Source organism: Dermacentor albipictus, chromosome 10 (genome assembly GCF_038994185.2).
Source record: "Dermacentor albipictus isolate Rhodes 1998 colony chromosome 10, USDA_Dalb.pri_finalv2, whole genome shotgun sequence".
Taxonomy (NCBI): Eukaryota; Metazoa; Arthropoda; class Arachnida; order Ixodida; family Ixodidae; genus Dermacentor; species Dermacentor albipictus.
Genome location: NC_091830.1, coordinates 8,756,559 through 8,870,149, shown reverse-complemented (window position 1 = coordinate 8,870,149; position 113,591 = coordinate 8,756,559). Strand labels below are relative to the sequence as shown.

The 113,591-nt window shown below is 44.2% G+C and overlaps 2 protein-coding genes and 1 non-coding gene across 3 annotated transcripts; 1 reads left to right on the top strand and 2 right to left on the bottom strand.

The window, feature by feature from the left end:
• Positions 1-11,013: 11,013 nt before the first annotated feature.
• On the bottom strand, positions 11,014-37,982 carry LOC135920390 (venom metalloproteinase BumaMPs1-like). Its single transcript, XM_065454648.1, has 13 exons — positions 37,827-37,982; positions 35,144-35,316; positions 33,184-33,276; positions 30,810-30,948; positions 28,185-28,336; positions 26,005-26,076; positions 23,377-23,504; positions 23,225-23,277; positions 21,472-21,580; positions 17,531-17,698; positions 15,885-16,020; positions 15,229-15,378; positions 11,014-11,275 (listed from the first exon to the last, which is right to left on the bottom strand). Exons 1-13 carry the CDS (start codon positions 37,870-37,872, stop codon positions 11,027-11,029), a joined length of 1,668 nt encoding a protein of 555 aa, XP_065310720.1. The 5' UTR covers positions 37,873-37,982; the 3' UTR covers positions 11,014-11,026.
• TRNAS-CGA (transfer RNA serine (anticodon CGA)) lies at positions 24,404-24,476 on the top strand. Its single transcript has one exon. It is a non-coding gene; the product is annotated as a tRNA-Ser (tRNA).
• A 13,289-nt stretch (positions 37,983-51,271) lies between the features above and the next one.
• LOC135920380 (venom metalloproteinase BumaMPs1-like) lies at positions 51,272-71,582 on the bottom strand. Its single transcript, XM_070527593.1, has 12 exons — positions 71,397-71,582; positions 67,260-67,352; positions 66,118-66,256; positions 65,791-65,939; positions 63,792-63,863; positions 63,572-63,699; positions 63,413-63,465; positions 59,415-59,523; positions 57,439-57,606; positions 56,791-56,926; positions 53,072-53,218; positions 51,272-51,511 (listed from the first exon to the last, which is right to left on the bottom strand). The coding sequence occupies exons 1-12, from the start codon at positions 71,580-71,582 to the stop codon at positions 51,272-51,274; spliced, it is 1,620 nt and encodes a 539-aa protein (XP_070383694.1).
• Between the last annotated feature and the right edge of the window lie 42,009 nt (positions 71,583-113,591).

Below are 113,591 nucleotides of genomic sequence, written 5' to 3'. Positions count from 1 at the left end.
GCATGTAATAAAGCTGCAATTAGGTTTCTAGCCTTCTGCAACAAAGTCATGCCGAACAGATGTCCTATTCTGTCGTCTAAGAATAGGACACACATTTTGCACCCATAAAGTTTTACTTACTGGAAATGAACCTCCAACTTGTAGACGCAAGCAGAAGCTGACCGTCCTCCACGTCCTCCTGGAGTGTCGAGAAGTGGAATCTGAGAGAAAGAAACATTTACCCTTAGCATACCGGCAGCACATCCCCCTTCATCCTCTAATGTTACTCGGCTCAGAATGGCTTTTTGACACCAACGCTGTCCTAGGTTTCCTGAAAGATGTTGCGTTACATGTTATTAGCCGCATACATTCGTAGTGCCTCCTATCTTCAGAAGATGCCGCTGTGATAGTTGCTTCATATAGCACATGCCTCTAGGCGCTTGTGTTTCAAGGGCTCTGCCGAGGCAGTAGTGCTCTAGGTAATTTTAGAATCTCACATATTTTGTATATTGCATCATTCTTTCCCAATGCATTTTAGTGTTCATAGTTCACGACATTAGTAATTGCCATAATTTTATTACGCATAGATTTTATGCAATTTACACCAACTCTTTTAGTCCCTTTTGCAGCCACGTCACATTAACTTGACAGAACCCATCAGTCCACTACGAACTTATTAACACTAGCATGGTGCTCTTTGGCCATACCTGGCCCTTGCGCCATTAAACATCAAACATTCATTAAGATTAAGACCAATGTGTTCACATGCACTACAATGCATGTGCAATTGAAAAGCAGGACTTGCTAGCAAGTTATCTGCAGTGACAATTCAGGCTTGGCAGACATTGAGGTGGTTGTAATGCTGCTGAAATGTTCACATCTCGAAAAGTGCTCTTTCTGCACTGCAGTTCTTAGATACAGTTAAACCTCGACATAACGAACTTAGTATAATGAAATTATCGATATAATGAAGTAGTTAGCATTTTATACCCTCCATTGGACAGCGTATTTAGAGCCTCAATATAACGAAGTGCGTTTGTATGTGATTTCAATATAACGAACTTTCACTTGTGCCACAAAGGAATGCGAAGACAATAAATGGAAAGTTCTGCCGGCACAGATGGTCAAATGTTTGAATTACAAGCGGCTGCTTGCAAATGCACCTGTCAAATCATGTGCCGCGAGACAAGAGCGACGGCCGAAGTGGAGCTGCATCATGTTCCATATAAAGTTAAAAGTGCGGTAAGATTCTATCGCGCCCCGCGCACTGTGTGCTTTAAGTGCAAGTGAAAGTGCACCAATGAGTCACGAAAGATATAGTGGCTTTATGAGTGCCGCCTTCCTGCGTGAGCAAAGGGAAAAAGGGGTAGGGGAGCCAGCTTGCAGGCGCAGGGGACGGGGGTAAGTTGGCACGTGTTTCGGCTGTGGCTGCGCATGGCTGTAAGCGCGGTTGAGCGCATACGCAGCTGTGCATCCTGCTTTAGAGGTAATCTGTCGTGTCTGCAGAAATAGGCTTGCCAAGATGGCATGGCACCATGTAAGCTGTATAACCCGCGCGATTAGTATTGGAAGTTGCATAATATCGGGTTTCGGTGATCCGTTGGAGCGAGAGGCAGACAAAGCATTCGCTCCCCACTGCCGGTGCTTTTCCTGATAGCATCGCCTGCACTAGGATGACGCTCTCAGTCGCGGGAGCGGAGTGCATGCAAAAGTGTGGCTGGCTTCGTTTAATTCGTACCGCCGAAGTGACGATATCGTTGACGTACGTGGCATGAAGTCGTATGATTCATCGTCAACTCGCAAATTTACCCAAATGAATTTTCTCATTCAAATTTACTTTTTTCAATTGCCCAGTAATCCCAAAAATCTTGCGACCCCTTTCCGTGTGAGAAAATTCGATCGGCGACTGTGCTAATTTGCATAAAAGGTCAAATTTCAATGCAACGAAATTTCGATGTGACGAAGCAAATTGCCGTTCTTACCGGATTCGTTTTTCGAGGTTTAATTGTATATGTTATTGCATACGTAGCGAAGCGATACAGATTTTGTCAGAACTAAAATTTGTTCAGTGTGGAAGCACGTACCTGCATTTAACACTTGCATAAATATGTAAATACTACAAATGCATTAAACCTGTTGTTTCGCTAGCTTGAAAGCGCTGGTGGGAATCCACAGGGCACTAAATAACCAAGCATGCAGCTCAGTAAAATGTGAAATACACTAAAGGCGGCCTTCATTGTGTTTGCACTTGCACTGCGTTTATCAAGTGTAGTTCAGTGTTTGTCGACAGCTGTGAAACACTATATATGCCTTGCAGCATATGGTGTACTTACAACTGTAAAACTGATGAAAACTATCACCTATAATTCACGCTCATGTAAGGAAACCCAGAAGACTTTTCTTTTGCCTTTTGCAGCCGAACACAAAAAAGCCACTCTGCAGGTGTCCGATTCCTGACAATTTGCCTAATTCATTTGGTTCACCAAGAAACAGCAAAAGAGTGCTGCGAAAAGTTGGTTAGTAAATAAAACCCAGGGAAGTTCAGAATATGCATTTCGAAAATTTTGCTACTCGTTTCAGTGCTGCCTTTCCTGCTTTAAAAAGGCAAAAATTGTGCGGATGCCAAGCACAGTGGGAATGACGTTATGTGAAGCATTTTGCACGCAGCTGGCTATTCAGCATTGTTTAGGGTTCGGCAAAGTGTTGCCAGGTTTACCAGTATGCATGTCATTCATATTGCTGCATGCTTATTGCGTGCTTATTTTGGAAGATGCGCACACGCGCCCCGACGAAGAAAAACTGCTCCTGGGTGCTGAGCTACTGGCTGAACAGGCCAATGCTACAGTTGTTTTTGTAAATATATGCATTGTAAATAGTCTTCAATGTTTCATCACTCGCTTATGTAACATTTTGGTGGAAATGCACACGTGCGATATATGTACTAGAGTTAAAGATATGACCATAACAGCATCATGTAATTTATGCCATTTCTTTCATGACGTACCTGCCGTGACAAATATGTCATCTCATTGGTGCCATCACTTGTCATTGTTATGTATGCTTGCATAGGCCACGCCTCCTTGCCTATTCTGGTATGTACCCAGTTGAATAAACGATCGTGACGGCATTACGACATAGGAGGCTAGATAGATGCACTCAAACCGCCTGAAGTTTGTAAAGAATGCTTCGCGCATTAAAAGATTCAGGGCTGGGGATACAAAAAGACTGGGATATGGTGACTGTGAGAAATCTAGTGCTGGCGAATTCCATAGGAATGATGCACTTGAGGTGCTTCAGGTAGAGGAACAATGTGACATGCGTTTTGACCGCGGAACTTTAATGATGCATCCCTTTATATGATGTTCGCCACATGTAGTTTCCACCCTGTGGCTTTCTGTTTGTCTCCTTTTGTCTGTACCAATTTTTTGTGGCAGCTTAATGTTGAAGCCACTATCTGTTTTCTTGCAATATTCCACATTTGTACACTGAAACAACTCTGACAGGCAAATAGTCACTTCTTTCTCTTCCTGAAATGCGGCAATTTTCCACTCGGCAGAGGCTGATAATCACATTGCTGGTTCACAAACAAACCACATGGTGGCGCCACCATCTGTGAAAGTTGAGGATATTTCATAAAAAATAAGGACTCTTATAGGGCTTTACCAAGATCTCATGTTTGTATAAAACTGATTGTAGCGCTAAAAAGGACGGACACACGATGAAAAGACGACACGACGACGAGGAAACGCTGATGTATGGCACACGGCATGTGACACTGTGACAAAGCCTGTAACGTTTGGTCGAGCTCATTTCATAGCATGGAGTTTCATGAAGCTGAGTTATTTCTGCCTGTTGGGCATACAGTAAATTACAATCTATTTGCGCTATGTGCTACTATATATTTGGCAGTATGTGCTATGAGTGGTTTCATTGTTGAATAAATTTAACGATCACTTGCATTCCTTTGCTTTCTTTTAAAAATTAAGATGAAAAATTATGCGGGTCTCACACTGCGGGAATCGACCTAATTAAATGAAGGTTCTTTTGCTGTTTGCTTTGATTGATAATAATTAGTGATGATGTTGACGGGGAATGTATAATTCCAGCGTTTAGTGCAATGAGAGAGGCGAGTTGATGGCAAATGTTACCGGGCATGCACCACAGCTGTTCGTATTCGCAATACACAGAACGCGCAGCTAGACGTGTTTGCTTGAGGCGTTGTGCACCATTGTTCATAACCTCCGAGAAGGTTATTATTGCCATTGCCTCACATGGTACATATCGCATCGTGGAAAAGGTGTTAAAATGGAATTATGGGACTGCACATGCCAAAACCACAATTGGATAATAAGGAACGCCGTAGTGGCAGACTACGAATTTTGACCCCCCTGGGGTTCTTTTGAGTACATAAACCCAAATACGCGAGTGTTCTTGTATTTCTCCCCCATCGAAATGTAGCTGCCATGGTGACATCGAACCCGCGACCTCGAGCAATGCCATAGCTGCAAAGCTACCACAGCAGGCACAGAAATGTTGAAGTGCGATGCCTAGACTCTACGGTGCTACGATGTTGCCTAGACACTACGGTGCTTTAATGCGGCTTTGAGTCTGCATGTTGTGCGTCAGTTGCCCGCTTGACCAATTTGCATGGTGTTTATCTTTCAGAAATAGCGGAAACGTGCTGCACTGTTCTTTGAACTTAAATTTATTCAGTTTGTCCGCAATCGCTGTCGTGTCTAGTAGCAGCTGGAGTTACAGCAACTCTCGTAGTAGCTAGAGTGCCTCGTGTCGTCGCCTCCTCTAGATAGAGGAGACGTTCCTCGGGGGCACGTGCATCGAGGCACCTAATGTCCCTTGATAATTTGAAAGTACCACCCTTTGAACTCTGCCGCCACCGCGTGACCTCCTCGCCTCTTACGTATCCCCTCCGCGAGAACCAGTTATGAGTCCGTTTTTCTGCACGACGATTGGGCTCCTTGCCATTGCCCTAGGAAACGCGCATGTCTTGTGTTTTGCTTGCGTTTTTCTTTTCCGTTGGCGCCATTTTTCTCCTTGGCTCGGCTGGCTCGGTGCAGCGAACGTCGCACGCTGTGTTCCCCGCGGTGTTGTGCTAGCACTACGCCGTGCTGTAGCGCATAACTGCAGCAAGAAGCCTTAAGATGGTTATGCAGTTTTTGCGATACCACAAGGAAAGCGTGGCGAATTGTGCAAGAAGCAGTGGCCACACAACGCTGGCCAAAAGAACTTTGTTCCGACAAAGTACATTGTTGTTTGCGAGCTAAGGCGCCTTTCTTATTGCTCGTATCAAAGCATCCCCTATGCTTCATTTTATTTTTATTCTTCTGGCCTGCTCATCAGTATTATTGCTGTGACAATTTGTATGTTGCATAAAATTGGGGGTGACCTTAGTACGCTGAATAATATGCAGGGACTCACCACCTCGCACGTCGTCAACTGTTTAGTAGAAAATGCAGCACTATAGGTTCTGTTTTCTGCTGGGAACAATTGTGTGCAAAGATACAGCCTGTCGATAGCACTGTTCGTGATTGTTAGGATCCGTTGCCTGTTTTACTGAAAATCAACATAGCGGCTAGAGGAGCTTTTTTCCCAGCTTACTTTGATGTGTGCGTCATTCACTTAGATACAATGAATGCAGGCCTTGAAAAAATAATGTCAAGTATACCTGTGACATTGCAGCTGATGAAGACTAGCTGCTCTGAAGTGCGTTTTTAATGCGTAAGCACTCTTTGGCGAGTACCCCCACCCCGTCATGCGGAAAGTGTAATGCCTTTTATCTGCACAAAACGCATAATTTGCATACTCAGGACATTTGATCATTGTCATAGTGTAAATGTAGATGATTGGTAGCTTTATAAACGATAAGGGACAATTTAACCCCCACCCCTTCCCTACAAGAAAGAATGCCCATAGAGATACATAGGGCTCCTTAGAAAATGCAGGGGGAAGATTATAGTAGGGGTGAGCAAAATAATACTTGAAGTTGGGTCAGCTTGAAATTTGGAAGTGGGCCACCTAAAATTTTAGGGTGGGCCAACTGAAATTTGGGGTTGGGCCAGCTTGAAATTTCGGGGTGGGCCAACTTGAAATTTCGGGGTGGGCCAAATTAAATTTAGGGGTGGGCCAACCTAAATTTAGAGGTGGGCCAACTTGAAATCTGGGTGTGGGACAACTTAAATTTGGGTATGGGCCAACTTGAAATTTGGGGGCGGGCCAACTTAAGTTTGGGGATATGCTTACGCATACCTAGACAATTCCTGTGGAACGTCTGTATCATTTTTCAGTTCTTGAATTTGCTTTGAATTGGGTTGCCACGCACTCATGATTGGCTGGCGATTATTATTTTGTTTTCTTACGGATACAGGCAATTTGCAGGGGTGTTCACATGATGGCGCACGCTTGCTCGCACTGAAATTGCGCAACCGTCCTATTCAGTATAGCGACCGCAGCGCAAGAGCTACTTTCACATTCAGAAGACAAATACACGGACGGACGATGCACTTGCGACTAATTCATTATACGAAGACACGCTGAATATAAGACTGGCGGCACAGATGCGCGCACAGGCAAGAAGAAAAGCCAAATACAGAGGGATGTACCACAAGCAATACTAGACCAGATGCACAAAGTCGCGCATCTTGACATGTGGCATAAAAAAATGTCTGGAATATAGAACTCGCCTCAAGGCTCCTTTTAGACCAGTATGCCGCATTCATGCAGTTTTAAGAAGAAACAGACCTCCTCGTAAACGTTACCTTCAGCATTGTCGATGCTGTTATCACCATTTTTCGAACATTTCTACACCACTGGGTCGCGCAACTGGCCCAAAATCATGCGCCTCCATCGAATACTGCGGCTCGTCAGCGGGAGCCAAGGAGAAAGCGCGCGCCGCGCGCGCAGATTGTGCGCGAGGAGAATCGAGAAGGAAAGGGCCTCGGGGAGGAGAGTATCTTCAATCTCACGTCTCCTTTTGCCTCCCCCGCCCTCCCCCATGTGTGGGAGTTGCGGGCTAAAAGCGCCAAGAGCTCCATGGCTGCGTCGGTTCTACCCAAAGCCCCTGCACCGCTAATTTCCTTCTTTCCTTCCCTCCTCTCCCCTTGTCATCTTTGTTTTCCCTTTTCCCATTCCCCCGGTGTAGGGTAGCCAACCGGACTTCTGCTTTTCTCTTTCCTCCGCAAAGCCCCTGAATACACGTTTTCGCCAGAAAACGGCGCTGGTGCGTGCATGGAAGTTGATATGGGCTGGACAAGTTTTGTAGTAAGGGAAGCCCAGAGTAAAATTGATTAGGAAGAACGACTGAGGAATATGAAACAAAGTGAATGGGCTGGGAGATTGTTCAGATGTTTTTACATGAAAAACATAGATTCACAATGGAGAAAAAGAACCAGGAAGCTTACCAGCAAGTATGCGGCCAGCATGGTGAGCAACATGGCAACAAAGAACGTCAAGCAGAAAATCAGAGAAGCTGAGATAATCTCATGGGTGGCGGCAGTGGAAAAGAAACCTGTTATGAGTAACTACTTAAGGCAGAAAAATCAGGAAAGAAACAATTTATAACTTGGAGGGAAGCTCATTACTTAGCGAAGCGAGATTAGGATGCCTTAGAACACGCACTTTTAAATCGAGATATAAGAAGGAAGGATGAGCATGTGCTTTCTGCGGTACAGCTAGGAAAACGATGGAGCATGTTTTATAAGAATGTGAATATATCAGCCCAGCGGTCGATTTAAGCATGCACCTCCGGCCTCCTTGAAGCCCTTGGGTTCAGTGAGAACAGCGGGAAACTAAACATGTTCGCAGTAGCGATTAGTAAGAGGCGATTGGAAGATTAGTGGAAGTAGGCAAACGACAAACAATGGAGGCGTACAAAATCAAAGTTCCCAATAGTGGTTCAGAAAGTTTGGTGATGGGAATTATTCGTGAGTTTTTCCTTTTTTTTCTTTTTATTAACATACGTAGTACATTAGGCAATAAGAGCTTGCTGGCGCAATCCAGTGCCCCTTTAAAAAGAGGACACTCGATAGCATCCATACATCCAGGGGCTTTAGCTCTGCCCATGCAATGCCTCCTCTCCCCCTTCTCTCTACCATTTTATATATCTCCCCTCTGGATGGTTGCACGTTAACAGAAAGGTAAGCGCTGCAGTTCCTGCTATGCCTTTGCGGTGCGTCGCGGATTAAGCCTTCAAGATGGCATTGTGGTTACGCCCGGGCAGCTCCAGAGGGCATTGTGCACATTTGACGCGATGCAAAGATCCAAACAAGTTTATCCCGTCGCCTGTCCTCTCCGCCACTCATGCCATCTATATACATGCTCTGAACCAAATCCACGGAGCATCGTGCTAGGAGACGATAAGCAGTAGCACAAAAGTCGAAGGAAGAGAGAGAGAAAAAATAAAGAAGGTTCGCTTTAAAATGCAGCCTTTGCCCAGAAGCATTTTTTCCCATCTAGCTTCTAGTAATGAATAAGTTATGCCTGTCATTGCAGCTTAACATTGAACGTATTCACGTAACCTTTAGCTCGGGGCCTCCTATCTAAATACATGGGAAAAGAGAAATAGTTTTTCGCGGCAACCGCTGCACCAAGTTTGATGAAGTTTGTTGTATTCAAGAAAAGTCAAAATCTAGTGACTGTTCGTTGCGAATTTTCAATTTAGGTCGTCAATTTCTAATAAATATTGACAGAAATCGCAAATTTTCAGAACTATCAAGTTTACATCCCTGTAAGTCAGCAATGAAACATATCACAATTTTGTAAATAGCGCCTAATAGTACGTCTCAAGCGGACAAAATTGATATATATATATATATATATATATGGCTCTAAAATAGGCCACTAATGTTTGAGCAGAACTTTTGTTTGCAAAATCCATGTATACAATGTAGCAAAATCACGTAAAATATGAATTGACGTATCAAATTGGTCCGCTTTGGATGCTTTAATGTATGCAGTTTACGGAACCGCGATATCTATTCTAGGTGCAGAGCTACGAATTCGTAAACTTCGTGCTGCTACGTTTTTCGAACTTACCAATTTTTCAAAATACTATTTAAAATATTGAGGCCATAAATGAAAATGACGCTTCCAACAGTTAAATTTATCTCTCAAGATGAACAAATTTAATTAAAATCAGCCCAGTGGTTATCTCAGAAAAGTGTTTCTGCCTTTTGCATGTGTTTGAATAGACGGCATCGGAGTTGGGCTCCAGCTAACTAAAGCTTCCTCTTAGAAGCTTTAGCTCGGGCCCTTACTCCAACGCGGCCTATTCAAATACATGTAAAACGCAGAAACGTTTTTTTTAGATAACCCCTTGACTGATTTTAATGAAATTTGTTGCATTTGAGAGAGACAGTTAAATTCTAGTGACTGTTGGAAGCGGAATATTGATTTAGGGCCTGAATTTTATTAAAATGATTTTCAAAAATTCGAAAGTTTGAGAAAGGTAGTAGTACGAAGTTTACAAATTCATAGCTCTGCATCAAGAACAGATGTCGCGGGATCGAATCCCGGCCACGGCGACCGCATTTCGATGGGGGCGCAATGCGAAAACACCCGTGTACTTAGATTTAGGTGCACGTTAATGAACCCCGGTGGTCAAAATTTCCGGAGTCTTCCACTACGCCGTGCCTCATAATCAAAAAGTGGTTTTGGCACGTAAAACCCCATAATTTGATTTTTTTACATGTATTTAGATAGGAGCACCCTGGCTAAAGCTTCCTCTTAAGTCGACGCAAAGACCCATTTCCACAGCTGTACTCATAACTGGACAGTATAGTAGCTCAGGGTGGTCCTTCAATGCAAGCAACACTTTATTTCTTTCCTAGTGTAAAGAAACGAGACAAAACATTTCCGAAGATCAGCCATCGAACTGTCGTGTGATACGTCACGTCTACGAAAGAAGAGCTAAGGTTCGGTTTAATTTGTTGTACATACTTTTATAGTTAGTGCTTGTCCAGTGTTGGCCGTGTCTTTTCCTTGCTTCCTTGAATCTTATTTCATAGTAGCACGCCCCAATCATTCAATACGTCTACGAATTCCAATTTTGTCGCCTTTGGAAATTTACGGATCTGGTGGTGATTGAATCCATGCTACTTAGCATTACAGCTGAGGTTTCAGAACACAGGACATGGCCACGCATTTTGCACAGGTGACCCGTTAATGAATCACGCAGTGTAAGAACCTTGAATTCGATAATCTGCCAAGTTCAGCAGCTTTTTTAACTGGTACAGCGCAACATGGAAAGGAAGAAACAAGCCGTGCCGGCGCGGCTTCTTTCTGCCTTTCCATGTTGCGCTGTACCACCAGTTTTAGAATGCAACACCAACTCGCCCATTCCTCAACCATACTGATCAGCAACTTTTATTATTTGCCCTGCGAGTGTTTGTTTTTGTTTTGTTTTTTAAAACTCCAGACATGTTCTCCTCCATCAATTGTGACTGATTTGCCCCACTACAAAGTGTGTACGCGGACACTGCCTCTTCCGATTCTTTAATGATGCCCTCCCGGGTCCCTTGTTGCTGTACCACGCATATTATAGACTGACTACAAGAGCTTGAGCTATTTACAGGCTGTAGTTTCGCGGGCGAACAGCTGGATAAAGCTTCCTGGGCACAGCCGCCCAGCGCGCCTAGGCGAAGTCAAGATGGCTTCTGCACGTTTTGTGTCGCGGTGGCCACGGGACCGCCCAATGCGAGCGTCACGTGCTCCTCACACGATGGTCGCACGCGTCTAGTTATTAGTCGGCGCTGCCTGTAAAGTGAGCTGGTATCGTGACGTAATTCTCTAATTGCAGTGAAGCCGGCTTCGCGAAAGAAGCGCAAGCGCGATGTCCTGTGGACAAGCCAAGCTCTCAGGCGGAGGAGTTGTGGAGAAAACGACCTGCCACCGGCCGCGGGCCGGTGAGCGGGCCTCCGCTTGCCGGGTCTGGTCCGTGGAACGTAGTACGGATATCCCCTGCTCTAGACCACCACGAACGACACCAGCAAGGTCATACCTCGCAACAGTGATTAACGAGCAAGCACATTTATTGTCAGTGACGCCGTATGAGTCCTTTCCAGCCCTTTCTCGTAGCCAACCTAGTAGGAGTCGTAGGCCGTGGCCCATAAACTGGAGAAGTGATAGGCTTCGGGGAGTCGCAGTCGCAACGACACTCCGTGGTGCCGTCAGTAGAGGGCGTTTTTGTCGCTTCTGGTGTTGTGCTCTTGGTGCTTGCGGTGCTTGCGGCCGGTGCTTGCGGCAGTTTGAGCGTGCTGCCCCCGCACACGCCTCTGACGCAAACCTGAAGGCAAGAAATCGACATTTGGCCCGAGTTTGATCAACCACGTCATCCAATGAGTATAACTGGCGTAAAAAGCAATACATCACTTCGTCGATAGGTGAACGCCAAAACTAACTAAAGAGCAATGAGATCGGACCCATATGGCGGGGGGCGGGGCTTAGATCACGCAGAATTTTAATAACTCGATTGTTTCAGATAGCGTAATTTTAGTCCTTGAGCTGGTTTACTTGAAGCCGTGGACATAACTCGCGCTAGAAACCGAATTCTATAATCGACAAATAACAAGAATTCACTAATTGATAAATAATTACTTTACGGCACCTATTGCAAATCACGAATTGTAGCCGGTGAACTTGCTATGCGCATCCAATTGGGACAACGTACTTCTGTGAGGATCGCACGGGCTTCGAGATATGTGCCGTGAAACTTGCTGTAAGAAAGCACTATTCAATTTTTTTTTTACAAAGCGCTGTTTCATGCATTGAATCACAAAAGTAACTAGTACGCCTATGTATCTCGTCGCACACTTTGGGAATGACTTTGCTGAAGGTGTAATCCTAGAAATTGGTTTTCAGTGGATACGCCTTGCGAACTCACTGGCTGCATAGCGTAAGTTAGCATATTTTCATTTATTTATTTGCACCCTACGGCAGGCCGCGTACACACGTACGTACACACGTACGTACGTACACAGGACACGTACGAAATTACCTAATGGCATTATTACGTTTTTCTCTTATCTTCCTTTCCATATGAGATATTTGAAATCTATTTGCACATTAGTAATATATATCTACATTCAACGATGCAGCTCTGCTAGTCAAATTTATCAATATAAGTTGATAATAAAAAAAAATTAAGATCCTCGTCCCACCTTAATTATATTCAGTGAGATAGAAGAGGTCCTATTTTGATTAGGTTGTAACAAAGTGATAGTTTTCCCTTCTTCCTTTTTCTTTTTGGGTGGGGTAGGGGTTTCGGGGGTTGTATCTTTTTTTCGGGCAGCGAATTTCTAAGCCTTCAAGAGGCAGTTTGAGTGAATAATTATGTTCCGTAGTTTGTTCTGATAGCTGATACGTGAGCTTGCGCTAGCCACTATCCAGTGTTTTGTACCTATGCAATGCACGTTCCAGATCAAAACCGTTATTCTCCTTCCGTCAGTGGCTAATTTAACATGTAATCCTTTACGAGATCTTTCACCGGGGCCTTCTCTACGCAAGTGGCATTTTTTCCCCGCTCGCCGCCGTAGAATAGTTGTCATGACGTTGCGCTGCACAGCTCGAGGTAGCGGGTTCGGCCCCAACGGCGGCGGCCGCGTTCCGATAGGGGTGAAATGAAAAAAACAAAGCGCTCGTATGCACTGCATTGGAGAGCACCGGGCCGTCAAAATACTTCGGAGCGCCCACTACGGCGTGCCTCATTATCAGATGGTGGATTTGGTAGGTAAAGTGTGAAGAATTTAATTAATTTCGTTTAAAATTGAAGTAGCGCCTAAACTTCGCCTTTAAGAGTGGAACGCAATAGCATTCAAAGATCCCCGACTTCTTATCGAGCTTCCCTTTTACAGGCAAACGCTGGCGGCGAACACTATGCATGAAGGCGGGCTTTCTGGTAGAAATGCGGCCTCTTGTGTGGGCCACGATGCGGCGGAGGCGAGCGCCATTCGGTGGTGTTCCAAGGAACCGCGCGCGCCGTTCCGTGCGGACGCCGCGACCGGTATAGGTATGGTAGAAATGCCGGAAAGGGTTTCTTTGAGTTTTCGCGTAACAGAATTGTTTTATCGTACATTCAATTTACTATCCGACGCTCTCGTGTATGTAGGTTGTGTGTAAGTCGTACTTTACGATTTTTCTGCGTATATTAGCTTGAGAAATTGAATCAGTTCAGTAACTTCCTTGCGCCACATGAAGGGCTTGGGCATGCGTGGGTCGAAATTATTTGGCCGAAATGACGTCCTACGTCAGATGCCGACGCCGGATTGTCTGCAACACGGGGCCCTTAGCAGTGCGTTCAATGGGGCTGGTTGTTTCATCTTTATAATCTTTAGGGCTTTAAAGCTCTCGCATTAAACTCGTTGCCTCCGCTAGTTTGCAATGCCTTTTGTATTTCCGCAAATTTTAAACTTTTGTCATACTTTAAAGGGACACTTAAAAAGGAACAGTAACTCAGCTTAGGCTGATAAAGTATTCTTTTAAAAGTATAGTTTCGTTATTTTCGCTCTAATAGGTATATTATTGTAAGAGAAAATAAGGGTCACAGTTCATTTCATTTTATTTTCGCTCCTGTACTACAGAGCCGTTACACGAATACGCTGGTGTGATGTCATGAATTTCAAAGTATACTTTTGTATTTCTACCGCTGCCGGCTAAGCAAACGTTCTTGAAGTTGCCGAATTCAGTCTTTGGCTCTCTTAGAATAACGGTATTAGTAAAAAAAAGAAACTAACTTGGAGTGAGCAGACGCCGTAAAAGATCCACGAAATCAAGTCGTGCTGTTGCGGGAACCTTAAGGCGGCGTCGCCACCTGCCTTTGCTTTTTGCGTCTGCGTCGACTTCCCGAACTTCCTCGCACAGTATGAGTGCCCTTTTTGTTGTTGTAGAAGTTCATTTTTACTAATGCACCCCAACTTACTTTTGTCTTTGTTGTCTTTTTAATTTTTGTACAGCTGTTTCATCCTCTACGTGAACTGTGCGGCGCGACGCAATCAATTCCAATCTGATGACTCATTATTACTCTCCCAATTAGGCCCACATGTGTATAGCTCACCGAGAAACGTAGTTTTTCTCACTATAACATCTAGAGAGAAATCTGGCGTCACCATCTGTATGGGAGTTTCCTAAAGGGCGCTGTGCCGCCATGGTAATGATGGTATATGTGTCTGCGAGGCTTGTGTCGGCTGGTGTTGTGAAAGGCTTCGTCTAAAACGTGGACATGGCTACACAAACAACGCCTTCTTAAAGTGAAATCTTCATAAAAGGTTTTCATTCACCCATATATTACATCTTCCAGTGAAGTTTACTCACCTACAATGCATAACCAAGCGACGAAAAGCAAGAACAGGCGACAAACTATTCCAAAGTGAGCGCGAATCTTGTCTGTCCTCCAGCTTTAGCGGCCCGCTGATACTTCTTACGTTTCATATAATTGTACATGCAATAACAAGTTCACATAATTAGACAAAACATGTTTTTGTGTAATAATAAAGCTAAAACAGCTTTTTAAGTGCTGTTTTAGTAGAAACTGAATCATTGCGACATAAGCAATGGTGTTTTCCAGGCACCTCTTGAAGGTGTCCTGGCTCTCCGACAACGACGCCAATCCGAAGTCACAATATACCGGCATTCCCATGCATACCACAGCGCAGCAGCGCCAGATTTTCCCATCGGCAATATTGTGAGACACTCTATGCCGAGAAATATCTAAGCAACATCGGCTGCATTCTTTCAAATTTTCACTCCGACTCCACTAGCAGCCGTTTTAAACTTCGTGGCCAGCGCTAATAGCAGCACAGCGAGAGTTTGATTTTCCACGATGGCCCAGTGGAACCACACCTTCATATTTCCTCTGCATATAACATGTACACAGAAGCCTTTGTATGCGACCTTGAGTTCAATACTTCTGGGCTTTGCTGCAAGCGCTTTAATTTTTTTGGAATATCCCTTTGCAGACGCTTCCCTCAGCGCGCTGGTAGCTTTACTCTTAAAATCCAAAAGCACAAAAATTTGTATCGCGTTTCTGATTCGCACGGCACTACAAGTGCTCCTAGAGCTCATGTTACCGGGACACTATCAGTGATATTATTTCGTACGTTTGTACTTTTACGGTCTTCGAAAGGATCAATCATCTCTTAGCAGTTGGGGTGCACACCCATTGCAAGTAATTCGGCGGGTCAGAGAGCTTTTAAAACCTTTGAACGGCCTGTAACAGTTTCTCGGGCACTTTCAGTCTCTTACCTTATTGCTCGTACAGTGCATGTAGTCCAGTGCGTGTTTGTACAGGTACGTGATCGTCGTGTACACAATACAATTTCTATAACTAGTGCATTGTCTGCGGATTACGGGATATTGACACTTGATCATGCAGTCTTTCATACGATCTGAATTCTGCGGGGAAAAAAGAAGAGAAAAGAAAAGTTAAATTGTGCCCCTCGCGTGAAGGGGAGGGTGTTGCTGTAGTCGCAATATATATATATATATATATATATATATATATATATATATATAGAATACACGCTAATAGCAGTGACAAAATTTTGTAAACTTGTGAATCGAATTGAGCTGTGATCTCATGCACTCAACTATTCGAGAGCCTGTGTCGGTCACAGGGCGCAGTGTTCATGTACACCCGTGAGAAAAAGTAGTATACGGACCAGGGATTGCGTCATAAAGCCGATTCTTTTACCTGCCTGTGAACGCAACTTGAAATTGAGGACTGCAGTCCAAACATGGCACTGCGAACTTTCCATTGTACTCGTCAATTTCAGTTTATGCACGTTAATTACGAAGAAATTCAGTTTTTTCGGCGGCCGTGTAGTCCGTATACTTTTGCTCAGGGGTGTACATATACATTCCCCAGTAAGTGACTTTGACTGAGGGAAAACGTCACTCACCATGTCGGCGGTCACATTTTTTTGGTCCGGAAAGACGCTTTGGCAGAACTCGTTGGGTCCCACTTCCATTCCGGGGAACCTGCCCTCCTTTGTTTCTCCAGTGTTCATTACTAGCCAACAAAACCTTCCTCGCAATCTGTAATGTATACCTCGTGTTTTGCCAATATCCGCCTCAGATTGCACACAGCATGCATTATTCTTTTTTTCTGTCGAACATTTTTCTAAAAGCCGACAAAATCTACTCGAATTGCGCAACTACAAATGAATTATCTGCTCAGGCGGACATCATTTGCAAGCTGAACCAAAGCAACTCGTGGTACAGCATGTGTAATTAGGTAAATCAAACCAAAACTTTGACGCCAATTATTTCAGTCTATGTGGCCCTTTTGAAATATAAAAACCCGTAAGTAGAGTTTTACAGCGGTTCTTATCAACCTTCCATTATATTCATGTGCTGAATAACTTGCGATTAGGAGATTATTGTAACTGGTCTAATTTTTCTATACAGCGATTTACTTTTTCTTGAAAATAATGTCCGCTTGGGCCGATAACTCATTTGCAGCGGTGATATTTTTCGAGTAAATTTCGCAGGTATTACTTTTTTAAACTTCAAGACACAAAATCCGCATTTTCTATTATATATACATACATGCATATATATATATATATATATATATATATATATATATATATATATATATATATATATATATATATATATATATATATATATATATATATATATATATATATATATATATATATATATATATATAAACGAGAAGAAAGGGGGTTAACCGAGGGACCCGATATTTATTAGGCATATAATGAGAAGCCAACAAACACTGACACAAAGTACAACATAGGGTACAACAGATATATATATCTATATATAATCAAGAAGAAGGTAATCGAGGAGCTCGTTTTTCGAAAGTCAGAACCACAAAAGCCAACAGCCAATGACAACAAGGAAATCATAGGGGGGATTAGATTTATTTAATTGGAGTAGGGAGGCTATAAATGAATGAAAATTAAGCTGGATGAAAAACGACTGGGTGCAGGTGGGATACGATTCACGTCTTTGCAGTACGCGTGCGAAGTTCTTACCATTTCAGCCACCGCGGCGCCTTTTTCCAGTCTTCTTTGTTAGGTATTCATGTGTATGTACCAGAATTCACATGGGGAGTGTTAGCCAGTGCCACATTCATACATCATCATCATCAACATCATCAACTTCCCTATCTTTCTGTTCTCTCTCTCTCTGTGTGTGTGTGTGTGTGTGTCTTGCTCAAATTCCTAGAAACACATACACAAAATCTGAGAAAAATTACGTTGTCATTTTGCAGTTGCCACTGCCGTACTGCAGAAAGATACAGTATGGGAAAGCACTTGAGTGGAACAGCAAGGTATTTAGTTGCGCATTTCTGTGAAACTAATGCGAGAAAAACATTAACGTTACAGTTCTCGAGGAACTCGCAACATTCGGGCGTGATAAATCAATGCAGCCGTCCTAACGTATGATCTGTGCTATTGTAATTAGCTGCTAATGAACCCCATGTCTTGCTTCATACTTGTCTGGAAAGGCTAGAGCAAATTTTAAATAATGCTATATACAGTACATGCAAAGAAGAACGAAAGAGCCTCACAATACGAGGTTTCGAATTTGCTTCAGACTGCATTCTGAAAAACGATGATGTCTCACTCCGCCGTCGACATAGCTCATGATGTGGCCGTCTTTCCAAGGACAGGTTAGGGATCCTGGGTCACCTTTAATCCACGGTTCGGGCTGGCTTTCATCGTGAGCAGCGCCGAGCCTTGAAGACACATGTTGGGAAATCCGTTAGACTCCGTGATTGAAAAAAAAACAAAGCAAACACAAATGAAGCATGATGGCAAAATGGGTAGAAAATGCTGCTGCGTAATGTGCCCTGCTTTGCTATTGCTGTTGACGGTGCGTCTAGTTTCACGTTTCAGAGTGCGAGTCCTTGCAATAATGGCGCACATCGATGCGGCCAGTTGTGCTCCCAAATATGTACCCTTATGGCCTTATCTGAGTTGGTTTAAGAGTAATGTGTTGGTGCTGATACTCGCCGCTCGCCATAGCGATGGCGCCATTAAATGTTCGCAGCTTCGCTATAGGTATTAGTGGCGATGGCGATTTCTATGGCAACCGATTTGAGACGGGGTGACGACAAATAGTCACCTAGCTTGCCTGAACGAATCAGGTTTTACTGCACCTATTGCAGCATAGTATCTTGCAGTCTAGGATTTTGCGTTTATCTCCTTGGTGTCACTCTTCATTAAAACCTTCTATCTGTACTCCGTGGATGCTGTCTCCCCTACACATTTGAAAGTGCATCCCTGGAATAGAGTCCAAGAAGAACATGCCTCGAGCAGCTATTTCACAGACAGCACTGGCGTACATGAACGTGAGGAACTCTACTACGGGGCACGTATTTACTGACGGCTTCTTTACGCAACATAGCTCTTCCTGCGGTATTTTCGTTCCCCTCACAGAACAGACATTTTCACGCTGTTTAGAGTGAGTAACGTCAACATTGTGTGAGCTGTACGTGATGAAACAGGCGCTTAAATGCGTACTGCGGCAGCTTCAACAAAAATGTACCATCTTCACAGACTTGAAAGCAGCACTGCTAACTAAGCCTTTGCACGAAAAGCACTAAATCAAGCAACTACATTTTTGTTCATCACATAAGACACCTACACCACTTGGCATCTAACGCTTGACATGTGATAGCATTTCAGTGGCTTTCAGGACATTGCGTTATAATAAATAATGAAAAGAGCGATGAGGCAGCTCGCAGAGGACATGGTCACATCAAATTTACAAATGCTTTTTCATTAAAAATGAGGCTTCAAGTTTTGGCGAAGTGATATGTACTCAATGAGAGTCGTAGAAGATAATCTTCACCTTCCGACAATTAGAAGCTTTTGTTCAACATCGATCCAGAACTCAAATCAAGGCTACCACAATGTCTACCACGGCATCCGGAGACCGTCTGTCACGGGCTTCGACTGAACGTTGCATACAACCCGCCGTGGTTGCTCAGTGGCTATGGTGTTGGGCTGCTGAGCACGAGGTCGCGGGATCGAATCCCGGCCACGGCGGCCGCATTTCGATGGGGGCGAAATGCGAAAACACCCGTGTGCTTAGATTTAGGTGCACGTTAAAGAACCCCAGGTGGTCAAAATTTCCGGAGTCCTCCACTACGGCGTGCCTCATAATCAGAAAGTGGTTTTGGCACGTAAAACCCCAAATATTATTATATTATTATGAACGTTGCATACACGAACAATCTTCTTTTTCGCAGTGGCCAGACCACAAACTCAAGTTGTGACAGCTGTGACACCATGGAACCTCTAGAGTGCATCTTAATAAAGGGAAAATCAGACATCCACCCGTTCGTAGCCATTGCTACAAAGGAAACCCATACGGGTTCCTCGAAAGAAAAGCCTAAGAGTTGAAGAAAAATTTGTCCTGGTCCGAGACTCGAACACGGGACCACTGCCTTCCCGGGGCAGCCGCTCTACCATCTGAGCTAACCAGGCCGCTAACAGATGACAGGGCGAAGCTGAATTTGTTGGTTAGATGTCTGAAGATCGAGTGGATGCCTGATTTTTCCTTTAATAATACTACTCTCCACCTTGCGGATTTCCGCAGAACCACTACGTCAAACACTTGCCTTTGCTTCGTGTTGTCGACAAATTCGACTTCGCCCTGCCGTCGGCTAGCCGCCTGGTTAGCTCAGATGGAAGAGCGGTGCCCCGAAAAGGCGGTGGTACCGTGTTCGAGTCCCGGACCAGGACAAATTTTTCTTCAACTCTGAGGCATCTTTTTCGAGGGACCTGTAGGGGTTTCCTTTGTAGCAATTGCTACGAACGGGTGGATGTCTGATTTTCCGTTGATTAATTACTCCTCTCCACCTTGCGGGTTTCCGCAGAACTGCTACGTTGGAGTGCATCTTGCTCAAGTGCCCAGCTTACAGATACGAGCGAAATCGTTATGAAATGAACATGGAAAAGCTCGACCAAGGCCCCTTGACATTGTCGCGGATGCTTGGTCCCTGGCCTTGCCCATCGAAACAGCGCAAAGCCTTAGGCGTCTTGTGTTTATATATTAACTCATTTGGTTTGCTGTCTAAACCATGACTCACACAGATCGTCTCATCAAGACTCTGATTCTATTTTCTGTTGCATTTGCCTTCTACCTTCATCGCATCGGACACTTACTCTACTACTGATAACATCACACGCTCTGCATTTTTTTACCTTTGCCTTCTGCTCACCTCCTTCAAGGACCTTTCTTCTCCTTCGTCCCATTTCCTGCAGAGTATCTTGTAGGCAAAAATACGCTGGCTAAGCAGTCTGCATTATCAGTAAAGAGCTTTCTCTCTGCCTCTCTATCTGTTCTGTATTGTACAGTTGTCTATGCCTGTAGCGGCCCCGGCTTTATCGATCTCTGCGAATTTCCTGCTATTTTCCGACCAATACCCTAAACGCCTCTTGCTTGTCTCGACTGCTGACCTGTTAAGGCTCTCATACACTTGGAATTTCATCACTTCTGGAACGTGGACGTTCCCAACCGTTCTTGCAAGGTGAATATTTCGGAATTACATTAAAATGCGCTGAGTCATCTTCGGACTTTCTTTTGTCGATAGTTTCTTGCCCAGAGTCGCGAAGAATCCGCTTTTGAGTCCAACTGGCCTTTTCAGATTTGCTGAAACTACAATGAGCGCACCGCAGCCACCAAGCGCATAAGTGGTGACAACCATCCGCAGACTGAGCTCGCATTATCACTTTCTTTTTTACGTGCCAAAACCACTTTCTGATTATGCACGCCATAGTGGAGGACTCCGGAAATTTCGACCACCTGGGGTTCTTTAACCTGTACCTATATCTAAGTACCGCGGGTGTTTTATCCTTTCTAACTTTCGTAACCACCCTGCAGTATTTATAAATAAAAATAAAAAATAAATACAAAGTCCAAGTACTCAGATAACCGGTGTAGAAAAAGGGGGTAACTCGCTAAGAAAGACATTGTCATAAATAAGCTGCATTTGCATGTGCTCGGCGCCCAACACAATGTCGAAAGCGACTAGAAGCTAAATTTTAAGCAGTGAAATGCAATTGCGGAAACACAAAAGGCATATGAAACAGCTTCAAACATCACCGAAAACCGAGCGCATGCCATTATGTTGCTTTCGCCGCGTCGTGGTACAGTCGCCGACTGCAGCCACAGCGGGGGCGCTGCAGCATGGAGGCCCACCAGGAGCGCACCTGTGAACACTCACGTGGTCGCAACTCCGGGCGGAGTGGCAAGACCTAAATCACTTTTTTCCTATAGGGCGTGTTGCTGGGCTACTGGTTTCAAACTTGCAGGATTAAGAAGCGCGCACCTTAGATAGAACAATGAAGTAGACACAAGACAAGCGCTCACCAGCAACTAAAGTTAATTTGGAGCGTGCGGTAAACATATATGGTATGTATGTCGTATTATAGCTAAGGTATATAGACTGAAATATAGACTGAGTGAAATAGTCTCGAAGTGCATGTTGTTGCCTCTTACACGTGGGCCGCCTCGTGCGTCAGCGTATGCATTCCGGTGTAGAGACCAGCGTCGTCTTCACCAAGGGCTACGAAGAAGTCGGTGCACAAGCCACCTAGGAAGCCGATGCCTGCGAAAAAAAAAAAGTAGGTTTGAAGGCGATTTTGCGTTCGACTGATTCCAGAGCTTGGTTTTGCGCGCGCGATGGCAAATGTGCTCGGCCAAGTAAACGTTCCAGTTGTTTACTTTGCATAGGAATAAAAAATTACAAAATGAAAATGACAAAAATTAGGGTGGTCTGGCGAAAGTGACCTATAACTGAGTGCTCACAAGGGTGGCGGTTTGACGGATTCGGTATTCCATGGCGTTTCAGTGGGATAGCGCTAATCAAAATGACCGAAGGAAACAAGACAAAAAAGCGAAAACAGGAGACAGGGGGCTGCTACCCCAGTTCAGGACCAGCGGAGTCATTGAAGTCTGCATTTTTTTTTGCTTCTCACATGCTCTAAATTAATAATCGCTGCTAAAACTCGTTCGCCCATTCGACTGTGACTTGTAAAGTGTCTCAGCATGTGTCGGATGAAAAAAAATAAGTGTAACTACAGGATAACTGACTAAAAGAAAGCGAAGCGGAGACAATCAGACACATTTGTGGCTTCACGTGACCCCTCTGCTTCAACCTTGGGCTCTATAATTGGCATGGCAAGGCGTCTCTGTTACGTTATCGATGCAGTTTATGTCATCATCCAGCTCGCTCATCCAGCTCGCTATAGGTTACATCTTGTCCTGTTCTCCTGTACTTTAAGTGGCCGGCACCCGCCGTGGTTGCTCAGTGGCTATGGTGTTAGGCTGCTGAGCACGAGGTCGCGGGATCGAATCCCGGCCTCGGCGGCCGCATTTCGATGGGGGCGACATGCGAAAACACCCGTGTACTTAGATTTAGGTGCACGTTAAAGAACCCCAGGTGGTCGAAATTTCCGGAGTCCTCCATTACGGCGTGCCTCATAATCAGAAAGTGGTTTTGGCACGTAAAACCCCATAATTAAATTTTTTTTTTAAGTTGCCGGCACCATACCGATTCCCGCATTTGCGGTAACCCGCTTTTCTGGTGATGAAGTACGCATGCGGCGGTGGCCCGCCGCAGCGGCTTAGTGACTATGGCGTTATGCTACAGAGCGCGAAGTCGAGGGTTCGATTTGCGGCAGCGTCGGCCGCATTTCGATGGAAGGAGAACTACAAAAACGTTCGTGTACTTAGATTTAGGTGTACGTTTAGGAAGCCCAGGTAGTCGGAATTATTCCGCAGCTCTCTGCTATGGCACCTCTATCATGACTCCCTGTCCAGCTTAGGTGCAGTTGAGGTGTATTTCTGGCGTACACTTTGTGGGGAAAACGGTGTGTTTTTAAATTCATTTTTGCTGGCGTCCGGGTAGAGAAAAGTTATCACTTCTATGACACTGCATCGTTGATTGTGCCAGTCACAGAATTTTACGATATGCATATACGTAGATGTTTTCATGTGGCGCCTTAACATCCCGGAGAAACGCTTTTCTTTGTTCATTTGTGTTGTTGGAGGTATTTAGCTCACTGGGCCAAAGAAAAATATATATTACAAAATTTCATATACAACATAATATTATTTGTACACACGACATAATACAACGCTATACCGTAATATTTGGGCGTTCCGGCCAATAAGGTGGCGTTTATTTATATACCTGTATTCACGCTTAAAGAACTGTCGCTACTTTTACATCACAGATGAATACGCTTACCTAACACGTTCATGCTCTTCGTGCCGTCTTTCCCTTTGGAGTATACGTTATGGCTGCGAAACGACGCCACACCAAAATTAGGCATCGATTAACACCAAAGCTTCACTTGAAGAAAGCGTTGGAAAAAAGAAAAAAATAAGTAGCGAACGTACCCAGTCATCAGGTACACCATATCCGGATTACCGTACTCGCTTTTTTTGCCGTGTGCGTGCTGCCGAAATCCGTCAAGAGACGATGAGCTTTCCATCAAATTGCCGGTACCGCTCTTATAAGTGGTGAACTGAATGGAAAATGTAAGACAGATGTTGGTACCTAGTCGACAAAATACTTTAGAAATTCTCCGTGGAACAGAGTGATAGATAGATAGATAGATAGATAGATAGATAGATAGATAGATAGATAGATAGATAGATAGATAGATAGATAGATAGATAGATAGATAGAGAGAGAGAGAGAGAGAGAGAGAGAGAGAGAGAGAGAGAGAGAGAGAGAGAGAGAGAGAGAGAGAGAGAGAGGCTCTTTATTTAATAACAGAGAGTTTTGCCGGCGTGTGTACAATCGCTGCATGCTACTTTGTATAGGAAGGAAATAAAGAATTCCAGAGAAGAGTAGAAAAAGGAAAATAATAATAAAATAAGCGAGTGAACATGAATATTATATTTACGCGTGGATGTGACAAGAGGATTCAGGCTCTTCTATAGCATGAAGTGAATATTCTGTAACTATTTCCGAAAAGGCGAATTTCTGACAGCTACCGGAGCAATAAATCCCATGCCTGCTGCTGTATTTAAGGGCACAATATTGGACCTAGGAAGCGACGTAACGTTAGTGGAGCGGGACGCATCGTGTCCATTCGGAGCTTAAAACAAAATCTGTCGTCGCGGTCCGCGGGGCATTCGAGTAATATGCGTTCCATTCCCTTTACACTGCCGCAGTTGTGACAGTAGACATCGGTGGCACGTCCTATGCGATATAAATAAGTATTTGTATGTGCTACGTGCAGAAGAAGGTGATGGTACAATGTCTCTGACTGTTGAGGAAGTAGTCGCGAAATTATTGATCCGACTCCCGGGCACCGTGTTCCCGTGTCAACCGATCGCAGAATATATATATATATATATATATAGTCATATCATAAGAAGCCAACAAACACATCCAAATAGTGGGTGGGGAAACAGCGCCGCGGTAGCTCAATTGGTAGAGCATCGCACGCGAAATGCGAAGGTTGTGGGTTCGGTTCCCACCTGCGGCAAGTTGTTTTTTCAACCACTTTAATTTCCATTAATATATAGTTTCCTTATTTCTTTATTAAGCACAAGTAATTTCCCCTATGTTGTCCTAGGTGTCAGTGTTTGTTGGCTTCTTATGATATGACTAATAAAAATCGGGCCCCTCGGTTAACCCCCTTTCTTCTCGTTCAATATATATATATATATATATATATATATATATATATATATATATATATATATATATATATATATATATATATATATATATATATATATTTAAGGTTTTCTATATTGAAGTCCATTTCGGGCAGCTTCATCCGCTTCCTTAAATCATCCGCACAAGAACATTAATTCAGTTCAATTTACTTTACTTTATATGTTTCATCGACGTGAGGGTGGGAGAGAAAAAAGTCATACGGGTGGCTTGATGGCCTCTCACATCCACCCTCTATACGTAATGGAAACTTAATAACTTGTGCTTGTGCCCTGTGTGACATAGAATGTATTCGTGGGACGTTGACACTGTGTATGGCTATGTAACGCCTTCGCAGACGGTGTGACAACGCCTACAGCAACAGTTCTGTATTGTATGTGCGTTGTTTCTTCTTCGGTATCGAGGAGTCTGTAGAACACCTACTGTGCTACTACCCATCTTTTGAAAATGAGAGACATGACCTCTGCACAACTCCAAGTAAGTTATGAAACCGTTCGCCTTAAAAAAAGATCTTGAGACCAAAGATTTTTCCAAGATGTGTGATCGGGGTGTAGGCCTTGTCAGGAGGTATGCTTGGTCTACCTCCTTAAGCCTCACCTCGAGGGCACATTGTATATAATATGGCCAAATAAACATACTACTTACTACTACATACAACTACATGGCACTGCATATCGCAGCTGCAAAAGGTCACAAAAGCGCTGCTGCGTTTTTGAAAGCTACCGGACTGAGTGACCGTCTGAGATGCGGGCTGAATGACCGTCAGTGTTACAGAGCAGAAAACTGTTACCTCGTCGGCGATATCCACAGTGGACTTTCTCTTATTTTCGTAATCTTCCCCTTCTCGTTTCCCTTCCCCCAGTGTATGGTAGCCAACCGGGCTCAGTCCTAGTCAACCTTCTTACTTTTCATTTATCATTTTCTCGATCTCTCTTTCTTCTTGTTTTTCTCTCATATTTCGCACCCCTTTCCCCTTCCCCGCTACAGGGTAGCCAACTGCAGATATCCTCTGGTTAGCCTCCTTGTCTTTCCTTTGCCTTTCTCTCTTTCTCTCTCTCTCTCTCTTTCTTGGTAAGTTACAGATGTCCGAGAAACGAAACAGTTATATAAAATTCTCGTAACAACTATACACGTTTATGCAGAATGGAGGAAATATAACAGAGCACAGCTTCTAAGATTTATCACTTTACACTGTCGTTATATAACACATACAAAACAGATGAAGTATAACACATTTGCCCTTACTTATACATGCATATGTATAAGACACGTGATAATTACTTTAAAGAATATGCACACCACGAACATGTAAGTGCTAGGGATTGTGTAATTACCTGGTCTTTCTCGACTCCAACGAAGAGAAACGTCACCCTTGGGTGGCTTGTGTCTGCATACCTCATGTTAACCTGCGGAAGGGTGGGACGTGTTTGAATGCAAACATACATTCGGGAGTTAAACTGCTAAGCATCGCTTGATATATCCAGTAATGAAGCGATGATTCTGGGGATTCGCTTGAGTAAAACTTATGGCGTATCCATAAGAATTAAAATATTCCAAGTATACCTAATGTTCTTTTTCGTACACCACCGCTCAGTCACGGCCTTTGCAACGCGCTTTCGGTCTTAGACGTAGAGCTCGGTAGTAAATGGCTCTCTCGACGCGTTGTGGTGTCTTAGGTGGGTCGTCTCGACTTAATGTGTACTTGCAGACGTTGGCCTTTAACAGCGGATCTGAGAAGCCTCATGCGCTAAAGGAATGGGAAACTGCGAGATGAGACTCTGCCAAGTAACGCAAACCATTGAGACACGAGGGGGGGGGGACACCTATTGAGTTACACTTGGCTCACTTGCCCGGTCTCTTTAAAAGATGAAACAACTTTATTAATTTTAGGTTATGTGACGCTTCTATGGCTGATTTTACTGAGCCGAAATTTTCTACATGTATTATTTTTTTTTGTCGCGGTCGAAAGTTGCCGCGCCATCTTTTGAAGAGGATTCACGTCTAGCACGCTCTTTCCATATACACGTGACATGTAGAAATATTTAATTAGGCAACCATGAACTGGTTTAATTGCATTTGTCTGTACATATAAGACAAGTTTTAGACTTTGCTAATCACTGAGCAAGTTATAGCTCAGGCCGACCTCTCTGCCTTTCTGTAAATAAATTTCTCTCTCTCTTCTTGCTAATCACTGAACAAATATAATATGTAGTTTTCGGAAACAGCATCATTATCAAATAGAAGGCACACATATGTATGTATGTATGTATGTATGTATGTATGTATGTATGTATGTATGTATGTATGTATGTATGTATGTATGTATGTATGTATGTATGTATGTATGTATGTATGTATGTATGTATGTATGTATGTATGTATGTATGTATGTATGTATGTATGTATGTATGTATGTATGTATGTATGTATGTATGTATGTATGTATGTATGTATGTATGTATGTATGTATGTATGTATGTATGTATGTATGTATGTATGTATGTATGTATGTATGTATGTATGTATGTATGTATGTATGTATGTATGTATGTATGTATGTATGTATGTATGTATGTATGTATTGTGGTTCGACCATCCCACGGTACCCACGAAAACGAAGTGGTTTGCCCATATACGCTGTCCATTAAGATGGCAGTTTCTTTTAATAACGCTATCGATTTTTTTATAATTGTAATATATGTGGTAGTTGCAAAATTTATTTTCAATTTTATTTGAATGTTTCGACTTTACTGCAAATTTGTTAATATCATCAGGTGATCTCATTGCCTGCCGTCTTCGGCTGCGTTTTCTTTTCTTTGGCCCATTACTTTATATTAGGGAGCACGGTTTATCTTCTATATGCATTACAGGCCTGGCCCAAATAAGATACCATCAGCATCCGTCTGTACTCTACCCGCCGTGGTCGCTCAGTGGCTATGGTGTTAGGCTGCTGAGCACGAGGTCGCGGGATCGAATCCCGGCCACGGCGGCCGGATTTACATGGGGGCGAAAACACCTGTGTACTTAGATTTAGGTGCACATTAACGAACCCCAGCGCCTGTGTTGTCAGAATTCTCAACATGGCCACAATTAGTACATGACCGGGGTAGTAGGAGAATTATGGGAGAGGCCTTTGCCCTGCAGTGGGCGTAACCAGGCTGATGATGATAAAAAACCCCAGGTGGTCAAAATTTCCGGAGTCCTCCACTACGGCGTGACTCATAGTCAGAAATTGGTTTTGGCACGTAAAACACCATAATTTAATTTTTTTCAGTCTGTACTCTCGTCAACACCGCTCTATCCCATACTTTTTACGTTGCACCTGGCATATTTGTTTCATCAATCAACGCGCTGTGCTGAATTTTTCTCTAATATCTTTGTATTATATGTTCTCCATTAACTGATACAGCATGGGAAGAGTGGCTAATGAAAAGCCTGATATCCTAAAATTGTAGCCGAACATAATGTATAGCTCCTACAAGTTAGCAGTGAATGTTGACTGACTAGTACTTACAGAATTGATCGTCACGCAGAGGTAATATATCAACTTAAGCGTAGTGGTGAAGTGTTTGTGGTGTAAGCTATCGGAAACTATGAAAATTTCTATTATAACTTCTGCGGGAACACTTTCAGTGCCGTAACTCCTCTCGTTCACGGTCCAAGCATCTGTAATAAAAATTGAGAAATGAAATTATGGAAGAATTTGATTAACAAAAGCTACAACAAAAATAGTAAGCACAGTTATACTATGGACAGTTTAGCGGCAGGCAAATTTAGTAATAATGTGAGACCCTAAACCCAGCACTCGCCAAGGGGTTTTGATTAGCCGGCGTAGCGCCCGCCGGTGGGAAAAAGCTTTAGCGTGTGCTCCCCCTACCTCCCCCATTTCCGAGAGAGCGTATTGCTAGCAATTTCGCACTCACACTGGTAATGTGCCACAGAGGCAGTCTACATTTCACTGAAGAGCTCACACATGTTTTGCATGCTTGGAGCTCAGCTGTGCGTGGCATGCTAGCTCAACCATGCGTGACACAGCATATTACGCGCATACTTACTTAATTTGCTTTGTTCCCAAACTTTTCGCGCGTTTGAACGTCGCCTATGTGTGGCGTCACGTGGCTACTAGGCTTGAAGAGGTTTTAAAGTCGAGCTGCACTACTGAGGACTGAGGTGGTTCGCCGCTGAAACTGTGTCGTTAAAAGCTTGTTTTGCCTTTCATTTCAAGTGAGTGCAACAAAAGAACGTCGGGAAGGAGAGATAGACACAGAAAAGAATTTCGTTACTTTCTTTGGCGCAGCTGGTCTTCTGAAGAATTGCGACTTGCGCTCCTTCGTATGACATTTTTACATATAGACATATAGAACTACTAGTGTCTTCTGCTTATTAAATTGTCGACAGGTGAGCCTTCAGGACCGAAACGAAAGCAGCCGAAGACGAACGTTCCACAATGTTGGCTGGAAGCGTGTTCCATTCTCGCACCGTTCGTGGAAAGAATAAATTTTAAAAAATATCAGTTCGACAATAAAATTCTCGCAGTTCTTTTGAGTGGGCAGAGCGTGTGGTTCGTTTGGTGACAGACTGGATAAAATCCTCCTTTTTTTCTCCTATTTTAAGCACAGGAAATGTAACGCATAGCCTATACAAGCATCTTTCATGCACTAGAGAGTGGTCTAAATTGGGAATTTTTTGGCAAACTAATTGCTAATTAACAAATATTGTTTTAAATAAAGTATAACTCAAATCACGTTTAGTTGTTTTTTTATTTGCCATTGTACTCTCTGCGGGCCAGAAACAGAGTTCAAAAAGTTGCACTAATTTTCCTTGAAGGGGAACTGTGTTTGGGCAATGAGGGCTGATGTGCCTTGTGCTTTCGTGCTCTTCTGATTCAGTTTCGAAAATACAGTAAGCCTTGCTTGCACGCGTATTTCTATTCCTTTTTTTTTCAGCTAAAGCTTAGAACTAGGAACACGGTTAACTTAATTAGTGACGCCCTCAGCTCGGACCCAATGCTTATTCCTTCGAATATGGTCAAAGCGACTGAGCCGCTATTAAGCTTTCGTGGCGGACTTTACTGACAGTGACCGGCTCGCATTTAGCACGACGTTGCAGGTGTGCATTGTGGATTTTGTCTCACAGACACAGTGATATTGAAAAAACCGTGATACGTTTGTTGCAGAATTGTCAGAAGCACTTTACAGGATCTTTTACAAGATTGGCTGAACTTAGTTTTTTCAGAATCTTTTGTATGACATTGCTCTCTCGATTCGTCTACCATGATTACCTTTCCGCGAGTTATCCTTATGTGTGTTCTCTTATAAGTAGAGGAGTGACGTAATGATGACACTTCAGAGTAGCACCTTGTCCAGTATCCTTCTTGTGTCGTCCTATTCCATCTAAACAATTTTTTTATGATTACACACTGATAGTCTATCAATGCATCTCTCTAAGCTGTCGCAGCCTAATTTTTTTAGCATGCACAGTGCAGAGGAATCTCGCTTATAACATATGATTGGCAAATTTAGCCTAAAACATTTGGACACAGACACAAAGAACAGAGGAGGACGAGCGCTATTACCATGGTAAGGTGGGAGCTTGGGCGAGTTGGTGATTCAATATCGACATGCTTGCACAGCGCAAAAAACGAAAATAAAGATCAGTTGAAGTCAGCGCCTGTGTTGTGTTCTTCCTTCAGTCCTTGTCTTTTGCGCTGTGAAAACATGTCGCTATGACCAACTGTTTCCCTGAGCACACCGCCGATTTATAAACTTGTTCGAGCAAACACGCAACAACAGTTCTTGTATGGAAGTGCGAATGTCAGACGCAAACATTCATATACCCAAACACGCCCTTGTGCAACGCAGTTAACACATGGTTTAGAGAGATAATGTAATGTTAATAATAAAAAAAAGCTTCCAAATACAATAGAATTGCATTACTTGAAGATCTGCCTTGACACCTCTCGTGAAAGCGCTCCTCGCGTTCACACACAGCGATATGGGCCACAAAATGCGCCCACTTGGCCTATTTCTTCCTAGCTTTTAGAACAGGCTCCCTGATATGATGGGTCATCTAGCCCAGCAGTCAGTCCTTCTATTTGCTTATAAAACGTGCTGACGAGATAATTCACTCCGTTAACTACCTTTCCCACTCGGGGCCCTCTCAATGTCGAACATTTCCTTCTTCTCGATTTCGTGTATCATGTGCGGAATGAGGCCTTGGTCAGATCTCTCCATTTCGGGCATCGGCTCGATCCTGTGGTATGGCCCGACCACACCTTCCTGCAATGGGCAACACGTAAGACAACCTTACGTTACGTGTCATTGAAATGAGATTGCGCCGTCTCAATTAGCTACCTTATTTCTCGACCGCATGCTGATCTAGGCTATTACGAAATATCCTGTAAAAGGCATGTGCATTCAAAGCTAGCCTTCACGCGTGGTCTTCCAGTTGCGCGACATTAATCATCATAGCAATGGACTGGAATGAAAAAGGTTTATATATAGAAGTTGATGGAACGCAGGCATGTGTTATGGGACATGTTTAAAGGAAAACTGGTAGAACCATATCCTTGCAAGGATGCTTGCTTCACGGATGAAATCTTTCAGCAATTTCACTTGAGCTAGGACACAAGCAGCGTTCACTTGGAAACGAAATGAAATCCAGCATATTAGTAGGACGTAAAGCCATAGACGACACGCGCGTCTGGCTTTCGCGGCTGCAGTCATGTCACACTTGCTAAAGAAAATTGCACTCGTAGTTCCCATGCTGTGGACCACATCCCTTTTTTTTTGTTCATACTCGCACGTTGGGATACAGTTTTAAAGCGAATAGCGTTCTTTGGCTCTTTCGCCCGTTTTCGTGGTAAGTCGGGGTTAGGACGGCAAGTCGGACTTGGAAGAGGGAAGGCGTGGAAACACCCGTTTCCGCACACTTTTCAAATAAAAAGGACCGTCTTTTTTTTTCGGAGGCGTGGTGTCACTCGTGGTGACCATGGGGTGACGGGGGATACGTGATAATAAGTCGCTAATTAAAGAATCATTTAGTAACTAGTAAATTTTTAGTTTCAGCGGGCTCATCGTAATTGGGAAAAATGTAAGAGGGCTCTCGCTACAAGTAATATCAATTTTTGGATCTGGAAAAATGGGATTACCCGCGGAGATGTGGCACGAGAAATTTCGGCCATCAGAGCGCGAAACCGAAACTGGGAGGCTGCAGCGAGCGCAAAGCCACGCCTCTCAAGGTGACGTTCCGTTACATCAGCCAGCAGCTTGCAGCGAGCGTGCTGCGACAGCGAGGAGTACCGAGATGCAGCGCGCTTTACCTCTACTTGAGCGATATAATTAAGTTATTCTCCTCAAAATCGGCCACATGCATGATGTATGGCTAAAGAAAGATAGCTTTAGTTTCCTGACTTGTTTCAAAAAGGCTTTCATGTTTGTTCTAACTTTTCTTGCCAACTGGCTTCTGACATTTGGTGCGCTGAACTTTTAGTTTGATACAGGAACATGAGTACTTGACAAAGTTGCGAAGGTCTGCGGCGTGCTTGTCCAGTCACTGTGTACCATTTAAAGTTCAAGTGCCACAAAATTTTTGGCCGCTTAAAAAAAAACCTAGTTTCATGAATGTGAGTGTAGCACAACCCTCGTGCCAAATTTCACATTTGAAATATGATAGATGCTGGCAAAAGCTGACGTCTTTTGTACCTAACGGGCCGTACTTAAACTGGGAAATAGAACGTCGCCATATTGCTCACCGGAAGTGACGCATGACTCCTCGGCATAGCCTCCGCGATTGCGAGCTGCCATCGGCCCGCAGAAAAATATCGATAACGATGTGATTTAAAGCTCATGTCATATCCGGCTAACCACCAGGTGCATACGTCTGCGTAAATGCTATATTAAATCTTCTGAAAATATAATTAGAATATTACCAGCCCTACAGTTTTACCATGATTACTTTATCGACCAATATATAACCATGTATATAAGTATATAACCAATGTAGCCGAGATGAAATTTTGTTGAGGTATGCCAATTGCATTATCAACATGTTTCACAATTTTACCCAGTAATGAGCCTGTTAAACTGATTTATTTTTGTGCCGCTGCTCTGTCAAGATTCATGGTTGCTCGCTAGTTGATACCATTTCATGTCGAAGAAGTGACAAAGTGAAACGTAAACACCAAAAAAATTAATACGGCAAGCTGGGCGAGTTGGCGATGGAACACGTTCTTAGGATCAGCCAGACTTCTATCGCTGTGCAAGATAAATAAAGTGAGTTTCTGAATGGCAAGATAGGCTAGCACCCTTTCACACTCGTAAGCGTCACTTTACGCGTGTTTACATTTTCGATATATTTTAGCCACTTGTTTGAAAAAATAAACCAGTTGTTAGTCTTCGCTCGTATCGTGTACTTCCTTTCGTCTTTCGTCCAGGTTGCGCTGACCACCCCTAGGAGTACCAAAAGAGGACACATGCATGTTTGTATTCGAAGAAAAAAAAAGTAGAACTCACAACTTCGACACCGCTGTCTCTACTTGTGACGTGCACTGTGGCGAACTGCTTTTCATCTTCGTGGAGATTTTGTTCGATGTCTTTTCCGTTGAACTGTGGAAATGGTGGTGGACGATAGCTGAACATTGCTTTTTATGAATTCCAACGTACTTATATGAGCAATCCTAAGCAGCCTCGATGTAGTACATACACAACACAAAAAAAACCTCTGTGAGCTTTGCGGAAATTCTGATCACGATGTACATCCGACAATATATTGCTATGCCAACTGTATTGTTAAATGGAGAAAGAAAGAAGAGACCAACTTATAGCGTGTCGGTGACACAAATTTCTTCCAAGCTCAGTCGATCAATTGCTGAGATGGTTGTAATAATATTATGTCAGATTAAAATTACAACGCATTGTTCATAACAATTCTAAACCTCGTATGGTAATGCTCGTTGCGCCATTTCTTGGTAGAACACTCTACAATATTTTGAAACAACAGCTTTATTTGGCGCTTTCTCCACTTCGCAATTTGTCAATTTCTGGCCGTTTATTGCCAGTCTGGGAAACTGGGTGTCACAAAGCGCTGCTATGACCCGAATGAAGTACGAGTGAACGGGCCTATACTATAACCCTTGCATGGGGCAGACCAAGTATGACCACGTCTGTTCTGTGGAACAAAGAACAACTTCTTGCACAAAACCTCAACATATGATATCGGCTCACAGGCATATATAAAGCACATAAAGTAATGGTGAGATATATTGGACGGATTTTTATTTACTTTATTTTCTTTGGTTTAGCCATTCAGTATGTGGCTGCAGAAAGGGCACGTCCCAATACAATTCATTCATTAAACTCATCCAGCCAAACCAAACAAGACCAGTTTATAGATAGTATGAAATAGGCATCATTGATAAACAAAATAAGCTTCGCAAATCTGCGATGAAGTGAACAAGAACCGCACTATTAACAGGATCGGATTGAAGAGGTAACAAAAATAAATCAGGTAGAAGAGAAGAAAAGGATAAGAAGGCACGGATATTTATTTAAACCTTTTGCTAAATACAATAAACATTTACGTATGTATATACGTAACACGTATAATATATATGTGTGTATGTGTGCATTACTATATGACATGACATGCTGAGGGACGCTTATAAAGTTATCGCTTACAAGAATAACGCCTACAAAGATATCAACCCAACGGTGATTTTAACATAATTTTTTTTTTATGGAAGAAATTATGACTTTTGTTTGAAAAGTATGCCGATGGAACGCCAAAGAAAGAAGCTTTGGGAAGTTCTAAACACTGACGTAAGTAAGATTACTTATTGACAAAAATGGAAACCACTGAAAAGCATTAGTGTGGCAAATTAAACCGTGCCCTACTTGAAGCGAGAGGGTGAAACGTAATAATAGTATTTCGTTTAGACAAATGGTGCTGGTTGTTGTATTGCTGTCACAGAGACCTTTAGTGTGACTGTGAGTACATTGACTTTGTATTATGGTCTCACTCTCACTGTTGCCAAAGTCCATGTGGTTCTACGTCAGGGCATTCGAGTATTCTTCTCGGCTTATTTCAGTGTGCATAACCTCATTGAAGAGCGAGTCTAGCTTTCCTAATATTAAGAGCTCTATAATAATTGTTTTCTTTTATTGGCATGCAGTTTGTTTTTGTGTTATAGGTTCAAGCCCGTGCGACCTGTCCTTCATTAGCTTACATTTCGTACAACAAAATACCCTGTACGATAATCATACGTAGATATATTGGCTTACGTGGGGACATACAGGTTTTCCATAAGATAACCCGTATAATCATATGTTGTTATGCATACAGAGCATATGCATATGGGCATACGGCTTTTTCTTTTCAATGGACTTAGCATGCTATCACAATAACGCATTGAGGCGCTGTTTTGACATTATTTTTAGTAGTCGCGCTTTATGAAACAATAGTGACAGCACTTACAATATGTGTGACTTCACGTCCATCTTCGTGTTCCAGGACGCGGAAATTGCGGGCTGCCACCGACGCCTTTCTGAGATTGAGCGTCAGTTGATCGTGCAAGTGCAGCACCATTCGTCCGTCAGCTGATCGCTCCTCGAGCAGACGCGGGTAGACCAGCCTAGGTTGCTGTATTCCTGTCAAAATGCAAGTTGCACAGTCGAGGTTGAGAGATTTTGCCCAGTCGCAAATTTGACATCAATTTGGTCTCAATATCAGCGAGCTAAAATGCCACAATGTGCTGCGTGACGAAAAACTCCCTTCTTGCAAACTTGCAAACTGTTGGTCCCACGATACGAGTGAAATGTTTGCGCCAGTCTTGGCTCTCAATGAATGTGTGAGCTCCCGCGCTCAGCGCACACAGAGACCCTCCCGCCACGATGGAAGCGTGGAAGCACATGTACGTTGTTTAGGTACCTTACATCGGGCCCGTAGCCAGTGTATATTTTTTTGGGGGGGGAGGGGGGCTAAGGTTCCATCATTCTCTTTTAGGTTTGCCATGCTTGGTGCCTAATAATGCAACTATTACCTTGTGCAGGACCTTGGCCTGCCTGAAGGCATGTAGTTTAGGTGCCGACTTAGAAAGAGGGGAGGCCTCTGGGGCCCGAGCCCCCTCAAGAGATTTTGGGTGGGGCGTGGCGGGGGGAGGTGCAGAGCTCCTGTCGGCGATGCCGAAGCCTACCCCTCCTGCCCCCCAAAAGTGTCATTGCTAGAGTTCCGTTACCCACATCCCTTGAGGTTTCTTTTGAGTTGCCTCTAGCTTTTCTCTTAAAATTATATTGTGGCTGAAAGCTTACTGCATCACTGTTGTCGCAGACGTCCATGGTCTTTATTTCATGTTTTCGCTTTATTTCTGCAGATCCTGACGATAAGAGGACAGGTGCATGAAAGTACCCATGGCAGTTACCTCAACCATATTTTTTAACTTAAACATTCTTTTTTATATTTCTACTGTGAATATCATGCACAGGCACAATATATGTAGATATATACGCAGTACGAAGTGTATTTTATTTGTAAAGAGAAGGAGCTTGCCAACTAACAATTATTTCGAATGCTATGGATAGCCTATGCCTAGAGAGTGGATATGTTGCTGTATGTTCACCTCGCTTCAAGTTGATTTACGTGCTTTGCTGACCCTGAAAAAAAGTAAACCTTCAGACTTTAGTGACCGATTCGCCAGAGTCATTCATCAATGGCGTGTGAAGTGCACGTGAATTATATGTGCCTCAGTATTACTTCACTTTCCATTAGGCAGTGCTAACGGCTCATAAAAAGAAAACTCTTGTAATAATTTACAACACTTATTAGGGATGAAAACAGCGGCACTTGCATGCAGAGGCCATAAATAGGTATAATTCACTCAGTAATCAAAATGAGGCCAAACCGAATTCACTCGAAATCAGAATCAATAGCAGTCATGCGCAGGAGCGCTTATACTCGGTCTCACAGTTAAAAAAAATAAAAAAAAACGTTTCGCCGGAAAGGCGAAGCAGGATTAGTGATAGCAAAGTATCAGACAATTACACGAAGGAAGATTACACCACCGAGAGACGCCATCAGTATGTTAACCCGGTCATCTATACTTTCCCCTCGCTAGTTCGGTAACACCCTCTCAACTCTGCCCGCTCCTCGTCTTTCGTCTGCCCGTTGCATAAAAATAAACCCCTCAAGAAAGGCAAATGATACTCTCTTTGAAACCAGACAAAAGCGACCACCTATAATCGAGTTGAGCCTTTAATCGGGCTGTTCGAACAGTGCTGCGGTTCACCGCACCGACCGATGCTGCCATCAGCGTTTACGCAGGTTTGACATCACCCAACTGGAACACCCTGTATACATATAACACGCGGCCTGAACGGTGCACGTAGACATACTGCATTGCATTGCGGCACGCAGCTGCAGTTCGGCATGTGGAATTTCAGTGTAGGAACGCCGGAGTAACAGCTCAAAACGTGTATGCACGAGGCGGGGAAGGTGACCACCTACTGGCCAGCTCTCTCGCGTCTATCCCTCACAATGGCGGCCAAAAACCAGCGTCGCCTGACTGCATCACGGGGCTGTCGGCATTATGGAAGCCCTTTATGCCAACATGCAAGGCTTCGTAAAGGCTACTGCTTAGCTATAGCCAACGAAACCGGGTAGCCTCTCGTTGGCACAGCGGAGGTGCCGTAATGTAAAAAATTAAGAAAGAAAAAGCCTGTTTCGCTCCGTGAACACACACACACACACACACACACACACACACACACACACACACACACACACACACACACACACACACACACACAAACACGCGCGCGCGCGCGCGCGCACACACACACACACACACACACACACGCACACGCACATAACCCGCCGTGGTTGCTTAGTGTCTATGGTGTTGGGCTGCTAAGCACGAGGTCGCGGGATCGAATCCCGGCCACGGCGGCCGCATTTCGATGGGGGCAAAAACACCCGTTTACTCAGATTTAGGTGCACGTTAAAGAACCCGAGGTGGTCAAAATTTCCCGAGTCCCCCATTGCGGTGTGCCTCATACTCAAAAGTGGTTTTGGCACGTAAAACCCCATAATGTATGTATACACACACACACAAGAAATGCTTCAGTTGCAAAATGTATTGACGGTGTAAAACAGTGCTTCTTACCTTTAGACGAAATGACGAGGACTGAAACTATGATGAAGCGAATCATTGTGACGAAGAGCTTGACTGAGCTGTTTACAGGCGGCTGGTCCGTTTTATATAGATTAGACAAATTTCGAGTGACAAGTGATTGGCATTTGATCGCCTGCTGAACTTTTTCTTAGGTGTATCCTGCAAAAAGAATTGTGCAAATGCGACACAGCCGGGATCCATATGACACTTTCACGAGTGTTTTCTGGTTCATTTTTATTTTGATATATAGACATTTATTTCTTGAGGATGTGCTCTCTGGTTTCGACCTGCGTAGTTTTCGTGGAAATGAGTCGCAAGACATTGTGAAGAGGAAACTTTAGCTTGAGGCCGATTCCGACGTGGCCTTTTCAAATACACGTAAAACGCATAAAGGCTTTTCTTAATTAGCCCCTGGACTGATTTTATTGAAGTTTGTTGCATTTGAGAGAGAAAGTTAAATTCTAGTGACTGTTGGAAGCGGTATTTCGATTCAGCGCCTGAATTTTGTGAAAATAATTTTTTTTAATTCGAAATTACGAGAAAATAGAAGCACGAAGTTTACAAAACTAATATCTCTGCAGCAAGAAAACATATCGCGATTCTGTAAACGGCATCTATTAGGTCTTTCAAAGCGAACAAATTCTATATGTCAATTTGTATCTTACGTGAATTTGTTACCTGAGCACAAGGATTCTGCGAAAGTTGTATTTCCATATTACCATTTTTTTTCGGATTCATCTGTAACATATAAGTTTTCTCCGCTTTGGATGTACTATGAGATGCAATTTACAAAATTCTGATATCATTTTTCGTTGCTGAGTTACAGAGTTTCAAACTTGATAGCTTCGTTTCCCGAAAATTTCTTATGTTTGCCTATTTTTAATAAAAAAAACTGATGACCTAAACAAGCAAACAACCGTGTCCTACACTTTAACCTTTTCTTTTAAATGCAACAGACCTAATCAAATTTGGTGCTGTGGTTGGCGAGAAAAACGAATTCTCCTTTTACATTTATTTAGACAGGAGCACCCGAGCTAAAGCTTCCTCATAAGTGATCTCATTTTTTATTCGCTGCAAGAAATGAAGTCTTTCCAGTAATTCTTGAGTCGGAGAAGTGGCTAAACGTTGGCGCGAGGAACACATGTGCGTATAAGCGTATACGTGCCAAAACACGTAAATGTTCTTTTTTACGTATACTTGTAAAGTTACATATGTCTCCATTCTAATAACTTTGAAAGAATACCTCGCGCTTGGCGCAGTGCCATCATTTTTGAATTAAGCACTTAATAAATAAATAAATAAAAATATAAATAAATAAATAAAAATATAAATAAATAAATAAACCAGTTATTTCACCTGGCCCACTTTCACTCCCTGTCGTCAAAACCAAGACCGGCATGAAGCACTTGCCATATTTTTATGCCTTGCAGGGCACGAATATATACCAAGCGCTTTTGTCGAAGGATGCCGACCGAAAAGTGCAGCCTTCATTTAAAATTTGAGTGATGACAAAGCGTTTGTAAGTGCGCAGTCCTATTTTACAGGCGTCTAAAATGTCAGCGTATTTGTTTGCGCAATCTGCACGCGTCTCATTGCAACATACATATGCGCTTCCGCGCCTCAATTGTTTCTCTTGTTCAGACACCTCAGTGGATTTTGTCTCGGACGGTGTTCGAAGAGATTCCGTCTCTCCTTCGATAAACGTAATGAATAAAGCAAGGAGAAACTTGCCTTTGCGCCTATGTCACGTCTAAGTCAGCCGATCCTTTCCGATGACAATGTCAACAGGGTTTCAGCAGAGCGGAACAATACTTGACGTTTAGCGCTTGACGTACGTATGACATGAAGTTTGAAACGCGCTGGGCTATCGAAACTACCTTTATACGTTTCACGCAGCGCCATGTTTGCGATGGGGGTCGTGACTAACAAAGAAAGATGACCGTCGCGCTCTATAAGCTACGTCAACGTTGACCGCTGGAACATGCGTATGTTCGACGTCAGCCTGATCTCTGCTTTCCACCGATCATTAGTTCAAATGGTTCTAGAAGATTGCGTAAGCCACTGTAATACCATGCGACGACAGCCAGGGCTATTCTCATCTTACATCTGGCATTCGTCCACCCCTCGGCTCTTCCTGTTCGCCCCTTCAGCCATGTTGTGCAGATCGCACGTGCGACTCATTTTTTTTTTGTTCTTATTCAAAGTCGAGCTTCCTCGGTCTCGTCGCCGGGATGCGGCGTGTATTCTCACTCCAGAAATGCATCCACGCCAGATATATTTCCGGACATATGCAGACAATGTGGGCCACTGGCTATCTGCCCCACCAGACAAGTTGGCCGCTTTCTGTCCTAACTTGGGTCGATGGGTATTCGCCACTTCCTCACTCACCATGCCCCTCCCACTTGCTTTCTTCTGTTCCTCACTCGCTGTTCTTTTTTCGGCTCATCTTTATTCTCTTATAGTTCTGGTAGGCGTTGTGCTCCTCTTCGAGGCAGTGGTCAGCTCGCTCTAATTCTCCTCTCTGTGAGTGTTTTAGGCATGCAGAGCTAATGATAATATGGTGCCCGAGAAGACAGCTGTGGCACTAAGTATGTGCAACTAGATATTTTTTATTTATTTATTTACAGTAGCCTCAGAGTAAGTATACATTATAGAGGGGAGAGGCTACATAAAGGAGGTAAAGAATGATATAAATGGCACAGTATAAGTAACAATGAAAAATTATGCTAGCTCATTAATTTACACATCATAAACGAAAAATAATAGTGGTAGTTCACCATAGAAATCTCATGATACACTTTTAAATACACAAGTTGGGAATTATAGGTAAATACATACATAGTTAAGTTGCAGATATAGTATTTATACAATTAAAAGTCACATGACATATTGAACACGTTACATGATTTAAATGCAGTTAAGTGAAGCATTCCTACATTGAACAGGATTATTTATACTAACGATAGATGCAATTATACGAACAATAGATGAATATGTGCCCATTCCCGGCCAACCCTCCAGAATGCATGTACCACTGTGATGCAGGCGGTACAGAAAGCGCCTTAGAGCAGTTAAGTGTGTTTAGACATATATGTCGTATACTTCTCTGTGTTCGCTCCTCTCATCAACGTTCTTCGCCCGACAAGCGTCATACATCATCTTTTTCCTCGTAACGCAGACAGCTGACAGCTTCAGGCGCCAAGGATGTGCTCGTGTCACCCGATACTGGCCCTGCTGCTTCGCTAACTCAAACTTCGCGTCATTTGGATTCCAACTTTGTGTTAGACTTGCGTGTTCTGTTTTGATACGAATCTGTCAAATGGCCCTTTGAGCGAAAACGCATCGAAACGGCACCTAAGCTCGCATTGCCATTGGCTGCGACGCCACGTCACGAGCTGCGCCTCAGCGGAGCAGAGCGGTCGTAAGGAAACACTTACTGTCGCGATAGCGCGCCAGGTATTGCGCGAGGGGAGAGGGCATCGCAGCGACGCCACGTCACTCTCACTATCGCTCTCGGCCAACGCCTCCTAGATAGCAGAAGGCCGGTGCGGCGGTTTGCCCAACTATTGGACATTTTTATTTGATAGTGCGAAAGCATCAAATAGCTCGTGAGTCGGAAAATCCGGCGTTAGCGGCCTGACCACACGATGGTACCGAAAGGCTACGCATCCTCCACCTTTAGGGTTAATTATGGCTACGAACCTTCGACATTTGGTGGGAGTGGAACCCACGACCTTTCGTGTTAATTAAGACGACGTTAACTAAGGCGCAGTTAATTAGGATATAGTTAATTAGAGCAGTCGAACCAACGACCTTTGGTGGGAGTAAACCCACGACCATTGTCATTAATTAAGCGAACTTAACTCATGCACAAAACTTTGTGATTCATGTACTGTTGGACTGCATTGTGTTCATACATTTGATATTCTACTGAGTGCCAAATTTTGTGACATCATTCGCTCTTTTTGCGCATATTTGTTTCCTTTGCTAAGTGACAAGGAGTAGCCGGTGCCGCCATAAAGGCGCCAATCTTTCCTATTTATTACTTCTATAAAGAAAGGCACAGCTAAGTAAGATCATTGGAACCCACGACTTTTGGTGCGAGTCGCACCCTCATCCCTTCGTGGGAGTCGAACACACGACCTTTGGTGTTAATTCAGGCGAAGTTAATTACGGCACAGGGAATTAAGGTAGAATCGAGGCATTCAAGCCCACGACCTTTGTTGTGAGCCGAACCCACGACTTTGCGTTGAGGCATAATGTCGAAATATCGCACGGTGTTCGCAATGCTTTCGTATTCATCCACGTTGGGATAAGTGCCCCTTAAATTTTTTGTTTATTTATATTCTAGTGACAACTGGCGACATTTAGTGCGCAAAGTTGGCCATAAACCGTAAACAGCCAAAAAATGGCAAACTGTAAACTGGGAAGAAGAGCAGAGAAGATTGTAGCTTTAAAACGAAGTTCAATAAATGGTCCTCGCCTGGACATTGAAGCTATCGTTAGTAATCAAGCATGAATTCATCAAAATTTACAGAAACTTATACTAGATGGAACTGTGAGAAGTATACTTTATATTTTAACCCAATTTTCTAGGTATTTGTTGTAGTTCCGATATTTTTCTGGAACCTTTGTATAACTGAAGATTCTTCCGGCATGGTTATAAAATATAGCGGTAACTGCATGGTGTATCATATGCGATATGCGGCAATTCTGGTTCGGGCTCAAATGTGGTCCTTGCGCGACTAAACAATACACATCATCATTACAATTTGGTTTCACTAAATTGAAGCCACACATTTCTTCAGAACATTTTGGTTGGTTTAGGCATATATCTGGCATAAACAAAAGCTCTTCTGATTTTTTTTAACACGCAACAAAAGAAGAAGAGAAAAGTTTCGCAGATGTATGTAATTTGACTGACGGGGACAGTAAGTACAGGGAAGCTGTGTGAGGGCGTGGGGGTGAAGGGGCGCTGAGCAGGCGACATCTTGGTTCATGGAAATTTCGGGGAGGGGGAACGTGCCCGGTGTGTCGCTATGCCTGGCTACGCCCCTGGTTCTGTAAGTAAGCAATAAAAAATGACATCACAATGATGTAAGCTGCACCTAATAGTACAACTGAAGCGAACAAAATTGATTTATTATACAACATTCTGAAATATACCATTATTATGAGACTAAGATATTGAAAAAAATCTCTTAAGCATCGTAACAATTCAGATAAGCTGTAAATAATTTATCAAATTTATCCGCTTTATATGCTCTAACGGATGCAATTTGCAAAACAGCGATTTCAGTTTTTTTTTTTGTGTAGAGTTACGCATTTGTAAACTTGGTGCCCCTATTTATTTCGAAACTTACCAATTTCTGGCAATTCTTATAAAAGCTTCCACGCACTAAATAAAAGTTCCAATTTCTGCAGTCACTACAATTCAACTTTCTATTTCAACTGTAGCACATTTCACTCAAACCAACCAAGGGGTTGTCGTATAAAAGCATTTCTATGTGTTACGTGTATTTGGGTAGGCGGCATGGAAGTTGGGCCCGAGCTAAATTTTCTTCTTAATTAAGGCACCGAAAAAGTAGAGGGTCTTTGACCCGCCGTGGTTGTTTAGTGGCTATGGTGTTGGGCTGCTGAGCACGAGGTCGCGGGATCGAATCCCGGCCACGGCAGCCGCATTTCGATAAGGGCGAAATGTGAAAACACCAGCGTACTTAGCTAAGAACCCCAGGTGGTTCAAATTTGCGGAGTCCACCCTATAGCGTACGTGCTTCATAATGAGATCGTGGTTTTGACACGTAAAACCCCATAATTAAATTTTGTTAGAGGGTCTTTGTTAGCAGAGGAAGAATGGCACTTTCGGTAAGCGGAGAGGCTTACAGCCTTTTGAAACCGTAAAAATCCGGTTTCAGGATGATAACGCAGACCCTACACTGAGTATAATTTTACAATTATGTGGACGCTGCCGCCATCGGAGCCGCAAAAGCCGCCATCGTGCTGTCATGGTGTCGGTGCGCATGCGCGACTTGCGGGTGCATGCGTCTTCAGACGTAGTGTGTTTGCCTAGTGTGTAGTGTGTTTGGCTGCAAAAACGACGGAGAAAACTGGACAATTCAACAAGAGGGGACACTCGAGAAAAACTGGCAACAGGGAACACGTCACGCCTAGTGTCAACTCCATCCGTTAGTTGACGCGAGCATCAGAAAAAAAGAATGTGAAATGAACTTACAGACAACGTTTTGTTTTTGTATTCTTTCCCACAAAAACTAAAAAAAAAGGTTTTGCGTGTAAATGAACTTATACTTTGCGATTTATTTTTCTTGCCTCGCCTAGCAACAATCTAGCGGCACGCCAGACGCCCGTGCATACGTCATGCGTCATGCAAGCCACAGGAGCGAAAGAGGCCGGCTGCGCAACTGAAGCTTGCGTGTTCGGCGATCCGTCTGTTTTGAACGTAGCCAGTTTTTTTTAGCTCCCAGTGTTCTCCTGTGTTCCGATGTCGATTCCAGGCCTCCTCCTGCTTATCAGAATCGTCGTCGTCCATAGTGCCGCCTCAACTGTGGTTGCGGTGCACGCGAGCTCTCCTTTTCAATCCTCCGACATGTTATCCGGCATGCGACGCGGCTGGCGAAGCGAGCGGAGGCGAGCGCAACGACGAGGAACGTGGTGTGACATCGTATACCAAACGGCGACGGTGGGAAGGCGGGGCGCTGCGCAGCGGCGGAGCGCCTGTGGCTCGGTGCTACTAGTGGCGCATGCGCAATAGTGACTAGGGAGCGAGAGAGCGAGAAAGAAATATCCACGGCGAGGCGCGCGTTGTGACGTCATGTGCCTCCTCGGAGCACCGCCATAGTGAAACCGCAAGTTCGCCGCCAGTAAAGCTTTCGCTTTAAAAGTGATGCTGGCCGTTGCACTGAGGCTCGCATAAAGAAAACTGCGTAGGCAACACGCAGTGAAGCACGACTACAGTGTTTGCGCGTACGGAGATGACTGCCGTCGGGCCATTCGTGACGACACTGTGACGTCAATGGGACGACGTCCGACAAGTATTTGGCCAATATCTGAAGACAACCGTTTCGCTACGCGAAAACGCATTACCTATTATGCCCACCGCAAGCGTATATACTATTGCCCCGTCCCTGAAGACAATGCGCTTATTTCTCACTGTCGACCGTGAAGTGCTGTGGGCGGCTTTTCTCTTGCTTCTTCGACGTAATTATTAGACGCTTCTCTTTTGTCATATCTCGTAGAATCATATATAATTTATTATCACACGCTGCGTCCATTACTATATTACAATATTTCTTTCAATTTTTTTTTGGTTTCGCCAAAGTGAAAAAAAAAAAGCCGCAGTACAGCAAACAAGTGTGTGCTGACAACTTTTTAGAAAAGAGACTGGAAACATATGCGAATATACTTTCAAGTCCGTAATGTCAAAATAACGTGTGGGGGCCGGGACATTTGGCAAATGTCACCGTGGATTTTATTCTAGAAAAATCGTCTTTTTTCTGGCAAATAAAGGAAGGCAACTAGAGCATTTAAAAAAAAAAAGCACTTCACCAGATGAATTAGTGTTGCTGCTTAGAGTGCTTAAGAGTCATTTGTAAATGGCCATTGTCGCGTGATCGTTACGTTATCACGCTGGTGCCATCATGTGTGACAGGCCTCCAGCGCCAATCATTGAGGGAGCGCATTCATGCGTGTGACAGTTTTGTCATTGAGTGTCAAGAAGTAAACGTGGTATAACGTAGGCTTTCAGCATATTGACCGGTTGGTTAGCCCATGTGGCTGAGCACGCTTTCTGCATATCTTAGTTACATTAAGAAACTAGTGCTTAAGAATAAAAAACAAAACCTGTATGTGCATTAGGTCAGCAAAGGTGAACAACACCTGGGCAAAGGATGTGATTCGCATTTCCTACAGCATTAAAAAGACATAAACACAAAATACAGTTTACACATGATAGGCGTGGGCTAATACTGAAAATTTTGTTTATACGAACACAACATAATACCAAAAAAGTCAATCTAGTCACGCAAGTGCTTACGTCTAAGCATTTGGAAACAAATCTCGCACTCGAAAAGGGTAACGGGGAAGGCTGTGATTGTCCGTCTAATTATTTTTTGCTTTTCTGTTTGTTCTATTTTTTTAAAACAAGTATATGTATTTCATATAATTCAAATCTTCGAACCTCTCCAGCTGGGCCCCGCTTAACCCTACCCCATCTATCTACGCATGTATCAGCTTTCTCATACATGCTGATATGGAACGACTTCACAATTTCACGAGTCGTCGTTGTAGTATACTTCTTGTACATATTCTTGCACGTTGTTTCTATGTCGTTTTTTTATTTTGTACTATCGCATGATCTCGCATTCTCTAAGGACATGTGTGCAAACGAACAAAACCATCATTAATTTGTTCTAGTATCCCTTGTCTATGTTCATCTTTCCACACATGTGCGTATATCATATTTGAGTGTTGTAGAATATTACAGTGGGCTACAGTGGGCTACAGTGGGCTATAGCCCATCTATAGCCCACTGTAGATGGGCTATAGACTGTGCAATTTTATATCTTTGCTTAAGGACCAATTCGTTTCATCCTCAACCTCTCATCATGCTGATTATGACGGCGTCTTCGGCACTCAGAGAATATACCATATGAAATGTGACTGCGCTTTCAGAACAACACAAATGTAAGCAGGAGTGGTGAGACTTGAAGTGATCAGCAATAGCTGAACAAGGGATGTCTCCTAGAGGCAATTTTTCGGCAAGGAGACAATTTGGCGTGCAAAATTATCAATAGGGATAATTTTGAAGAACTATCACTGCTTTTGGTAGTTTAGTTGCCGGTAGTTTTGCATCACTAGGACGAAGAAGGGTCTTCTCGTTAATACGTTGCCTTCACATGACATCTCCTGTTTCACCACCGTCGACTTCGACCTTGGTTATACGCTTATGCAATACGCGTTAAACTATGCAGTCACTGATTCTGTACGCCTTTAAAGCGAAGAGGCTTTACTTCAGTATACTCAGTGCCTTCCTCAACGTTTGACCTTAGAAAAGAGCTGTGTGACACTGATATGCAGTAAGGTCAAGCGTGCACTTTATACTGCTGTCGCCCACTCTTGATGACAACTTCATAGAAAACGAGCTCTCGCGATTTTCTGTGGTCTTTTGGCATTTCCATCTTTTCTGCAACGGCTTCTTTACGTTTTGGTCTACTTCCAGCTCATTTTTTTTTTTTTGCAGTCGTTGTCTAGCGAGTGCCATGTTTCGTTCGTCGGAAAATGCTTTCCCTAGTGCTCGGCTGCAATATTTAAAATTTTTTGAGTAAGCCGTTTCAATCTTAAGTATTGTTAACGAACGCGTACTCCAAACAGTGCTCGAACTGTAAGCAATAAAAAAAATCTGTATTTCCGCTCTGCTGCTCGTTTTGTTTCACGGGTATTTAAGGCTGGTCAAGCTGCCACGAGCAGCTTTTTTCTCCACTTGCCCTCTGCAATATTGTATTTTGTTTTGTGTAAATAAAGCATACTTAGTTACCTACTTATTGATGAGAGAGCTTCTGCGTTTTGTTACTTTTTTATGTTTAGAGATACTATAAGCACTGTAAGAGTCATACAGAAGTGGACATACAAACATAGTACAGGCATGTACTTGAACATTTACTTGTGGTAGGCCTACTTCGAACAGATACTTTTTCAAGAAACCGGAGACAATTCCATGTTGACTATTCTCAAGGAACTGTTCCTGCTCTTGAAACACTCTCTGATACTCGAAGTCGTGTAGGTGCGTTGAATTTTGTCGTTGCCACCGTTTTTGAGCACGTCTAACCTCGTCCGTGACGCAGGCCACACAGCCATATGTTATGATCAAATTCACGCGTTCTCTCACTCATTGGCTTGTTCATTTTTAAATATGTGATGTTTAAGAAATGTTGGCGTCTCTAATTGACATCGGCTGCTCATTGTCACACGAAAATAATAATAACGAAGGCCGCAGGTACAAAAAAAATTAACACGCTCAACTTTAGAGTCAATAAATGCAAACAAGTGAAACACACTTAAAGTCAAGGTACACGAGTAGGCGAAAAACGCAGTCACGTAGTTATATGGCATCGCGTGTCCCCATATAGACAGCTCGAGAAAAGTGTCGCATAACTACACTAATGTCAGGGCACAGGAGAAAGCACCGAATAAGTTCTCAAAAAGGCGCATGAACTCAGGCACACAATGTAACAAAATGAAGGCATCTAAAAGATATCTTCAGTGAGTGTCACTCGCTCTCATAAATGTCTGAAGCGCCATTAACGCTCACCTTTGCAACGAATATGTTGGCCATGGACCTAAGGTATTTCTCAGGCTGCACGGACGGCGGTTCAGTGCCATAGAGTCACCTATAAAACGCTGTCGTTGTGGGTCGTACCGTGGCCATTATAAAATATATCTTATACCATCATTTACGTCGCCAAAACTGCATCGCGGACTATCAGCGCGTGGAAGATTGTGCAGCAAGTGTTCTTTGAATAAAGTACTGAGGCGCAGACGGTGAACGAGTGTTCCAAGCGATATGCTTATATTGTATATGATCGGGATTAAGAATACAAATGTACAATTTTAGACCACTTGGCAGGCGCAGTCCCTCTCTATATAAGGAGCAAATCAAGCCTTGAAAGGTGATTGGAGCTGCTTAAAGCCCAGCTTGCCGTGAATGTGAAAAATACTTATTCGGTGTAGAGCTGGTGTTCTCGGTGTGTTCTCATGGTCAAGGTTTACGCAATCAACTTGTTGTTTACGTGCGGATGAAAGGAACATTCATTAGCATTTTCCTGGGGCTTACCCTGAGCTTTGTATTTATTTATTTATTACATACTGCAGACTAATCTGGTCCAAGCAGGACGGGCAATACAATATATGATATATCTGCATTAAAAAAAATCATGATAGCATTTGAGGAAAGGACACCAAGAAACGTTATCATCTAGTCATACAGGGTGTCATAAGGTTCCATAGGCTATTCCACTCGGACACAGAACACGGAAAAAAGGAAAACTTATAAATGTTAGCTCTTGCAAAGTAAGGGGTTAGAAAGTGTGTTTGGTAACGTCGCGTAGGTCATGTAGAATACGGAAAGAAACTGTCTGATCAGTAGCCATTTTACCGTTAAGGACTAAGCTAAAAAATGCAGACGATATTTTTTTTCTTCTCGATTCAAGTAATTTAATGTTTTAAGCTTTCATGCGTAAACACTGCCTGTGAAATTTGACAAGGTGTCAGAGACTATGTGATGTCGGTCGGTGATATTTGGAAGAGAACACCTGGTCGCTGTCCGTAGCAACACAGAAACAATGATAAGACAGGGTCACAGGAAGAGCAAGACAACGCGGTGTACTGCCTTGTCCTGCACTTTTTCTTGCCATCAATTTCAATTTGCTGTGTTGCTTTCTTGTTTTTGTGCGTCAACAGACTCAAGTAGTGTTTTCTGATCTCTCTCAGTATTTCCGGAGATGGCTGTTTGGTTGGCGAAGAGGAGCGGACGTTTCGCTATGCATGCGATTTTTCTTTAACACGCCGAACGAAAACTACGTACTCAAATTTCATACCTCATATTCGGCTTCACGCACTTTGGCTTGGCTTTACCGATTTCAAACCAGTCGTCCTTGGGGCTTCATAATAAATCTTCCCGTCAAGACGCTCTCCTCAGTTTGGTGTTGGGTGAAACAGTCAAAATCAGCGCTATGTGCGTTCACATAGCCTGGTGAGATGGACAGCGGAAAACAATATATTTATTTGGCCACAACCTTATTGTCACTATCAGTACATTATTCAGCTTAAGTGCGCTAAGGATCACTACATTCTAGAAGGGAAGACGTTCGGGCCACTTGGTATATCGCTAAAGACTGAACATAGTTCGAAACATACGGGGCTGAAAAAACGGTACAGGGAACACGAGCGCTAACTTACAACTAAAGGTTTGATGAAAGCCCTGCAAGCCCTGTGAAGCGTGGCGCTTGGATGAAGCCATTCAGGACTCCTCCCAACGCCCTAAAGGCAAGTCTCAATAAAATACGACAGTCTTTGCCTAAAATGATCTAAACAAAAATAAGAAACGTCATTTATGCTCGAAAAGACGTTTTAAGTAATAATCGTATTATATCGCTATGCGCCTTGATAGCGCTGGGAGGCGTCCTGTAGGGCTTCGCGCAAGCGCCACTGTACACCTGTGCTGGAGGGGTTTCATCAAACCTTCAGTTCTAAGTTATAGCTTGTGGGTCCTTTCATTATATTTTTTCAGCACCGTGTTTCAGGCTGTTTTTGCTTTTGAACGCTGCGTTCATTTACAGAAGGCATTCCACACTCAGAGATCTCCGATTACTTATCACCTAAATGAAACCACCGCACTTGAAAATTTCCCGGCTTCACCACTTCCTCTAAACCTGTACAACCTTTCCATCATCTTGACCGAGTGTGCACAGCGGTTTAGTTGCCTCGAGATAGTTTAATGTTGCGCGTTAAAGGTAGCACGTAGGTGCCAATGCTAACCAATTTTTGGTGGTAGAAAATTGTCTAGAGAGAGAGAGAGGAAAAAGGGAAATCATCCATAGTTCTACAGGGCGCATGCATCATCACGCCTTCAACGAAAAAGATACGTATATAATCAATGCTGAAAACAATAATCCACGTCATCAGTACGCTCATTAAGGCACTGTTCCTCACGAGAGATTGTCAACCTGATATCCCGCGTTATTGTTTTTCCCGGTCAAGAAAATAATTGATACTTGGGTTTTGTATCATGTGTACCTGTTCCTCCTCGGCAGTTCGAGCTTCTCGTAACTTTACCGCACGACCACAAAAAGACACTTCTATTTCTCTCATCTTTTGCACCCCTTTCCCCCCTTCACCGGCGCAGGCTAGCGAACCGGAGATTTACTCTGGTCAGCCTCCCTGTCTTTCGTTTCATTTTATATGTATCTCTCTCTGGGACTGACGAAGTTTGTGTTTTTTAATTTTCTCTGTATTTTTATGCTCTGTTCAAGCATGCGTCCATGTGTTGTTCGTATGCTCCTGCAACTTCTTTTTTTCATCCGGGCTCCATGAGCGTTTAGGATAGTGTCGTGTAATCTCGTTAAAGGCCTGTATTGATAGTTTTGTTTTTAAAATTTCAGTATAGCTTTCTTGTTTTTTTGTTTTTTGTAGTGATGATATTGGGATAGCCAGCCTTGTTCAGTGGCCAAAATTGTCATACTTCACTGCTAATGAAAAGAAAGAAGGGAAACAGTTCTTTCAAGGCTATATTCATATGTTAAAGACGATGACAACAATGACAACGATGCTGGCGACAACAACAGCGACGACAGCAGCAACAATGACGCCAACCTCCATTTGATTTGACGCGAAGAAGTTGACTACTGGCACTAGCTTTTTTTTATTCACTTTCGGCCATGCCGTCTATTCCAAGTTGGATGTCGAGTTGCAGGAGGCCAGTATGCCGTACGCGTGGCAGGCACCGTAGGGCTGCAGTCGCAGCGGCATTCAGTGGCACTGGCCTCTGTGGACGTCGCCGTCATTCTTGGGTTTTGGGCCTTGGGTGTTACTGGCACTCTCACTGGCCTTTGGGTGCTTCGCGGTATGTCAAACTTAGCACGCTCGCAAACGCCTCGGACGCAAACCTGAAGGGATAAAGAGGTGTTAGAATCCGACTTTATATCACCGTGCCACGGATTCGTTTTACTTATTAATGTTTCATGCAGCGGGAGGTGGGTCGAGGGTGGTGACGAAAAGCAACCGTGACTAACAATGTCGACAGAAATGCAGAAACAGTAAAGAACAACAATAGAAAACGTAAATACAGAATAGGAAAGTGTCACTCTCGCCTACGGAGAAATAGACTTCCTCCGTGCTCTCGCCTGACAGCAATGTAGGGCGACCGCATGTACGTTTCGCTCTCTTCAATCTAGCATCAGCTGCTACTTCTGAGTGAGAAACCCTATTCATAAGAAAATAAGACTATATCATGATTTCCATCGTCATATACCTAAACCTAGCATATGGCTCCTTACCATAGAAGTACCACGTCTAGAAAAACACGCAGTCTGAAATATTTAATTCTTTTTTCGCGAAACAAGGGACATTAAAATAGTGTGACGTAATATTTTTAATCTTGTCGTCCATTTTTTTTTGTTACAATACGAAACAGCAAAATCTATTAGGAAAGGGCTAGCTACAGTTTCCGCTTTTGGCCATTGGGAATCTCTGTAGATGGATACCGAAATAAAAAAAATGTTTGCTTAGTTTTTAATACAAATGCATAAACCCTGCCCCCTTAGCTTATAATTTCCAGCATAGTCACACAACGTTGCCAGCCACTGTCGTTTCAAGACATTATACTTCCAAAAGCTGCTCGTGTGCCTGTAGACACACTTTGGTAGCGGACTTTTATAAAGCCTGAGGAGGCACACTCATATCTTCATATTTATCATAGTGCTTATTACATACAATATCTTCATTAATGGCCCGAGGAAATAAATATGCGCTCAGTAGCATTGATTATGGTGATTGAACAGAAACACAACTTTTGAGATTACGACCGCGAATCTCGGGTGCTACATGAGCTGCAAGGAAGTTTTCTTGTGTCTGCTTTGTATACATCAGTATAAAGTTTAAGGAAAGCCACAGCAGAAAAGATTTGTTGACATAAGTAGCACTGGAGTAGTCACCGCGATCAGGAACGTCAGGATAAGTCAAGCTGCTGGATTCTACAGGCGTCCATGCAAGTTACACGAGCAGGCGAGCTGTGGAAGCTGAACGATGAAAGGGTGTAGAAATGACCCGATTTTCGAGATGCATAATTTTAATTGAGGCGTTAGTGGAGCTAAGCTAAGTGTGCGTTTCGTTGGCTTTGTCTGCAGCATGTTGCGTACGTGGAGAACAATGAGATAAATCAGTTAAGCACGCATCAAAATGCGTGAATGCAAAAGTCACTATCTAGGTGACCCATTCCAGCTTCAGGTTCTATTGCAATGTGTCTTGCAGTGTAAAATATTTCTCCAATTTTGCGTGAATGAAACTCCAAAGGATGCAAATAAACATAAAACAGGCATTTCTTTGACATAGTTAAAAATCGCAGGGGTTGCTGCGGGGTTAAGCAATTTACAGAATCGTGAGCCGTGTCTACACTTAGTCAGCCACCTCTCCCCCTTTCCCATTTCCCATTCCCAATTTTCTCTTACCTCGTATCGTCCACAGGGCATATAGTCCAATGCATGTACGAAAGAGCTGTAAATCGTGACGTAATTGTAGCATGGGCGGTATGTGCACACCTGGCGGATTTCTGGATATTGGCATTTCACCATGCATTCTCGCATGCGTGGAGAACCCTAAGCAGATGACGAAAGAAATGAAAACATATATGTTTGGGAATTGAAGTTTATTCGAAGTGTAATAATGCTTGTACAGTTCAGGAGGAGGGCAGAGGGCAAAGCGCTTAGCGGTGTCCACCTCTGTACTCACAACCCTAGAGTTTGGCAATCAGCAGCGACGTCACTCGTCAACAACAGAGTGAACCTGATCAAATGAGATCTTTACACAGAACACTTTTCCAACGGCACAACTTCGGCATCACTATCAAGCGGAACTTGCACTCAAAGCATTCGTCATTTCGTTTATGGTAGCAACTGCTCCTTAGCAAGTTTTTATATTCTTTAGAATGTATGAACTTGTAATTGTAGCCGATTGCATGTAATGTAAGCTGGCATATGTTACAACTATTTCACAAAGCATTTCTACCACTCCATAGGTGAAGTAGCAAGTAGCGATAATCTGTGTTCTATTTCGCACGGCAAAGTCATAAATTTAGAAGCAGCGTCGCACAAATAGAAAACACGACGTGCGAATTGCAGATATACGGGCAATGCGATACCCTTTAACGCAACCACTGAACGGACGTTTGACAAATTTGTTGTATTTTAAGAAAACAAAACCTAATCCAAATAAAGGCTGGTAGAATTGTTGTTTATGCTTTTCCCATTAGACAAAAACGACGAGCGAAGATAATTTAAAGAAAAGATAACGATGCATCATGTTTACAACTCCGTAAATGCACAACTAGTATAGCTGCTGCAATTATCTTAACAGAAAATGATCGAGGTTTAAGTCAAATGAATGCGTATAACTAATTTGTAGTTCACGTAAAGTATACATAGATCGTTTTGTGAGTTTTGCAAAAATCTCACTCTAGAACAGTGGTCTTTTCTTCAGTGCATCTCGCCATATTAAACAAAAAAATCGGGATTGCCGTTATGTTGCGCAGTTAGTCTGTTTCAGGCTTAATGCTTCCAGTTCATTTTTTTTTTTGGAAGCTTGCAAATTGTTTTGTTTCACAGCGAGGCTGTCAATTAGAGCATCACATCGTTTTTCCTGCGGTGTCATGCGGTACCACGGTCACTATCGAATGTCAGCCAGAAAACGAGCAACGCAGCCTGCATCGTAGGGGGAGGTTTAAACCTGGTTGGAATCAGAGCCCCGAAGTGGCCGTACAATTATAGCCAGTGACAACCTAATAGTTACGAACAAGCTCCGCCCAAAAAAATGCAGTGCACTTGATCTTCACCTCTGAAAAAGAGCCTAGCCAGGTGGTGTGTTGCTCTCGTGATGTAAATGCTAGACTAATAGGAAAATAAATGATAGTTGTTTCAAGCTAAAATGTTACCTTTGGTTAATCAACGATACCAGGCTAACCCACAAACTTAGCCTAGGCGTTTAGATTTCATCCTGAAACCAGCGATATAAAGACCGATGTGTACGAGGAAAACAGTTGTTTCAAGTACGCGTAACTGCTTGACGTCAGGTAGATAAGCAAACTTAATTGGTTGGCACGTAGAGACTTTGTACTTGTGTATTGCCCCAAGACGTCATTAATGAGTTTGAGGCTGGCAATGTTTTTGCATGTGCACTGCAATAGTGTTGTTGAAGTCGAAAAAGCCAGTGTCAAGTAGACACCATGTACTGTTTTGTTTGCTTTTTTGTTTTATTCTTATCTAGAACGCTGTATTGCATGTGCCATATATATTATACTCAGTACACCGGTATGGATGCATACCACAGTTGTACGCGTGACTACGGGCGAATAAATTTTCTTGTGATCTATGCAAGTTTTGTTTGAGTTGGAGAGCATCCATATAACCTTTTAATTTTTAGCTTGTCACCGACTGTAGGCTGCCAGAGAGAACGCGCCGCCAGACGCCGGCGTTGGGGAGCATAGAAATACTAAGCTCGGTTATGGCGAAGCGTTTGAATTTACTCGCACTGTACATAATGGATGGTTTGAAAATTACTGGGTAGAATTGGAGCCATGGTCGACGAGACTCCTTCAAAGGGCATGAGAACTTCTTTATACAGCTTCGCTGTCTGTCGTGGGTGAGTTACTTGGATTTGCGCACATTTCAGAAGGTTTTCCTTTTAGAAGGAGAAATATAAGATTGCTAACTGAATAGTCTCGCAACTTCACGAGATTTCGATGAGGTCTTCTTGGTATAGTTACTATATTATCCATAATACATTAGAGAATACACTGAAGTCTGAATGAACCAAATACTCGTGCTTTGCAGAACTTTCTGTGAACAAGAACGTCCGAAACGTGCGAAAATACTTTGGGATCCGTGACGTTATACTGACGTTCTGACTTGAAGAAGTGCTTCACTGAAAGATAGAAGTCGTGTTGTGCTTTATTGACCCCTGCAATTAAGAAGGGTGCATGACACTGTTCCCGACAGCCTGTCCCTTACATATACCCGTACAGTCGACTCCAGTTAATTTAACTCTTGCGGCACCGCAAGATTCGGCTGAGTCGTCCGACAGGCTGCCTTATCGAATGGTGGAAAAATGAACGAATTCAAATCCCGTTTTTTTCCTTGAGGTAGTTTCTAATGCCCTTTTACTTCATTCTCTGTAAGCGCGATTCAACCAGCGTGAGACGAAGAACGTCAACATATTTAAGCGATGCCTCAGCATGATACGTCATGAAACGAGGAAGTACGTCTCATTTTGTTGTAGCACAAGTTGAACAAGCACAACAGAAAGGCACATTTGACGCACACAGCGCTGTGTGTGTCACATGTGCCTTTCTGTTGTCCTTGTTCAGCTTGCGCCCCAACAAAATAAGATATGCCGTACTAACAAGCCCCTATAGCAATCCTTAAGCAAGTACGGATGGCTTCGAGGGCGGAATCAGCGTCAGTCCGAAGAAGATCAAAATAAATTGAAATAAGAAAGATTCACGCCTAGGAAAGTAGCAGCACAACCTGCTGAATTTCATATGTTTTCAGAGTTTTAGGAAACCGCTGCGCTGTTGACAGGGCGCCGGAGGTGGTCGGATGGGGTCGGACCAACCGAAGTGACATGCTTTTGAGCTCGAACTAAGCGAGTTTTTCTTCCGTAGTAATGTATGAGCTTTCGCCGAGACATTACAAAGCATTCGAATTAAGCGAATGGTCAATTAACTGAAGTCGACTCTATATATAGTTCTACAGGAGACCAGACTCAATTAAAGACAAGCTTTCGCCACCGTTTCAGCTCAAGAAACAGTGCGGAAAAATATAATTCTGAAACACAACTGGGGTTGCCTCAGTACGCAAAACATTGTGCCACTTGCCCATGTCCCCACAGCCCGTTGTCATTACCAGTCTTATGAAACTTGACCCGACTAGTATAAACACTTAGAGATCCTTATTGGTCGTTATCAACTTTATCGGACTTGATCCGACCCTTATAATTCTTACCAACCTTATCAGAATCGCTGCGGTCATTATAAGCCCTTATCGCTGTTTGGCACCTTATTCATCCGTATCCAATCATTAGAAACTGTGATGAGACCCATATAATCCCTCATCACTCCTTATGATCCGTATTAATAAATAAATATTAGATGATATGCACGTAACGATTGACTCACCATGTCAGCGGTCACATTATTTTTGCTCGGAAAGATGTTCTTGCAGAACTCGTTTGGAGCCACTTCCATGCCGGGGTACTTGCCCTGTTTCGTGTACCCAGTGTTGCTTACTTTCCAGCACCACGGTCCTCGCATTCTGTGATGTTTTTACAAAAAAGGCAATTTCCAGTAGTGCCAGATACCACTAATATATGTGTTTGCGCGGATTAGAAAGTATACGAAAGTAGCATGGCCACAACTAGACATGACAGGCCCTCTGCAACCGGTTAGCAGCACACTGCATTTGAGCACGAGGTCCCGGATTCGTTGCCCGCGTGATAGGGGAGATCCTCAGCTTGCGAAAGCGCGCAAAAGCACACTCATGTATTTATGCTCACTTACAGGAAGCCCCCTGTCCAGCTTTGTTTTTTTCGTCATGGAAGCACTCTTTTAGCTTTATGTGTGGAGGTGCCTGAAGCCAGAGTTCCAGAACGTATTACTACGTGAGCAACCCATTTTCTAACCGGCATAGCAATATAGTCATTGACAGTAGAAGAAACGGGACTAACAAAAAAATAAATAAAAATAAAACGGCTTTAGATAGTTTCGTTGCAACGTCAAGTGTAGGCAGCACCGCTGCTCGTCAAGGAATCAGTCTATGGGTCTCACGTGACAACATTCCGAATTTGCTTCAGGCTGCATGGGGAGAAACGATGGTGCTTCGTCCCACCGTCGACGTAGCTCATGATGTAGCCTTCGCTCCAGAGGCAATCTAATGAGCCCGGGTCTTTAGGAATCCACGCCATTGGCATGCTCTGATCGTGAGCCGCGCCGAGCCTGGAACAAGTCGGTGGAAAATTTGTTAGACATTGACATGGAAAGAACCAATGAAGGACATCAAAAAAGTTGGCGAAAAAGAAAACTGAATAACCGACGTGTGTTTCAGGGCAATATTAATTAGCCCAAATTTTATAATTTACAACAGTGCCCTTAATACATCACACATGTAAGATCAAATAATTCAGATGTAAAACATATTTTCCGGGTGTCGCATTTTGCGCGAACGACACCCTTACTTGTGTGCATGAAGGCATAAACCGACTTGTTATTAAATTAATTGGAACACCAATGGATTTCTCCTCAAAGTTCGGGAATTAATATCTCGAAACTGCTATCGTCCTAAGAATTCGTTCTAAGAAGATCCGCCCTTCCAACTCCACGGCTAGAATTGGTAAATTGCAATATGGGTCATAAGGTAATTGGCTAAATTCCTAATTAGTGAATGTCTTTAATTAGTCGATTATGCATTTTACGCTTTTTTTGCAAGTAATGTCCCCCGCTTCGAGTATCAGATGACTTCATGAACTAGAACTTATCTATCTGCCACAGTCTAGTTAAAAAAAAAATGAAATTGTTCGCTGAAACATCCTGTATGCTGAAATCTGCATAAGAACGTAGGAAGCTTAGAAATGGGGCTTTTACACCTGTTGCCTTAGTGGCAATCGCCCACTTTACCGAGGCGTTATTTTAATTTGGGTATTTAATTAAGAATGTTACTAGGAACTCCTGACAGGTCTCGTCAGCGTCTGTGCAAGGTGCGCTAGGTTCCTGCAAAGTCTCACTTCGACGTGTCGTCTCGTCTGCCTATGGGGCTCGTTTAGGAATCGCCCGCCGGATTCTTGACCAGCCTTGATCACGAGAGGCCACCACGGAACTCGTGTAGCAATGGTCTCAGATAACCCACCGACACACGGCTAGAGGGTTAAACATCGGCAGGACAGTATACGACAGGATTTCACTGGAGGTACTCTTAACTACGAACACGGCGCGAAAACCGGCAAATAACAGCGCGTCGGTAAAACAATGACGCGAAGAGAACATACAAAGCTCTGCCGTATCTCGTACCGCCCAGTGCTTTCCGCTGTTAAACGCAATAGGTCAATGCGTGGCTCTTTCCTGGCTGGTTACCCGCCTTGGTGGCTTAGTGACTAAGCTGTTGCACGGCTGAGCTCGAGGTCATGAATTCGATTCAGTGACACGGCCACCACATTTATATTGGGAGCGGAGCGCAAAAAAAAAGAACGATTCTGTGCATAAATTGAGGTGCGCATTAAAAAAACTCCATATGGTCTAAATTAATTCCTTAGTCTTAATTCTAATACGATTTGCCTCATAATCAGATGGTGGTTTTGGCAAGTAGAACCCCAGAACATAATTTAATAAACCACTTTGCCGGCATTACAGCGGCAAGTGCCACCTGAAGCCTTTACGTCACAAATACACAACGCGTGTGTGTAGGCATGCCCCAGCGCCACCGGCGTAGATAATCTGCTTCCATACTTTTCCACACTTCCACGCATTTCCACACTTGTCAAAGGGAGAAGTTCGCACGTACTCTAAACACAAGCGTTGCCTTTAAGAGTTGGCCACGCAATTCTTTGTTTTAGACGCTGGTGATGTCGATGATTTCCGATGTTTAATGGCACGAAGGCTGCTATGGCCATAAAGTGCCAGAGCAATGGTGATTGGTCTGTTCAGAGCTTAGGCGCTGGTATTAGCTGATCATGAGTGACCGTGCCGATAGCCAGAGTTCCCGCTCTTGTGCCAAAACGTAGAAACATAAGTGCACGTTGCTGTATTCTTACACGTGGGCCGCCTCGTGTGTCAGCGTGTGCATTCCGTCGTAGAGACCGGCAGTGTCTTCACCAAGGGCAACGTATTGTCGCGTGCACAGGCCGCCTACGTAGCCGATGCCTGCGTGAAAGAAGGGACGAGCGAGTTATTCCCCTGTCTGCTATAGCAAATCGATTGCAACGCTATACCTTACTTGTTCAATAAACTGAAATGCAATGAACTGTGCATGCGTATAAAATGCGAAGCATTATTTAGCTCATCTCAGACAACTTCCGCTATGAAGAGCTTTCGGTCTCACCTCGTTTTGTAAAAAGAAAATTCCGGTGTCCGATGCGGGAATTGAACCTCTCGGCTTGCCCGCCTTTGTTCTCAATGTTCTCCGCCTTTTCGAATGTAAAGAGAAATCAAGCTCGCGACGCGTGACTTCGCTACCTTCACAGAGGAAGCGCGCTGCTCGTCGAGTGCCTCTAGAGCAGCCCCATGCGCTCATCGAACGACGCCTGCTTTGCTGAGTCACGTAACCATTTGATGCATCTTCCCCCCCTCTGTATTCCCGCTCCCCTAGCGCAGCGTGGTTGAGGCGTCCTGTGGTGAGAAACAATTACCCCTGCTGCGCAGTACCCGAATTTTCACTTCACCCTCCGAAAAAAGGAATCTCCATGTTCTGAAGTACTCGCATTTCCGGGAGCTCACTATGATATAGTAGACATAATTATTCGAACTCATAACCAGTGCTCACAAGGCTTACAGTGTGCGACTCGTTGCAGAAATTTCGCGCTTGCTCGTGTATGACGCTGCTGCGTTCTACGCGTAGGGTCCGAAAATGACATGACACGAGGTCCGAATGACACTCAGGCAGCAATAGTGAAGGATATCCAATCCCTTCGATTATGGAAGAGCGAGTCCGTCTCCATAAGAGGGACCGCAAGTATCATGGAGTGAGGTAATCGCAGTAAACCCAACCATGTACGAGGTCGCCGGGCTCCAGCGGCGCAGAACACTCTCCTTCGCCAACAGTGGGTGGGTCTATGCCTAAACGTCTTCTACAAAACAAGCGTGCCCGCTACGAATAAGGAGCGAGCACGACTGCAAAATTAGACCGCAAGACCTTCACTAACTGCAACATAATTTAGGCGTGTAAGGAAGGAAGGAAAAAGGGGAGAAGGAAGGCAGGGAGGTTAACCAGTTTAGCTTAACCGGTTTGCTACCCTACACATGGGAGATGGATGGGGGCGATGAAAGATGGGGAAAGGGGAGAGAGAGAGCACATAGCACAGCACACACATCGTTGGTTACAGTGTGTCACTCTTGCGCGGTACGTGACATCACTGTCACAGCCGCTTGTCCAAGCCCGTCTCCTTCATAAACCGAAGTAGACCCTTCGTCACCTTCACCTGCGATGTCTTCTGTCGGCGGCATGTGAAAATCGTGTCGAGGGACAATGGTCTTCAAGGTGCGCTAGAACGGATGCCAGGGACTGTCGCTGAACATTATATTCAGGACAGTCGCACAGAATGTGTTCCAGCGTCTCCTCGCAAAGACAGGCATTGCAGAGAGCGTCAGCCATTCCAGGGCGATACGAGTAAGATTTCGTGAAGGCCACTCCTAGCCATAAGCGATAAAGCAGGGTGGCCTCACTTCGGCGGAGTCCAGTTGGCATACAGAGATGCATCAAGGAGGGCAGGTCGTGTTGACAATAGCTTCGGTTGGTCTGGCTGCTTGGTGTGCACCATAGAGAGAGCGTGATCTCCCGTGCAAGCACTCGAAGTCTGCTGGCAGTGTCGGACCGTAAATGTGGTATGACCTCTTCCTGTGTGTCTTCAAGAGCTGTCCGAGCGGCTTTATCGGCGTCTTCCTTTCCTATGACGCCGCAGTGTCTTGGCAGCCATTGAAACGTCACGTGATGTCCTTTCTCATGTGACGTGTGGAGTAGGCATCTAATATCAAGCACGAGCTGTTCGAATGGCCCGCGACGCGCTTTGCAAAGCGTGCATAGATGTAACTTACGTATTCGGTTACGTCATTTCTGTACCCAAGTGGTCCATACACCCTCTGCAGCAGGCACAATACATTTCACGTACCCCACTGCGGCTGCGTCCCTGATAACGCTTAACCATGTTTTTAATGCGTCATTCTTAGGGTGCTTCACGGGGGCTAACTATCTGTCTATGTTTGTGTCTACGTATGTTTGTATTTAACTGTTTTCTAACCAGCACACTATAGCTGTGCTTTTCAATATTTGCCGCTTGAAGAAGTTTGCCGCTTAAAAAATGGCTGTGGCTTAGGTAAGGTTAAGCCCAGGATGCGAAGCATACTAGCCTTTATTTTAGTTGTTGAACCACTGTTTAGCCTGGTGAACTGCTGTTGCTTGGCTATATTTGGTTCGGCTAGACGAAGAAACAACTCATGCATTACTTCTTCGCCTTCAAGAGTGGAACGCGACAGCGTTCCCGTCGACCCGCCAAGGGGTGTAAGACAATGGGCTACAGGGCAGCGACTACGCGCCCCGCATTGGACGCGGTGAGCGTCGAGCAAAGCAGCGTTCGGCGCGGCAACGAAATGTGCGCCTGAGCAAGAGACGCACGCCTTAGAAACAGCGCGTTTCTAAGGCAACACCGCATTCACTAGAGGCGCTTTTGTACCGCTTTGAAGCGTTGTACTCGTGGCTCAGTGGTAGCGTCTCCGTCCCACACTCCGGAGACCCTGGTTCGATTCCCACCCAGCCCGTCTTGCAAGAGTTGAGCCAAAGCCACTTCTCCTCTGTCGTGACGTCACGGTGTCACGTGATTTCATGGTCACCGCCGCGCCTGAGGAGCTGGGTTGAGCCCTCGTAATATGCTTCGCATAAAAAGTAGTCTGGCGGTCCCACGCCGCCAACTTCTTAGGGGGTGGGTGCCTTCCCCAGCATCTCGAACACCCGCAGTTACCGAGCGCTGGGCCTTGAGGGCGCTTGTACCTATTTCACCGTTATTGCACCAAGTGACATCACTGGTCTGCCTCCCACACCTGTGGCAGACGATTTCAGCAAAGCTGTTGTGGTGACAAGGGGCACCCAGAGACCTTCGCAGCTATGTATAGGACCCCCTTTCGAGATGAGAACCCATGTAAACAACCGAGCTCCAGATCGTGGTACATCTTAGCCATCAGAAAAAGACCGTTTGGTTTCCGGCGGCACCGGGATTCGAGCCCAGTAGCAGTACCATATTAGGTGCACGCTTTACCATTTCGCCACCACTGCGTTTTATAAAGTGAAGCTTTCTTTGCCTTTTCCTTCGAGTTCTCCACTGCTACTGCTGCTGCTGCGGCTGCCCTGCACACTGCCTCGGGGGACAGTTGGGAGCTCACGGCAGGGGTGCGGGAGACGAGATAGGTGACGCCAACGACGTTTTGGTACAGCGGGGCCACAGTGCTCTCTGACGCGCCCTTGGGGACGCCACAGCGTCCTCTGGACGCCGTCATTAGGCGTTGCCCTCGCATAAGCATTGCTCAAGCGCGAAAAACAACGACAGTCCAGGGAGGTGGTAGGGAGAATGTTAGAGAGGGAGAGAGACAAGGCAGAGACTGAGTACAACCGGATCCTGTACCGACGCAGTCAGGAAACAGGTGATTAACCTTACCTCTCTGCGCTCGTGGCAGCTCACCTAACATAACACTGTAGAAAGAAAATGCGTCGTCAGAAAGCAATGCTCATTTGGGCTCTTTTCAGTAAAGGAATGACTGAATCAATGACACGCACTGTGTACTGCATGGACAAACACAAGTGGTGCAGGCAGGGTGACGGTTAAAATCACATCACGACTTTAGTATGCCGTCAACATCACTGCCAAATACCGTCAATGACCACAAACAGCACAGAAAGCTTCGCTTACATCGATCGATTCTCATACTGCCTTGGATTTGCATGTTTTTCTTTTTTTCTTTGTAACATGGGAGAACTTTCAGAAAAATAAAGAACTGCAGAAACTCTATCACTGCGTTACGAAAATTTTTGTGCGAAAACGGAACTTACCCAAGACGCTCGTACTCATTGTGTTGTCCGCGGCTACGGAGTATACTTCAAAACTGCGAGAAGAGGCGTTTCACAATACAGTATACACATAGTTCCTTAGCAGTTGTTGCGTATTCCATGGCAAAAAGTTTGAAACAAGAAGCAAAATAGCTAACATACCCAGTCATTAGATACGCCATATCTGGATTACCATACTCATATTTTTTGCTATAAGCGTAAGCCTGGAACGCTTCAAGTGTAGATGAGCTTTCCATGTAGCTGCCGTGACCCTTCTTATATTTGCTGAACTGAAACAATGAAATGTAGAAATGTAGGGGTGGAATAAGTTGACAGTGCACATAATACTCGAGTTAAAAGAATAATATAAATAAAGGGTTACCAAATCTCGTTCAACTCCGACGAGTAAGAACTGAACCTTTGGATTGCTGGTGTCCGTGTATCTCATGTTTACCTGCGGAATGACAATCAGGAATTGTTCAATGTGAATTTTTATTCTTCTATATTTTATTGCATAAATTTATTGAATCACATTAGAAAGCCACCATGGTGGATGCTGGAAATCATGGTGGTTGTAGTGGTAATTATGGTGACAATGGTGGGGAGCTATGCCCATCGTTGTTCGCATGCCGGTAATCATGGTGGCCATAGTGGGACATCTGGGAAGCAATGGGTGGAATGGTGGAACGAAGGCGGGTAGAGTGGAAGGGATGGTTAACATTGCTGGGATGTAGGGCCTAGATAGAGCTTACAATAACCATCCGGGCTCTTAGCCAACCAGGCTGAAGAAGGGGGTCTATGTAAAAATATTGTTATATGAAAGCACAGTAGTGAAACTACTTACAGGGTGTATTTACAAGGGTAGCAAGCACCGGCCAAGATGGAAGCCAGCAATCATCAAGCAAGGCAAGTCCTCGTAACGTGATGATGCAGTGACAACTAAGGGTATGTACTACCCCACTAAATCTAAGAGTCGACGTTAACTTCGCGAGTCGCACGTATCAATATAAGTAAAAATGGTAATATAGCTTGATTTGTTGAGCTTGTCAAACAAATCAGTCTATAGTTCGGCGCAAATTATATATGGTGTTTAAACCCTCCCCTACTCTCCCCCCTCCCCGGCAATTTATCACCGGCATCGCGTGTACGCAGTTGCGTGAGAGACTTTGCATTGCGTGAGAGTCTGGGCGCACAGTGTGTTTTGGCGGATTAGTTAGCGTTGATGCGAGTCGCAGCTTGAAAGTCAATTCGCTCGCCGCTGCTGCCGCGCTTCCTCACTCCAGCGTTTTGACAGCAAGTTTCCGTGGTTATCAAGTGAGACGGGTTCATGTTTGCTTGTGCGTGCGCGTGACACCGTGCTTGTTAATTTAGTTAATGTGCCTTTGTTCACAAGTTTATACAGCCAATAAAGCTACTATCCTTACTTCGTATGGCTAGCTGTCCACTAATTTGCTCTCGCAATCGATGCTTCGCCTTACTGGCGAAGCTAGCACTTTATTTTTTTCAAGAAAAGGGGATAGATGTGATGTCGAAAACCGACAACAGGTGTTTCTTCAGTGCGTTATACATTACGTTTACTTCAAGAGATGACGCCACCAGCACTCATGTATACAAGTGGACCATTTCCAATGAAGGCGGCTTTTGGTTGGGACTGTCTTGGCGTGAGTATGTAGCACGCGACACTACAGGCCCCTTCGCTAAATTTAATAAATTTCGTCCAACGGTCTTCTCACCTGATTACGGTGAAAGCCATATTTTAGTAGCGTACAGCGTAGGCAGCGTGAGGCATGAGACAGGTGTGCGAAATCCACGTCGGAAACAGGTTTCATGCAGTTTTCTTGGACATATTTATTTGCTAGAGACATCTCCACAAGATGTCGCAGCATTTATACAGTATAAATATGTAGTTGGGCCAATAGTATTTTTTTACAGAACTGACTAATGTTACCACATCAAATCTCTAATGCCGTTTTGTATACGCCATGCGTCAATGATTGAATTTAGGAAGTGATAACAAGACGTATAACACTTCGGGATGGTGCTAGGAAAATATTGCGGGATGGTTGTGCCGCCTCTTTGCAGCCTTCGGATGTGCAGACCGCCAGAGTATGGCCCCCGTGAAGGGTGGCGCAACTTGGGTTTCTGCATAACGGAATTGCCCTGTTTACCGGAAGATTCCTTAAGCCTCTGCTCAATCTCTTGGGTCACAATTTTCTCTGCAATTAAACCGCCTCTTGGCATAAAACGAACGTCGCGAGTTTTCTTGAGCGGAATGTAAACAAGGGCGACACTGCTGTAGTAGTTTGTCTATCAGCTTGTACAATGCAGTCAGACAACAATAACGAAGAACGATATTAAATGGCACTTATACTGATACTCACCGAGTTCGTTTGTACGCATAGGTATTCTATTAATGCGAGCGTACTTTTAAAGTGCTTGTGATGCGGCTGGTCAGAAACTACGAAGAGTTCTATGGTGACTGCTGCGGGAACGCCTTGGGCACCATTGCTCCTTTCGTCAAGAGTTATGTCTGCAAGAAATTGTAAATAAATATACGCTATAGTACAGAAAAGCTCAATAAATGCAAAACTCAACAAAACGGGCGCGTTCTCAGCATTTGTAACTTCTCCATGTTGACGCACGTTCGAACCTAATATTTGTAAAAAAAGAAAACACACTTCGAAAACTATTTGATTGGTTATAATTACCCTTTGCACTCACGGACATTTCCACGTCTAGCATTTCCTTTTTCTCAATTTCATAAATCATGTGCGGAATAAGCAGTTCGTCCGACCTCTCCATTTCAGGCACTGGCTGAATCCTTTGGTACGGTCCCACAAGGCCTTCCTATAAGAGGTGGCAAATTCGATGTCATTGCTTTACATACAGTCATTATAAGATTGTACCAATTTAGTGAAAAGCCCAACTTTACTACTGAAAGCTGCGCAGTTTCAAGTACCCCTCCCCTCCCCCCCTCCTTAGTTGTTGTTAACACTTCCATCAACCACGAAATGCATGGCAAGGAAACGTGTGGCTTTCGGAAGGCATTGCCATAGTTAACACGACTTCCCTGCGTCGCTTCTATAACCCTAGTACTGCCGCTGGCGCGTGCGCGCATGTGTGCATGTTTTTTTAACAACCTTCAGTAAGCAGTATGAACACAGTCATGCATCAGTTGTACCGGATAACACTTTTGTGCTTCGGAGCTTTTCAGCCCAGAATAATTATGTATCACGTGACATTTCAGCGTCAGCATGCCGGTTTAGCAGGATAAAGGTTTTCCTAAGAACTTTGATATCCCAACTCGCTCTCACTGACATTTTAAGCATCGTTAAATCGCAGAGCAGTAACCACACACTTGTGTGTTTTTTTTAAATTTCTTTGCACCAAATAATACGGCGTCGTTTTACTTCTTCTGACAACAGTATTGTCACCACTTGCTTTTGTTTAATATATGTATGCGCATTCCAAAATAATTTAGCGCATTGAAAGCCCACATATGCGATGATTTCAATAACATTCCATCAAAATATGTGAAATGACAATGATATGCAACCATCTCAGCTAAGGACCTGCATGACCCTCAAAACTGACATAGCTGCCTGCTCTTAGTTATTGAATTGTGCTCAGTAAGCACAGTTGGTGCGCATATGTGGGGTTCCTGAAGGCTACTTGGTGAGTTTAGATGAAAGCCGGAGGATTCAGAATCATCGAAATATTTTTTTTTTTTGGCTCGTGGAACTACATGTGTAGCTTTATTAATGGCCATTGTTCGTTATCGAACAAGTGATGACGCGCAGGGAAATACCTATGGATACATTTATGCTAGAGGAAAGTTTCAAAAACTCACAACTTCGACGCCGGTTTCTTTTCTTCTAACGTGCACAGTCGCGAACTGCGTTTCATCTTCATGGAGATTTCGTTCGATGTCTTCTCCGTTGAACTGTGAAGTTGGAGTAGAATCAGTACTAATAACGGTTTGCCTTCTCCGAAACGCGCTGTTATAATCCATCTAAGAAGTGGCCATATAATACAGCGGCAAAAAATAAAGGAAAATAAAGCCACTTGTCAAGTGCAGATTTTAAGTAATAGCAACTACATGTCTTTTTTTTTGCTTTAATAGTTTACATTATAATCTACTGAAATATGTTCTATTGTTCATCTTTTGCTAAAATATGGCTGTGACAATGTCTGCGTTGGTAATTACCTTGACGCTTTCTTTAACCATAAATTGGTTATAATGCAATGCGCTGTCAGAATGCGTAGCAGTTGTCCTTGACTGGTACCTTGTCTTCAATTTTCCAAGAACAGGACAAGAAGGTAACCATTTCGTTTTCACCGAAACTATAGCGGCCTTTCTCCGATATTTCGGCGTATTCTTAACCAACGAGGAGAGGAAAATTATGAAAGCGCAATCACAGGGTGTTTAAATCGAGGCTTATTTTTTGACGGGACTACAGTCTTGTTTAAACGACACTGTCGCTTTATACGCTATACTGGTAGATTTTGCCTGTACGCTTTTGCTGAGGTGCTCATCGCTGCGTGATCATTTTGGCAACCTACGGAAATTAACCACTTTATCGTCATCTCGATGTATTCCCAATTTTCCCATCCAACCACTATCACTGATTTGCGCTGCACAGCGTGACCATTAATTTTTAAGTTTTGTGTTATTTTTAAAAAGGTCGTGCTGTAGATAATTGTAATATAATTTTAGCCCTTGAGCTGGATTATTCGGAGAGGCGGCCATCACTTGGACGCTAAATCGAAACACATACTCAACTATTTAACAAAAATCCGCTCATTATCTTTTGAATGGATTATTTCACGGCACATGTTGCAATTTACGAAATGTAGCTGCTGAGTTTGCAAAGTGTATTCATTTGAAATGAATTTTCGGAATGGTGCCAGTTTGGAGATATGCGCCGTAAAACTGTCGTAGAATGGCAGTGTTGTTCCACTTACTGTTTTTCCAAAACGCTCTTTTCTGCATTGAATCCCAAAAGTAACTGGAACAGTCATGCATTTCATTGAACACTTCGGTAAGTATTATCTCAAAACTGGTGTCATCCTGGAAATTCATTAAAAGTGGAAACGTCTTGCAGGCTCACCGGCTACACTTCGCGAATTGCAATATGTGCCATAAAGCAATACTGAAGAAGTTAATTTGTGAATTTCGGTTAATTAGTTGAATATGTGTTTAGACTTCTTGTTTTAGTAGTGTCCGCCTCTCCGAATAATCCAGCTCAAGGACAAGAATTTCACTTAAAAATTCCAGAAAACTTAAAAATAATCACCCTGTATATATATATATATATATATATATATATATATATATATATATATATATATATATATAGTATATTATATTATTATATTAGTATAGCAATTATAGTATATAATTGCTCTGTCGACAGCTTGATTGATCAGCCTGCCGAGGTTTAATGTTTTTTAGTTTTGTTCTTTGACATGTTGACAATGGGACTTATTCTGTAGCACCTGTAGCTTATGAGTTCCGGTGCGTGCAAAAATGAGCCCCGGAAATTTCCTGAAAACTTACAAAATTCTCAGTTTAGTCGTGCAGCTATCCTAAAGTTTTTTTTTTTTTTTTACAGTTCTGATCTGTTCTATAAATAATTTTGGTCCCCATCTTGCTTCACTGTTATGAGATATACGCGCATCGCTGTCCTTGTTTCTTAAACTTCTCTAGTTTCTATCGCTGGAGTTTCGCCCTCTTTCAACGTGAAAAGTGCAGTAGTTTCTTTTGCGCTTCTAACAAGACTGAGAAGTGAACGTGCGTCTCTAACTTGAGAAATCATCTGGAATTTTACTTCACTTGATGTCAAAGTGAACAATACTGAACTCATAAAAGAAGTTTTGGTGAAATGCTTGATGTGCTACCTAAACTCCCTTTCCATGTTTCAGTGTTTTTTACATTTTCGTTATTGTTACTTCTAGTGTTCAACTTAGCAGTATTTGTACGCTGTGTAGGAGGTCTGAATCTGTGTAACACAAGCTGGGCACTAGCCATAAATGATGCCTATAGGGTCCTGCGCTGTTCTGAAATTGAAATTTAATGATTTTCTGCACTGTTTAGAAATTGAAATTTATTGATGTCCAGGTGATAAAAATGTAACAAGATTTTAGTTCATAAGAAGTGCTGACGCGTAATCGATGTTACGGACGAATGTCGGCCCGTTACTCTGGATGAACATGCTGAATGCGTGAAGACGAACGTCGTATTGCTTCCAGCCTCGTTTCCTGACTCATGTAATTGAGAAACATATTTAGCAACATGCCATTCCGTTATCTTAAAATTTGATTTTGCACGTAATATGGTTCCATCACTTTTTAATTTCTTTATTTATTGACCTTTGTAAACCTACTTTGCAGGTCCTTAGAGGCATTACGTAAAATAAGGGGGGAGGGCGTTTTGCCCCCCCCCCCCCCCTTAAAAACGCGTTTTGCCTTTCTCGGCTGTTGGACAAGTGTTGCCGAGTTAAACCGATTGCTTTCATTTGATACCGAGTTCCGTCGAGTGGCTGTCATGCTACTCAGTTGTCGTTGGCGCTACGCTGCAGCTCGTTACAGTCGTGGTTTGTCTACATCTGGCGCACGTTGCCTTCCCAATGTTTTGTTGAACTCAGGTGCGAAATCTTGAAAAATGCGAAAGATAATAAATACTAATAAAAAAAAGAGGCGATAGCTTCTCGAAATTGTCTAGTTTCTCTGAACGTCTTCACGGCCGCATGGTCGCGTGCGGTGCAAAACCACGATGTCAGAACCATTTATAAATTTCTTCAGCATCTCTCCAACCTCTCTTCTGCGGTGTCCCTCGGCGCGTTCAGAGAGAGGAAATCAGCGCTCACATCCGAGCCAAATAAATTGTACTGTGCTACGCATCGCGGTGAGGAGTGCTCCAGTAGCTTTCCGCTTTTTTATAGCCTAAGTTAATGACAACTTAGTAGTTTCTCGCGATCGGTAGATATTTCCCAAATGCAGCGCATAACTCGTTCTTCAATCACTTCCGACACGGTCGTTCCCCATGAGGGAAGTACATGTCGCGTCCAGAATTGATCAGTTGACAGGCGCTTTTCTCGATAACTGTAGGTATGTGCACATAAATTACGGATTTAGAAAGCCACGCTAAAAGAAGATAGAAAATAATAAAGGAAACTGGTAAAACGTGTAAATACGTACAGTCATTATGTAACGATAAATTATCTTAGAGATTTTTTCTTAATAACCTTAGAGGCCATCTTCATTCATACTGTCTTCGTTCCTAGACAACACTAACAGCACTAGATTCGCACTCATCTCTTACCTCATCTTATCTCAAAAATCTCTAAGAAAAATCTCATCTTACCTAAAGTTCGCACCAACTACGGAAAGCAGTCTCTTCATTTCCGCGCTTTTTTATTGTGGAACTCGCTACCTGCTGTTTTAATATTAATGACACCACATTGATTTATTACAGAATTCAAAAAGTTCCTTTTGAACCAACCGAGCCATACATAACATCTTTTTTTTTGTAAATGCCGCATAATGTATGCGTTTTCATTTCCATTGGTTAATACCGAAGTTTATATCATGCTTATTAATCACGTATGAAACAGTTTAAACAAGCCCATTTTCTGTTCATTTTGTTCATGTTTTCATATGTTGCTTAAGTGAGTTAATTCGCGTTCTACTGTTTTTATACTTGCTGCCTTTCTAATTTGTTTTTATAGTTGTATTTGTTACTGTCACTGCGTAAACTAAGTTCACTCTTCCTTTCGTATATATCATGTACAGGAGGTCCCAATTCAGTCTCCGACTCTGGGACTTCCTCCTGTATATTACATGTTGTACTAACTTCGTATGTAGCAATAAAATTTGATTCTCGTTGTGATCTACGTAGAATCTACATGTGGTCAGTTATGTCATGCAGTGTGCTGTCGAAAAGGCGACAGTGCGCACTCGATGCGTTTCGCTTCGGGCCACTCACCAAATGCGTCAGTTCGCGTCCGTTCTCGTGTTCCAAGACGCGGAAGTGGCGCGCGGCCACCGACGCCTTCCTGAGATTCAGCGTCAGCTTGTCGTGCAGGTTCAGCACCAGTCGCCCATCGGCCGAACGCTCTTCCAGGAGACGTGGATAGACCAGCCTAGGTTGCTCTATTCCTGCAAGAGGCATTTTGAACCGTTGTACTGTAGGCAGAGCGCGATTTTTTTCCAGCTCGGGTTCATTTGCTGTGAATGCCAATGCGCTATAGCGTGCACATTCAAATGAGGTATTTTGCAAGGGGACTTTTACTCTTAGCCAAGAGAGAATTTCATATGTTCGTGCTTTGGTGGCGGGGTATAGGGCACGGTCAACGAAATTTTTCTGAACGTCTTACTTTCCGTATGATATATACGCCACGAGGTCCTGAAACATTCTGGTGAGTGAGCTACTGCGACCACATTTTGATGTTATACAACAGTTGACGTCGGTGCCATCTGCTCCAAGCAACTACACTGTTTTCCAGCCTCCCAATCAACGCAGTTTAGCACAGAAATGTCCATCGCATCATACCGTGTGTCCCAGCTGACGTTAACAAAGCTCTCAAAACAACAACAACAACAAGGAAAAATTGCGGGAAACGACGCAGTTAAAAAGCTTACAGGGTTCGTTCGTCACAGGTCTGACAGCCGAGCACAGTACTCCTTATAATACTATATTGCACCGCGTTTATTTCTTCCACTTTTTTTCTTTGTAGCAGCATGGCTAACGTTGGCTTGGACGCCCTAGTATACGCAACAGTTAGTTTGTCTCGAAATTCTAACTACGCATGCGAATCTGTTAACGCGTAATCTATAGCGTAGTTGCTATGCTGGTTTAACGTTCCAGCTGTGTTTAATTCAGCAAACGGACTATCAATCATTAATTGCTATAGTAATTATGCTCTAACGGAAAAGTTTCATATTGTTTTGTTTTGGCAAATGTACTCTCCATAACTTATAAGGCGACGCTAGGAAGGCTAGAATGTCTTCTCTGACTCCTCGCATTTACGAACAAAAAAAAAGAATACAGTTCGTCTCCTATGAAAGATATAGGCACACGTCATCTAACGTGATGCAAGTTTGGACAAGCGGCTGTAGCATGAACAGATGTTCATAGTGCTGTAAGTGCTACTGTGCTGTACGGTGACAGTGTGCGGCGACAGTGACCAACTGTGATTGTATGTCTGTGCTCCTCTCTTTCTTTATCTCTACTTTGTTATCACTCTACCTCTCCCTCCCCTCTTTCCCCAGCGTAGGGTAGCAAACCGGATCTTCCTCTCTGGTTAACCTTTCTGCCTTTCCCCTTTCCTCTATCTCTCTCTCTCTAAGCCCCACACTTTTATGTTATAAGGTATTGTATGATTGTAACATTGAAGGCGCAGATGTAGCCACGGGGCAGAATTAGTGAAGCATAGGTGTAATTTACAGGGTATTTACAAACAGTAGCAACACAGCGTACTCAAGATGGCTGCGCGAACCAGCCGCAAGCTCTTCTCGCCAAATCGCCGTCTTCGTTCACAGTCAAACAATGCCTCATCGCTCCGTAACAATATGAACCTACTTACACGTCGTGATGGTATATTGGCTTCCGCGTTGCTCTGCTAAGACTTAGGTCACGGGGTCAAGTCCCGGTGACGGCGGCCGCATTTCGACGGGGTTGAAATGCAAAGACGCCGATTTACCGGAAATCGGGTGCCCGTTAAAGCACTTAAGCTGGTCAGAATTATTTTGGAGTCCCCCCTTACACGGCGTGCCGCATTATCAGATCAAACTTTTGGCACGTAAAACTCCCAAATTTATTATTATTATTATTATTATTATTATTATTATTATTATTATTATTATTATTATTATTATTATTATTATTAGGAGCCTATTAACAACCGAACAAGCGGAGAGACCCGTTTGTGCGACCAGGGGTCACAGTGCATTTCTTACGCTCGCAAGTAAGACATAGTACTTTGCGTATTGGAAGCACAAATATTGTGACTTGACGTAACATCAGATCCAAAATTTGCAATACATGGAGCTGATTTCCGTGGAAATCGTTGCAGAACTTTTTTGAGCAACAGCACTACTAAACTCACGGAATGAGACTTCTATACGACCGCACTACTCGCACATCGTTGCCTGGAAAAAAATGCGAAGTCATCTAAGCACTTTTTGTTAGTTGTGAATGCTAAAGCATTAACGTCCAATTGAACGTTGCATAGCGGCCTTCAGAATTTTGCGCTGCAAGTAACGTTTTTGAATTGTTCCGCGGGGTATGTTATAGAATACTGCGATGAAATTGCACAGGTTATTTTTTTACAGTTTGTACCTCAGCATGTTGGCTGTAGACCGGAATAATTTAGATGATATTGCTGAGAAATAAAAGAAATATGGGGTTTTACGTGCCAGAACCGCTTTCTGATTATGAGGAACGCCGTAGTGGAGGACTCCGGAAATTTCGACCAGCTGGGGTTCTTCAATGTGCACCTAAATCTAAGTACACGGGCGTTTTCGCATTTCACCCCCATCAATATGCGGCCGCCGTGGCCGTGATTCGATCCCGCGAACTTGTGCTAAGCAGCCCATCACCATAGCCACTGAGCAACCATGGCGGGTTTGCTGAGAAATCAAGGACGCTGCATGGCACCGACGCCCTGCGCGACGAGAGACCGCGGAAGCAGCAGCGGCCACCAAGGCCGGCAGCGGTGCATCAGGGGTGCGATCGCGCAAACAGCTCGCTTTTCCGTTCTCTCGCTTGCCCTCTCGTGATTCGTTGGCGCCCGCGCGTTTCGTCACGGCCGTCATTGCGCCGGGGCGGGACCACAAAATGCGCTTACGTCACACTCCTGTCAATCATTCCAAAACCGAGTGAAATCGGCCGCTATCGTGGAACGGTCGACAAGGGCATTCGTTTCGAAGAATGAATGGCCGTTGCCATAGCAGCGCTAGTAGCAGACGATGCGCCTGTCGTCTGCTCGTAATGTCGTCGCTCGCCGAGCTTGGTTGGCCCTGCCGGGGGTCCAGTTTTTTTTAGATTAAAGCGCGATCCGCCACTGCAGAACGTTAGCGATGTTAATTATTGAAAACAACTGTGATCACAGTGAAATTAAATGTTGTGCCTGCGCTGTGATAAATATAACTAGTGTTCTTCTTTTTAATGTTGTTTGATCTGACCTCATTTGTCGAGAATGCTCGCCGTTTCACGTTGTGCTCAGAGAATCGCGTTCATTGTTCGGCGGTTTGACGCTCACGAGTCACGATGACAGCTCCTATTATCGCGCTTTTGGAGTCTCTCGGGCAGCCTCGGCGACGCATCTCTCGGGACGCATTTGACGAGCTTACCGAGGAAGAGTTCCGCGAGCAATTCAGGCTCTCGAAGAGCACTGTACGGTGGTTCTGCGAGCAATTGGAAGACGTTATGGGTGGCCTTCGGACCGGTGGCATCACGACGCAAGGCAAGGTGCTTTGTGCTCTCCGTTCGCGACGGGGAGCTTCCAAAGATCCATTGGCAGCGAAGAATTTGTATCCATAGGGCTGGCTTCCGTGAGCGAGACCATTCGCGCAGTTGCGGAAACAATAACCGGGATGCGCCGGCAACAGGGTTGGGTGAGCTTCCCGTTGACAACGGCCGGCAAGCCTAGTGCAAAGGCGGCCTTTACGGATCGCGGCCGCATTCCCGGTGTAGGGGCCTGGGCCGCTATTTTGTAGCGATGCCTTATGCCTTATTCTATGCTATTCTTATCATCCACCACACACGGCGGCCTGATCCCGTTGATAGTGGGGGCAGACCGTCGCTCTGACCACTGGCTTAGCGCAAAAAGCCTGAAAAAGCATAGAATCGGAAAAGGCATCGCTACAAAATACCGGCCCTGTGTCGACGGGACGCTCTTGGGTCAGCGCGCGCGATGTCCGCACAAGGTACGGATGGCCCTCTATGAACGCGACCAACAGTTCGCGTTGGTGCGGCGACACGTGCGGGTCAAGTCTTAGATTTTTGTGCGACGACATAACGATTCGCAGTCGATGAACAATGATCGCCAATTGAACTGCGCGCTCCTGCCAATTTGTTTTGGCGTGTGCGATACCACCTAGCGGACTAAACCAAAATATATGCCGCCTAAATTAGTTTTCTTCTCTCGCATCACATTTCCGACGCAGATTATATGTTGCAACAGAAAGTGTTTTTTTCTTATATTACGTGTTTAATTATTAAAGCATCACAAACATTCTGCACGTAATATATTGTCCCCGATCGAAGCCCAAACTGGTGACGCAAACTTCCGGGGCTGGGCTCGCTCGTTTATTGGCTGTGCTCTCCCTCCCGTTCTCACAAATCTTGCGGACGGCCCACTTTGTGACGTAGCAGCCAGACCGAACGAACGGAAAAGCGAGCTGTTTGCGCGATCGCACCCCAGCTAAGCCCAATGGGGGTGAGAGGGAGAGAGAGAGGGACCACGCGACGGCTGCCGAGAGCGAGACGGCGGCACCCGCCCGCGCGCTTCACGCGACTGCCTCGCCGACGAAGACCCGTCTGGCGCCGCGGCGTAGCGTCGCCGTATTTGCTCCGTTGAGGGGCGTTGGTGACGTGGCGTCGCGGCGACACCCTCTCCCCTCACGCAACGTTTGGAGCACTGGCGCGACCGCAGGTCTTCCCATTCGCCCGCTCTGCTCCGTCGAGGCGCGCTCGTGACGTAGAGTCGCAGCCAATGGGAATTTAGGTGCCCTTTCGCTGCTGCGGATGCCGGCATTTCTTTCGCTCAATGGGCCATTTTATGTTTTCGCATCGAAACATAAAACCGAGCACGCAGCTGGACGGCCTTGCCAAGCGAGTAAGCATTCCTAATTACTTACGGGGTTTTACGTGCCAAAGCCGCTTTCTGATTATGAGGCACGCCGTAGGGGAGGACTCGGGAAATTTCGACCACCTGGGGTTCTTTAACGTGCACCTAAAGCTAAGTAAGCTAAGTACACGGGTGTTTTCGCATTTCGCTTTCATCGAAATGCGGCCACCGTGGCCGGGATTCAATCCCATGACTTCGTGCTCAGCAGCCCAACACCATAGCCACTGAGCAGAGTAAGAATTCCTGTTATATTTCCGCGTGGTCTGGACCAATCGATTTGTAGATATTGTCAGGATTGGGGGCTCAATCCCATCGCTCGTAATCCGTTGTCGAGATTGGAGTCGGGCATGAATTAGAAGGTAGCTGGCCAATGCCGTCGTCCAACTTATCCACGCTGAGGACGTTGATGAAGGGAAGGACTGCTTCTCATCGAGAACGAGGAATATGGGTTTATTTACAGTATTTATATCAGTCTAACATGACTGTTTGAGAAAGTACATCACTCTAACATGACTGCTTGAGAGAGAGTGACCCGAGCAGCCGCACAACAGCAGTTTTTAAACACTCGGTCCTCTCCCGATACAAGGTGATGCGAACGTTCGTTTCGTCATCGCAAACTAGCCGCCTCCCCGCAGGACGGTCTACACACACAAATGCACACACGTGCGAAGGTCCGGAGCCGACGTCAGAGGGGCCCCGTAGAACTCGGAGCCGTTCCGGGTAGCGCGTTGTCTTGCGTCTTGGTCGGTGTGTGGGAAGCAGCGCAAAACGGCATCCCCGCGGCAACTCGCGCACCCGTAGCAGATCAGGTCCGCGTTGGGTAGTTTGGGAACAATAGTTGGCCCGCCGAACTCATTCCGTCACAACGGCGATGAGGCTAGAGGTTGGTGGCGGTTTCAGCACAAAGCCTGCTTCATCGAACGCATCTTAGCTAAAAGCGACGGAGAGTGGGGGATGCCCGTATTGTCCCCGACACAAAGTCGATTTAGTCACGCTGTGGCTAGAAGTTGGCGGCGACGCTCCCGGAATGTTGCCGCCATAGTTGTAACTGGGTGGCAAACTTGCACTGCAGCTGGCCATTCTTAACAATATAATTTCAGAGTAGGGGGACGCGCAAGGGCAGTAGAAACGTGGGTATCGACTATAGGAGACATACTTGTGGTGTTGGCGTTACATACACATCTCGTGTCTGTCGAGTGCGTTAACGGCACGGCTGGCAGAAATATATGTTCGACTCTCAGTAAATGACCGCCGATGTGGCACCGTAGTCATAACTATGTCAAGAATATCTGGGACAAGGGAATTCTACTCTACAATAATTACGATTCCAATTTTTCCTTAGGCTTCGCGCCAAGGCTTCCACCGGCGTTCCGGCTAATTTAGCACTGGTATCGGTCGATATATAGAGATGTGAGTGATAAAAAGCAGTAGGATATTGCCATTACATTGGAACTTTAAAAAACACCTTGGATAGCCTGCTTTAGTGCGGCATGCTTGGCGGATCAGTGGGTTTGGTGAAACTGCAAATGAAACAGATGTGTGTGATAAAAAGGAAAACCACACGGGCAAAGCGGTGTTGCAAGTAGGGGGCGCTGAGGAAGTAGGGGTTCAAATGGACGTGTGACTTGATCAAGGATCCTTACCTTTGGCGGAAATGACGAAGGCAGCTAGTATGATGAGGCACATCATACCGGGGGCTTTATAGCGCAGCGTGGACTGCTCCTTCTTATACCTACCACGCTTATAGGAGGTGGCAAGTGAAAAGTGAGTGGCATTCTGCTGGATATTGAACTCTCTTCTTTTTCACTCATTTGCCACTGCGAATGTTAAATGAAGCTCTTTTTGATATGTACCTGTCGGATGCACTTGTTAATGACCCTCTGTGGCATTAACTATGACTCTCTTGTAGCGGACAGAGAAGTGAACTCTATAGCATTTTTATTATTGCTACTGACTTGCTGTGTTCTCTCAGATAACGTCTGCCGTGTGGACGCAGAGACGTCAGAATTTGAAAAATCTTTCGCCACTGTTTGCTTCTCACAAAGAAACTTAAAGTGACATGACATAAAGGTATTTTGGTATACTTATGTCAAATACGCATATACTGCATGCAGAGAAAATGCATCCCCATTCGTACATTGTTCGGCAGTGTGTGCGCAGAGCCTTATTTCCATTTTCTATGAAATCCTGAAAAACATAAAACTAGGTATCTAAATTAAGCCCTTGCGAGCTTAAATTGTTGCTCTTTCAGCATGTTTTTACGATCAATGTACGCTCTGAAAAATAAAAATAAAAGCATTTCAGCGGCTTTTTATCTTTAGCCTGTGAGAAGATAAAACATGGTAGCTCTTTATTCCCAACAGCTTTATTCACGGTTGCTGGGGCTGGTTGCTTTAACGTAGCCAACGTCTAGATCGTCTAGAAAGCGCAACCAATGTTTCCTATTACAATGAACCAACTTGCCCAACAACGCATCCTGCTAATCACCCCAACTGCCGTGGTTGCTTAGTGGCTATGGTGTTGTTGGTACTAAGCACGAGGTCACGAGATCAAATTACGGCCACGGCGACGGCATTTCGATGGGGGCAAAATGCGAAAACACCCGTGTACTGGGATTTAGGTGCACGTTGAAGAACCCCAGGTGGTCCAAATTTCCGGAGTCCCCCACTACGCAGTGTTTCATAATCAGATCGTGGTTTCGGCACGTAAAACCGCATAACTAAAAAAAATTGCCCTTCTCTGGCGCCCAGCCTACGGCCCACTGTAGAATAGGGGGATGTATTGCGTTTGACTTGACCTGTTTGAGGCAAACTCCAATTGTACAAATTTTATGAAGTACGACGCAAGCCACTTCTTACAGAACCATACCCCTTATATTCGATTGTGGTTGTCCAGAGCCGGAGCACCATACCGTCGCTCCATGCTTGTGTAGCACCACCAAGATACATATTGCTTGGTCAAGCCACGTGACCTCTAAGTGGGTTTATGGATGGTTAAGGGAATCGATCAGTTCCTACAATCGCCTTTGTGGTTCTGAAACTGCACCATACGTGCCCTTTGAATAGAGTGGCGGCTGCGACTGTCACGGTATGTGCATGCCTCTCAGCAAATCTTAAATGGTGGCTGTTTTATGTAAGCAGAAGATGTGGGCGTACTTGACTCGAAATGTCCTGTAAGGCATGTTCAACGTGTCGTGCATTATAACAATATTTTAGAAAAAAAGATCCACGGACACCTAAGCAGTTCGTATGAATTGTGAATGCAAAAGCATTATATTGTCCAAATGAACGCCGCTGAGCTTTCCTTCGAGTATTGTGCTGCGAGTAATGTACCATGGTGGTACGTGCTGCTCGAGTCAGCAAGCAGCAGCAGCCCGCCGTGCCAACGCCACATGCCACCAATGTCCTGCGCGACGGCAGTCCGAGGAAGCAGCAGTAGCTAAGCCTAGAGTTACCGTTTATGCTCCCCAAGGAGAGAGCATATACAGTAACTCTAGCTATGCCCAGTGGGGGTGAGATAGAGAGGTATCGGCTGCGCGCCGGCTTTCGAGAGCGAGGGTGACGTGGCGTCGCGGCGATGTCCTCTCCCTTCACCCAATATCGCGTTGTCGCGGTAGCGGGTGTTTGCTTTCGCGCGCTGTGCTCCGTCGATGTGCGCTTGTGACGTAGCGTCACAGCCAATAGCAATTTAAGGGCCGATTTACGCTCGAGCCGCCCATCGCCGCAAGCCGCACCGCACGCTTGCGGTCGCGCGAAAAATTGCACGTATCCAGCACTTGTGCAGAAATTACCATTTACACTGTGTGCACAGTGTATACCTTGCACATTGTAAACCGAAATTTGTGCACAAGTGTTTGATACGTGCAATCTTTCGCGCGACCGCACGCGTGCGGTGCGGCTTGCGGCGATGGGCGGCTCGAGAGTAAATAGGCCCTAAGGGCCGTTTGGCTGCTAAAGACGCTGCCGGCTTTTTCACTCAACTGGCCGTTTCATTCTTTCGCATCAGTAAGTCCCAAAGCACGTGGTTCGTCTTACACAGTCATAGGTGCGAGTGCCAGTATTTAACGTACATTTTCAGGGAATATTCCTGCCTCACACGTTGGTCTCTCAGGCTGCGGACCGCTTACGCTTCAGCATTGTCGCACACCGGTTGGTGCCGGTCGCGCTGGTTTAGGAGCTATGGCGTTGCGCTTCTAATCACGAGGATGCGTGTTCGATTTGCTAGACCAGTCGAACAATCGTCCACTATCAGAACTAAAAGCTTTAGGCCAATTCTCCGAAAGAACATCCGCGTTGAAGGCCTTACTCGCGTTATTAAGGTTCCTGCGGTCTACGGGGCTTCACGACAGACTCTAAGAATGCCGCCCCCTACCGCTCTGCAGTGTACGCGCTTTGTTCGTGCTTGTCTCTCTTTCTTTCTATCTCCCCCTTCCACTCTGTTTCTCTTTTTATCCCCCTTAACTCTTCCCCCTGCGCAGGGTAGCCAACCGGAAATACCTCTGCTTAACCTCCCTGCCTTTCTCTGCATTATTTTCTCTCTCTCTCTCTCTCTTGTGGTCGCGGTGGCTGGCCACGTTCCGACGACGGTGAAATGCAAACACTCTATTGCGCCGTGCATTAGTTGCACATTAAGGAACCCCAGGTGACGACAAATAATCAGGAATCCTTCAGTACGGCGTCCTTCACAACCCACTGTGGAGTATCTGGACGCGAAACGCCATAATTTCACCCCAATTTTCTCCGATGTTCCAAACAAACCGAACCGCACTGAACTTGACACCTCTCGCGAACAAGGTCCCGCCATTTGTCCCGCGCCCATTTCATTTACGTCAACAGGCGCGATAGATGAAGTCTGATCTCAAGGAGCCCTGCTTCGCTGCACAACGATTTGTCGTTGAGACTTTTCCGTGACGATGTCGGGCAGATGTTTGTCACTTGAAGCTGAAGTTTACTTTTGATAATACCGTGAAGATGTCTGTCACTGAATTGGCCAAACTTCTCCCCCATGCTATATATGCAGCCCTATAGGTCACTGACACCTGTCGCCTTTGAAATCATATCGCTCTGCCATGAAGGCAAGTTACCGTGACAGTTACCTCGGGGGAAACTCACTGTCCATGTTAGCTCACTCACATACGTTAGCTCACTGTCCATGTTAGTTAACTCACATACGTTAGCTGCCTCGTATAGTACTCAGTTAGCTTCTGTGTGTTTTTTTAGACTTCTTTGTTTCACGTATGTACAGAACCGTATGTTTTTAATTTCTGCTGTGCCTCCGTTGACTCTTGCAATGCTATTGTAGCATATACGGACGAGGACGCAAGAAGACGAACGAAATACACAGTGGCTTCTTGCGTGCTCGTGATGGGCGCTACAGCAGTATTCCGAGATGTCATCCCAAAAGCCGGCATCGCAACGCTAGTTGACTTCATTTCGTTTACTCGTGTGGCATAGAGTTTCGTGCGATTACTAGAGCTAGGAAACTGGGATCGTTCAGCCACCATGTGAATGATGGCTAGTAGATGGATTTGTCTGATTTTCGAGCTTGGGGCTTCGGAGGTTCTTGTGGCTTCGTTTATTGCGCATTATCTGGGCCTAAATTGGCCAATATTTTAAAGGAATTGATAGTTTATTTAATGCAGAAGGAAGCACGCATAATACTTGCTCATTGCGGTGGTTCCGCTTGTCCATGTGTCCGTGGTGCATTTGTCTCAATGTCGGATTTATACAGAGGCCATGTGTTCGAATCCTGCTATTCGACAATTTTATTAATTCTCCTATAATTATTAATAACGCACCACTGTCTTTAATATGATCACTTTGCAAAGCTGCCAAGCCATATGAAGAACGAAGTTTAGACAATACTATTCTACTTTTCATCATATCCGCGCTGGCTTCCTGCTTGCAGCTCGAGTAGGCACTAACGCCACTGTTCCCTCTAGTAAATAACGTAGGAAACCTTGTGCTACGTGGGACTTGGTGAAATTTGGTGCTGTTCGACTGTTATAAGCGGTTGTGCTCGTATTTTTTTCTTGTTCCTTCAACGAAGCGTAGCCGGCGTCACTGAAAGCGCTAACCTCTCTTTGAAATACATGTCGTCACGTTCTCGTGATGGTGAAGAATGTGTCACTGCCACAGGGCGTGACTAGAAAAGGTAACATTTCAGTGGGCGAACTTCTGACCAGAAAACAAAAACAAAAAGCAAAAACAGGCAACACTCGGTGAACAAGAAAGTGGTGAGCTCGATCGTCTGATCGACAGGTCGGACGGGTCGGCTATCTACACATCACTCACAGAACTTTCCATCCTAATCACTGGTGCTCGCGCAAGTTCTACATTGTACACAACTATTCGCTTCGCACACGCAATCTGATAAGACAGATATTTTTTCAGCATTAGCGGCGAAAAACTGAAGTGCCACCCATTCGCGAGTGTCGTCACTGCCAGGACACCACTCGCTCTGGTTCGCACGGCTGCCGCTTGTGCTCGCTTGCTTCGTGCGGGTTAAGAAAGAGAGAGAGAGAGAGAAAGAGAGAGAGAAAGAAAGAAAGAAAAAGAGAGAGAGAGGGTGATACAGAGAGAGAGGGGGGGAGAGAGAGAGAGAAAAGGTGAGGAAAGACATGGATGTTAGCCAGTGTGATTACCGGTTGGCTATCCTGTGCTGGGGAAAGGAGTAAAGGGAATAAAAGGTGAACTAAGTAACACCCATGCTTCCTGAAGGATGTTTAGGTTGCTTCATGCTGTTGAGCCTGAAGTGCGGTTTAATTTTTTTTTTCGAAACCGCGTGACCCACGACAAATTGAGGCTTATATATAGAAAGCTACGTGGAGTTTAAGTGACCTATGCTGCTCTTGAAATGAATAAGTGTGCCGTGCATGTGAATAAATTTAGTTGAAAAAGAATGCTCGAAATTTGAGCAGGCAGAAATTGTGCGATATCTTGCTGAAAGCGTGAAGATTTTTTTCATTACTTAGTTACCCCAAACACGTACATCGTATTATACAGAGCAGCAACCTAGCCGTTCGATGGGAACATTGTAAATGCACATTTAAGATAGTGTCTGCAAACCATGTATCGAGCTTCTATAGGTCTGGTGAGTTGTTTTAGTCACGTTAGGCACTAGAATAATGCACAAAAAATGACTTAGGCACGCACTTTCATTTTGCGAACTAGCTGCTACAATTGCCTCTGTTTACCACAACAGCCGCCCAGAAAAAGCGTTTTGAAGGGCACTTAGTATTACTGGGTGTAATATATAGCATGTAGTTCACACACATATCGGCAGAAATAACCTCGCATAAACATTTCTTGGTTAAGATCAAGCTTTAGGTGGAATCAAATTCCGCGCTTAGCCTATTCAAATCCACATGCAAAACGCAGAAATGCTTTCGCGAGAGAACCACTGGGCCTGTTTGATATCTGTCGCATTTGAGAGGGAAAGTCAGACTCCAGCAACTCTTGGAGGCAGAATTTTATTTTAAGACTTCAGGTGTTCTACAAACATTGCCGAGAATTACTAAGTTAGAAAACAATAGAAGCGTTACGCTTAACTCTGCACCAAGCGGTTCTGTATATTGCATGAGTATCTCAAGCAAAAAGGATATTATTTATGAGTTTGTTGCTTTGGTTTAATGGTTACAGTGTTTACGAGGGTGCTGAAAAAGTGGTATTCACAAGTTAGCTCTGAATTTTCAGAGCCATACATAATACACCACCTTTGTACACTTTAGGTGTATTATTAGGTGAAGTTTGTTTTATTGCTTAGGTACAGGGTTGTAATCTTTGTAGTTTATTTTCTCAAAATTTCAGAATGTCAAATTATTTTTCCAAGACAAATTGCGGGCACGAATTGAAAATTCAAATTACTACATTTTGACACTATCTTTTAAACGCAAGGAACCTCATTGAAATCGGTGCATTGGTTGGAGAAAAATACGTTTGTTCGTTTTCATACATTCAGATAGGAGCTGCCGTGCTAAAGCTAATTGCTTATAGTGACGGATAATAATTTTAATAACAATGCTCATAGATTTATAGGCAATAGGATGACTCGTACACTGCAGCAAGATTTCATTCGGCGATACGGTACGCCCCTTTCTAAGTCCACTGACCGGTCGTCGTTATAACGAGGTACCTACTGCTCACGAAACCCATCCGTTCATGCAGATTTGAATTTAAACCACCAAGCAGTCCTTCAAGCTCTTGCTTGAGTGCCAACGCTATACGTTGGGCAATACAGCGTAGCTTGTGCGGCCTTAAAGAGGAAAACTGATGCACCCCGTGCAACGGAATGTTTTGAACCATCTTTTTTAAGTAAAAGCCTAACTGTCCACTCAGTCAGTGTACGAAGTACCCCCGCATAAAAAGAAAATGTACTATATGACTCCTACGTGTGTGCTTGGCTTTGAACACCTCCGTGAATTCTCATAAGTTCATTGTATCCCGCAAAGCTAACGAGGCTTTAACTTCTCGTTGGCTGCAACCGCCCAGTTTCGGACGCATATAGAAAGTTTGGCCGTGCAGCTGTGTCAGGTTTGCACGATGACTCTGTCATAACTGTTTCTGAAGGAAAACGAACCTCTAAATCACTGACATGTGTTGAACGTGTAGCACTAAAAGGAATAAATGCTAGCCATAGCCCTTCAGTATACTGACAACTTTCACTCCCAGCTGGCTCACTTTAGGGATGCCTTATATAACCGTCGTCAGGCAACTTACTTTTGTTCATAAGCTCAGAGCATAAATGGCGCGGGCACAATTTATAGATTTCAGTGTTAGTTCAGTCGTCTTGCTACTGCTGGACGTTTGATTCGATAAGCGCGAAAACTGTTCTTTATCAATGGATGAAGCTATAACGGCTTAAAATAAATTTAAGTGCTGTCGACGGTAAATGCAGCAAGAATCTGTACCATGCTTGTTGCAACGCAGCAAATAGTCATCTGGTCTCTTAGTCAGATATTTAAATCTTATTTTTCACGCGTATGCTTTCGTTATAAACCTGAACTTCCACACGAATGCTTAAAACCGCGCAAAAATTATTTTCAACGCCCCTCACCGAGCTTCGTCGGACGGCAGTGTAAACGCGGCCTTTAATAAGTAGGTTGTTGAGCCATTTTTGTGAATACTTACGCACCAAAACAACCAAAACAATTTTTGAAAGTACCGCCAGAAGTGTACTAGCGTACAAAACAAGAGCGAACAAACGAAAACACTGCTATGTGCAGGCGTACGCCGTCCGGACTGTGACAGACGACAAACACGAGTACTGGCTCTGACGTCACACGAGCGACGCACGCAGTGCCCCGTTAGGCCCCGCTCGGGGCTAATAAAATTAGTGACAACATTCGAGAAAGATCTGGTACAAGGAAGCATGTCTTGCGTCAAGCGATAACTTCGTAGTGGTGGTTATCCGGTGAAAATCGGTCACCAGAAAAGCATAAGCAACGTAACGTGTCAGTACCTCCTCCCCCTCCCCTCTTTAAATGAAAACATCATCCCGATGTTGCAAACAGAAGACGAAAGAGAAAAAGTACACGCAGTAAAGGAAACTAATAAAACAACTAACAAACAGGAAACTAACAAACGGCCGTGCGAATGGTCATGCGGAACTGTTTTGTTTTTCGTAAGCTGTCTTTCAGGCTTGAATAAAAAACTTTTAATATTGAACAACAGAAAGTTGGACCGGGAATTTTCCAGGGTGGTCTACAATGTTCTCGCTGATACTTTTGTTTTGAATACAATATTGTAGTAGTTCATTAGTTAACAATAACCAATTAGGTAGTTAGGCAAAATACAAAAATAGTCAGACTTGCTTCAAGCGAAGGCAAACAACATTAGATTTGTTTTGTCCAGCTTCGTGGTTCATGGATATGTTAAAATTTCGGCGCAAGTTACGTGGGCACCAAACATATCCTGTATTCATCTGCTCCAGCAAATCGTATAAGCTCATGTACCCTTAAAATGCAAAGTGCGTTCAAGCGAGTGACAAGTCAGTCGTTATCGCCTCTTGCCATCCTTCCATCCCGGTGCAAGCTGTTGCACTTCAGTAAATTTAAATTCAATTTCGCTTGGACTTTGGTGATGTTTCTATTCACGTGCCGCTAGACTACAATGCATAAATATATGGTCGCGTGTTGTTCTGTGGGGCACTGGCATAGCCGTAGTTAAACGATCGATGAACAATTGTTGCGATATAGGACGACGCCGCTTTCTCCTTTTCTTTTCAAAAGGGAACGCGTGGCAAATCGAATTGTGGGTTGCGCAGTAACGATCACACGTGCCGGTTTTTTTGTCTCACACTTCCCTTGTATAATGAGAAGAGAGTTGTCGAAAACATTTTCCAATTTCCTCTCGGAAAACTCTACGAGAACGTGTCACTGAACCCTCACCGAGCACCCCTTTTCTAATTCTTTTTTTCTCCTGTACGCTGGCTCCATGAAAAGAAGTCTTAGTATTCTGTTTGCGAACGTGTCATTGCCGGTGTCGATTATTTTTGTCGATAGTGCGATTTATTGCATTGAGATGACGTTTGCTAGGCTCGTATGTATATTATTTTTGCGCGTTTGAGGTTCTTCGTTCGTTGTCCCCTCCTTGCGACAGAATGAGCAGCCTACTTATACTGTCACGTTAGCGTACATTAATGTCACATACGCAATGGAGGCTGTGCCGAAATGTCTGCGGCTTGTCACGAAATTCTCTCAGTAGGAGCCATGTTACTCAAGCAAATCGGCATCTAAACCTTCAAGGCAAGATTAATAAAAAGTGACCGTTCATGACACTGGCCCATGAGAAAAATTATAACGCTTTAGTAATAACGTACCTTCTAACAAGAGTAGTGTTGGGACCGCACGTGATATTCGCTTCACCCTGATCAAACTTGTCATGCATCTTCGGCGCGACCATCGAAGCATATTCTCTACTTGGCTCCTTGCAAGCACCTTAATGAATATGACTGGCAATGTTTCGCAGTGCTTCAGTAAGCCTTTCCTTCGTTTATGTATACGCCGATGTATTTATATTGCTTGACCATGGGTCTAACTTGCTGTTAAATTGAGACCCGTAATTACTCGTTTCTTATTTAGAGATCATAATTCTCGATTTTCCTGTGCTGTACTTAAGTCCCAAATTCGTAGCTGCATTGCTACACATATTCGTAAGTGTCTGTAAATCTCTTGCATCGTCCGCGAGTAGCACTATGTCGTCCACATGGACCAAGGCCCAAGGACCTTCTGTTGCAACCATTGCCTATTACGAATGTCGGATAAATCAATGCCTAATTCACTGTCCTCCAGTCCCCTTTCTATGCCCTTAACATCAAGCGCGAACAACTATAGGAACAGAGGGCATCCGTGCTTTATTCCTCGGTGAACTTACACCAGTTCGTTCCATTTCCGCTTTTGCCACAGAATATGTACTCAGTTGTTCCCATATATTTCCTTCAGAAGCTACACGATCTCGCCGTCTGTGCCTTCGTGCATGAGAATACCCTAACAATTTCTTGTCAAAGTTGTCGTGGGCTCCCTTAATATCAAGAAATGCTATCCATAAAGGTCTATTCTGAGCTACTGAAATCCCTTGCACTGAGTTAGTACGAACATATCCTCTAAGTGTCTGCCTGGTCGGAACGAATTCTGTAGTTCTCCCAGTATATCATTTTTCTCCAACCATTAGAATGGTTCTTATTTTATGCCTTAAATTACCTTTCTATAGTATATCACCGACGTTACTGTAATTGGATTTTACGAGCTCGTCTTATCCTTATCACCTTGGCCTTTGTAGATGAGGTTCATCTTGCTTTTACGCCAAGCAATCAGACTTTCTTCGTTTCGATCACTTGCTCAATGGCATTAGTCAGCAGTGCCTTGTTCTTCAGACCGAGGCTTTTCATTAGCGGCATTGGGATTTCATTGGGCCCTATACCGGTGTTATTCGGAATATTTTCTTGTGCTTTTTTTAGTAAAAGCATTCAATACTAAATTTTCATCCCTCGTGCTCCTCTGTTGTTGCTGAATAATGTTGTGAAATATTGCGAAACTTTTTTCTTCGTTTCGGTTTTTCCGCCTTCGATGATAGTGGCCTGCTTCAAGGAAATATCTTTGAGCCGTCAGGGGCACGAGCAGCGCCGCCATGTGTACACCGGCGTTGTTGTTGTCCTTCTCTGTTCGTCCGTGTTTATCTGAGTGCTGGAACGACGTTTCCTATTGCTAAGGAGAACTTGTCTTCAAAGTTGCTTATTCACCACCTATTTTTCATGGGTTGTCTGGAACTTCGGAGAAGCAGCCTCAACGCTTACTGTTAGGAGGACTTTGGTTGTGTCTCGGCGCCCCTCAAGCATCCTCGAGTGCTCTAGCTATCGCTGATGCTCATCGCCTGCCTTTTTCAGTTATACGAACGGTTGAAACTTGCCGATGACACGCTTACTGCACTTTAATTCAGCATGAGAAGCATCCACTAAAACAGCCCCTCAGGACAGAGACAAATAAGAAATTCACAAGGTTGTTCGATAACATAAAATATTATTGCCGAGATTAGAATTACACTAAGCGGATAATATTTATCCTTCTTGGATGATGAAAAAGCCCATAATTGAACTACCGCTCAAGGGAATAATAGCTAAGATTGACATGCCTAGGTAGCCGCACAACACCTGGCACAATGCAAGATTTACAACTTATATCCTTAATATATCCCATTCTATACAGATGGATAGTGACTTAATAATTCCTCTTCAGCATTCATGATACGTCATTGGCATTACAGCAAAGATGCAAATTATCCTCAGTGACATCTTACACCGTCGCTGAACTTTTTGCTATTCTATCGGCGTTGCGCTTCATGGCATCAACAGAAATGCGCAAAATGAATCATTTTTAATGATTGTCAAGCTCCACTTCTGTCACTAAAGACCATTAAAATATTGGAAAAATAGATATTTACTGTGCGAAACTCTGAAAGAGTTCACAAAAACAAGTGCTTATAATCACGTTATAGCGTTCCCGTGAATACCGAATCACTGCAATATTCTTGGAAACACTGTAGCGGATGCATCTGCAAATCGGGCGTGCAATAACGACGAAACTTCGCATCTTTTTCTTTCACGTAGTGCAACTCATTTGCTCCTGGGACAGATGTACGATAATCTCAGCATAAATACCTGGTTTGTCCTACAGTCTAATTGTTACAGGTGATTCTTTATAGACCCATGTATAAAACTGCAAATTCCACCAGACCTGAGAGATAACAGTAAGCTTGAGACATTATATGCACCACCTCCGGCTTGGTACAGTAAGTACGCGCTAATTCTTGCGCAGGAATTAAAGTGCCCTTATCCCGCAGTGCCCGTGCGGCCACCCAGACGAAGACGTAGATATGTACCACCTTCCTCTCGAGTGCCCAATGCATTCGAGAGGGAGGTGGTCTGCAAGGCGAACTTTCAGGGCATATCTAACGCTATTAGATCGATGACAATTTGCCATAAAAGAAAGTATACTTGGCCCATAGCCGACAGCAGGACTTCAGAGAAAAGCGCTTGTCGCTTCAAAAGTTGTTACACAGCACCGCTATCTTAGGTGTATACTAAATTTTAGTGCCCTCTGAAAGATCCATGTTTGATGCAAGTCTATGCTTGTTAGCTTGACAAATGCGTATGCAGTATGTTTTGTACGGATTTACTTACAGTCTACGCGCTCGTCTGTGAAACTGTGTACTTGCTTATATTTTCTCGGACAACTCGTGCTTGCATGAGCCACTTTATAGATGTTTATCTTCTCTGGGTAGCTGGATATATGTACAGAACTTTGTGTTAGTTCGACAGATTTTTGGGATACATTTCTTGCCCTATATTGGTACCAATTTTGCGACAATTCCTTTCTTTCCCAAGCGACGAGTAGCAGCTGGTGCCACATAAAGGCGTCAGTCTGTTTTATTGCATTGTCAATTAAAAAAATAACCTGTGGGCTCTGAAACATCCGAACTGATCCCATATTCAACTTAACCAGTGTCTGAAGCTTCGTATTCACGTTCAAAGATTGAAGAGAAATAAAGTGCTCAAGTAGATACCGAATGTTATATAGAAAACCGCCTTCCTATATATTGAATATACGTCTATCGACCTACAAAGTGGCGGTACACTTCTTTTAATACGAAAGCCGGAAGTTTGTTTCCGCTCCCTGTGCAAGAAATGAAGCATTCCCGGCGGCATTCCTTTAATCTTCTTCAGAACTCTCAAGGAAAGGTCCTGCGATATTCATTAGTTATGTTTATTTGTTTTCGTGATCGCCTGTCTTCATTCGCGGGGCAATTGCATCAATCTCCGGTAATGGCTGATCGCGTGTCAGGCAAGCAGCCACATTTGCGTACAGGTAATCTATAAGGGCCCCCCTTCACCTACAGGTCTGCTTACTGTTGCGTGTTGTCGCACATCAGGATCTCTAGTATGTTGCTGCATTTCTTGGGCACGGAGGTTTGCTTATGACGTGATTCCTAGCAACTTGGTAACCAGGGCGAAATTGATTTGAATAGAGAAAAGCGTCCTGCTACGTCATGACCTGCGCGAATGGAAATGCTGAACCTTGGACAGAGGAAACAGCCGTCAGTGTGAAAAGGTTCAATGCGGCATTGATGGGGAAGCGAACCATGGCTCTAGCCAAACGTAAGTTACAAGGCGCGAGTTATGAGTTAAGCAGTAGGATGAATAGTTGGGCTATTGAATGTATTTCATTATCGGAAAACTAGAGTGCTTTGACGATGAGGTCCCAAGTACCTGTAAACTAGTTTTTTTCGCCCGTTAACCAGACCGTGCGAGAAATCTCGGAGCCATATTATATCACGATGTATGCAGTTCTATGTATATGCCAAACGTCCTTGTCACTTCAGAATATTGAATTAAACTACATTGATCATATTATTAGAGACATGATACAGAGCGCTTGTTTGTGCGTCCTATTCATCCTGTCTCCGTCGTCCCGGAGTGCGAGTTTTTCAGTAAAGCTACCTGAGTTCGAGTTAAATTCTTTATTTCAACTAAAGTGACGTGCATGGTATGCTCATTGAAGTCCGCAGGGGCTACTTTAATATGTGCAAAAGAAAACGCTGTGGTGGCTGCATGCTGATGCATGCTGAAAGCCAAACGCTAAACTTTAAATGCACCCCACGCTCACAATCCGCTATGCAGTTTTGGGACGTTGAATTGCACTGTACGATTACAAAAATAGAGCGCAAAATGAAGAATCACCAGTTCTAGCTCCTTTGGAGCGCAACTCTCATTCGTGAAAGCAGATCACAAACGAAAAGGAGAGTTCAAATGATGTTAAGTGTATGGTTCGCTACTCTTTTGGGAATGAGAAATGTGTATAAAGGTTGTTATTATTATTATTATTATTATTATTATTATTATTATTATTATTATTATTATTATTATTATTATTATTATTATTACAGACATTGTAAAACACCGAGACCGATGTAATATGGCTGCGCCGATCTTCCTTTAGTGCCACGTGCATCCAACTGGAACGATGATGATAAGCGAACGATGCTACTTTCTTAACAGTGGATACGCCAACTTCACCCACAGCACACCAGCAAAAGCAGCTGGTGTGCAACAAAAGGCTATGGTTGCTTCGGTGTTGGTGATGACTGCAAACTGCAAAAAGAACATGCCACCTGCGCCCAAAGTGTTCTTACGTTATGTTGTTGACTGCTGTTGCATTCTACACAATAACGGCATCGGCCCACTTCTGCGGAGCTTCAACGTAGTCGAGCCGGCCATACAGTTTGCTATTGAAATGGAGAAAGAAAACTGCCCTTTCTCGATGTACTCGCGTGCCATTGTAATGGCAGCCTCTCATTTTACGTTTATATATATAAAAAAAACAGCTGTTACCTCCAGTTTGCGTACTGCAACCCGAACGACAGCAAGACGTCATCGCAAAGCGCAAGTGCTCTTACCAAGATGAACCTTAGAAAAAGCTACGGGCGACACGCCAGGAACTCCTGGCGAATTGCTACCTGGGGGCTTCGTTTAGAAGTTCCATAACCTCGTCGGCAAGCCAGGGGACATATTGAAAAGAAGCCGGTATCTCATACGCGCCAGAAAACAGCGAATATTTGTCGCACGATCTCGTGCGACCTGCGTGTTGCTTCATATGCCTTTAAAGAAACTGCATCAATTTTGTCAACTGAAGAGCAGCCTATAAGATGAAGGCTTCCCAGAGGCTGTTAACAAAATTCACTGCGCCGATTGCACCTACAGCTGCATCGATTAAACCGTCAAATTCTCGAGAAGACTGAAATAGCCTAAGCGCGATGTTGATAAGAAGAATTATCTGTCCAATGCAGTGGCGGAGTATGCACACAAGTTCAACCATTTCATCGACTGGGACAACTCAAGTGATGGCCAAACAAGTGTCACTGAGAGGTCATTACCTAATTTTTTTTACTAATATAGTTGACACTTGATACCATGAACCTGACGGTTGGCACCTTGCCCAGAGATGTTTCAAGATAATTACTTCACATGCTGCACACTGCGCGGCCAACTTATATACACCGTCCTTTGAACAGAGAACCTGTATGGGTTCTGAATAAATTTTCACTGATGATTGATTAGAAACCTTTGTGTTTTAATGCAATTAGCCATTTTTGGGGTGCATCACGCGCTTTGCGGTGTTTAGGTAACTCCCGTATTCTCTACAATCCTCGATTCGAAGCTCTTCTTCCACTTCACATATTTGAGCGCAGAGCCACCCTACAATTGCTGGAGACGCTACACTTCTCAAGAATTGCCGTTGGTGACCGTGAAGCGCAGTGACCATTTCTGACGAGGTGTGGCGCTGCTACCTACGTTTTCTTACACAAAAGGCGGCGCCTTTTGAGGCCCGAGCTGGTTGCCCAAGGACAAAAACATTTTGATGCAAATATTCGCAACAGGATGAGGCATGTGGGTGCTGCAGCCGAATTCCGAAGAAAATTATGCACATCCTCACGGAGGAGGAGGAGGAGGAGGAGGAAAAACCTAATTTGCTCCAATTGGTTAGAAATTACCGGTGGCACGGGATACGAAGGCAATCACCCAGCGAGACCTGTAGAAAACATTGATCTTCCTGAAAGGCTGGAATTTAGAGCGCACGGAAGCATTACCAGGTCAGCAGTCAAGATGAGCAACTGACCGATAGCGTATTGGTGGAAACAAAGCAGGAAAGGAATTGACAGGACCGGATCCATTAAAAGATCAGGTTGAACTATGTATAGAAGGTAGATATAAAGGCTTTAACGAGGTCAGAAAATATCAGGGAGACAGACAAAATGCTGGGCTGATAACTATCTATACATTAATTGATTGGCTCAAGCAAGCTAGCTGTCTATTTGTCACCGCCTCGTTTCTAAGGGGATGTCAATGGACCATCATCAACATCATCATCTTTGAATCAAGTTGGAATATCGAGTGAAGGGGTATTCTAGAATTTCAGAAGGTAAGATACTTGAGGCAGTTGTTACGTCATAGCAGCTGTTTCGCCCTAGCTTACATTTTTAATATACGAGAATACGGGGTATTGCAGATATAAATGTTTTCCCTCCAGCTGGGGTCGCTAAGTAGTTCAGCACAATGCGTTGGCCTGCTAGCTGGTGTGAATGCATTGCACGGAGCGTTGACGGGCTAGTTGGTGGAGCGCCTTGTCCGGTCGTCTCTCTTGTGTCCGTTGTTTTGCGCTAAACAAAGTAATTATGGATTCACTAAGTAGTCTATGGTCTAATGGGCACAGCATCGAACTGCTCTGCTGAGTGAACCCTATTCGAAACCAACCGTTATACAAACTTCGATCTCTGATTATGTGACACTGGGTATGTCTTTCCAGTATACCCATGGTACGTATACCCATGAACTGGGTGTGCCTCGCTCTTCAATGAACCTGTTTGATGCCAGCATAGGTCGCTGTGTGTGTTCCCGTGGGTTATGTGCCGTATTTCAATGAACTTTACGTGAAATTGTGTCACTGGCTGCGTGCTTCTCTTCAGAGAACCTATTTGATGCCAACTTGCGTCACTCGGTGTGTGCCACTGTCTATGTAGCACTTTTCAATAACAAAAAAATAAATCCTTTAAAGTATGTTTGGTGCTGAGCAAAATCGACGTCCCGTCATCAATTCTGCCTAAATTCTGCCTGCACCTCGCGTAGCATCGTATGTGGCGGCTCGTTGAGATAGCGCTGTATGTCCAAGGAACCCGCCTCATAAACCACGCATTTCGGCGGTGGCCACACGGTGTGCCGCTACATTGCTTCCGTACTAATCACATTAACGTCGATATTCATCGTGAGATCGGTTCCTGCGGAAAGTGGTTTTCTAACTGTTTGGCGAATTGGTGACCTAAAGTCGAGAATGCATAAATGCAAAACTTCTTATGGCTTTTGCTATAATAACTAAAGAAACCTTACAGTGAGAAGTAATATGTGCTCACTTTATTTCAGGTTCTCTCATGTCAAAGGTTGGTTTTTCTGTCGGTCCAACCAAGCGTCCTGGGGACGCGGTCGACGCCAGCGAGGGTTGTTTCATGGTTCAGCACTTTTCACCATACGCCAAAGTCAGTACCCTGTTCGGTTGCTTCTTTATACGCAGTCTTGGTGACAGGTCATTAGGCAAGACAAGGGCAACATGGCGGAGCTTTTACACGCTCTACGCTATAGCCTGGCTCACGCTGATTTTAGGCGTTGAATCTTCTGTCGTTTCTAGTAAGATAACTCACGCAGACGTTGGCATTTTCTTTACTGACGTTCTCGCTACGACGATACATATATGCTGTTTCCTCACGAGTATCATTAACATCTCGTGTATGGCACTCGGTTCAAGGATGCTGCTAGATTTGTTCCACGAAGCAGCGTCGTTCGAGGCATCGAGTGGTATTGCTCGTCTAGTTCGGCAATGTGCGGACAGAGGTAGGTGGTTTCGTGCATTCCGACGAGTGGGTGTCGCTGCGTCATCCATGGCTACATTAGGCTGTTGCGTTGCCATAATCATAGACAACCACTTCAACGACAACGAAGCGGCTTGGAGCTATGGTATGCCTGCTCTGTTTTTTCGTCTGCTATCACAGGTCGGGTTTGCTTTCTGGGAGTGTACAATGTACATCGTTGTGAGCAGCATCTCCGAAGTTTTGGTTTCCTATTTGAAGTCTCAGGAAATCTGTCTTCGAGAATGCCAGCGCTGCGTTCAGGAGCAGCGGTCGGATGATCTGACAGCTGCTTTAGCAGTTGAGACCATACGTAAGAACATTTCCGCGATAAGAACGATGAAAACATGCATTAACGTCATTTGGGATCCAGCCATCCTGGCATCTTCACTGTGTTTCCTATGGGTTCATTGTATCGCCTGGTACTGTCTGTTCACGAACGAGGCGTACCACCTGAAAATATGGCTCGGATTGGCGTACAGCTGCTACAGCTCTCTCAGGTTTCTGGACCTGGCGGTCATCAGTGGCGACTTGTGCAACGAGGTAAGTGAATTGATTATCACTGTTTCTAGCTGCGCCGGTATTAAACCCAAAATTCATCTATCGCATATGCCAGCAACAATTAGGCTTCGTGAACGACGTGCAATAGTTCTAAGAACTCCTGTTGGGTTCGCTGCCTATATTAAGACAGATTTGAACAATCGCGTATTGGTTGTTCCTAATTAACCAGGATGAGAAATAGGAGGAAAAAACATACATCAGTGCAGGATTAAGATAGTCTGATTTCACAAACAATATCATCATAAAGACAGTGCAACATTCCTAATTAATCTTTGAAAGATATAATATTTTTATGGAGAACACAAGGTTACTGGCGGTCTTCACTTCTATTGGTAAGGTGTTGATGAGGCTATTGGTAAGCGTAAACAGCCTCAGTCTTTGTATCAGCATGTTTGCTTGTAAAATGCAAACTGCCGAAGTCATAACTGCACTTAAAAAAAGGTTATAGGACCACAATATGTAAGTCTGGCCAATATCTATTCTGCCGATTTCTTCCATAGATTACAATTGTAATGTTTCACCGTATAGCTGGCTCTTTTGAAATGATCTAGTCGCGAAATCTTAATATGCCTTTCGCACGCATATGTCTATGCAACTGACTCTGATAAATCAAAATAAATAAATTCTTAACAGCTCTGTGGCCTTCTCAGTTATTGTGGGTGCTCTGTTTCATTTTAGCGTGGCCTTCAATTATTATTCTTGATTTACTAATGAAAAATTTACCTCCTTACGGATATCATGGCGTCGCACAAAATCTTATAGGCGCATGCCTGAAGCACAGATTGCACTGTCTTTATTAAAAACAAATCATATACAATCATTCAAATTACAACCACTGTCCCTCTAGGCAGCATACCGGGACGACATCTGTTTAATGTTAGGGTGAATTACTCCTTGGGAGGCAGCACCCCCTTTTATCTCCATATGATCTATACTTCTTTTTACCCGCCATGGTTGCTCAGTGGCTATGGTGTTCGGCTGCTGAGCTCGAGGTCGCAGGATCGAATCCCGGTCACGGCGGCCGCATTTCAATGGGGGCGAAATGCGAAAACACTCGTGTACTTAGATTTAGGTGCAGGTTAAAGAATGCCAGGTGGTAGAAATTTCCGGAGTCTCCCACTACGGCGTGCCTCATAACCAGGAAGCAATTTTGGCACGTAAAACCCCGTCATTTGTTTAATGCTTCTTTTCGATTCCCTTGATTGGTTATAAATGCTAACAATGTTGCAGGCTCGAAGCATTCAACAAGTGACTAAAGAAGCCAGCCTGGTGCACGTGTCGGACACGTACATGAGACAGGTAAGATCTAGGCGCAGTCTGGATGTGAGCAGTTATACGTTTTGACTCGCAGTAGGCTAGCAAGTTTCTGCGTATCGTCCTGTGCCTAGTCGTACTAGATGGCACAGACACTCTGAGGGGTTTGGTCACGCTCAACACTGTGAACAGTAGCACGGCGGAAGAGCTTTCTGTCGCCCTATAGTCCTCATACACGCTTCAACCATACCGTCACCGGATGGACCTATCGCATTGGTCACTGGTTCACAAACCACCCGCAGAACTTTGCCACAAGGGAAGGGTGAATCCCTACGCACGCTGCGTTCTTATGTCATTACAAGCTACATAGCTACGCAGATGTTGCATATCATGTGGACACCTGGACACGCCTCTCTACCTGGCAATGAAGGCGCTAATGCGGTAACCCGAGAGTTCATTAACCGGCCGCCATTGGAAGAGCTGTCCAACCCAGACTACGCAACGACAGAGCCACTGAACTACACTGAAAATCAACATTGTAGCGATAGCAGGAGACACTTCCCCCCCTACATTAGATGCTGTCGCGTGGCAACAGCTAGAAACTAATTCATTCCCCAGACTCTTTTATCTTCACCTCTTCCACCCCCACAATAGCCATCGCACTGTCCCTACTATGCAGCAGAGACCACAGTGTACCACTGCACCTAGGAATGCTCGCACCCTCCGGGTTACTCTGCTATTCTTTAACCTCCACCTTACACCTGGGAGACTGCGCTGACCAACTTAGACCCGCAAGAGCAGCGACGGCTGATACAGCGGGCACGCGGAGTGGCGTGAGCCATCACGGCCCTGAACTGAGGGCTCCACCTTACGAGGAAGTCGCCTCACCATGGAGAATAAATGTTTTTTTTTTCTCTCGAAATTTGTCGTCATCGGTGGTTAGTACCATGCTAACCCATCACTTAATTATTAATTATTAATTATAACAAATTGCAGAAGAAAACAAACTACCTAGAAAACAGAAGTCGCCAGAAAAATGTTGTTTTCTATGCTGTTGAAGATAAACCCTTAGAATCATGGGATGAATCCGAAGCTATGGTAAAGAATACTTGCAAAACGAGCCTTGGAATTCAACTCGGGTCTCTGGAAAGGGTACGCTTAGGATGCTTTAAAGAAAATAGAAAAAGACCTACGGAAAGCTTATTACATTTCAAAACGAAGTGATCATAGGTGCAAAATCCCCGAGTACCCTGCCAAGAAGAACATGTATGACAACTCAGTTTTTGTTCGAACAATTAAACAGTGGAATAGGCTGGCTGAAAAGCAAGTGCATTGTGTGAATAAAGACGTATTTTATTTCATGTTGTAACCCCCCTGCTGTAACGCCCTTGGCCAATGCGGGGTAATTGATGAATAAAGAAAAAAGAATAATGAATAACGAGGAATGCACTACAATTTTGCAATATTTTCGTAAACAACCTCTGAGACATTCAAAGCAACTATGGGCATTTTATGTAATCAGCACATCGTAAGAAGAACCAACCAGATTTTAAATTCATTAAGCCGGAATTTACCGCTTGTAGAGGTATAGTTGTGATTTACTACGGCTTGTTCAACCTTCCTTGCTTTCATTCACTTTTGAAGCCAGCATATATAATGCAATGTCAAAAGCCTCAATTATTGAACACTTGTACGCGCAGAATTTTTAAAGCAAAATTCTAGTACGTTTGTACCCGAAGATATAAGGCCAAAGTTGGAGCACTAAGAAGGTTTTGGGCCTACGTATTTTTCTGTAGTTATAAGATAACCCTAAAGACTATTAATCATATTTATTTTGTCCTTATTTTTTTCTCATGTTGCCAAACTCGGCACCGTGTTTGTGTTACAGAACCCGTAGATTGGTTTCCTCATATGGTTGAATTTATAAGTTCGCCAGGAAAAAAACCTGTGTTGTGGTATTTTGCGTGGAATATTGAAGGTAACATTTATTTTAAAACTACGACAACCACCAGCAGGTGAAATGCGCTCAATTACTTTGTAACCTTCGTGTTCTGAGGAATTCGGGTTCACTGTGATTTGTTCAAGTTTGCGCTGGCTCGTTGGGACAGCAAAGGGATGCATTGGAGTGTGGCCTAACAGATACTAAATAGTTCTGCTCGGGTGTGAAGACTGATAAGCCCTAACGTAAACAACATACTGAGGTAAAAGAAAAATTTGAAACTTTAGCCTGACGTACTTAAGATATCCGTTCCTGTAAAATACTTCTTTACAGGTGGTGTTCTTGCTCGTGATGCCAAGCTAAACAATCGTTTCTCTAAGACACGTAGTAAGCAAGAGTACGTGTGCCCAATCAAAGGGATTTACTTAGCCTGTGAAGCAGTTTGGTTAAGTCAAATTACGTCACACCATGATGGATACGAAGCTGTAACTATGCACTCGCAGATCCATTTTCTGCATGACAGCGTCGACCCTGGGGGCATGCGTCTCACCGGTGGGCAGTTCTTCCACATCGACAGGACACTACTTGTTTCGGTATGGCTTAGTTGGAGAAAAGAGTTCTTGACTATTCATATCCACTTGAGATTGATTAGTGTGCATTTAATGTAAAGTGTTACAAATTTTACTGCTAAACCATATTCGATTTCAGTGCTGTTCTTTTCTTTGGAGTGAACTTACTTAGCCAGGAGATGCGCTGATTGAATGATCGGAAACACTTGCGACTACATGTGCGCTTCAATTTATTGACACAGAGAGTCCTGGAACATGGGCCTTGTTTTCCGACTCGAGACCGGCTTTATACAGCATGCAATCAATTTTCAGACGTGGAGCTCACGAACAGCTAGTATACAAATCGTCAAACTTCAACAGAAACCCACGAAATTATTTTCCAGTGGCTACCTGGCCAGTACGGGATCAGTGCAAATGATCAAGCAGACAAAGCTGCCCGAGAGTCACATCAAGAACAACGCAGCCTTCCCACTCCTCTTTCCAGGACAGACACTGCAAGGCAGCTTCGTCGCCTGGCACGCAAGCTCTCATTAACAGATGAGAACACCTCAAATATAAGGCGCATTAGGTTGCACGAACTGACCCCTTCGCTAAATCTCCGACCTCCAGCCGCGCTTCACCGACGGGAGGCATAGCTTCTATACCAGCTGAGGTTGGGAGTGGCTTTCCCGAAGGCGTACACTCTTTGATGGGAATGACCGACAGTGCTGCGTGCGACGCCTGCAGAGTGGAAGAGTACATGGAATATTTATTGTGCTATTGTCATCGATTTCAGTCGAAGAGACAAACATTATCTATCGCTCTGCGACGACTGGACGATCGGCCGTTGTCTGTGCAGGTGCTATTTGAAGACTGTCCCCATCGCTCCTCGGCCCACAAAGCTATGAAGGCACTTTTGTCTTCCTTAAGGGCGGCTGGCCTATGTGAACGTCTTTGACTCGCCCAGGCAATCCACGTGCATGCGCAAGCTCACCGCGGATTTCCTCCCCCTCCCCTCCCTCTCTTTATTTTATCTTTCTGTTCCCTCTTTCCAATCCCCCGGAATAGGGCAGCCAACCAGACGCATTTCTGGTTAATATCCCTGCCTACTCTCTTTATTTTCTCCTCCTCCTCCGATTGCGACTTCATGAAGGCGTGTGCTTAGTGGCCGGTGCACACAGTCCAGTGCGACACACCAAGCCTATGAGACAGTATACGAAGTAACGTCACTTCTGAGTTAATGTGTGGCCTTCGAGATCGCATCGGTGCACCTTAGCAAAGGTGCGCCAGCACGAATTCGGAGGCCGTGGGTAATGGTACGAAAAGGCAGGCGTGCAACAGCCGGACGTAGGAAGAGAGAGAGGGAAAATTAACTCTTCTTGTTGTGTCCCTTCAATAGGTGGTGTCCAGACGCACGCCCCAGCGACGGCTCCCCTTAAGTGGCGTATCTCGAAGGCATTGCTTTTTCTAACTGCAGTAACCCGAAATAATTGCAAAGTCGGAAACGTGTCATGCCCTCCATGTTTTAGAGATCGCTAATTTCACACCTGGCTTTTCATACCGTGAATCCATACCAACTTGCTCAGCCTTCTGTTGTTCTATACTCCTTTGTTATGTCTATTTCACGAGCTTATTACAAGAAAGCTTAAAGTATATGCATGGCATTGCGTCATCTGTTATTCTTTCTTTTTTCTGCAGATGGCTGGATCAGTGATTACGTACACTGTGATCCTAGTGCAGACCAATCACGGCTTCTCTTCGCAAGCGAGTGTGAGTTTAGTGAACACAACAACGTGACGAGCCACCCATTCCTGGTTTCCTGTCATCATACTGCAGCCAATCTGGTTTTTATATCCACGCTGTTATAGGCTTAAATTACAAGCCATGTCTTTATGGCATGTGTCTTGTGAGAGACACACAATTTCATGTGTGGTTTCGTGCTTACCACTATGACATTACATACTTTTTTTAGCTGCATCACTGTATGCGAGATTTTTTGCACTATCTCTCAAATGTATCCATGCGTTACAAGAGTTGCGTGAATGAATAAACAGTTATTATGTGCGCTAGCTTTATGCTCGTTTTCTGCTTACGTGTCAGTGCTCTTGTGCGTTACCAAACCGTCCGACTTACATCAATAAGGACAACCTCTCGCATTCGTGTATCGGGCTGTTAACAAGTGCAGCTATAAATTACGCTTACGCATGAGCAAAATGACTGTTCTTACCATGAGTGGAGGCTTAGCAGTCGAGACACAGCCCCAAAATTAAATGCGGTTCGCGACATCACATTGAAGTTCGCCGGCTTTTTCTGGATTATCCACGAAAAATGACAAGCCTGGCCAATGAAAGTGCAGGCTATCCCGAAATCTCAGCTAAGAAAAACAGCAAGAAAGAAATCCCAGAACTTACAATCGCGAACTCCCTAACTACGCGACGGCATATACTTAAATTTTGATGACTGGCGTCTCGATAGGTGTGTGCGCGTGCATCAAGGGCGACCTTGGGCACTTGTTTAATGAGGCAACGTTTGTGTACCTTATACCTCTAACAAAATTGTATTTGAGTAGACACTGTGACGCACTCGCACATTACAGCTACAGTTTTCTCTAGGACCGCTCCAAGGTGGGTGAGGTCCGCCTATACTGCGTACAGAAATGCGTGACCGAAGGTGGGATTGAACCTCTGTCTTCCAGGATCTCATTCCGATGCTCTTCGCATGCTTTTCTCATGTCAAAGTCAACCTTGAAAATATACGACGCGTATCCAGCCGGCAAGGCGCATGGCATAGGACCTTGGCTTCCATGCTGACCTACAGTAACGCACGCAGTGTCTTGACGTTTCAGTAAAAAAATTTTCTTGGGCGAGTTGGTTAATAACTGAGAAGAAAAACAGAAGCGCGAAAGAGAAATGTTCTGATTGAGCGCCTAAAACTAGACAAGTACCCTGTTTCTCTAGTCTACAGTGTCTGCCAGGCCCTCTTGCAGCGTTCCGGAAAAAAAAATTCGCCAGTGATTGAAGCATTCTCTAATGCGAAATTTGACCGTAGCACTTTAAGGGTTTTGAATTCAGCCGGTTGCGTCGCTCATTGTTCAGAAAGAAAACGTGAACACGGGAACGCATGGCTTGTGCGGCGCGTATTCTCCAGCGGCGGCGACGTAGGCGCTGGAGAAAGTTTACGTAGCACAGACTGGAAGATGCTTTAAGGACCGAGCAAGGGAGCACGCGCTATCGATCAACAACTTGAGAGGGCACCTAGCCGAACATTGGAAAAGGTATGGGTGTAAACCGGAATTTTCGCGCACCCCATTTCTAAAGCGGTCATGAGGCGGAATAGAAATTAATATTGTTGAAGAATTTCATATTCTCAAGTCGGGTAACAAGTGCATTAGCACGCCTTCTCAGCACTCGACGACAAGGTCGCCTTCCGTGAAGGATATATGTAGTGTCCCAATTTATTGATGCAGCAACTCGCTCTTTAAGCAGTGCCATTGTTTTGGCTCAACTCGCTCGTGTATGTCCCTGTTTACTGACGCAGCGCATCGTCCTTTAAACATTATTATTGTTTTTTACAGTGTTTACGTTTCATATACATTTTAGTCAAGCATCATCGGTTGGTTTTGTTATCTTGTTTTCTGTTCGGTTATTTGCTCCTTCTGGGTCGCGGTTACCAGCGCAGCATCTGTTTTGGAAGCCTTGTTTTTCTAGCTCTTCTTTAGTTAGCGGGTCAGAAGATGTGTTCAGAGGCAAACCTCGTGCTGTGCGATAATCTCAATTCTCTCTATTCACCTCTGGCTTACTGAGCTGCAGGGTTCTGTAATGGTGCATGGCCATGATTTGGTTGTTGTGGAAGGGGTCCGGGTGCTTTTCATATTTGGTTGATTTATCATGAATGTGACATCCTAGGCTGGCCTTGTGTTGTACTTATAAATATATTGTTTCTTCAATAAACCTCAGTAGACGTAAGTGCCAGTCCTGTGTACTCGTCTCGTCCTTGTTTCTTTCGCGTTTCTGTTTTCCATTTGATGTCACGGGGCCAGCATTTTTGTTGGTGACGGCCAGCGCTTCATCGGTTATTGTTATCTCGATAGGTGTCTTGACTGAGTTCATAAGTTTTGAAAATTCCTCCCTACAGAACTACTACTGTAAAAATAATTGGGAAGTGTTTTTTGCGCATGAATAGGTGAGTGCGCATAAAAGAAAACAAAGGTACCTTGTAAAGAGAGAAGGTTGGTGACAACGCGGCGACATCCTAAATTTTCCAGCACATAAAAATAACTTGAGGCAAAGCGCAAAAAAAAAACATGAGGACAAGAGAAGGCAACGAAGACACAGCGCTACAAACGTTCCACATACAAATGTTGCAGCAGTGAGGCACCGCACACTGAGCGTTCGAGAAAGAGGGGTTGATTGTGAAGATAGACCATTATAAAGGGGGGGGGGGGGGGCTCTAATGCAGGAAGGTAAAGCCAAGAGAGCGTGAGGATATGGCTGGTGTAACCATAACTGCTGTGTGATGCCAAACAAAAGGCAGGAGAGGGGAATACGTTACTGTGATGGATACACAGGGGAAGCCTAACCCGTGAATGTGGCGCAGGTTGCGCGGCTCCATTGCCGTTCCATCTCGGAGGCCATGGGAGATGAAGAGTGCATTCGTTAAATGTAGGAAGCGCTAGATCAGCAGGTCAAGCGGCCTGCGAATGAAAGCACCCATATTCTGTTTACAAGTCTTACTGGGACCGAAGTGGCTTGCTTACGCAAATCGGAATGCATGTTGCTTGTCTCTCCTAATCTAAAGCTCTCCGTTATCCTTGAAGTGACACTTTATGGGAAACAAAAGCAAGCCTAGTGGTCACAAAAAAGAATAGACGACCCAAATCTGCGCGAACGTCAGCATACCGCCCGCTACAGCGAGTATCGCCTCGCAATTCTTGAAGGTTTCTTAATCTCTCAATTTCCGAAGGTCATCACCGCAATCGTAGCAATGATATATGACGATGTGCGGCACAGCGCTTGGTCGTCTGACGTGTGGCATGGCGGTGACGCTTGGCAAGCATGCCTCGTCTCGTAAGTTCCGGCCTCCTCTTCAGAGATTCCTGCTGTCAAGAAGTGCTCCTCGTCTAAGATCTCAGAGGCGATTGGTGCTACGCTTGACAAGCTGCTGGATTGGCATCCCGGCAAAATTCCCCTCTTCAACGCCGTGGAGCCAGGATCGAGCCTTGGCGAAGGAGAGGTTTTTGTCTTTCAGCTGACCTAAAGTAAGTGCCATTTCTCAGCCATTTAGTAAGCCATTTTCTCAGGTTACGAAAAACGTGACAAACGAGGCGTATACATCTATTTACTTTTAAAAAAGATAGATTGCTGGGAAACCTTCAGATTGTTGCACTGTATGCCCAAAAACATGAGCGCCGAACATACATGGAACACTACACTGTGAAAGATTCCAACAACAGCTTTATTTTCAGTTTCGCAGCCATACGATAACATATGTTGTTCGTATGGCCACTTGGGTATCCAAGCGGCATTGGACGTGAGTACACTGTGTTGAGCGTACAAACACAACAAGGAGAACAAGCAGGCACCTTAAGTGCATACTGATTACCTAAGGAAACCCTGCTCAGATTCCGCTAAAAACTTAAGTTTCTTATCACTCGTGTCCAGTGAAGCGGCGCTATTACCCAGATAAACTTGCTTAACATTATGGCATGCTTCTAAATTTTTTTCGTATCCGCATGACCCTGCAACGACTGATCATGATCGTTCCTCTGTGGTGCAGTGCAACAGAACAGCAGCACCTTTTGCTTTGGCAAGTACACGTCGTCTGCTATGGAGAGAAACGCTGAGTGTTTCTTCCGCTCGTCATTAACGCGTTTGCATATTGCGACAGTGTTTTGGCCATTACCTGAACACGCTGAAGTGAATGTTACACCATGTATGGTTACACGTGGCAAGCTGTCACGAGAACCACGATGTCGTACGAAGGGAAACCACGACAACATCTAGCTTCCCACACGATGTTGGAGCACGCGATAGTTTTTTGTTCCTTGCAGGAAATGAGATATTGACCTACAGGGCCCTTTACTTAACGGGTGCTGTTTTCTTTCCGTCGTTTTCGGTTGCGCTATTTTTTTATGAGACGACTGCAAAAGCTTTGTTTCAGTATTTTTTTTTTTTTGCTTTCCGAAGCCAGGGTCACAACGCTTCATTATCACGTACAGCAGAAGTAGCTGTCAGGTACAGAAGCTTGATTGATTAGACGTGAACACGCAAGCAGCGAACATGCCTTCGAGTAATGACCATTCAAGGTCAGCATTTTGCCATTGTTTTCGGCACTTCACCTGCGAGCGTGAATGAAATATGTCTACTTTTTGGGGGAATAATGTGGGTCCCTTTGGCTTCATGGGTCCTGTGACCATTGATTGCGGAGGTCATTTCCGCCTCTGGACTTGCGCGGCTCGGAGTGATAAACAAACCGTCAAAACATAAACGAACGTCCTTCTTTGCCGATGTGTGATATGAGTGTTCACAATGTGGCTGCCTTTGTTCGACAAGCACATCAGAAAACAGCTGACTTGAACGTGGACATGGACATGGCGTTAGCACGGCGTAAGTGACCGGAGAGGTTATTCCTGGCGATGAACTAGCACTCAGTGTTAAGGGAATTGTAATGGCTTTCTAAAATCGGCACCCCCTAACTTTGGTGTGTTTGGAGACCAATATTATCGATATTGCGGGTAACTGCACAAGAATTTCGCGCGTGCAGATGAGGTGAATTCATGAAGCTCAGTGCTTCGAGTGAATAAGCATGTATAAATTGCTAACAAATGAGACGGACAACGGGCTTGCTGCATGCATACTTTATCAGTAGATATATTTTTGGTGTATTATCTACGTGCACTCTGGTTATCCCTTTTGATGAGATGTTCTCCTTCATGGCGGTGAAGTTCGGCATCTTCTCAGTTCGGACATATTTAGCTTTGTTTTTCGCGCGTTTTCGTGCACACGATTTCCTTCTGTTCATTGTTTGCGGAGAGGCTGTTTTCACATTTACCATGTGGCCGTACTGAAAATGGAAGTGTTTTTAGTACCATAACACAATTCCTTAATATAGCCTTCAGCAGTGACACATTGGCAACTCGTTCAAATGCGAAAGCAGCCTTGCCTTATTTTTTTTCGGTTTGCTGAGTCTTCTGCTCACTTACTTCCTCACCAGCTACTGCTGATGATTCGAGAGATTCGTATTCGGAATTATTTCTTTCAGGTGGACAGAAGACTGTGTTTAACAACTGGCTTTACGTCAAATCATCGAGAAAGTTGGAACAAAGAGAAAGCATCACTGCAAGTTGCGCTATGTTGAAGCATTTTTCTCGTTACTCAAAACTGTTGAGAACGGTCGGTTGTTTTTTCATTTGTAATTTAGAAGAGAAACTGCTCCACGACGCTAAGATAGCTTGGCGAGGCATCTACACTCTTTATTCGGCAGCCTGGATTACTCTGATGTTATTTTTTGAAGTCACAACATTGTATGGAAGATTTCGCCAGCTGGATTTCAATGCTACGTTTACGGACACCGTGCTGGTAACCGTCCATTTGTGCGTTATTTTGAAAGGCACGATTAATTTCTCATGCATAGTCTTCGGTTCGTTCAGGCTTCTCGAGTTTTTTCGCCAGGCGGCACTGTTTGAGAGGTCTGCTGGCGTTTCCTACCAAGCTCTAAAACATCTGCCGAGAAAATCATGGTCACGAATATTCATAAAGCTAATGGTTGTTACCTCAAGCATGATTACATTTGGTGGGACTGTCACCAGAGCCATCGAGATATTTTTGGAAAGGGTCCAGTATAATTGGACCTACGTGCTGATAGTTCCCCGCATATTGTCCCAGTTGGCATTCATCATTTACGAAACGAGCATGTACATTTTTTTGAGCATTGCTTCCGAAGTACTGGTTTCTTACACAAGGTTTCAAGGTTGGGCTTTTCTGAAGTGTCAGAATTACCCCCATCTCGCGGGTTCCGATGAGCAGGTCCTGTCGATCGAGGCGATACGCCGGAATTTATACAAAATTAGAAAGCTGAAGAAACACGTTAACGCGGTTTGGGCGCCGGCGATTCTGGCGTTTTCGCTTACTTCTCTTTGGGTGATTTGCACGACGTTGTATTGTCTGTTTTCCGGGCTTGAGAACCCTATGGATCTGTGGCTTGGACTGGCTTATGGAGCCAGCTACGCATTCAGGCTTCTCGACTTGGCCATTATCAGTGATGACTTGTGCAGTGAGGTAAGCCGTTCAATACTGCCACTCAACGTTGAAGAAGTAATTGAGTAGATTTGCAGAAGTGTATAAATTGCATGTAGCGCAAATCAGAAGCAGATGGAACGGGAAAAAAATTATCTGGTATGCGCGAATGGGTTTATTATGCTGCTTCGCTCGTCTACAAGGAATTCTTGGATTCGGACAAGATATTAGGATATCTGACAGCTGAAGAGATCCTTCGTTAATTGGTATAAAAAGGGGGAGACTTTTTTACATTAGAGGCATAAGGGGAGACGATTTGCATGGCTATTTCCGGTGTGCTATGCTGGTCAATATGTGTAGCACACCCACATGATCCCGCGGTGGACTTTTCAGGCTCAAGACATCAGGCGCATGACTAAGACTGCAAGAATCATTGATGTCGCAGATGCCCATGCATCTCAGGTAATAACTTTATGGAATGATTACAAAACTACAAAGAGATGTAATCAACTTGCAAGGCTCGGGCTATGTTTGACTGATGCTTTGCGTCTGCAGTTCCTTAGGATAAAACATGCAGATATTTACCAATTCGAACAGTCCTTACTACAGAATATTGTTTTGTAGCTCTCTGCGGACATGATAAAATAAGTAAATGACGTTGAGATCGGGCCCTCTAACTATTCCAATATGTTTTTGTTCCAATCTCCTGACGTCAAATTAAGCAACCACTGACGCAAGCAACAGGGGTGACCCGCAGCGTTGCCTGAACAGCCAAATCAAACGCTCTCGTCGTTTATAGGAGGTCGCTTTTGTTTGCTTTCAAAACGAATACCATTGCATACACTGAGTGGTTTTTCTTGCCTAATTGGCTGACAGCAGGCGTGGAGCACGCTCAAGTGGAGAGGGTTTCGATGGGGCCGAGCAAGCGCACTGAGTATAGGTAACAGCATGAAGAGGTTGGTGCCGGCGTTTGCGATTGGTCCGCTTTCTTTTGGTTAGCTTGCGGTGACTGGTCGAAAATCGCGGCGGCGTGCAACGGAAGGTTAAAAATGCCGCTAAAACTGATCCTCAGAAAGGAAGGGTTGGCAGAGCCATGCCATATACGTGCCGAAAGGGCTTGATAAGGTTATACTGTCACGCAAAAAAAAATGTCGTTATACGCAAATAAACCCATGCTTTCCGGTAGGTACGAGTAGCCAGTGCCTGAGCGATCGGCGGCAGCCATCTTCTATTCATTTTGGAACAAGGTATTCTCCGGCTGTTCAGATAAAATTAGGTTTTGTTCGGCGCATTGATGCGTCTTTACCGTGTACACGTCACTCTGACGCGGGGAGTTTCTTGTGACGTCGCGTGACAGCCAGGCGAAGTGGCTGCAGCCTGAAGCCTAACCAGAAATAATTAGTTTTCTTTTGTTGAGTCGAATCACGCATGAACAGCGGTTACGTATAAACACGCATAAACAGTAGATGGGGAGCTGTCACGGTTTTCGTGACGCCGTGTGGCAGACAGGCTAAGTGAGGGTGGTCAAAAAACATTTTTAACCGATCGTGGAGGGCTGATTGCAGAATTGGAATAGAAAAGTTTGGAATAAGTTTACGTTATAGCGCCCATGCTTGAAATACTCTATTATATGGGACAGTGACATTCTCGAATGTATGTGTGGATAACGCAAAACGTGAAAAAAGTACGTATGAAAGGTAGCAAGGCAGGCTTGTCGAGGGACTCAAAAGTAATCTTATTGTATTGTACGTGCACAAGAAGAGCACATTAAGAACGGCATGCGTCATTAGATCACTATAGTGCAGTGCACTCCTTCTGAAGCTTTTTGCACCATCACACGACCCCTCTTTAACGAGACACCTCTTGACAAGCAAGATCAATGTTTGTATTTAGCACAATGAAGAAAAGCGCTTACTGGAGCCCGTATATTCATTTAGCAAAATTTTTATTGTATTTTACTCGTTTGGTTAGTAAAATGGCTATCGTATTGCTCTACATCAGATCGTCATTATGCACTCGAACAACGGCCCTCAAACTTCGAAATTTCTAGGTAATCTAGCAGCTTTGGCTGCTCAGCGATGCTCTGTGGTAGCCCAGCAGTCAAAACAGATTAAAATACAGTTGATGTATTTCCAGCGATTGATGGAAACCAGAAATAATCAAAGAACACAGGACAGGGAGCTAGGACGCAGAGCCTGTCCTGTCCTGTTGTCTTTTCTTATCCAATAACATCGCCAGCGCTTGAGAAGAAAACTCTCAAGCGCTGGAAAGGAATCAAATATTAAAATTCCAACTAGCCCAGTTTTTGCCATAAGTTCAGATCACGGGAACTAACATAATAAAGGCTGTCGACTTCCTCGTCAAACATACGAATATTGGAAATGTTAACCTTAGTAATCTTGCGCAGATCCAGTATCTGCATGACAGCATCGACCCACCATCAATGAGACTCACGGGGGCCAACTTCTTCTGCGTTGGCAGGAGACTTCTTGTTGCGGTATGTCTATGTTTGTAGGAGGGTTGGTAAATAAAGACTGAAACTGATGCTGCGAAATCTTCATTTCGGAAAGTTATTCATCCGAACATTTATCCTTTTCTTTATGGTCGCCAGTAAGTGAAATTTCATCGTTTCTGCCAAGTCTAGATAGCATGAGTGAAGCCAGCTGCTGACGGCTACTTAAGAAGAGCCTCCCATGTCCTCACTACACGTTGTTATGTATCAAAACACCGTCTTTTTTTAACCGTGAGGTGCATAAAGAAGTACGAAATCACATCTGGACGGTAGAACAAGTAGGCGGATAATTGTGATGCTCTGGATAACGGTAAAAAACCTTGCTTTCACGTGTAAAAAGCCATACAACAAAGTGCAGCTAACACATTGAAGGCTATATTTAGGATGGTGGAACAAGATGGATTACCTTATGTTATCTAGGCTTGTTAGAAATGGTTGGACGCGTGTGTTTCACTTACTGGGGAGCATGCATAAATAAATAAATGTGCCAATGAAAACCTTTCTGAAATAAATATTTCAGAGCATCAGTCTCAATCTTTATAGGAACAGCTTACATAATAAAGCACAGGTTTCGAACACTTGCATTGTGTATGACGCATAGAAAAGCAAAATATTTGGTCTCCAAGTGTGCCAGAGTGGCTCACAATGAGTGCATACCGTAGTCATAAGAAGGTAAGGATTGAAGTGATTGAAACTTAAAAAAAATGGCTATACATGGTCGATTCGGATGATACCTAAGAGGTGTAATTTGATATCTCTGGTCGAAGTTTGTAGCTGATTTAAATCAGCTGATGATGAAATCAGTTGTTGGGAGCTTCGCTGCCTTTCGCTAACTACTCCTGCCTTTGCTGATAGGTTGAAACCTTTGGCGCCGTTTCTCCACTCCACTCTTCTCCAACACAACACAGTGTGTCACACGCGGAGCTATGCGCTAAGTGGTGATCGGGCCTAAGGGCTAGTACTGTGGAAGTACGTGACATTAGCTTTAGAGCCATAACGTTGAAAGCACCGCTGGAGTGGCATAATCCACCGCCGCATAGTCGATGCTGTCCGAAAACGGCAACTCCGCTTTACGGTTCAACTAGCGTGCTCAAAACTGTTTTATAGTAAATCTGCGCTAATTCGAGGCTGGCAACTTCTGTCTAAACAATCAGGACTACCTGATTTTCTTAACTATAGTCCACATCGCCTGTGGTCTGCAAGTGCAAAATTTGGTTAACATTGAAACTTCTTACTTAAAGAGCCGGCCCTTGCTATGGAGTCATCAGGAACGAATTTACATTGAAAATAAACTTTCTGATACGTTGTCCGCAAACATTATGCAGTCTGTTTCGATTCGTCGCTTTCGCGAGTATGCAGTTAGTTTCGCTGTTACGTAGCCTGGTAGAAGGTTCCAGATTCAGTCGGCGTTTCATTTCTTTTTCAAGCTTGCGCATGATCTAAAACAAATTATGCACATTCGGCCATCATAGATAGTTTGCGCCACGAGTAATTACCCGTAAAACTACCCACATGAGCATTGCACAAACAGAAACGCACTGACTGCACACACAGCTGAACAACACTTTGCCAACAGCCTTCAGATTTGAGCAGGGAATAATCGCAAGAAAGCACCACGGTTTTGTATTTTTTCACTTTATATCGGAGGTAAAAACTTCACTTGCACGTAAATGGAGAAAGGTGTTTTCAGTGCTAATAAGTGAGCTGAGTTTATATTATTTTCACCTACCTCAAGTAACAAACTGTGCCTTTCTCTTCCCTTTCGCAGATGGCTGGTTCTGTGATAACGTACACGGTGATTTTAGTGCAGACCTCTGATGGCTTAACCTCTGGGACGAACAGGAGCGGAACGAATGCAACCTCATAAGCAGACGCTCGCACTTATCATGCATAGCTTAGCGTCTTAACGCCTCTAACAATTCAAGCGTGCTTTGGAATTCGAAGCACGAACAAGTTGCTTCAACTGACCCGTCGAAAGCGCCGTTCATACTATTCTATCACACGTACGAAGTTGTCCATGGTTTGTTTTCCTTGCAAGTGCATAAAACGGCAATAAAATACCTCACCCTCTTCCTCTACTTGCGCGTTTTTCGCGATCGTATTAATTCCTTCACGGGGTTCAAAGTATACAATACGAATATAGCCGATGCATTAATATATCGGAAGGGAACGATAACTCATTGCTGAAAGCTACCAGTGAAGATCCAATCCCTGGTTATTTGGATGTACAGGCTTGATTAGCAGCCAAAGCTTCATAGTGGTGTATCTCTGCGGGTTATGTTCTCCGTAGATGGGAAGCCGAAAACAAGCGACAATGGCTGCTGCTGGCCATGATGATGATAATGATGATGAAGGCTCAGATGACGCATGTTCTGTTCATTGCAATAGTTAGTCCAACTGATGGGGATGAAATGCGAAAACGCCAGTAGTGCTGGGTCTCGCGGCCGCAGACGTGCCCGACGCACCACCCAGCTACAGATACCTACGATATTGAAAAGGGCACAGAAGCGAGGAGTGTTTATTTAATAGTGAGCCAAATCCCAAAATGCAAACCAACCGAAAATTGCAGGTATTTGAAAATGCCTCTTCATACGCTTCGTTTGCACACTTAGATTTATCAAAATGAGTCAACTTTATCTGCAAAAACGTAATAAAAACACTTTTCAATAAAATGTAGCCCGAAAGGTGAAGCATAGATTACGATAGCAAATTAGTAGGCAGCTATACGAAGTAAGGATAGTAGTTTTATCAAGCGTACAAACTTCTAAGCATTAGCTTACTAACTCAATTAACAAGCATGCACGCACGCACAAATACGTGAACACACCTCACTCGATGACCACGGAAACTCGCTGTCAAAAGGCTGGAGTGAGGAAGTGCGGCTGCAGCAGCGAGCGAATTGGCCTTCGTGCTGCCTTGTCGCTTCAATGCGAACTAAGCGGCGAGAACACAGCGCCCACGAAGCTGTGAGCCCGCGGCGCACTTAGACTCAACAGCCTGAAACTGAAAAAAAAAACTGTAGCCTGTCCTTCTCGGTCTTTTAAGTCACCCACATGCATCAGGGAAAACACGGGGAAGGCGGAAGATGGAAATACGAGACGATGAGCAAAACAAGAATAAGGTAAAACCAGGAGCCAACGTTTCGCCAAGTGGACTTGTCTTTCTTCAACGCGACATGCCTCCTTGAAAAAGGCGAGTCCACTTGTCGATACGTTGGCGATATGTGTCAGGCGTGCCCCCCCCCCTCCCCCCAATAAGACAAAAGTTTAATAAAACAAAAGTGAATTCCCAAAGTACATCGTTACTCCAGGGCCATAAATATAATTCGAGAAAAAT

What these genes read in the sequence shown, in the direction of transcription:
- LOC135920390 (XM_065454648.1), bottom strand. Translation starts at nt 37,872, where the DNA reads ATGATTCGCTTCATCATAGTTTCAGTCCTCGTCATTTCGTCTAAAG. An exon ending in GAAGAGCATGAACGTGTTAG is followed by an intron (nt 21,581 to 23,224) that starts GTAAGCGTATTC and finishes TTTTTTTCGCAG; the next exon opens with GCATCGGCTTCCTAGGTGGC. An exon ending in TGCACTGTACGAGCAATAAG is followed by an intron (nt 11,276 to 15,228) that starts GTAAGAGACTGA and finishes TCTTGCCTTCAG; the next exon opens with GTTTGCGTCAGAGGCGTGTG.
- LOC135920380 (XM_070527593.1), bottom strand. Translation starts at nt 71,582, where the DNA reads ATGCCTCTTGCAGGAATAGAGCAACCTAGGCTGGTCTATCCACGTCTC. An exon ending in AAGAAACCGGCGTCGAAGTT is followed by an intron (nt 66,257 to 67,259) that starts GTGAGTTTTTGA and finishes CACCTCTTATAG; the next exon opens with GAAGGCCTTGTGGGACCGTA. An exon ending in AATGTCCGTGAGTGCAAAGG is followed by an intron (nt 65,940 to 66,117) that starts GTAATTATAACC and finishes AATTTCTTGCAG; the next exon opens with ACATAACTCTTGACGAAAGG.